This window comes from Lonchura striata, chromosome 2 (genome assembly GCF_046129695.1).
Source record: "Lonchura striata isolate bLonStr1 chromosome 2, bLonStr1.mat, whole genome shotgun sequence".
Lineage (NCBI taxonomy): Eukaryota > Metazoa > Chordata > Aves > Passeriformes > Estrildidae > Lonchura > Lonchura striata.
In genome coordinates, this window is record NC_134604.1 from 47,341,188 (window position 1) to 47,485,366 (window position 144,179).

General features: G+C 37.6%; 2 protein-coding genes across 4 annotated transcripts; one reads left to right on the top strand and one right to left on the bottom strand.

The window, feature by feature from the left end:
• Nucleotides 1-10,676: 10,676 nt before the first annotated feature.
• Nucleotides 10,677-76,481, bottom strand: LOC144248887 (uncharacterized). Of its 2 annotated transcripts, XM_077790867.1 has the most exons (5): nt 76,461-76,481; nt 38,651-38,743; nt 17,871-17,951; nt 17,634-17,689; nt 10,677-10,797 (listed from the first exon to the last, which is right to left on the bottom strand). In XM_077790867.1, the coding sequence occupies exons 2-5, from the start codon at nt 38,733-38,735 to the stop codon at nt 10,714-10,716; spliced, it is 306 nt and encodes a 101-aa protein (XP_077646993.1). In that variant the 5' UTR covers nt 38,736-38,743; nt 76,461-76,481; the 3' UTR covers nt 10,677-10,713. The 2 variants fall into 2 exon arrangements, with proteins under 2 accessions (XP_077646993.1, XP_077646992.1); XM_077790866.1 differs by lacking the exons at nt 38,651-38,743; nt 76,461-76,481 and adding an exon at nt 32,449-32,538.
• A 50,654-nt stretch (nt 76,482-127,135) lies between these two features.
• Nucleotides 127,136-139,916, top strand: SPRY2 (sprouty RTK signaling antagonist 2). 2 transcript variants are annotated; one of them, XM_021529411.2, is made up of 3 exons: nt 127,136-127,152; nt 127,773-128,600; nt 132,595-139,916. In XM_021529411.2, exon 3 carries the CDS (start codon nt 132,646-132,648, stop codon nt 133,579-133,581), a length of 936 nt encoding a protein of 311 aa, XP_021385086.2. In that variant the 5' UTR covers nt 127,136-127,152; nt 127,773-128,600; nt 132,595-132,645; the 3' UTR covers nt 133,582-139,916. The 2 variants fall into 2 exon arrangements, with proteins under 2 accessions (XP_021385086.2, XP_077637480.1); XM_077781354.1 differs by lacking the exon at nt 127,136-127,152 and adding an exon at nt 127,383-127,399.
• The last annotated feature ends 4,263 nt before the right edge of the window (nt 139,917-144,179 follow it).

The following is a 144,179-nucleotide window of genomic DNA, read 5'->3' on the forward strand; positions in this document are numbered from 1 at the left end:
TGCATAGGATACATAGGAGTACAGCAGCATGTGAGATAAGAAGTGCACTTCCTAACTCCTTTGCAGCATTTTCCTCCACAGCTGCCAAGGCATTGTCTGCAGCTCAGCCTGGCTCACAGCAATGCCCTGGGATGATCATTCACACCATGTGATTTTCATATAGTACCTTTCTAAGGAGGTTGCCTTGCCTGAATCACTGCCTACCACTTTACAACTACCTCCACCACCATGAAGGAGGCTAATATTGTCACATCACTGTAGCTCAGCAAATTTGGAGAAGGAGGCTAAAAGTAAGCCAAGGATCTCGTGGAATATGCTTCCTATCTCTCCTGTATGGGCCTACTTGAGGCTCCAACTGCCTCCTCCAACTCCTTGATCTTTCTCTAAGCCTACCAGAGATGCAATGTCTCCCTTTGCCACCCATCATTTAATGATCTAATAGTCTTTGAACACCCCAACATTCATAGTTTCCTCTTGGCTGAGTGGTCTCCAGGACTAACTCATACTTTACGTCCTTATCTGAGGACCAACAACCCAGGATGACAACAAAATCAGGAATCCATTTGATGACTTAAATTATTTCTTCCTGATAAAATATTTAACAGGTCTCACAGATAATATTTGGCATATTTCCTGGAAGGGTTATAGGTGCATTCTTAAAGCCTTTAAATTACTAATGATATTTTATAAAGCATTGATTAGTGAACCCTTCACATGACTCTTAATGCTTTCTCAGAAAGTAATCTTTCCTGATTCAAACCAAGGTTAGTAACATGCAGAAAACTATTAACCACGATACAGGTCTTCTTCCTCTGGCACAAGGAAAACAAGCACTTTTCAAACCAAATGAGGAGGAACTTTTTCTGCTTAGTGAGACCAAACTCAGGTACACTTTGAGTAGTGGTGAACTGACCTTTTTTGAGTATGAGTGAAGGAGAAAATCACACAATAGTCAATGTAGAAATGAAAATAGCTTTGTGAAATATTGCTTATTACTTGCTTGTTATGAAGAAGTAAAATACTAAGCTACAAAACAGATGAGCTGCATGTGACTATCATAAACTGACTTACTACTTACCACTGGTTAGCAGTACCTTAATCCTGGTGAAACCATTAAGGACACTATTCAAGAAAACAATTAATAGTGGCAGTTCTCAATCAATGTAAAATATTATTTTCATTTAACATAGGAATTATAAGATGAATTCCTCAAAGAATACTCTAAGGTCTGATTTTCTTCAATTTTACTTTAGCTATTTTAGCTCAAGCTGTCATTTTGGTAGTCTGTCTTGTGAGTCAGGGTAGTGTAATGCACTTTCTAGTGTTGTTATCAGAATTTCTTCCACTCCTTTTACAAGATTTCTAGTTAAATAAATTTGATTTAAAAATCCTTATGTCAAAGATTGTGACTTTATTAAAAAATATTTGGGTTGCTGTAGAAAATATGAAGGTGGTCCTGCATTCCGTTCATCCCAGAACTGTCAATATAGACTTAATTAGTATGTAAGATTCTGAGTTGAAAGTGGTTTCCATCCTTTTCTTTGTCCAATCTCAAGAGAATTACAATCAATTAGGGCTCCTGGAGGATTAGGGCAGATGCAAAAGGTGAGGACTCATCAAATGCTGTTCTTACAAAGGCATGGGACAGGGAAGGAATCAGAAATATCCATTGTTTGAGCATAGCTTTGGTCAGTCCCCCACCCCTGCTTTTCCAAGAACAGAGGCATCATATCATTGAGAAAGCCAGAGCTATCAGAAAAGTCAGAGAGAAGTACTAAAAGTCTGACACCCCGGGTGAATGAGCTAAGACAGTCAGTCTGTAGGCCTACTCCTCATTGGGCTCTCTCTCTTCTGCTGTTTTTTTGGGTTTTTTTCCTTCTACAGATTAATGTTCTTCTGTCAAAAGAGGGCTAGTTCCTGATAAACTAACAACTGAGTAGAACCACAGCACAAGGTCAGGGTCAGGGCAAGATGGACATGACAGCAGGGGAGAGGCTTTAGGCTTCATCTTTTTTAAACAGAGAGTTTAGATAGTTTCTGAAAGGGGAAGAAAGAGCCACACAGATTAGTACTGGGGAGTTGTTGCTTAGTGAGCAGCAGAGGAAAAAAAAACTGCTAAGGTGTAAGCAGCTATAGCACAAGTGGGTTTGTTTTCTTTGCTTGATTTGTTTATTTTTCTACAGTCCCCTCTGTCTTGACCTTCTTGTAACAGACCTATGTGGTCTGTCTTTGTGGCAATTCTAGTCATAAGAAGAGGCTTGTTTTAAGTGACCACCCAAGAGACCAGCAAATCAAATTCCCCTTTAAGAACTTCACTTTATAGAAAGACAAAATAAAAATCCTTGGAAATCATAATATGTCTCTTTAAAATAAACATCTAACAACAAGCAAATTTCTTATTTCAGTTAATATTTAATTTAATTTTGTAGCTTCATAACCAAAAGCTGGAAAATATTTTTGAATGGGGACCACTTGAATGACTTTTCTGGGAAATGTTGTTTCCTAATAATTGAACTTCTCCCTATATAGCAAGGCAGACACCCTCAAAACAAAGGCACTCAAAGCTGTGGGCAATTGGAAAAATTTTCAATCATAAATGATGGTAATACTTACCAGGAAAGCTTTATAGCCAAGCATGTCAATTGCTGGACACTGAAGTCTAACAAAAGTAGGAATTCTACTGGCAATTCCATTATATATTTAAAATATTTTATTTTGTTCCAAGCTATTTGTTTATCAGAGATAGTGGAGCAGTTCTGCTTCCTCTTAAGAAAATGTGGCTATTTTGCATGTCCTGTGTGAAAGAAATATCTGAAAGGTTTATAATTTAACAATACAGAATATAAAGAAAACACTTTATTAGCCACACAATTGTGTTGCTATTTTAGGTAAAGAAGTACTGAGCATAAATGTTACCTGCTGGGAATTAATATTAACTAGTTTATTCTTTCCTTTTGAGGAAGTATTCATTCTTCCATAAAGCATTTGTGGTACAAAAAACTTATCGCACTTCTAAAATTTAAATGCTTCTATGGCCCCCCTCGAAGAAAAGAAAACATTTGCTACTCTTCTAAACTTTTGCTGCTCATAAGAGTGCTTCTTATATGAATGACTGATTTTTATGGGACACATGAAGTCCTGTGGTTTTGATTCTTTACTGTAATTTATGGCATTTTTCTCTTCTAATTGACAGAGAAAGTACTTGCTGGAGAACATCCCTCAAATTCCCTTAACTATGTCCTTTTCTTTCTTCTTTGACATATTACAAACTGACATTCCAAGTGGTCTCCTTCCTGATCCCTATTTCATGGGAGGGGCAGAAATTGCAATCAAATAAGTGCAAATTACTTTGGCTGCCTGGCTAGACTCTGAGGCTATCAACGCTAAATGATCACTTGTGTGTGGCTTGTGCTCCCAGCAATGGTTAAAATGCATCTGTAATTTCTTGTATTAATAATTCTTGCAATGAGCAAGGTAGCCATTGAAGCTGCTCCAACCTTATTTGTAAGGACCCAGAACAATCAGTAAATCTCTGGTGCTCACTGTTCCTGGATAATCTCTGTTAAAGGAGAGGGAAAAAAATGAAATAAAAGAAAATATCAGATGCCTCTTTTTCACTGCTAATTTTTAATATAGTGTCTCTGAATTCTTCTATCTTGTATCCATTTTCTTGCTGTTAGATTTAATCATGAATTACGAGGTCTAGTTACTTTTGAGAAGGTTTTCGTAGACTGAGATCAATAACTCCTTTTGCCTACTACACATTTACTGTAAGTGATTTCCAACCTCGACCCCAGAGAAGGCCAGCTCAGTTACTGTGGAGACCTAAATGCATTCAGGAAAGGGATTAGGTGCTGATTGGTCCTGACAGTCAATTAGTACTTCAAAGGGAAGCTGACTCCTTGTTTTATACACACAGAACATGGGATAAAAAATGGTAGTTTGATGTCTTGTAATCTCTGTTGTTTCAGCATTGACCAGGACAGCCTGATATTGGAAGCTTTCTCGGAAGTTAAAAGAGTCCTGCATTGGTTCCTAATGGAATGGAAGCACTAAGAGAAACATTGACATAGTGTGATCTGTACACACTAGCTTCCCTAAAGTATTTCAGGCTGCAGGGACTCTCTGGGATTCTGTCTGTTCAAGTCAAAAGTATTTTTAATCTCTATGATGTGCTGATCAAACCTTGAACTGTCAGGTCTAATTATTTCCACAAAACCAGTTCCATTTATGATTAATTAAAATTTCTTCTTGATTGCATACAGTCCTTTCTAATGTATAATCCCTTCATTGTCTAGTGATTCAGAGTTTGAGCCCAATCCCCAAAATAAAAAAGCAAATTATTTCAGTTTGTGTTATGCCTATGCTGAGATGTAGTAAGCCCCCACATTTGATGGAAGAAACAAAAGGCAGAAAACTAAGCTAACAACAAATAAATCAATATACTGCAAAGGAAGAGTTTGATTCATGTTGACGATATAACTACAAAGCCATTATGCACATTGGATTAAAACTTTTGCCCTTTTAAAGGATTCACTGTATGCAAGCCTTGTAATGCACTGATGGATATGGTTATGTTTTCAAGTTCATGTCTCCATTCTTCTCAAAGCAGCAAAACATCAGATCAGTATGTAACTGCAAAAAAACAATATTCAAGAAATTATTTTGTCTTTTACATACAGTACATACTTTATTTTTGTTAAAATGAGAAATATAAACAATGACTAGATATATTTGAGTATATGACAGTTAAATATTTTCTATTATTCAATTTTTATTAATAAATTATTTAAAACTTTATTTTATTTTACTCTTTCTTCTCCTTCTTCAGTAAATATAAGGGAGTTCCTGCCCAAATGAGACTAAAGATGAAAAAGAGATAGCATAATCTCAGATGGCTCTCTAGAGCCATCCAAGTTTAAAAGTCCAATTGCAGTATCCAAATAGGGAGGACAGGAGTGCTAGATTTATCTCACCTAACTTTAGATAAATAAAATTTACTCTGTGTGAGCCAGTTATTATGTATGAAAAACTTTACAGGCAGTGGAAGTAATACACACTCTTAGGGGATGATTTTGTTGAGCTATTTTAGATATGTGCATTGGAATGAAAGGAATTGATCTCTGAAGTGTTAAGTCATCTGTATTTTTTCAGATACTTCCTATCAGAGTCTGATTATCATGAAGTTCATATATGGTACATGAAGCTCAATAAATTATACACAAACATAGTTTAACTTACATATTTTTTGAACTGCCTACAGTACAGACTAGTCTCTCTCTGAATTTATTGTAATAAAAACCTAAAACAATAAATGTTTTCATTTGCCCTTTTTTCCTATTTTGTGTACTGAACACAAGAGATCTTTCAGTAACTGCAGATATATTGATAGTTATGTGTAAGAACTTATTGCAGATTGTTCACAGGATGTTTCAAAAGTATGATTAAATGAAAATCTGTATTAGGAGAATGCATTTTAGACTACTTATTCATTTGGAATTGATTAGCCTAGTGAGTCCCCGTAACACTAGTGTAATAAGAAAAATTATATTTCCCATCCAATTTGCAAACTAGATGCTAAATTTTATAGCCTTGACACTGTTTTGCTCTGAGCATACTAAACTTGGTTGATACTGATCTGCTGTATGTCTGTGTGCTCCTACCAACATTTCCAGCCCACTTATACAGGTTTTCTTCCTTTGAAACTATGTGAAACATTTCTTCCTTTTTAGTCCATAGTTCACCAACATGACATCTTAGCAGCTTCTGTGTCTTCATGTGCATATTTTCCAGCCTGGTCCAGGGAAAATTATTCCTCAGTGTAACAGCCAGCATGATACTGTGGCACAGTTAATGGTGTAAGAATTATACCCTAGAATGCCCAGAAGTGGAATAGAGGTTTTGATGCTTTCTGGTTTTCAGTTACAACATCACACTGTGGGTGCATTATGTTTCTGGGCTTTGTTTCTGTCACTATGTAACAGTATAACTTGGAATTTTAATTGCTCCCAAATCCTACTATTACCTATACCCAGTGCCAGCACTATGATAGCACTGTGATAATATGTTCTAAAGGGCAGAAACAAATAAGCATCTTTTCACTGATGAAAAGCTAAAATGTACATCAACACTTCTCTTGTGATACAGAGCTCAATTGACAGAGAATTTTACCTAAAAGATAGGACTCACTATACAACTTAGAAACAGCTCTTGAAGTATGCCATGCAGCCAGTTCTCAGAGTGACTAGGGAAGCTAAAAGAGCTACCTCATTTCCACCTGTGACAAATGCAATTTTGTTTCTCTTTCATCCTCCCTTGTTTAATACAAATTCAAGCCTACTGAAGAAAATAACAAAAAAGGGTACCCAGACGTTTTAAACTCGCAGTTTTGTCAGTGGCTTTAAAAGCAAAGAGCATATTGAAATAATTAAAAAATAAATTCCTGAGATATTAGCAAAAAATAAATCAGAGGGAAAAAAGTTAGAAAGTTATTTCATCTAATTAGCTACTTCATTTTTTAATTACTTCATCTAATTTTGGTCCTGGTTAAAGGACAAAATAGGAAAATAAAATTACATAAATAAACTGTATCTGACACGTGAAAAAGAATGAGCATTTTTAGTGACAACACTTAGATTAAAAAATAGTATAAACCTTAAAAAAACCCCAAACCTAAAGGACTTCACAGAACTGTAAACTGGCTGACAGATTCACATTTAATCCAGTAAAAATATTTTTGTTTATAAGTATGCTAAGATTTGAGCCCAAAATTCCCATATTGTTCTGCTAAACCTAGATAAATCTGCTTCCCAGAGCTCTTTTTAGGAGCTGCAGCACAGCTAAGTGTTTTAGCAATATCACAACAATACCTGTAGGCCTAGACCATCATGCTGAATACTACACAAGCACTCTTGTAGAACCAGTCTCATCTTTCATCCTTCATGGAAGTACACAGATCAATCAGTCCCCCTTCTCTGCTTCCAGCCCCTGAAAAGAATGTCTATGCTGCTAAAATACCACAGCCCAGGAAAAAAGACGCCTAATTATTCAAACTGCCACACCACAATCCTCTCTCCCATCCCTGCCTTGGACTGTTTACTTCCAAAACCAATATGGACAAGACTGCATGAAAATTATTAAGCCAAATTAACAAGTCAGTGCCTAAATGTGTCAACATTTACTGATTTATGCACCTTTTTTTTTTTTTTTTTTTTTTTTTTTCCATTTCTGGTTCTGGTCCTCTTTTCAGGGCACATACTGAAATATAGCTTTATCAAATTGTCTTGTACTTCTTATATTTTTAATATCTCTGGAGATATTCAAATTTCATCTGGACACAATCCTGGGGACCCTGCATGAGCAGGGATTTGGACTAGATAACCTTCAGTGGTCCTTTACAACTTTATCTGTTCTGTGATTCTGTGATTCCAGAACACACAGACAAAAGTACCCAAATCTCACCTCACAATGAAACTGAGGCATGAGAGATGTGTGTGTGTGTCCAAGCAGTCCTTCTAAGCAGGAAATTGTAGCTGATTAGTAATTAAACTTCCTTAAGAGGACTGTAGTCCTGGTGAGCTTTTTCCCAGTATGAAGCAGATTTAAGTAGTAGTTTTCATCTGACAAATAAATGATCCTGAGATGTTAAGTATGAAAATTCAGTACAGTGCCTAAGATGACTGCTTCTTCATGCCAGCTTTTTTAAGTGCTACTCTCCTTATAGGGTTTCATTCTGGATACTATTTTGAGAGAAATTATTTCAATGTATTCTGCCTGTATAATACACTTCTTAGCTCAGTCAGTGATTCTGAATTGGCTCTTTCCTCCTTAACCTGATGCACTTTCTGAACATAATCAAAAATCCAGTTACATATTGTCATTAACTCATAAATCACAAGGGTTGAAGGATCATTTATTCTTCTGCCACAGGCCTCTATGCTCAGCAACATTCATTTCATCCAGCCAATGGTGGCACCAATTTCAGTAAGACTCCAGCTGGATAGTTAAAGTTTTTCACTTCTCATAACAAAAGTCCTACATTAAAAGGTCTCAGAATCAGAGAAGCATTTATATTCTCATAGATTCCCTTTTCCAAAACTCTAAAAAGTTTTGCAGGATCCTGAGTTTGTGGCATCACTAGGAATTATACTCTCTCACAAATTATAATCCGACATTAATATTTACGAGTTCTTAATTGCCCTGCAATTTGTACCTACACTCTTGATATCCACTAAAGTTTCCAGGAAGACTAGTAGCAGTAAATTATTTAACTGTATGATTAGATAAAATTATGTGTACCCCCCCCCAAAAAAAAAAAAAAAAAGCCAGCGCAGTTTTATGGAAAAATGCTAGGCTATTTCATGAAAAAGATACAAAGATCATCATGCAAAATAGATTATTCACAGTATTTCTTTGTGTTCCATAGGCTTTGTTGCAATGTTCTAGCTCCACATAGACTAACAGTGGAAACTAAGGAATGACACACTGCAGTGACATCTCTTCTGGCTCTAAATAAGAATTTTGGTTTGAAAGCACCCTGACTGTATTTATGCCTGAGTCTGAATTAATTTGAGGGCCTCAAAACTGCACTACATTCTGTGGTGGATATGACCTTAAACATATAAATATATTTCTATTTTTTTAAGCCTCACATTCATGTGTCCTATTATTCATGATATCCCTGGTTAGACCACTGAGCACTTCAATTCCCATTTTTTTCCTAGTGGCCAGATCTATACCCATCTGAACTGCTGACCTGTTCAAAATTAAATCCCAGCAGGACTAACAAAACAGACATTTCTGTGAATTACACAATTTTAGAAATGAATCAGTGAGCACATATCCAATACAAAAACTCACTAGAGACAGCTCAAGAAACAGGCTATCAAATTTAAATCCCCAGACAATGTGAAGAATTTCTTCCACTTAGAACTGGGTCTAGAAATGTTAGCATGGAGTACTTGTCTGTTGAAATTTGCTGAGCGGTTATAAGTAAAAATCTTTTCCATACGATGATGGTTCCCTGTGGATGGGACTCATAACACACAGGCAGGGGTCCAACATGCACTTCAGCTGATCTCGTGTTTGCACATCCAGTTGTTCCTACTTCCTTGGCAGGTATCTTTGCAGACTTAAAACGCTTGCCTATCTTGTACCAGAGTTAAGGATCCCAGTAAATTGACATTATATGGCAGTGGCATATTCCCTTGGTGTGTTCCAGGACACCAGAGCTTCCGTCCTGCACAGCAGCCAATGAAGCTGGAACCTGTGATGTTTGTGAGCAACAGAATCACATAACCTGATCAGTGGAATCCCACAGACTCCATACTAACATACTCCAGTTTATTGCACAATCACCTCTGTTTTGTCTAATCCATTTCTCTTTACAGACACACAATGGTGGGGCCTTCTTTTCATGTAGATTAAATGGTCTCTGTCTCCAAAGGGGAAAAAGACTGACTTTTTGACAGAGTTGTTGTTTTTCTTTTTTTTTTTTTTTTTTGCCTCCATTAATAACCTTGATTACTCTGTCTGTTGGAGTGTGTATGTGACCACAGTGAGGATTCCTGCCTTGCTTGATGCTGAGTTTAGTTGTCTTTAATCCCAGCTCCAGCTCTTCTGCCTAGGGCTCTAACCCTGAATTTTAAGCTAAAAGGCAATCCCCAGTGCCCTTTTCCACATAGCATGTGGAGGTTTGGATGAAAGTCACTCAGCAAACAGCCCCCAAGTGAACATATTCTCCTGGCATTTCCTTCTGCTTCCAACACTGAACAAAGTGATAGGCATTTAAATTAGATAGGATACATCCTAAAATACAGTCTTGGATCTTTATCAGACCCAGAAAAGTCACTGATGTGTTTTGTTGCAATCCAAGAAAGATCTACATCTCTAACAACTTCACAACATCTCTAGTAGATTAATTTTAATACAATGAAAGATGGCCAACACCTCAACATGATGGGCTTTATTGTCTTCAAGCACCAGTTAGCATAGCATCATTACTGTTAATACACTTTTGTTATGCAAGAGGAGGTCACAGATTTGAGGTACTACAGAGTTACTGGAATTAGACGGTTTCTGGGAGTTTGGGGTGGGGTTGTATTTTGTTTGTTTTGGGGAGGGTTTTTTGGGGTTTGTTTTGTTTGGGGGGATTTTAGGGGACATTTTTGTTTTGTTTTTGCTGAGTCACACCTTTGTTACTTAAAAGCAGGGCTTTTTCTTCTTCTGTACTTGAAACATTGGTGTATTTGTGATGCACAATGAGTGTTTCCAAAGGACTGAATTCAAATTTAACTACACAGGCCTCATTTGATTCAATGGAAAGTGTGCAGCTTAATCCTATGCAGTCCATTTAACATTAAGAACATGTTTTTCACCCAGTTAGCATTTCAGCAAAGCAGATTTGGAAACAACTTTGTGACAATCCTAGCAACCAATTCTTAGGTAAGCAGTTGCTTTTTAAATAGGGCCTTTAACACTTTTATGTACTTCTTCTAGAGATTTTCATATTTTTAGAATTAAGAAATGCTGGTGTGCATTTCTCACCTGCTTAGCATTAATTTCTGATTCATAATCCCTCTACAAACAACAGGTTTATTGATTACAAAACCTCCCACAAGCCATTTTTGCCAGTCCTTTCTATGAAAACATAGGAAAAAACCCAAATACCAAAAAAGTTTACTTGGAAATGAGCCACCTTTATTTTAAGGGGTTTTATGCCATTGACATGTTGTGCCAGCAACCTAGGTTCTTACTGTCTGGTAGAAGAGATTTCTTTGGTTCCATCATGTTACAAAGCTGAAAAAAGGAAAAGAGAGACAAGCAATGAAAATTCACCATGTCATTATTCAAATATGTGAATTACCCTGAGTTGCAGCCAAGCCATGGGACTAACCCCCAGTGTTCTTCAACACCTATTCAAACCCTTCAGTGCAGCAATAGTTCATTTCCATTAATTAAATAATTATACCAAACTCACTGTAAAGACAGTGTTCAACTGAATTCAGGCATTCTAAAACAGTTATTCAGTACAGCTTAAGCTCATATCATTATGCCATGAATTGACAAACATCAAGTTTATTTCCCTTAGCAGAAGTATTTTAAAAGCCCCCCTTAATAAAATAAGGAAATAAATAAATAAAAGGAACAACCCCCCCAAACGTGAAAACTAATCCCAAATTGTAATTGATGACATTTCACATAATAAAAAACATGTTTGTGTCCAAATGTCCTAGTTATTTATTTATTAGCAAAGTTCTTATTAAAATCTAATACAGTTAATGTATCATAAAGCTGAAGTCTTATGAAGTTTAAAACATTATTTTCCTTGCTTATATAACATGAACCCCATCATTATTAGTGGAAGAAAGTACTGCTTGAGCAAGTTTACATAATAAGATAACATTCCAGCCTTTTTTTTTATGGTCCACCTTTGGTATATATGATCACAAAACACTTTTGCTTTCTGTCAGTCATATGGGTCAAAAAAAGAGCAATGATGGCTGAGAGAAACAGCAGTGTAAACCAGTTCCTTAAATGACCAATTGAAAGGAATTGACAGGAGAGGGGAGAAAGGAATCTGAAAACATATTCAGAAGGATGAAAATGAAAATACATGTGCCTTGTATTAGAGTAAGTGATGAAAATCAAGGAAGTGGTCTAAGTGATGTGCAGGATTTGAGATCTGTTCTTTAGTCTCTAATGTTCTCATCCATCTAGATGTATGACACAAATATAAGGCAGCCAAAATATCTTTGTGCAGCTGGGAAATCAGAGATGGAGGATGTCAGACAATAGAGGTTACAGTAGCATAGCTTACAAAAAACACAGATAGAGCAGCTTGTATACTAATTCACAACTATCCAACACTGTGAAAATGGGGAGGAACTGTGTCCAGCTAGAGAAGAAAGTTTGTCTCACTCACTATAGCATTTCAATTTATCCACCAATTTTTTCTACTAGGTGTGTCTAAGTGCAAATAGAGACTGATACAAATAGAGGAGAGAAAAACCTAAAATAAGATCATGGATTATATTTATAGGTAGTTTGGTAAATTTAAGCATGCCTAGGGAGCTAAAAAGTGTTACACACTGTGACACCAGCTATGATACTAGATGTGAACACCATTCTTTGGTGTACAAAGTTTTTCACCTCTTACCATAATCTGAATTACAAATACTTCTCTTATGCAAAATATATAACAATTTTTACAGAAATATATTCCTCTAACAGAGGTTTTGCTTTCTTCTCTGTCAAACTGTAAGATGCAAAATCTAGAGGAACATAATGTAAACAGCACAGTCCAGAAAAAGAGGAAAGAACTATTAATGATCAGGGGAGAGACATGAGACACAGAGTTCCCTCTGTCATGCAAACTATGAGGCATTTGAAAATCCTTTTATACTAAGAGAAAGCTGGAGGTTTGAGCATATACCTAATGTATTATTGTGAAAAAATAAATTGACAGAATAGTGATGGCACAAGGTTGGTAAAACATCTAAGTACTGAAGGAGAAATTACTGAATGGAAATAAAGTTTAAATCATATAATGGGGAAATCAACAACTATGAGGACATCAGTTATTTCAGAGACTAATGTGAAATAAAGTACCCTGAAATATGTTATAAGCATATATTTTTTGCCATGGACCCTTCCCTCCCCTTCCCTTCCCTTCCCTTCCCTTCCCTTCCCTTCCCTTCCCTTCCCTTCCCTTCCCATCTCATCCCAATCCTTCACTAAATTTTTTATCCTATTGTATTTCTTAGTATCTTGGAGAGTATCTTAGATACTGTCTAACTTCATTTTCATTTATGGTAAAACTGAGGTCCTGCCTTGCATATCTGGATAAATACAATTCATTTGAGTTGGATTTTTTTAGTCAACGCATTGCAGAATTTCAGCTTCATGGCTAGGTTTGATTTGTCATTGTAATGAAACTACAAAAAATCTTGTTCTCTCTTATTGCTCTGTGCTTCCTGCTAAACACTCAAAGTTTCACTGGATAATGTTGTTTCTTATTCAAAAGAATTGTATAGGGCTATTGTTCTCTTGAAAACAGTTTTCCTCCCAGGGACAGATCCATTTCAAAAATGAGTGATCCACTGAGACAATTATTGCTGATATGTGAACTCAGCAGAAATCAGATTTCTGATCAGCAGGTAACTGAAGCTTGTGTCTGTGTACTACTGTTGTGCATTTGCTGCAGATGAAATAGATGTGGTTGTGGGCTGTATTAATAAACAATTTCCTGTGAAGACGGAGAAGCATAAGTGCCAAGAGCCTGGAAGGACACTGCTGTATAGTTTCATTCACCTGCCTAAAAGAAGATGATTTCAAATCAGATGTTCAAAGAAGGACAGATGGCATGATGAGGGAAGCCTTTTGTCCAAGACTAGATAACAATAACACAGGTTTTTTTGGTCTAGCAGAACAAAAGTTGGGTAGAGATATTATTACCCTGCATAAAACCACTGGTGAATAAATATCCGTGAGGAAAAAAGGTTATTTAAATTAAAGGGTTGTGGTATTTACATATCCTCTGAACAGAGAGAGACTTAGCTTTCTCAGGATTTTTTCCTGAGAGAAGTTGGAAGAGAAGCAGAGAAAAGAATGAGCAAAACAATTCTTATCTCGGTTGTTGCTGCTCATTGTTGTGCACATGTGGAATATGTTATGGAGATTGTTTACCAAAGGTGATTGCTTGATTGGATTCTGGTGATGGTGTTTTGGAATGATTGACCAATTAGGTCACAGCTGTGTTAGGACTGAGCAGAGTCATGGATTTTTCTTAGTAGTGATATAGTTCTTATTACTGCAATATAGCATAATATAGTTTTAGTATAATAAAGTAATCAATTAGACTTCTGACATCATGGAATTCTGTGCATCGTTCTTCCACCAGTAAGGCATTCTAGCACTGTGATTGCTACAAAAGTGTAATGCTGGAAGTAGAAGAAGTATGTGTATGAATCATCCAGGATTAATACATTCTCAAAACTAAGATCTCTGTCACAGAATCATAGATTCATAAAGGTTGGAAAAGATCTCCAGATCATGCTAGCTAAACTACCATGCCAACTAAACTACAACACTAAGTTCCACATACTATCATTTCTTGAAGACTTCCAGAGACGGCAACTCCACTACTTTCCTGGGCAGTATTTTCCAAAGTTTAATGACCCTTCCAGTGAAGAAATTCTTCGTGATGCTCAGCCTGAAATTTTCCTGGCGCAGCTTGAAGCCATTTCCTATTGTCCTGTCACTAGCTGCCTGGGAGAAGTGGCTCCTTATGACACCCTCCTTTCAGATAGCTGTAGAAAGTGTTCAAGTTCCCCTCCAAGCCTTCTTTCCTCTGGCTGAACATCCTCAGCTCCCTCAGCCTCTCCTCATGGGATTTGTGCTGCAGACTCTTCACCAGTTTGTCGCTCTTCTCTGGACTCACTCCAGCAGCTTTCGTGAGCTGGGGGACTGGGAACTGGGGAAAGTACTCGAAGTGTAACCTCTCCAGTGCTGAGTATAGAGGGACAATCACTTCCCTGATCCTGTTGGCCACACTAATCCTGATACAGGCCAGCATGCTGTTGGCCTTTTTGGCCACCCGGGCACATCACAGCCACTGTCAACTACCCCCAGGTCCTTTTCTGACAGGCAGTTTCCAGACACTCTTCCCTAAGCCTCTAGCAGTGCAGATGCTATTGTGACCCCAGTGCAGTGCATTTCACCTTATTAAACCTCATACCATTAACTTTGACCCATGCATCCAGCTCATGCAGATTCCTCTACAGAGCCTTCCTATCCTCTAGTAGATCAACACTCCCACACAACTTGATGTTGTCTGGAAACTTACTGAAGGTGCACTCAATTTCCTTATCCATACCTTTAGGGAACCCCGCTGGTGACTGGCCCCAGCTGGATGCAACACCTTTCACTAGCACTCTCTGGACCCAGCCATCCAGCCAGTTCTGAATCCAGCAAAGAGTGCTCCTGTCCAAGCCGTGGGCTACCAGATTTTCCAGGAGAATGATGTGGGAGACAGTGTCAAAGTCTCAACTGAAGTCCAGATAGATAATATCCACAGCCTTTCCCACATCCACTAGGCAGGTCATCTGGTCAGAAAAGTAGATTGGGTTGGTCAAGCAGGATCTGCCTTTCCTAAACCAATGCTGGATGGGCCTGATCACCTGGTGGTGCTGTATGTGTTGCATGATGACTCTCAAAATTATCTACTCTGCAGTCACTGCTGAGTGTCTGCAGAGTCTATCACACTAGGTATTTTAAATAGATTGTTAGAACTACTGCCATGTGTTTCATTAAGTTTTCCTGTTTTCCACAATCTCCTCTTCTTGCTTTCAAAACAACTTAATGTTCAGTCCAATATTAATCAAAAAGTCCACCACCTCCACAAGGAAGCATCAGAGAAACAGGAGGTTATTTATGATTATAAAATTGGAAAGAGTGCAGGAAAAGGTGGAGTCCTGGGAACAAACAACTGTGTGGGAAGATGTGGAAATTCCAAAGATCATCTCTGCCACAGATGAGGAGGAGTAGAGGAGCACAGATAAGGCATATGAGAAGATAAGGATGTTGACCCAGCTGTAAGAGAATAAAATGAACAAAGTTCATTGTTCTACCCTTTCCTTTTTTTTAATTGAAAAGGGCTATTTCATGCTTCTTCTGAACATATGAATCATGGCTTACACATTACTGATAAAGTATTTTGCAATTACATGCGAAATGAGGGCTATGTATGTGAAGTTCATGCTCTGCTACACAAATTAGTATTGAAATATGTGAAAATAATTGCATTACAATTCTCCACAACCAGATAATACCAAGCATGAAAAATGGGAGACTTTATACCTCTTTAGGACTTGGACCCCATCCCCTCAACTCAAATACTTTAAAATGGTATCATTTCACCTTGAGTTTGCTTTATTACTCAGGGGAAAGGATAGATAAATTGTTGACTAAATTAAATGTACACAGAGTAATTTAAGTCTCCATGTTTAAGAATACTTATGTTTCATGAGAAAAAGTTTGGACTAGAAGCATATTTAGGTACAGTGTTGATTTTAAAAGACCAGTTATGCAGCCAAACATAGAACTCATCATCACCCTTGTGCTTTGCTCTTGAGCTGTAATGCTGTATGCAGCAAAAGTCCCAGGGTTGTGATTAGAAGGATGATATGAAAGAGTTGAGCATTTTGATATTTTGTGGCTTTATAAGTGTTCTTTACAATGTAAGCAAGACAGAAATCATGGCAAAATAATTTTTACATGGAAAGCAGTCAGCAAATTCATGTGTCTTTCAGCCTTTTAAGGTAGCTTTTTTTAATTTTTAAAATCACTTCAGCCTTTTGGCCTGTGAAAAGCTAGTGTTGGTAGAAGCTGATGGATTTTTTTATTTTTCGACACTTTAATAAAATATAATGCCATATAAATGCCTTTTTGTGTATATTATTTATTGATTTAGGTACACTTTCTTCCTTTGAATCCTTACTAAACAGATCTGTTGTTTTCTGAATTGATTTTGCTGTCTCAGCCGCATTGAGGCATAGACACTTTTTTGGCTTCCATCTGAATGAACAATTTCCTAGTTAGACACACTGGATTTGGAGTTGGGTCAATAAAAGCTTTACTGTGTTCTTTCCCTTTCCCCACACAGCTCACAAAAGAGAACTAAATTCCATTCATCCTTTCACTGGCCACTGTGGAATCTTTAGCAGTGCAATTCTGGCTGGGATGAGGAAACATGGCAAGAAATTGGAAGAAACACAAATAAGAATTCTTTATTTCCCATGCTCACTGCCCTGAAGATTTTCTGCCACTGGGAATGCATGTGAATTTCCTGGACATTAACTTCTTGTCACTGCCAGTGAATTACTTTGGAAGTATAAGACTTTAGATATCAAAAGATAATTTAGCTTAATCCTGCCAATTTTGATGTGGCTAACTGTAAGTTATTTGCAAAAAAGACCATTTTGAGTGGTTCTTGGCAATATGAGCATAAAGAATCATTGAACACTTTTCATGCAAACATAATTCTAACTTTTGAATAACATAACCCTAACCATGGTTTAATAAAGTGTTTTCACCTAATCCTTGTGGACAGATGTAAATGTACAAGATTCTGGATTGTTTGCAAGGATGTAGCAATACATTAAAATTTACTTGGCTGTTGTTTTTTACTTGCTTTTTTATGTTAAATAATGCATTTATAGATAGTCCATTCAAATTAAAAATTACTAAGGTAGGAATTTAAATTTTAGAAATTTCCAAAATAATTTCTGGTGTCTTCAATTTTACACTTCTCCATCAGCTTGTATATATGTGTGTGTATATATATATATATATATATATATAAAAATGTGTGTATGTATGTATGTATGCATGTATCAGCTCTGTCCTCTCATTCTTCATTCTTTAAGACTTTTTTCTTCTATTATTTCTATGTTGATGCCGCATGCACATAAACAGGAGTTGTTTAAAAAAAAATTTTGTAGCATAGTAGCAGTTTTCCTAGAAATTTAATCATAGCAATAATTTTACCATAAGTCTTTATATAAGCATATATCAGACATGCAGATGCATGAGTGTGTGTATAAAACATTTTTAGGCATAAATCTAAGACTCACCCAAGGCCAAACTGTAGTGTTCTTATGTGACACAGTAAAGTATCCCAGGGGATCTACTGGAATGAAAAAAAGGATGACAAAAAACCTCAGCAACTTTTCCCAAGTCCTGACATTACACAGGAAAGTAAGGTTTTCTGTACAGTTCCTATATGCAGTTATACTCAAGATCAGTGTGGTTCACAGTGCACTTGATCTGTTCTGACCTACCTGTCCCTAATGGGGTAACTAAATACTCACAGCAAGGCTGAGTGGACACCATCTGCTCATGCTCTCTGCTCACAGGAAGAGCTGCAAAGAATTCTTTGCTGCAAGTAAGTGCTGCAAAATAGTCAAAGAATTTCAGTTTTAAAATGAGGATATACAAAACCATCCCAGATGTCATTTGTAGAACTAAAAACAGCAAAGGAATTGGAACTGAAGAATATTTTTAATGTCTCTTTAAATATAAATCACGTTTTGAAATTTACTAAAGGGCTCCATAAATGAGTTTGCAGACAGTTCATTCACTGAAAAAAATGTATCTATTTACATCATACTAATCCTCTGATTAGGAAAGACAAACAACAGGGCTCACTTTAAAGATGACATTTTGAATATTTTCATTCATCACCTTCGATATGAGCTCTTTTAGCAGGATTTTTAAGCCATTAGATAAATCACTAATGTCTCTGTCACAGCATTTCTGCTGAGTAAAGACTATTCAACATATAACTTGTTAAATTAGGTATAGAGTCTAAGATTTATTCCCTCTTCTTTTTCAATATTTTATGACAAAAAAAACCCCACTTTGAATAAGAATAGGACTTTGAGAGGCTACTTCAAGGTTATGTTCTGCTGCAGAGCTTAAATTCTTAGTTTACTAAAGTTTTTGTAGCATCATTTCTTGATTTTAATTAGTACAGAGAGTATGATTCTGAATTTGAAAGGAGAAGGCAGGAAGAGGAAGGAATAAAAATACTACTGTTTTGGGGTTTAGAGTGATTTCTTTTCATGCCCTTCTGTTTATTAAGTAAACAACAGATCTGTAAGAGCTGGAAAAAAATAATTCATATCTTACACAAATAAATTTCTGAAAAGTGAATGTTCAAGAATCCTAAAATGCAAGATCACAAATGGAATATGACCTGGATTCTAGATTAATTGGTTTTAAGTCTTTGCAGAAGAAATCAATGTACATGGCTTACTGGAAGAACAAGGATGCCAAGGATTTCTCCATTATAAGAAAGGGATGAGTAGGAAGGGCAAGAGGACCTGCAGGACAAGTGAGCGTTGTGTACTTGTTGTGCATTATCTCTTTTGGGAGGTAGCTTTCTCAAAGATAGATTTTTCAAAGATAGAAGCAATAAAAATCATGCTGATGGAACAAAGTAAGGAACGTGTGAATAAATTCTCAGAGAGGTTATCCAGTCAACAATCTTGTGAAGGATTTATTAGAGAAGTAAACAACATGGAAAGTTTTTATCTTTTCTCTTAATAATAAAAAGATGGAGGGAAGAGGAAATCTTGACAACAGAGTAGAAATACTTCAGAAAAGTTACTAAGAAGTTCTAGAAAGAGGTTTCTTAATTTATTTGGAAAAACTGGGGTCATATTTGAATTAAGTTCTTAATAATTAGAGTATAGTATATACTCTGGTACTCAAATATATAGTATCAAGATTAATACAATATTGCTATACCATACATATTGATTGAAGACCATATTCCAACAAAAATTGTGTGATGCCAGTATTTTTACACAACATAACCATCAGAAACAATAATATCTTCATGACCAGGACATAATAAAAACTCATATACAACTGGAAAAAGAAAAAATATCTTGAATTAAGGGATGATAATCAGATTATGGTAAAGTTATACTATAAAAAAAAATAAAAGCAAATATATTTTTTAACACTTTCTATTTTAGTAACAAAATTATTGAAAAAATCAGGAAATCAGTGACAGTTGAGAGGATTTGTAAGGTTTAAAAGCTTGTCTGAAAAAGAATCTTGGAGCTACTTTAAATCACAGTTTGAAAGCCAATACATGTACTACAAGTAGAGAGAAAATGTTTGAGAGGAAAATATACAAGACCTAACTAGATAACTATTCATTCATGCTGAGAATCATTTAGTAACCAAGGAGTGAATAAAGTCTTCTTTGTGATGTTTCTCTGCAGCTGTTGAGATGTGGGCCAATGCTGTATTGCTGAAAATAGATATCCATTTACCCATTTTTGACCTTGATCACATCAGTGCAAAAAAAAAAAAAAAAAGTATTTACTGGAGTAAATTGGGAGTTTATGTGGAACAGCAAGAACAGACTGACTAAATAGAAAGATATGTCTTGAAGGTCAGAATATGTAGGAGAAAAGTAAGACTTGCCAACTATCAAGCTGAGCTGGACCTTGCAGAGGAAATTAAAACAAACAGTAAAAAGATTTTTAGCCACAAAAATAAAAAAGAGAACAAAGAAAGAGGAAGTGGTGTGGTAATTCAGCAAGTATAGGGGCAAAGATTAAAGTTAGTTTAGATACTGCCAAAAAAAACCCTTGACACAGATTTCAGTAACTACAAATGATGTAGTTCATGGAGGCGAAGTCAAGGGGCTGATGGAAATAAGAGCATGAAAATGGAAAATGCCATAATTGAGGAGGAAACAACACTGAAAGAGCTTAATGGACTGGGGTCAGTGAGCAAATAATCTCCAGCACTGGATTCCAGCTCATGTAATTATATATCCAGAAGCAAAGTTCTTTTATGCATTTACCAAGTCAGACCTATACACTGAAGAATAGTACACTTCAGCAGATTTGCAAGACATTGAGTGCCTGAATGTCAAGATAGTAGCTCAGGAACTTCAGGAACAGAAACCTGCAGTAAGAAGGAACCTTCTGTAAGAACAATCTAGTTCAGTTAGAGACATTTTGGTGGAATACACAATACACAGAAAATAAAATTTAGAGGACCTACAGTTGTCCACTTGGAACAAGTCTGAAACTCTTAAGCAAAAGCTGATACTCCTGTGAATCCCTAGTCTTGCTTGGAACAGTGACTGGAATGCATGTGATGAAAAGACACAAATTCCTAAAATTCAGTGTGATTAACCAGATGAGTGGAATTGTAGAATCACAGAATCATTTAGGTTGGTATGAACCTGTAAGTTCATGAAGTCCAACCCAGCAATGCCAAGTCCACCACTAAACCATGTCCCTAAGTGTCACATGTACTCATGGCACCTCTAGGAATGGAAACTCAACCATTTCCCCTGGCAGCTAGTTTCAATGTTTGACAACCCTTTCAGTGAAGAAATTTTTCTTAACATCCATTCTAAACCTCTCCTGGAACAATTTGATATTATTTCCTATTGTTCTATGTGGTAGACTAATAACAAATTCTGATACTAATATTGCTCTTCAATTGATAGAGAAAAGGATGATAATACTAAAACTCAGTTTTGAACAGCAAAAAAATTACAGAACATTGGTAGACATGTAACTGTCAGTACACATGGATATTCCTGTATGTTTATCTTAAATGCAAAATGCTGCAATTTTGTATAGGCATCTAGTATTTCACTTTAGAAGTAAATCAACAGGTACTACAAGTGAAATGGGACATCTGTACACATTCATATTTCTATGTGCTGCTATAAATTGTTAGACTATTATTATTGGCTTATATGACTAAACCTTCAGTGAAATTTGGAGAAAGTATTTTAATCTACCTTGTGCTTTCTTCCCTGAATTCAAGATAAGGTTTAATTTTAATCAGACCAAAATCTACTCTTTCCTTTCAAGGCTGTCCAAGAATTTTCACATGCAAGGTCAGAGGACAATCTCATTAGTAGCTTGTAGAATTTCAGGTATTACAATGACAAGGGCCAAAGTCATCTATGAGTAGTTTTATTTGAGAAGAAAAAGAAACAACCTGTAGGATGTTAAAAATTTATATGCTTTTATTTTTAGATAGTGGAAGAAGATTCAGAACTTCATTTTTCCAAGGATGATCTTGACCGTTTTAGTGGAAACACTGAAAAAATAAAAAATGAAAATATAAACCATCTGTTTGGCTGAGAGAAAGAAAAAGGTTTCCCTGGTGACAAATTTAAAATGAAGAGGAAATTGCCTCCAAAGCATTATGGTGGAGAAAGCCAACTTGATCGTATTTGAATTCAGTTAAAACAGTTTAAGAAAAAAAGGAGAGGTAGAAAGAATGTCTCCAAGGACCAGGAGGCCACAGAAACCATCCAAAAGGAGTAAAAGAAAAAAAAATACATATAATGTAATCCTTTTATAAATAACAAGTTTCTATGCTTTCTTTTAAAATGTTAAATTATTCATATATCTCTTCTGCAGAATGTAAACAACCTGGTTTTAACATGCAACACAGCAAACAAATGAATAAACAAATAGATAAATGTCTAATGCCTTGCCATACTGTCTTTAGAGATCTAAAATATCTAATCCTGTGTAAGGTAATCAATGTTAGTAAAATTGCACATCTAGAAAGACACCTTCATGTGACTAGCTAACTAGGTCAAATGATGAACACACTCATTTCTGTCTACAATGTGAGACTAATTTAACTTGCTTAAGCATATGCACTGAACTTTTAGTGGCCAAAATTTGGAACAGATAAAATGCATCTCAACTAAATTAAAGGAAGAAATTTATTTTCTAAGCCTAAATCTGCTGACAAAATAAATGGAAGAATCAGCTAAAGATCAGTTAATTATGTGGAACAAATAGAAGTCAGAAGGTTTTGACAATACTATAATAGAAATTATTTAAACCAATCACCTAGCCCCTTCTCTGTCTCAACACAGGGCCTTGGCCACCAGAAATCATAAATTATAATTAATTAAGCAATTGATTGTTATATATATATTAAGTTCCAGGTATAAGGCTAGAAAAAGGAAGCTCTTTTCATGTGCTGTTGTAACATATCTCTTCAGGAATTTATATATAAAAGGTAAGATATACAACCTTAAACCAGGTTTATTTGTTCATATTGCCCTGTCCTGAAAGGTTCTCCTGCATGTGTTTCACTCTCAGATGTCTCCAGACATTCAAATGAAACATTACTGAGCATGAAACATCTACTTTTATTTTCATCTTGTAATATATATACCTGCCTCAAGTGCCAGTAAAGCTGCCACATTATATCAGATAGTATAAACTAAAATCAGTGTCCCCACCTCTCTCTTCCCTGACAAAGCAAAACAGAAACAAATAAACAAAATCAAATAAAACCCAAACAAACAATTTCATCAAAACCAACCAAACAAACAACCAAAAAAAACTCCTCCATCTATTAAACTGTTCTGGTATCCTGTGGCAGCCCAAAATGGCTGAGGACCAAGTGCAATGCTGTTTGGCCATGGCATAACTGCTCTGTGGAGATCTAGCCTTAAACAGGGTATATAGATGCAATCTGCACCACTTTGGAGCCAGCAATTATTCCCTTGGGTGGATGCATTTAGAACTGTAGAAATAGCTTATATCTTTCTTATGTAGCTGCAAAGGGAGATAACTGGAACATTAAACAAAAATATCTAAGCAGAATCAATAAGAGTGTCCATTTGGACAGTAGACAAAGATCTATTTAATTTCTGACTTTGCTGCACATTTAATTTTTTCAGAGGTCACTAAAGAACAAGTAGTCTGGCCCATTTAATCCACATTTCATATTCTGCTTGTCAGCAACTTTATAGTCTTTCTGGAAAGGTTTATACTAATTTTTTATATCTTTTCATGCTATGCCCTTCCCATCCCCTATAATTGTTTATTCACTTTTTCTAATTTAAACTGAGTGAAAATCAAGACCTAAAGATTTGATGCAATCTGCTACACTGGAGAAATGGAGTAGCAAATTATAAGAAATAAAAATAACTCTGTAAATGCTACAGCCCTTATAAAGAGTTACCAATGCTTAAGCCAGTCGTTAATGTCGCTTACTAAATAAAAGGATTTCTGTATTTATACATTAAACTAATATTTAGATTACAGACATCTGAGGCTCTAAAAACTTGATGTAATATTAGTAAGGATACTAAAAAAAATAAACCAAAAAAAGCTACACCAGAATACCTCTATGCATTTAGGACCAATTCCATGCAGGTAGCACAATTAGATTTATTCAAAACCAGTAAGAAACAACCTTCAGATTCAAGTCCTTTTAAATTTAAGAGGTATAACTATCTGTGCAAATTCTAAGGATTCTGTCTTAGTAATTTAAACTAGACAACTAGACATATTTGAATTGCTACAGATGTCTGTCTACTTACGAGCCAGTGTAGGACCCTGTTCTTTCCCTGTTCTTTCTTTCTGCTTTTTTCCATTTGAAAGCTATGGTTGATTTTAGCTACATATGCTACATTTACATTTTTAGCTTTCAATTTGTTAAAAATATGGACACTCATGCCTATACTATACATTTTTTCATGTCTTACATTGAAACCAAGATGTTCAGGATGACTGACAGAACAGTCAAGCTGAAGAAATTAAAAGAACTGCCTTCCATATACAGACTCATCTTTTTCTCCCACAATTCAGATATGGAATTTTAATGAGAGCTCAACACTTTTGGAAGTAGCCTTTGTGATTAAGCAAATTTCTAAGCATCTTGAGAGGCAGACAAATATTTTAGGAAAAAAGAAAAGTGATATTACGAATAAAGGACTTGGAATTTTTCATGTCCATTGTCCTAAAGGAACATGATTATTTTCTCAGGACTAAGTGGTACTCAAATACAATAATTTTTCTCCAAACACAACAGAATTATTACTTGTGTACCTTATGTTCCTCTTCCAAACATGCAACATACATATGGTAGGACAAATTTAAAAGGAAAAGTACTCATATAAGCAGTGGCATTAGTTTTATTTTGTGAGAAGAGTGGCATTCTTAACATGCTGTCAAATCAGATGAACACATATATGGTTTTACACCTTTATTACAATATATATATATACACAAAATCATAAGAGAATATGAAAAGTATATGGCAAAATAAAAGGTGTCTCTTTTAAACTCAAAACCTATTTATATGCCTCTAATTACTTGCTGTTTAGGTTGTCTGTATATCACTGTAAAAAATTAAGTTTTACTTAATTTGCATATATATATGACTGATATGTTCCTTTATAATATGTAATTTTAGATACCAATACCATAAGTGCAAAAATCCATTTTTTCTGTCACTAATGTTCACTTATAAACATATATATATGACCTTCACTTAATATTCAGATACAAAGTCAAACTGTCATTGATACCAGTAACTATTTCTATTTTTGGTGGATTTAAAGAGAAGAAATAACTAAAGTTTAGGATTTCTTTTTAATATTAGCTAGTGTCATGGTTTAATCCCCAACCAAAAACCAACTACCACCAGCATGATCAGGGATAGAATTGGAAGGGTAGAAGCTAGAGAACTTGTGGGTTGGGATAATGATAGTTTAATAAGGAAAGCAAAAGCCTCGCACACCAGGAGAGCAAAACAAGGAATTAATTCACTGCTTCCCATGGGCAGACAGGTGTTCAGCCATCTCCAGGAGAGGAGGATCTTGTCACGTGTACTGATGACTTGGGAAGAAAAACACCATCACTCCAAATGTCTTCCCCTTCCTCCTTCTCACCGCCATCACCTTTTATGTACCAAGCATGTTGTCATATGGTCTGGAATATCCCTTTGGTTAACTTGGGTCACTTGTCCCAACTGTGTCTACTCCTAATGTCCCAGGTACCCCCAACTTCTTCACCAGTGGAGAAATAGGCAAAGCTCTGTGTAAGTTCTTCTCAGTAATAAAATAAAATCTCTACATTATGAGTCCTGTGTTCAACACAAATCCAAAACATAGCCCCAGAGCAGGTACAATGAAGAAAGTTAAATCTACCCCAGACAAAACAAGCACAATTAGAAACATATTAAAACAACACATGGGGGGGAAAAAGCAGTAGATTTCTTCTATTTAAAAATATTTTTAATTAAATTCATTCTGCTGTTGTTGTTTAATTACAATTAAAAATTATATATCTTTGATTATTTGAGTATCCATAACATTTTCCAATGGGATACAGCTCAGAGAAATTTAGAAACTTGATTCAGTTTTTGGGCTGTGGGTGTTCAAAGACATTTGAGAAAATCCACATTATTGAAGGCATTCAAATGAGGCAGGAAAAGACAAATTTCTCATTCAGGATATCCATATTTAGTAGACCTAGTGAGTAAATTCAATGAAATCTAGAAAGCTATTTAGCTTGCTGAATTTAAGTTCCAAATTTATGAAGATGTACTGTTGTTCAGACTCTATTGACTATTTAATGTCATGTCCTATTGACCATATCTCCATTGGGTAAAATGAGAGCTGAGGCATAATGAAATGTTTTAATTTGCAAGCTGAACCTCATCTCTAGAGCAAAATCCCATCGTGTGAACATAAACATTCAGAGTAAAGTTCATTTGCTTAAATTGTCAAGAAACATAAAACCTGTTTTATTTTTTACTCCAAGACATCTTAAATGGCACCAGACACATATGCTTAGGCAACTTAATCCTGTCCTTAGGTATTTTTAATTTGCCTTAAGTTTTTTTGTTTTCTTTTAATGTTTTCAATAATTTATAATATAGTTTATATGAAAATTCAGTACCACACTGATAATACATTTTAACTGTGTCATAATCTATCCTATAGCTTTTATTTACTTGTACCTGTAATATATGTTTTTGAATTAAGGTATGAGATATGAAGGCTTGGATTCTTTTCTAAATTAGATCTCTTTATATTCTGAACATTTCTTGCTATATTCTATTTCCAAACAATGGAGAAAAAGGGCACTTTATTGTATTACTCATCTTATCAATAGCTAGCTGTGCATCACTTCCTTAAATGTTTTTCTCCATTGACTAAACACTTCTACATCTTTCCACAGATCAGATGTAGTTGTTTACATTAGGCTTTATCAATGCTTCCTGGGCTTGCTAGTCACTAAAAAAATTCTATTACTGAGTTCTGGAATTACCCACCCTCTAGAAAGACTTTAAGGTGTGGTCAGGAATAAACAAAAGACAATGTAGATTTGGCACATTGAAAATCAGAAAAAAAATATAAATACATTATATTTATAAAACCAAAATAAACAACAGCAAAAACCAAAGCAAACAAATAAACAAACTAAATGCAGAACATCATACCACATAGTCTAAGCCAAAGGCCAAATAACCCATATAGCCTCTCTGCTAAGTCTTTCTCACTGCCATAGAGGAACGGCTGACAAAATTCTACTCCTTGTCAACTGCTCATACACATTGTATTTGTACAACTTCCAACAAAGAAAGATTGTTCATGCTCTTAAAACCTTTCCTGCCCTGTGAAATTGAATTTAGAGTTGTTGAAAACATCAAGCTTTTTTTTTTTTGCTGTCATACTTGTTACAAGACAGTCATGTTTGAGTTATATTCTCTGACTAAACAGCATCCAGAATTTAAACTGTTATGCAAAACAGTTTTCCCAAACATCTAATTTTGTCAGCAGCCAGCCTATTTTAGACATAAAGGTGGAGCAAGTACTGTCCTGTTCAAATATAAGTCTCTTTTTTGTGAATAAGAAACCAAGAATTTCAGCCTGACACTTTCAAAAAGTATCATGTTCAATCAAATATATACCATATACAAGCAAAAGAAATTTTGAAGGCCTTCTTTGCAAATATTGTCTGCAATGTCCTCAGTCCTCACACCAGTGTCCTTCCAGTTCCCTTGAGTAATAATATGTTTACTTACACATTTCTGCTCTGATGTCTACAATTAATTTTGAGGCAAGGTCAATGCTCCTTTGCTATACCTTGAAATGTACAGAAGGGAACCCTTGCTGAGTAACTCCAACACTGAACCCATTAGTTCCAGTCATTGGTCAAAGAATCTGCCAAATGAGTTATTGTAGACTCATTTATTATTTTCCAGTGTCTGCTAAATAGGCAAACTATTTTGGTTGGTTTTTTGTTTGTTTTGTTCCTGAAACCAATATTAAAGGTAGATAAAAATGCATAGGATGGATCAATTCAAATTTTAAATCTTTTAACCAACAGTTTTCAATGTGCTTATTCTGGTTAGACTCCAGGATGAAAATTATGACAGACATATGTTTGTATATAGAGAAACATAGGAGACTACATCACTGAATTACTGGACTCGAGTTCTCCAGGAATAATATATAAAAAAAGAATTTTTTTTAGTTAAGGACAGAGGATAACCAGGATGAAGAAAAGTTTCAGCAAACTGTGAATAATGGAGACTTATAAATGAAACTTGTTTACAGCACTATCTCTTTTCAACCTTTGATGGGCAAAGTAAATCTTTGCTTGTGGTAGATGGAACTTTACTCCTTGATGATTGCCTCCAGTCTGCTTTTAGGAAAACTATCTACAGTAACATCTGTTAATGTCAGCAGGGAAGCTTTTTCTGTTATAATTTTATCAAGGTAGGATAAAAGTTTATTAGATCGTTACATAAATTACTTATGTCTTGCTGAACACAGAGTTTCAGTCTTCATTTAGAAATAATTTGTGGGACAGATGTCTCACCTATTGTAAAGCACTAATGCATCAAATACTCTCAAAGACAAATATTTTTGGAAGCCTCAGAAGTGCATATTAGTTTTCAGTAAACTAATAAACATTTAATAGATTGATTTATTGTGTTTGGTTTCAAGGAATTGAGTTTAAAAATATCACTCTACATTATTTAAGTGATTAAACAAATTGTAACCTCTTTTGTCTTTGATTCAGGCACCTGTTGAAAAACATAATTTCAGTAAATCAAACAGTTAGTAGCTTTATAACAAATATTACAATATTTTTTTTTCTGGTGTTTTCAAATTATCTTATAATTTTCTTCAGTTATTTTTGTTATTTTCTTCAGTTATTTTTATTCTTTTTGTTATTTTTATTAATGCTGAATAATTCAGAATGAATATTCTACAGACAAAGATAGGCCTCAAAAATTAAGAAATCAATTTATAATGATCACCCAAGTTTTGAACTGACTTAGATTAGGCATTATTTTATTCTCTTATGTGCCTGCACAAAGCTAACTCTTGCAGTAAAGTTTCTAATATGATCAATTTCCCTATACAGAAATAAGTAAACAAATAAATGTTCTTCCACATACTACACTTTACAGCAGATCTGTGTGGAAAATTTCACTCCTACAAATTTACAAATTTTCAGCATCAAATTTCTTATGGCACCCACAGTGTCACGGTACAATACAAGTTCCATTGGCCAGAACAAACAAAGAACTTGGTTGGAAACCACTTTAGTAGAAAGAGCTATAGTATTTGTATATCTCTAGTGGGCTAAACCAAATCTTTGGATTTATCCCTCCTGAAATTAACAGGTTTAATTTGAAAAATACTTTATAAAACTCTTGCAGCTTAAACCCATTTTCAGTCAGCATGTGTTAGTCATATGAAGCCCCAGAGAGAAGTCTAGCTAGTTACAAAAGGAAACTCATTAATATTTCCCCTTATAATCTGATTTTTTTTCCTTTTTTAATGCTAGTTAATTTAGAATTAAATACCCCTGTGTGAACCAAAAGTGGCATCTTGGATTGTAAGTCCAGCCACGAACACAGTTTTTTGCTATTGAAGTTGCTCACAGCAGGGACAAGCTGAGCTTGCAGCCAAGGGAAATTGTGTATTTGGAAACTAATAATTCCAAAGTATACTTTGCTATATGACTGTAAGTACATTAACATCAGTTTTTGCACTGCTGCATGTCCTTATGTAAAATTGTCTTAGACCCCAAATAGAGTTGGGAAACCAGGTCAGGACTGACTAAAATATAAATGTGGCATTTGTTGTTATTTTATACTCTACAGAGCAATTTAAATTTACTCAAGTCAAGTAAATAAAATCTTGTATAATATTTTGTATAAATTTTGTATAAATCTTGTATAAAATTTTACTTTGTTTTTCTCAAACATAAAATATTTGTCCTTAAATAAATTATCTTTCCTATATTAAAAATGGCTGGTTTTTATTTTTTCTTTTCAGGAATGGCTACATTGATTCACAGAATATTTTCTGTTGAAATAGACCTCTAAGATCATGGAGTTCAGTCATTAACCCACCACCTAAAACTGCACCACCACTAAATATTATCTTTAAGTGTAACATGTACATATCTTTTAAATAGCATTAGGGATGGTGACTCGACCATTTCCCTGGGCAGCTTGTTGCAATGTTTGACAGCCCTTTCAGTTGCTAAAGCTGTGATAATGAGCAGCTCCACTGCTCAGCTTCTTCTCTCCCACTTCAACAGCCGAATAGCTGCAGAAGCCATTGCCACGGGCTTGATCAGGGCGCCCAGCTGGATGTACCTGTGTAAACATTCACACTCAGACCCTGGGCCTCATGGGCATGTCCTGTCATGCTCCTGTGTGTCTTCTGTCATGGACATCCTCTGGGGAAGATTTCCTGTTTTACAGAATCACAGAATAGGCTGAGTTGGAAGGGACCCACAGCACCATCGAACCCAACTCCTGGCCCTGCACAGGACCATCCCCAAGAATCACACCATATTCCCGAGAGTATTCTCCAAACTTGAGATCTGGCTTGTTTCCTACTGTGTGCTTTTACAAATAATGATTTTTCTTCTCCCTGATATTTAAAGATATGTACAAAGGAAGTTATATCTTGGTCTCCTGTAGATGAAAACCACTCTGAGGTAGTATATATTAGAACACACTGGTACTCATTGAGCCTTTATATGAGGGCCAATATTCTGTCTATATGCCACATTGCTTTGTTAAATACATATAAAAATAGGTAAGATCAATTAAGATAGAAAATTATAAACTCTCCTGATTCTTAGATAGATATGAATATTAAAAGTAATGTCCAAGCTGGGCCAGAAGGTGAATGCCAGGTGGGCAGAAATGCCACATTGGTACAGGGGGAATCTATGAATGTGCATATGCTTTTGAACAGAGGGAGTGCTGTGTGCTGCACTAGTGGCTTTCTGCCTCTCACAGCCTGAGGGGAGAATGGGACATGGCTGTCTGTGAGTCCTGTTTATGCCCATCTCTGTGAGTGTCCATGTCTCTGTGTGTCTCTGAGATATTGCTGAGTTGCTCTACTGATTGAATTTTCCAATGGGAAGGCAGCAGCTGAAACCCTTGGGCTGAGCAGAGCCCCACATGTCCAAAGGAGACTTCAGCAGAGAAGGACAAAGGAGACACAGGCTAGAGCTGCTGCAAACAATGGCCACTTGTAACATCCCTCAATAGTGACAATCTGTTAATTTACTCCAGTTCCTCCACCAACACTCAAGACAGCTGTAATCAGGCCAGTGAATGGATATTAAACATATAAAAAAATTTTCTTATCTGTTAATTATGGCACATTTTAACCAGAGGAAAAGTATTGCATCTGGGAACTAACCACCCCTTGCACCAGTAAAGGCTGGGTACCAGCAGGCTGAAAAGCAGTGGCCATTAGTAATTCTCAAAAACTGGCAAATATTGAATTGCAATAGTCAATAAGTTCGTTTCTACATTTTCAGAAGGGTTTGTGGAACTATTCATTTCCTTACCTGTTCAAGTTTTGATGCAGATGGATTCAAAAATTTTGCAGGGCCTGAGAGCCCAGCAACCTTCATTTTCTTCCATTTTGGGAATTTTTCAGGTATTGTTGTGAGAAATTTATTATAAACATTACTGAAAATGTATCAAGGCATTTTTTTTCATTATTTTCATTATTTTACATCTTAAATATAAAGGTGTGGAGGAAGGTGTGGAGGAAGGGGCAATTTTGTTTACAATGCCCTTTTAAATATATAGAAAAATAACCTGCACTCTTAAGGATTTAGTGGTTTGTTTTTTTTTTTGGCTGGGCTCTAGTTTCATGCAATGTGCAATAGATATTTTGCCAAAAACATTTTATGGGTTTTGCAAACGTTTATTCCTTCCAAATGCTGAATTTAACAGTCCTACAATATTTTATAACTTCCATTCGATTCATATGGCTTGTCTTTAGCCTAGCAACAGAAGTCGTAATGATTTTGATCACTTCTAGAACATATTATGAATGTAAAATTGATGTTTCAGCAGTTTCAGACTAAAAATCATCATTTCCTGATGAACTCCAGGTTCATATAGTTTGAAATAATGATGAATGAATTTCATACACACCCTTACTATCAACAGATAATTTAGAAAGTAGTTAATTTTGCATTAAAACAGTCTTGTTACAACCATGTCCTAATAGCTAACAAATCTAGTGGATTAAATATTCAGGATAATACTCTCTATTCCACTTTAAAAACATACTTACTTAGATCATTTTTGTAACTCAGAAATAAAACAGAGTAAGATGCATTCTCCCCTTCAACAGCATTTGAGACTTAGTAGTAAAAACTATTGACCAAGAATGAAATGAAATTATGCAATAAACATTGCACAAAGAATAACTGTGCCAAAACCATTTTAATAGATTATGAAAGGAAGTAATTTAAATGTGTAGTTGATTTACAGGCGGAAAGATGCCTTCACATTGACAGAATTTCTGGCAATTCAACTTTTTTTTTGGCAGACCTTCAACTTTTCATTACACAGAGGAAGGAAGAACTATCTGTTTCAGTTATGTGTGGTTAGTACATTTATATACCCTAGGCTAAGGCCCTGTTTGCGCTGCTCTCGAAACACATTATTTGTCTAAATTGCTTCAAATAGGAAGATAAATGTTCCTTCTTAAGGGAGATAACTTCATAGGCCAGCCTAAATTTAAATGTTTTGGCCAAAAGCAATGTTTTCTGTGCAGCTTCAACTTACCTTGTAAAGAACTGAGTGGACCTTTTGTTGTAACACCCTGTGCTGCTGTGTGCATCCCTGGTCCCAGGGGTGGCAGAGGGGTGGCCATCACATGCTTTGCTCCAGAAGGGCAAAACAGCCAGGAACCCTAACCAGTCATTCAAAGTTTGAATAGCCTTCGATCTACTCTGAATTGTAAAGAGTTCCTTAATTATGTGTGTAAATGAGAAAGCAGAAAGCAACTTGGAATTAACTTGGCTGGTTATTTTTTCTCTCAGTTGTGCTTTGCAATTTATTGTCAGATGTCTGCAGCTCTCTACAGTAACTCCCTGCATGTTGTTCTTTGGCTCAGTTAGGCAAAAAAAACCACCCTAGATCTTCAGTTTTTATTCCGGTCTTGTTTTTTTTTAGCTTTAGTTTCATGTGTTCTTGGAAAAACCTCATAGAATTTAGCTTTAGAAGAGAATTATAAAATTATCACCATTTCATTTCATTTTCACTGCCTACCTAGTTCTGCTGTGGCATATAAAAAGTTCAGGGTTTTACTACAGGGTTCTAGATTGTAGGTTGACTTGCTCAAAATTGTAGGGCTAGCCAGCTCTGAAAATGTGAGATTATTTGTTTAGTAGTATCTCTGCCTTATTGTTGTAAGATATAGATTTATGTAGATTGCAATTTAGTAGACTTTGACTAATAGCAATGGAATGTGGCTTGAAAATCTACAAATTACCACCCATATATCTAATTTTGTTACTGGAAGAAAATATAGTGCATCAACATGATACTGAGCCTACCTTAATTAGTGCTGTTGAGAGATATGGTTATTAGCTCAGCTACAAAATGCAATTAACACTGATATATACCTTCTAGGATCTGAGCATACATCTCCACATGATATTGTGCAAACTTTACCAGTTCATCAATTTTCTAGGGACTCCATTGTCCTTCAGGTATGGCCAGAGTATATGTCAGGGATAACTTACTTATGACTTCCACTTCTAAAAATCTACTCAAAGATTTGGAGACAAACTATAAACAGAATTGAAATAGATACATTCAGAATAAATTCAAGAGCAAAAAATACTATGCATGTGTATAGACAGATTATTTACACAGAATTTGTACAGTAGTTATACAAAGAAGTGAAAGGAATTAAATGAACAATACATAACTATCATACTCTGTGTACATTTCTAAGATGCTTTCATTGAGAAAAAATCCTATCTGTACAAAATTGCTCTTGCCTCAGGGAAAAAGACCAGTATATTTCCAGGTGAAATTAGAAATTCTCTTTTTTTCTATTTCACAACAACTGATTTATTTAGAAAAATAAGTTAGTCATCTTATACATACCTCAAGCACTAAATGTACTCAGAACAATTAAACTTTTTGTTAAATAAGCTCATCGGTCTTACATTTTTGGCATAAACACTTCTCACCCACATTGTAGAAAGAAGAGAATAAAAATAGTTGATGTGCAGATTTAAGAGCAAGTCCACTATTTGCAAATTTATTGAGACAAGCTAAATTTTTAAAACTCAATTCTGTTGTAAAAGTAGAAAAAATGAAATATAATGTGATTTGTTTTTTTCCTAAAAATCTTGACCTCTCCAGTGTGGCTCTAGTGAATCAAATTATAAGTATGCTATGAAATTAATATTTTGAACATAGATTTAAGAATAAGAGACAGGAATTTGGGCACCTTTTAAAGTCATACATGGGCAAAACCTCAGCAAGGACCACATGTTCATATGCATATAAGTAGCTTACAACAAACACAACAAGTTTGTCTTAGTAAAGCTGGGTTTTGGGGTTTTTTTTCTGCATAACAGTTTTACTGTAGGCAAAACAGAACAAAATGTAAGGCATTCTCCACAAACAAAGAAAATGCTTAGTTTTGCTTTGGCTTTGTTTTGCTTTGTTTCCAAGGAGAATTATAAAGGAAGAAAATATTCAACTTTGGGGCAACATGAAGAATTTTTTTTTTTACTAAATTAGAGAAAGACTGAATGCCACCTGTGTGATTCTGTAATTATACCTGAACAGCAGGAAAATCTGCTACTACTCCTTGAGCCTTGCTGCTGAGAGAAGTTGAATAGATCATTCATTCCATGGTTAAAGAGAGGAGAGTAATTTCAAATCTGTGTACCACATGTAAAATTAGTTCTGACCTTGTCAGCTTCAAGCATGTCCTTCAGATATGGATCATTAAATTCAATCCTTAACACTCCAGGGAAATAAAGCTAAAAAAATTAAGGGTTCCTTATATTTAATCCTATGATCTCTTACGAAAACCATATATTGGCTTTGATTTTCCAGATGTAACCATCATTCATGTCCTTGATGTATGAAAGCTGTGACCGACATCTTTCTGAAGAAGATAACTTTCTCAAAACAAAGGAGGGCCAGTTAGTCTGGCCCATGCTGAATCTTTATCTTCATGGCAGCTCAAGCAATGAGACAAATTTACAGGAGACTAGTATGGGGCTATAAGTCATTCCCTGAATCATTGCCTCCTGTGCACCTAGATTTTTCATTTCATGCTAACAATGTGTCAAGAAATGAGTGCTTCCAATTCTACTATAACTTCCTCTTTAATATGTTGAGACCACTTACTCACAGAGAGATGAGTGAGCCTGTACAAGCTGCTGAATTTACACCTTATTGTTCGTGGTGTTCATAGTTGACTCTAATGTTCAAGACTGCAAATGGGCTTTCCAACACTCAGCAGTTATGACCAACTCATGATATTTGGGATTTTGTGAAAGGCTCAGTCTATGTTTACACCTAAGGCAAAGTAGGCCACCTCCCCTCTCTTTTGGTCATGAAAACTCAGCCACTGGCTGAAGTTAGCTGTGTGGACCCTGATCCCTGCTGAAAAGCAGGTGCTTTCAAAAGAGTCCTCTAAGAGAGAGGTTCTTACTACCTCAAGATAGGCACCTATAATGCTCAGGATAAAAAACTGCCTGAAGCAGCCTGTCTATCCATACTGTAAAGAGAAGTTAGATTTGAGCAAGATATCCAATCTAAATTTATGTTCATGTTACCAAAGAGGATTTAAGGAGGTACACTGACCCAAAGAGATACAAACATCAAATAACTCTACTGTAACTCAAAATAGAGTATTGTCCAAATAATTGGTAAAAAACTACCCTTATTTGCCTCAGTGATTAATGACAGAAGAAGGCCCAACAGAAGTGTGTAGAAAAGAAGTGAATTTGTCTGCTTCTCTTCTGCTCTCTGTTACACAGTCCTGGTACAATTTCTCTAGTTACACATTTCACTAGGCCAACGTATTTCAGTTTCACCATGCTGAGCCAAGATATTTTTACATTTTTTTTCTGAGAAAATACTGAAACACTGGCAGTTGACCTCTTTGGCATGTCTTCCTGTGCAAACACACTTTATAGTCTGCTATAGGGACCTAAATCATTTGCTCCAATACTAGAATAATATTTCTCATGATCTCTCCTTCACATATGCACACACAAAGAGGATGAGAAAAGAACTATAAAGCCCAGCCTGGCATTTTCATTAATAACTAGATAATTCCCCTACAGTATTACACTCTTACTGTGCACGAGTTCAGAGAAGCAATTCAATATGCTTGGGGACCAATTATGGCAACCCCTGATGACAGAGAATGACTGCATTACAAAGTCACAGCTTCCTCTATATCCTGAAAATGGGTTACTTTGTGACATCATAAATATATTTTGAAGTTTTAAGCTAGGATTCTCAGTAGTAAATTGCATGTTTAGTTGGCTTGCCTAGCCAATCTCACCATCCATGGATTTGGGGCAGACAGAAAATGCAGTCAGTCTTTTCTGGAGGAGGTAGGATGTTCACATTGGCTTCTTCATGTTGATTTGTCTGTGTCAAACTAACTCAATGCTACTCTACAATGTGAAATGTTCACCTTTGTTTTGCAATCATATCTGGAAGTAATTTTTTTTCTAATAAGGGAACAGAATTTCTATTTTTTTTTTTTTTGTAAAAGGTAGATTCTACAGCATTTTAAAAAAACCTATCAGTTTAAGTGAAGAAATATTTCTAAAGTTGAGATTATTAAATAGTCTTGGTTGATAATTATTACCACAGACAACTGAAAAAACAGTTAGGTAACATTTGAAAAATGAGAGGGTCGCTTTTAACAAGTAGTACATGCAATTTAAAATTTGAAATATACTGTATTTGGCTCTGCGTCAGTGGGGCTGGAAGAATCATTTTATCATAAGTTTCTACCCTCCTGATGAGAGCACTTTGATTTATTTTATCATAAATCAAAACTCCTGCTGGGCTATGAATGAAAGATTTGTAAGGTTTTGGCCTTTAAAAGTGGTTGGGAGCGTAAAGGAAAGAACATGAGAGTTTGCATTAAGGGAGGTAGAGAACCATACTGGCCAATAAATACATAGAGCAAAACTAACAACCAACATAAGAGGGCACAACCAAGTAAAATTGCATTCATTTATGCCAGCTTGATCTTACCCTTCAACACAAAGCTGAAGAGAAAAGCCTGGCTCACCTATTTCAGTCATATAATATCACAGATAATAGTACCAGATAGTCTTTTGTATTTATTTATCAAGACATCTCCAACACACAGTATAGAAGTGTTGACCTTGAAAGTGTAAAACATTTGATCCATAAACTGCTTCTCGTGGGAATTTAGTACACCTGAGAGGCATTCAACAATATTTAAACATGTATTAATATTTTATTACAAGGTATAATTAGGATAATGTGACAAAGATAAGAACAATGCCTTTAAAATTCATATTCTTTTGGCTATATGTTAAAAGGGCAACATTAACCTTTTCAACAGCACATTGTTTAACATTTACTCTCATCTATGGCTTTATAGCCCTAAATTATTGTCATCTCTTTAATAATTTTATCTTGTTCTTCTGTCCTTAAATTCTAGATCTATAGAACAGGAGATTTAAATCCTTTACTAAGCACAGGGAATATCAGACATAGATTAGGCCAGTTTTGTGAGAGGGAACTTGTAATCCAGCTAGAATGACTATGGCTGATCATCCCCTCATGTCTTCCAGGTTTGAAACAGCTTCAAGTGGGGATGTAACATTCTTACTCTGCCCATCCACTTGGATTTTCAAAATATTTTTAGGAAAACACATTTTTTCCATGCCAGAAATAAAATCAGATTTTTTTTTTTTTTTTTTTTTTTTTTTGCCCAACACTAATGCTTACAGCCTTTAATGAAAAGTAAAGTACATGGAGTTTTGGTTTTGTGTTTTTTTGTTTGGTTTGTTATTTTTGTTCCAGCAGTCTTGTTTAATTAATATGGAGAGTGCCAGAGTTTAGAGCTGGCTGGCAGTTTTCAGATTAAAAGGTTGACTTGCACAAACAACAGCAAAAAACTACATATACTCAGGATTTCATGATGGACTTTTCCCTTGCAATGATATATAGAGGAGAATGTAGTAAAAGGAAGTATGAAAAACTGTGTATAATAAAGAGGAATTTAAATAAGAACAATTGCAGAGAAGAATGGAGATCTAGGGAAAAAAGATCAGGAAGGTAGATGTTATAATCTGAAAGCATTCCTTGAAAGAGCTACTAGGGCCTCATTCTTTTAAGCAAAAGATGTTAAGGAGTATAATGATCATTGTGAAACTGAAATAATGAAGGCTTTCACTCAAAAAGTGAGCTTCAGTTTCTTTGTTTCAAGAATATCAGACCATGTTTCTTCCTTTCCAGATGATTCTGCAATGCAGTACCCATAGCTCTGAAACACTTCAAGAATCCTAAATTTACAGTGCCTCCTTTTAAACATTTTCTCACTTAATGGGATTCTTTTGACAAAGGTTATAGAGGAGTCACTAGCCTACCCTTTAAAACGCTGGTAAACAAACCACAAGTGTCTTCTACTATACACTACATATTAAGCCAAAGAAAAAGAGAAAAGCTAAAAAATTGAAACTATCTGGCACAGATACGCCTTAACGACACACCAGACCTTATACTAAGGACTTGACTCAGGCACACTTTAGTTCTCAGTACCATTTGAATCATTCTTATGTATTTTAGATTTTGAAATGAAGCTCATAGACATGGCACAGTGTGGGTGGGAAACCTGGGCCTTCCATAAAGTAGCTGGAGGCCAGGCCAAATATCACAGGATTGTTCAAAAGGCACTGGAACTGCATGTGAAGGCAACTGAATCAAGATTTGAGTCTCATTTTGGGAAATTTACCTTCAGTATTCTTCAATCCAAGAAAATGATGGACATCCTGTAACTGCTTCCAGCCTTGAGATGGGGCTCCTGATAAGTGTATCATCTCTCCATCTGAGACAGGTGAGGAAGAGATAAGGAACAAAATTAGAGGAAGAAGTGGGAACTGAGACAGTGTGATGGGCTTGAAGAGCTTATAAAGGAGAAGAATATTCAGAGAAAGAAAGCATAGTCCACAATTCCTCACAATAATAAAATACACAAAGAATTTTCTCTTCAGGGAGGCCAAAATCACCTCATGAATTTATTAGGACAGACAGCATCAGATCAGATCTTGCTAGCAACCGCACAGCTGCTTCTATTCACATGTGCCTGACAATATAGCCCTGGAAGGTACAAGTGAAACAACTGCCATCTGTTTAGACACTCACTGTTCCTTTTTCTTTGTAATCTTATTATGTTATTCTCAGAATATTTTTTTTTTTTATCCAGCTTGGGATGTCCAACATTTATAATCATATCACTATAGACTTCTGCTCTTGAGACATTAGGAATAGAATGTTTCAGGCTCTAGAAGCAGTTATAGGAGGGATTTTTTGAGTTTACCCATAGAAGTATCACACAGAGTGTACTCCATTCTTAGGATAAGAGATTCAGAAAAAATGATCAAAAAGAGTGTCTAAAAAACACATTGCTATCTGCCAACATCCAATCCATTTTGCAAAGCACAATTCTCTAGATGTTTTCAAAAGAAAACATTGGGTGTATTTCCTTTTTATGTATAATTGTTGATTTTTTCTTCTTAATTCAGTAGGAATAACTGACAAACATTATTCACCAATGAAGGATGGAACTAAAAATATAAATCTCATGGACCTTTGTCAATTCAGGACTCACTTATCAGAGGATTGATGCATTGATAGTAGATGAAGACCTTAGAGGATGTAGCACTGTCACATTAACAACATTCCAACTGTCTTTAAAAGCAAAAAATCAGAAGTACAAGCATTACCAACAAGTCAGTGCTACAGGACTTAGACAGCAATATTTTTCTCTTTCTTTTATATTTAATTTATGTGTCACAAATTCATTGTTCTTTAAGGCTCTGAACAGATCTGTCTACATGTTGTTTTCAATTCTTCTTTTTGTTATTTCCAAGGCTGTAAATTCCCTTCTCTCCCAACCTGGAAGTACACTTTTTTTAAATAATTTGCTGTTTCCTTCTCATTTTGTCTTTGCATAGCCTTGTTTTCATCCTGCCTGCCCTATTTACAAGTTTCTTCATCTTATATATTTCAAAAAGCTTCCATTCCACACTCAGCTGCCTCCATTGTACACACATTTGGGGCACAGAAGACTTTCTTTCACTGCAATAGGCCAGCAGGTACAATTGACTGTCCATTACCTGTGGACAGTGCATCCATTTTGCAGAAAAGTACCCTGCTATGGTGACATGGTACATGAGCAAAGATTCATTGCTTCCAAGGTGAGCTCAGTACGTTTGCTTGGTTTTGGACACTGAGCTCAAAAGTCCTGCCAGACTTGAGCTGGGTTCCCACAGAGACCTCCTTGCTTGTCTGTGACAATGACACTCAAACACACATTGCACAACCTGTGTCATCCAAGATCTCTCATCCCCCACCCTGGAAAATGAGGAGGATGGGGTGGTGTTTTGATGCTCTATGCATATCTAGCCATATTTTATCTAGAAAGGCATGCATAACATATGGAGTGCATTTTTACTAAATTTGTATGAATGGAAACAGACCAAATAATTTTGTAGGTATTTTCCACTGCAGCAGAGTGAAGTCTAGAAATGAAAAGGGGAATACAGTTAGATACTTTGAGAGGATTTACACTTGCCTCATGTAAAATCAAAAAGAATATTTAAAATCAAAGTTTTCTGGCATTTTTTGTATTTTGCTATTAAAACACAAAGACAGTATTTTAATTGCAAGGAGTGAATCACTCCCAAGATATTTTACTTTATTCAATCTCTCAGGTCAACTTTAGCTTGAGACTTTTCTCATGAAAATATATGCATTTTGAAACATGCTGTCATGAAATATGACTGTGTTGTAGCTCTGAGATTAGGATCTGCTAATTCCTGAAGATCCAAAAAATCATCATGACAGATTTATAACAGTGAAACGCTGAAGGAAATTTATTGAACATACTTAAACAGATCTTGAATTACCTGCTACCTAATTCGAAATGGCTCCAAAGCTAGCCACTGTAAAAGACTTCTCAGTAAATTGTTTTCAAACCCTACAGCAGGTTGTAATCATTATGTTTTCTTTACACTCTGCACAAGATGGTCTTTGTTTAGTAGCCTACATGCTACATGTATCCTTTCACATTTTCCTACTGTTTCTATTTATTTATTTATTTATTTTAATCCAATGCTATTCCATTATTGCACCACGTGGAAAATTTTAGAATGGCTGCTACCTCTGTCTTTACTGACTACTATCTAAAAAGCTGGTGCTTCCTCTTCTTTGGGGGAAAAAACCCAAAACCAAACACACAAACAATCCCCTCCCACCCCCAAAAAAGGAGAGAAAGAAATACAAGGAATGAGACAGACAACTAGGGCGAGGAATGGAAGAGGATGAGTAAAAGATCAAATGCAAGAGGAAAGGGACAAATACAAATCTACAAATTCATAGACCAGGAGAATGTATCAAAAAGGAAATAAATATGCAGAAGATTTAAAATTTAGTATATATGTATATGACTTCTGACATTCCCCAAACTTTTTAGTAAGCGTAAATCTGTTTAAATTTTGGGAAGCGTTTAAGCACTTGAAAGACTAATTTATGTGCAAAAGATGTGTCCAAAGCAGCCAGCAAGTTCTTTTGCTAAACAACCACTATCTGGAATGCTAAAAGGGTGCTTGAGCCCTCTCATCTGCCATTGTCTTTTAGTAAGTTCCAGATGTGAAAAAATACAAGAATCTGACTGGATATCAACAGAAGATTGACTTTTTTTTTGGTTAGTATCACGTATATTGACCAAGTCAGAATACAGTCTCTACTCTTTTGGTGAATGCCTTTAACCCATGACACTTGTTCCTAATCTTTTTCCCACTCTGCCCTAAGCTTTCTTAGTAAGTTTTCACTTGCACTCATTGTACACACATTGGAATCACTGCTGGAGAGAGGACAAATTGCTCAGATCCAACCTGCACTTGAACCAAAACCATCTAAACTGCTTCATTCCTTTGAATGTCATTCCAAGTGAAGTTCAACACTGTTCAGTCTTTAATTTGGATGCAATCCTCACTCTTTGAATGAAATAATTGCATTTTAATAACAATGAGATATTTTTTAACTTTAATCAGCAAAGCTGATTAGGAATAAAAGCATGCTTTAATAATGTCTGTAAAACCTTAGCATGATGATTTGCCATTGGGTCTACTAGTTTGTATCAAATGTGAGCCTTGCTAGGTAAAATATAAAAGTCATCTTTAGAATAATTCCTTAAAATACAATATATATCAGTCCTTAAAATCAAACTATTTGTGCTTCCTATCACTGTTACCTCATGGATGTATTCCTTTTCCATACAAGTTTTCCAATTAATTCCAAGCACATCTGAAACAAATGATGCATCTTTCTAAAAAAACCCTAATTATCACTGAAAGAAATTTAAAGCACAGCTAAGCATGAGGGAACAGAAAGGAAATATGTGCTTCTTCCAACAACAACTATGAAAAAAGTTTGCAAATCTGTGACATCATAAACTACTAATTATTTCCACACTTAGGAAAGTATTAGAATTTATTAGGGTCTTTTCAAGATATGGAAAATACTCCACAAGTGAGGCAACTGTAATTTAGGAGAGGTGGAGTCCAAAATGAATTATTAAGGTCATTTCTTCAAGAATTAATATAAATATTTTCCACACTTCACTACACCAGCCACAGTATATGCATGAATATACATCTTAAATGCTGGCATTCATGGGGGTTGTGCATACGTAATAGCTATCCTATCTATTTTAGGAATTTTGAAGGCACATATTGCTTTGGCATCTACCTTTCATATTTATATAAGTTTAAGGGCTGAAAGAAACTTAATATATGTCTTCCATCTTTGCTAGCATAGAAAACTGAAAACTGTATGCAAATACTTTGCCATGACAAATTGATGTTGGTATGTTCTAAATGTTTATATTATTATAGATAAATGCCATAGAGAAAAGGGTGGACCTGGAGCATTCCACAGTGTTGTTATGTTTGTACTAAGAATCAAGTTAATTAATGTTTTATCAGCCTTAATTTTGACCTTAAGGTTTTACAGAACTGAATATAACCACAATACCAGAACATTTCTTTTTAGGACTTGTCCCCCTAAATCAAAGAACTAGTAATAGTGCCAGAAAAACATACAGATGCAGTGTCTTTACTGTGATTGCTATTTCCTTTTTCATCTATAACTGTGTTGGTTGGCCTGGTTACAAGTCCCAGCCTGTGCTGTTGCTTCTTGCCATTTCCCCCCGCCCCCGTCCTGCTTTTCCACAACAGGCAGGCAAACTCAGTTTGACTGTTTGTGGTCAGACAAAATTGCATGTTCAGTGGAAGTGGCTCATTGGACAGAACGCAACAGCAGAAACACATGGATGAGGGCAAAGGTGGTATCCTTAGCCACATTGTTTGATCCAAAAGATATATGAAGAGATCTTATTGTCTTTCCTCTTCTATTTGCTTTCAATGGATAAGACTGTTTCATTTAGACTTCTACAGACCAGAGCATATTGTTCATGCACAGCAGTCAGTACAAATAGGTTTTATGAATAAGAAAATACTGGTCAAATAGCAGAGAATTGCCTCCTAAAAATCTATTTCCCTGATGAACAGTCATCCCAAATTCCTGATGAAAGCATGTTAAAAGACAGACAGCCACTTGCTGAGAGCTCAAGTTAAATATATCCAAAGTCATTGATCAAGTAAATTAACTATGCCCCAGACCACCCATATGCACCCAGCTCAACTGGGAGAGATCAGCCTGTCTCCCTACAAACAAACTCTCTCCCTCCTACACCAGGAATCTTTATCAAAGGTGTCTGCAGATGATGGTCTTCATCACTCCTGAGCCATGATCAGGCATTTTTCTGGGACATGTTCATTCAAGTCAAGATGAAATTATGCCTGGTGACACTACCAGCAACTGAAGAGTGCAGGAATTTGATTTTCTTCCTACCATCCATCAAGCCCCAAAAAATAGAGGTGCTTTCCTGAAAGACACAAAAAATCAGTCCATGCTGTGCCTCAACTGGAAGTCAAATGCATGTCCCAGTATGGTGCTCAGTCATGGCAACCCGGTGCCCACTGTTTTTCCTGCTGCAGAGACTGATGGCTTTCTCCTGCATGCACACAGCCCTTTACTCCCCATAACATAAAAGATATTTTCAGAATAGCAGAAAAAAATGAAAAAAAAAAAAAAAAAAAAAAGAAAAGAGGATTAGAACTAGGAAATGAAAACAGACAGAAAAATAAGTCTTTGATTAAAGGAAGAAAGCAAAATTTGGCAAGGGCTGAATGGAGAAGAATGGATTTTTACATTTTTCTTTTCCTCCTCTAAATCTAAACCCATCAGTCTTGTAAAAGCCATGAACCTGTAGTAATAGCAGCTTTGTGGATTTTCCAGACAATCGGGCAGCAGAAAGTCACCTGATCCATCTGTGAGACCTGGTGAGAACCAGCAAATATAATAGGTTGCAAAACACCTGAAACTGCTGGCATTGCAAACACTTCCTGCCTAATTCTGTTGGACAACAGACACAAAGCCGACCCTGTAATTACATCCCACCCCAATCTACATTTGCAGTAATGTAATTAATACTTCCTCTGTAAAGCAATGGAATAATTTAGAGAGCAGATTTTTAACCTTAGTCTGGGAAAACTGAGAGAGTGCAAGCTCTGCTTGGGCATTTTAGCTACAGGGAAATGCTTTTCTGGTTCCATTTGCTCACAGAAACTGTAATTAGATGCTCAGAGCTCTCTTTGTGCTAGGGTAGAAGAAAATGATACTTCCTTCCTGTTTAAAAGCCACAGGCAAGAGTGGGTGAGAGGGGCTTTTACTTATTCAGGGGACTTTATGAGAGTGATAAATGTAGATGGCCCTGCAGACTCAGCCAGCTGAGAAAGAGTTGTGTTATCCCACACAGAGAAACATTTAGCTTGTTGTTGTGTAGTTAAAATGCTTCTTCTCATAAATCATTGTGGCTTTACAGTAGGCATAACAAAATCCCTTATAGTTACTATACAGAAAACAAACACTTTTCTGTTTCTTATCATGCCTACCCCATGATAAACTTTCACAGAGCTGATATTTTTTATCTGCTCCAGATTTCCTTCTCTCTCAGTATATTACATTCAGAATGGGAAAAATCATGACTGTGAGGCTTCTAGGATACTTCAAACAGAAAAACTACACAGAAAGAAGTGTAGAAGTCAGGAGCATGGAATAGAGGCATAAGGCAAGGATCCTCAGGATCATAATTTTGGGCTTAGGTACTGCAATTCTACCTCATTCACCCTTTAGCTAGAGAGTGTCAGGCCCAAGAATATGCCCTAGGAAGTAATGCCTTACAGACAGTCTCTTTTGTATGTTCACACTGACATGAAATAGCAGTTGCTTTAGCATGCTGGTTACCTGCTCAAGCAGGGAGAAAGCTGGGTTATAGTCAGAGCTTCAGGCGAAACAGAAAAACAAACAAAGGAAAAACAAACCTAAAAAAAAAACCCCAAAACAAACCTACAAATCAAACTTTAAATATATAGAGTTGTCCCTAGTATGACTCTCTTCCTGTGTTTTATGTGTTTTAGTGGCAATAGAATCCAGGTAACATGAAGAAGACATGACTGACAGATGCCTTCTTTGAAATATGGCACTTTCCATAGGCGCACAGGGCGTGCATAGCTGGCCTGATTTCAGGCTTTTGAATGAAAGGGCAATGAAAAGCCTCTAAGAGGTTCTTGATGCTCTCCAGGCTTCAAGTTATTCCTGAAGAAAAGATACAGTCTTTGTCTTCTCAAATATATGAAGTTTTCCACATCATAAGTGTTTAAAGGTACAATCCAGTACTTCACTGTAGCCCATAAAGTACAATTTCAATGGGATTCAGGCATCTAAGTCCCATAGCACTCTCCAAAAAATCCTTGGCAAAGGTCCCAAGAAGCACTTATTCCAAAACCCAAGTATCCTGTTATTGCACATGCCTGAAGAGGATATGCTTTTGCTGATCCAAACAGTTAAGTATCTACTCAACTCTGAATTTACAAATTAGGTAAGTCCTTACCACATAAAGGACACCTTTCTTTCCATGTTAAGATGAAAGCCAACACTTGTGCAAAAAAATCTTACTGATTATAAAATCTAGACAGGATTTATAATAATTTTCCTACAGTTTTGTAATAATTTTATTATGAAAGCAGTTGTCTAGGAAGTCAAGGATCTGGATTTAAATCACTTGTCAGCCTGCAGAGACTTGATTCTCTATGCACTCCACACAAAGCCATGCAGGAGTCAGGAGAGATGTGATCCACCTGTTCAACTGAAGCCATATATCTCTGCAGACAGTAGTGAAAAGATAACTGAGTAAGAGGGGGATTAGGGAAGAACAGTCTGATTCTGCAACCTACTTATTAGATCACTATCTTGCAACTGATTCCTGAAAGCAAAGCAAAACACCGAAAAAGGTGCTGAACTCTACATTAGACACCTGTTGCCTCACTCAACAGTCTAAGTCTGTATTTTCATAACTATATGAGAAGCAAGAAGACAAAAGCATCCTATTCCTTCAGTTGCATTTGGCTGAAATTCTAAATGTTTTTGGTGATATCATTCATTCCAGATAAATAATTTTACTGTTTTAAAATTTACTTCCTGGCCTAAATTTAGAGTCATGTCTTGTAATAATTATTGTATCAGAAGAAACTGCCTATAGGAAATTGGCATTGCTCAACTGTTACATCAAATATCAGGTACAAATATCTAGCATGTCTGCATTCATAAATTTGTTTTCAAAAAACAGATACAAGACCCTTATTATATTTCTCCTGCTTGGTAATAAAATATGTTTGAAAAAATATTATTTATTTATTTATGTATTTCAACATAAATATTAAATATGCAGTTAGATAACTAAGTGTTTGTAAAGTAAAAATTATCACAGGCTTTCAGCATCAGTTCAGGATATTAGCATCTGAAATCAGGGCACTTATAGTCTACCCCAAATGAAAGTCTTTACTTTCAGACTTCTTAAATTTTGAATGGATTTTTCATGGCAGACTTTGCAGTATCACATTCACATCTGTCTTAGTGAACTCATTCTAACATTTGATTAAACAATTAAGTGTTTGAAACAAAAAAAAAAAAAAAAAATCTGGTTTTGAGCTTTTGCTCAAAATGGTTTGAAAAATATATTTTCAAAAGTTTCAGAGGAGTTTGACTAATACTGTATTTCAAGGCTGGCAAGGAAAACTTGGTATCTCAAGCCTCAACAAGACAGGACAGACATTTGGCAATTGCATCAATGTTTCATCTTTCTTTCTCCTTTCATTGGCCCTTCCCTTCCCCTTCCCCTCTCATAATCTTGGGTGCTGGTTTTGCAATTTTTAACTTTTTTAAGAGACAAACATAAGCAGTCCACTTCTCAAAAATAGTTAAGGACATTTTCTTATCAAAGTATAAATACTGTGAAAGCAAAACAGTGGAACTGTTACTTTCAGGTACTTTAAAGGAGAGATTTTGAGGTAACAAATAAAAATATTGCATAATCATTCAATAAGTCATGTGTAAATTTTGCTTCCTTTACTAATTTAAGACTGTTTGCTTTCATATTTACTTCCTAATCACATATCATATATAAGCAGCTGATATTTTAAGAGGAACTTCAGCTAAACAAAGAAACAGGAATTCACAAAATGTTGCATCATAGAATACTTTTAATTGCTTTGGTAGGGAAGAACATAAATTATACATGGTTGAACCATCTGATTGTACATTCTCAGAAGCTATTTCCATTTTAATCTTGTGAGGAATAAAATTAATGTGCATATTTTCTTCACTGGAAGTATTTAAAAATTTCTTCCACAAAGTGTTTTTTGAGTTATGGACTAGCACATGCTAAAAGGGGCTCCTTTCTTCCTTTCTTCTTGCAATGGAGGTGTTGCATAATCAGGATAAAATTGAATACTGACAGAAAGCATACTTATAAGCGTATGAAATTCTGTCAAGTTCTATACTATATGCTGGAGCTGTTGCTACAGAACAGGGGAGTGAACCTTTAATGTCTTATCTCTGTTCCAAAACATGCTACTTATTTACAAAGGTATGAATTTAGATTAGAATTCTCTATAAGAATAATTCTAATTATTCTTTATAATAATTAGAATTCTCTATTAGACTGTCACTAATCCTGGTTTCCTTGTACTTATGACATCAGTAAGAGAAAGCTTCTCTTTCTGCCATCCTCCACATTCACAAAATGTAAGTTTGTATGTAGAAATGAAAGAAAGATGGAGAGAGTGCTATATGGCAGTTAATTTAAAATTAACATGTTATTGAAAGGTAAAATGGAATAATAATTTCATTTGTATTATGAATGTCAATTTTTCTAAATCACCTAGGGAAAGGATAAGCAACACAGTGAGTACCACAGACTCACACAGATATTTACCACCCAATGAAGCCCCCTGTACCTATAGAGTAATTACTTCTGAGAAAAATAAGTATAAGGAAAGCATGAATAATGCAATTTAGCAGCTGAAAGCAGAAAGGAGAGGTGGTACAGGGTAATCAGCCAGTTCTCGGTATACTGCAGTCAGAAAAAGCACTGACTAAATAATATTTCAAATCATATGTTTGCACTGGGCCTGTTTGTGTGGGACAGATGGAGTCTCACCTTTTCTGAGTAGTTTCATTAGCTTCTTTACTCCCCTATTCCATTGCATAAATCCCACTGAAACAAGAGAAACTATCATAACACAACTTCTATTGGAACAGAAGAATATTGCAGAGTAATGAGTTATCAAAAAATATCTCCTCGCAGATCATTCTGTAGAAAGGCATCAGAGACAACCAAGAGCAAGACAAACGAAAGGAATACTTGATACAGTTCTCTTCCTTTGAAATAAATAAAATATTTTCTTTGCATGTCATGGAAATCTGGTAAGAAACGTGCCTATGTCTGAACAAGATCTCTGCACTTCTGTGGGAAACCCAAGATCTCTCTGATCCCTAGCAAGTGTCTCAAATACATGTGTGCTTCCAGGGTTTTGATCAACTGCCATACGGTCCTGTTGACTGACTTTCTCTATCTGTGGTATCAAAAATAGATGATTTCACTGTCAAAATAATTTTTCATTAGATTTATTAGAGCTCTACTGCCTCCAGGTTTCAGTTTTTCCATCTCATAGTGGATACACTACTGGACCCATAGCGATCTTCTAAAGGAATGTTCTAAAGGAAATGCTAGATATACTGATCAAAGGGGACAAGGTTATGTTTTGTTTAATAGCCCAGTAAAGGGGTTAAAAAAAACAGATATTACAAGGCAAAGTTTAGCTCCTGGTAACGAATGTACTTCATTCTATCCATGACTAGAGCCATAGAGGAAGTGTTGCTGAGGCTGTAAAGTCCATCTAAATGGATTTAAGGCCCTGTATACTTCTACAGTTAAGGATCATATGAGATGTCTGCAGGTCTTTTCATCTTATATTTGGAACATCTACCATGTGGCTGAACAAAAGGAGGTGACTTCCTGGGAAGCAGCTAACTCTATCCCATACAGAAGATGAGAAATCATTGTGAAATGGAATGCAGCTCCCAAAGAAAAAAACCTGTTTCCCTTTGCAGCCTCTGTCACCACCACCCCTTTGCCCCTAAGCTGTACCTCAGGAGACAAAATTTGAAGTACAGACTCTTGAAAGCAACAGGGGCATTGTTTACATAAACTTCTGCACAATAATTTTATTTAAATCAACAACAACAAAAAAAATCTGGATTAAGCAGATGATATTTATTAAATTCTTGCCAGTTTATTTTTCATCTGACATTGTGCATATGATCCTCTTAATGCTTAGAGAAAACATTCCTCTCATCAAATAGTCTCATCCATCTGGCAACTCATCTCTATCATGTTATCTCTTCTGTTTAAATGAACACTTTCTGCTATTTACATCATGGCCATTTCCTTTCAGGGGCATCAACAGCCATGGGCACTGAGAGATCTAACTAACGCTCCCTCTGCTGGTTATCAGATTGGCAGTGTGGCTACACATCCCAAAATAACTGGGGCCAAAAATTTGACCAGTACCTGCAAACCAACCCACTGCTACAACATAGAGGGAATGGCTTCAGTGGTCTCAAAGTAAAAGGCAGGACCAGAACAGCAAATGCATAGAGGAAAATATCTGTTTGCCTATTTTTGTGGAAAAATATTCCAGGAAGCTATGCAGAATTCTGAGGCATTGAAATAGCAGGAAAGAGGAAGACTAACTTGAATCATGGTGTGGTGAGAAGCAAATCCAGCCCAGACTAGAAGAGAGACACACCCTTTGATGGTCCTAGCAAGAGCAGAGTATCAGCCTAGGTGCTGTGAATAATCTCCTTGAGATGTCTTCACTAATTCTAGATAGATCATTGGGAAATTACTAATTGAGGCACACAAATGTGATACCTACTATTTTGTGCTTAAGACCAGTACTGAACAATAGCTCCTACATTACTGGTGCATAATTTCTTTTTAATATGAATATTTTGTTCTCTTTCCTTTCTGATTTTAAATTGTGACTGCAATATTTTTAATACTTTGTGTGTGATGACACTGGTGGAATCTTTCATTCCTGAGTTCATGTTTCCCTTTCCAGGATATGCCAAACAGCAATCTCTGCAATTCTGCAAGACCCAGTCCTTTTAAGGGCAGGCATACCATCTGCAATGCAATCTATTGTGTAGTCTGACTCCTATGGCTCATGAAATTACCCATGTTTATGACACTCATAACGGCAGCAGATGAAGCCAAAGTCAGACGTGGAATGTAAGAGTGCCAGATGTCTTAATTTTCATGGGACATTCCCACGTTCAAATAAAACTCCCCCATCCTGTTGACAGGAACCATTGTCCCAAGACCTGCACAGGCAGAACCCTCCTCCTCTTGCTTGCAGGGTGGGAGGAATTCATGTGGCACAGCCCCTTCCCAGCACCACCACCCTCCACCCCACTCCAGCCCTCCTGGTGTGTCTCTGATTGCCGCAGCTGCAGCACCTGCAACCAGAGATAGGGAATGACGGAGAGAGAATTTGGGAGGAAGGGAGGGAGGGAAAAGGGGGCAGTGCAGAAAACAGCAGAGTAGTGTAAATCAAGGAGAGAAGGAAGGAAGAGAAGCAGTTTAGGAAGAACAGCAGAGAGGAAAAAGAGAAAGTAAAGAAATATGTGAGGAAATTGAGAGAAATGGAATAAACATTTCTAAAATCAAAAGGAAATTGAATCATTTTAAAAGATAGAAGGATAAAGGGGAGAGTGAGAAAGAATATAAAAAGAGGTGAAGGTACATAAAAGCACAGTGGAAAATGCGGAAAAGGAGATAGAAAGAAATAGAGAAAAATCAGGCAAATCCAAAATGTCAAACAGAAATACAACTAAGAGAAAATGAAGGAGAAGCTCCATAAAATCTAATGCTCTAGCTTTCCTTCACACAGGTAATTCATACAAGGAGCCAAGCTGTCCCCTTCTTTCCACTTTCACTTCCTTCCACTCGTTTTCAGAGCCTGCACACAACTTTGTGCTGGGGCTGTGAGCTGCCAGGAACACACATGAGAGCCCTGAGCAGCCCTGCACAGCACAGGAATTGACATGGACTCCCAAGGCCGCCTTGCAAGCAGCTGCTATTGGAACAGCTATGTGGTTTAATGATTTCTTTCCAGATTCTGCTGGATAACAGAAGAGTGAGAGGGGGATTGGACGGGAGGCTGAAGCTGAAGGTGCAAAGAAAGGTCAGCCAACTTTTGTAGTATATGTTGCATGACCATAGACCCTTGTGCTGATATGATTAAATGCAGCTCTTCCCCTGGGCTCCCATAGACTTCTTCATTGTGTAATAATCAGCATTCTGAAAAAACCTCTCTTTTGCCTTCCTTTTGTCAGTTCGATTTTGTACCCCCATGAGGATCCCAGGGAGGAGATACAGTTTGCTGAAGTCCCACCTGCTTTACTTGTCTTTCCAAAGCAAAGGATTCATCCCTGAGAGAGATGTGGATAGAGATAAACCCACAGCTCTGCACAAAAACTGAGTTCCATCTTTGCAGACCCAGTTCACATCAGTTCAAGGCTGCCAGCCCCACAGACTTCTCAGTTCAGTCAGGAGGAAAGAAGAAGAATATAAGATCTGGAATAGTGAAGAATGAATATGAAAGAATATGAATATTTGCCCATTGCTAAATAAAGCAAAGAACTTGTTCTGATGGCTATGCTGATAGATATACTGAGCTCAATATTAAGTTTGCACAACCATGAGGCTTGGGTCAACTGCATATATTTTGAACCTTGCTTCCCTTTCCTGTCCCAACCCCACAAATCCTGAAATTTCCTGAGAGAGTCAGAGAAACAGGTGACTTTCTGCAAACTGGAGTGTAAGTGAGACCAGTGTGTGGGCAGCATGGATGACAGAAAAACTGCAACTCAAAACCAGGCTTGGTTCCCAAATTTCCAAGATGCTATAGACCTGCCCACTTCTTATTGTTCAATGTGGGAATGGATGCAATGAATTTATAGATTTTTATTTCTTTCATTTGTCTTTTTCATGAACTAAGAGAGTGGCCTCTTCATCTGTGAATTCTAGCACATGCCTGCCTAACAACATTTAGAAATCACCTTCCCTCACAAGCTGGGCTAACTGCTTGCATCAAAGAAAAGCAACATTAAGTGCTTGTAGCCAAAAAGACCTACAGTGAGACTGCATGGAGTATAGGTGTGTATAAGAAAAATGTCTTAATTTTTGTAATGAAAAGACTTGGATTTTGTGGAAGTAGCCAATATGCTTTCATGACAACTGTGAAAAGAGGTTTGCAGGTCCATTTTGAAACATCTCAATTTTTTTCCTAATTTTTCAAGATCCTGCTTGAAGTAAGGATACAAGATTGTCTCTCCTGAATTTTCTATATTGCAATTTTTCAGATGTCATATGAAATAAAATCAAATACAGTACAAGGTTAAATTTCTGTCATAATAATCAGCCTGAAAAGCAGGCCTATATATTTATTGAAAAAATATCAACATCCCTGAAGTAGCTTGATAAGGTTTAATTACATTTAATTATTTTGTGGATGCTTCATTTGTGAGCCTCTTGCTCAGAATTAGTATAAAGATATGTGGCTCATAAACTTTCTTATAAAATACTTCTCATAAAAAATGCTTCTCATATAATATTTCTCATAAAATATTAGAAAAACATTAGCTTTTTTTCAGCATTCTGGAAAGTCCCCCATGTTGTATGCCTTGTTTAAAATCAACACAAAAGTCTCAAAAACCTCATCTGCCAATGCCTTTAATACTGATAAGATCTACTGGATTCCAAATTGTTTCACTCTTTCTCATTTAATATCTGTTACAGCTACTGATGAAACACAATGTACTTCATTAACATTGCAAGATATGAACTAATTCTCCTCCTTCAAATACAGAATTTCTCTATATACAGCTTTCTTTATCCAGTGGTTGTATTCTTAGTTAGAGTCTGCAGTGCAGCAGATTTTTTTTATTTTTTTTTTTTTATTTTATTTTATCTGTTGGTCTCTCCCAAACAACCCATTAATAGGAACTTTTTCCTTCATTATGTCAGCAGTTTCTTTCAAGTTCAGGAAAATAGCTTTCAAAGGTTCCATGTATTTTCATGACTGGGTCATTCTTTGGCTAAATATAAAATATGAATCCAATTCTTATTAGTTATGTTAAGAAAATATTGATTCCTAGTTGAGTGATTAATTCACCATTTTTCATCCTAATGAGATTTAACATTAAGTAACTTCAGTCAATCCTACTCTTTGTACTCTTTTATTTCTGTAACTTCCAGGAAATCACAAAGTCATAGAATCAGTTGATTTGGAAGGTAAAATTCTTTATCCAACCCCCCTGCCATGGCAGGAACACTTCTCACTAGACCAGGTGGGTCAAAGCTCCTTCCAAACTTGCCAGGTATTCCTGGAGTGGTGCACTGGTTTCTTCATGACATCTCAAGGCTCCTTCCCCAGGTGGCTCAAATCCCACATGATAATGTAACTGCTCCTCTCACACATTATTCGAAGCTGTTTGAGGAACTAATAATGTGGTTATCTATGCTGATGGCACAGATAATTATACCAAATCAATATGTAATTACATGAATCATCAGTGAATAACTGGACTCATAAGCACAGAATTTCCACTTGATATTCACTTGTTTCAGATTTTGCAAGACATGTTTTAAAAATTAACTGGATAAATTAAAATTATATTCTTTCAGTTCTGAAAGTGAGGATGTTACATTAAAAGGTTATTATAGGAGTTTGATTGAGAGCCTGTTTTCATTTCAGACTGATCCCTGTAACAAGCCAAGATCAAAACAGTGAGTGAAGAAACTATACCACCTTTTCTGGTATTTGTTTTCCACTTCAGCCTATATTTTCTCAAAATCCTGGATCAAAAGAGCTTATTCACCACACAAATATAGTGTTGAATAAGCCAATAAAAATCAATTATTTATGCAACAGTTCAGTTTAATTTGTAGTCAATAAGAAAATTGTATTTTATGACTCCCCACTATCAAGGAATGCTTGGAATTGACAGTTCAGGCTGGCAAGTGCTTGGATATGTAAGAAATTCCATTTAAGGCAATGAGATGGTGGTGCAGTCACTAAAATATGAGCAAGGACTCTAAATATTAGGTTGTATACATAAATAATTTATGAACTTTAGATTATGCATTTACAAAACATTTCCTTTGTGTCTTTAAGCTGCCTACATCATGTAACATGGTATCTGTTCCCTGAGAAGATGTCAGATTTCTAAAACATAAAATAACAAATAGTGAATTATTTTGTTTAAGTAAAACTATTTCCGTTGCCTAGGTATACATATAAAAGAATAAACATTTCCCAGATATTCTAACTTGCGCAATCTTTTCTCATGACTGTTTATAAATTATTAATAGAAGATCATGAAAGTGGCCAAATGAAAACAACTGTAAAATTTTCAAATGAACATAATTTAAGCCTTATGTCTACAATAGTACTGTTTATTTTCACAAATAAGATCTTGCCTGGAAAATAATTTTTTAAAAGTTTATATCTGCTATCACTTCGAAATTCAATGTCATTTCATAGCATTGTGCACTGTTTTCCAGACCTCCCTCCAATGTGCTTTTAGATATCTACATCTCAATTAAAATACACAGAATTATATGAAAACACATACAACTAAACTAATAAATGGAGTGAGACTTAAGAGTATGCACGTGGACTGTCATACTTTGCAAGCAAAGACTTGCAGAGCCATTCATCATCAAAACAAACCCTGCCAAACCTGATAAGATCTGTCATACTCCAGTCAAATTGGTAAAATAAATGTAGGGAGCAGGAATGTAAAAGTGACTAATCCTGAGACACAATACAGCAGAAAGGAAGGTTCTCAATACAGCAAGGAAAAAAAAAAAAATACTCATGATACACTGAAGGCTGAAGAGGGAAACACTGATTATTTCTTTCCTATATCTTTCCTTTTTTCCTTACAAAGAGTTTTGAAAATGCCATGCTTCTGATGTTCTTCATTAAAAGTAATTTTTTTTTTTGGTCTCAATTAAAAGTTCCGAATAAATCACTTCCTGCTTTCAGGTTCAGATTTTTTATGGACCTAACCACTTAGCAGCTGAGTTTAAAACTGCAAAATGCAAGGTGCTGCTCCTATAAAAGTCTGACTACTAGTGGCACAAAATCACTCTCTTGGAAATGCATCCTCCCTGGGGGGAAGTTTGAAAGGCTGGAGCATTATTTTAGATGGCCTTTGAAATTATGCATATTCATAGAGTGGACAGAGCTGGAGGTTCCTACAGGGCATGTTTGAGCAAAGACCAGAAAATCCAATGGGATCTTCTGTCCTGAGGGTCTCCCTGTGGCAGGATACATCTGTGCTTTTTGGTGGGCTCTAGGAGACATCCCACTCCCTGGAGTGCAGGTCATCCCTTCAGGGAGTACCAAGCTATTCCTACTTTCTAGAAACAGCTTTCTATTGCTGGTTATCCTCTCTGCTTTTTATAAATATGATAAAATTAAGGAAAAAAAAAAAAAAAAAAAAAGGAAAAAAAGGAAAAAATTGGTTGTAGGACTTCCTTTTCCTAAAAAATCAAAACAACACATTAATATATTTAGTGCATTTTGATATACACTTTTCTGGAAGAACAACATCCGTAGAAAGAGGAAATTTCACTTACTATGTCAATAGACAAGTTTTCAGTTGGATCTGTTGGTTTAAGTCTAGATATTAGGCCTTACTTCGTTCATATAGAAAAAAAGCACATTTTAGAAGACTTGTAACTATGCCATTTTTATTACTATTGGGTCTAATTGGCATCATTGGCAAAACATATTTAGAAACTTGCTTGGTTGAAATTCCTAAACAAGAAGATCCAAGAATCAGTTAAGAAGGCTAACACACAGGATCCAAAATAAAAAGAGAATTATTCAACCTGAGGTTTATCTAGGTATTAGCTTTTTTTAGCATTACTCTTTTGAAATAGTATTACTATCAAATGTATTCCATTTTTAATGAACTAATCAATGCATTTTCTCTACCTAGTTCTTGAGTTTTCCATCAGAATCTATGAAACAGTGAGTAGGATCAAACAGATTCCATTATTCAAAGCTGCTGAGCTCCTTTTTTACCAGAGCTGGTAATGAAATCTGGCACAAGCTTATTACTATTAATATTCCTTTCTGTTTGCACTTACTTTTAAGCCATAAGTCTTCTTTATGGAAAAAGATATTATTATGGAAAAAAAATGCAGCATGTGTGCACGTGGACTAAAGACACAGCAAATTACCCCAGAAATTTATTTTATGAATTTACATTGAATTACATGTGGACCACTACAAGCAAGGAAGAACTTGCAAGAATTCTTCCTCCTGAGACTACACATCAGCAAGAAAAGGTTTCTTAAACTGGAGTACTGAAAGATCTTGGTTTACAATCTGTTGTTCGAATGTGTTCTGGTTGAAATAGGAAGTAGAAGCCTGATTGATTGCCCTATTTCTTTCCTTATTGTCACAAATTATTTTCAGGATGCTAGTAATAACACAGTGTTAGACTTCTGTAAAAGGTGCAACTCTCCAGCTGGGCTTTCACCATTAAGACTTTCATCATATCAGTGGAAATCACTTTGCTGAATATTTAAATCCTGCATCCTGTCAGAAGGAGACTGGCAGTGAGAACAGAATAAAGAACCTTTCATTTCTCTGTTGCTATCTAAAGCTCAGGCTCAGTAAGACACCAACTGCTAGTTCTACACAGAGACTTTTCAGTTCCGTATGTAAAACAAGTTTAGGCTAACCACTTGTTAATGATTACACTGAAATTTCTTTCATTGATAGTGCTATAAGTGCTCTGAAGAGCACTTCTGAGGGACATGAAGACTGAAAAATTCAGGTTCAGAACAAAGAGGAAGTGATTTTTCAAATATCTCTTTCTCAGATGATTCAAAAATCAGCTGGGAAAAGAGCCATGAAAAGGAATCTATCAAGGACTATTAAAAACAAAGACAACACCTCTGTCCACCTCCGTGTGCTTTTCCTTTGGAAGGATTATTTCATATTATAAATGACATTCATCTGGGACACCCTAGATTGCTTTAGACAGATAATATAGTGGAGAGTACATTCACTTGATTGCTTGTCATGTTCTTGCCAAGGTGTCTAATGTCTCTCAAAACTAACAGCAGGATAAATCTTTAATTTGACCCAGTGTGAGTACTCTTGTGTTATGTTTTTACCTTATATTGTAAAACTGAAAACAGCAGCCTTCTTCACTATAGACTCAAAATGTGGGTATTACAATGCTGTAATCTCAACATCCTGGAAATTTAAAAAAATTTACCCTTTCTTTCTTTTAAAGTAAATCCCTAGTACCTTCTTCAACTTTTGAAGACATTGTGGAAAACACAGCAGGTAAAAATTGTGTTAGCTTAGCTCAAAGATTGTCATAAGCTATGTAAAGGCTGGTTTCTACTAATTGTAGCTGTATCTTTGTCTCAAAATCCAGGCCATATATTCTGCTGATAGCCTGGGATGCTTATGGAAACCAAATCTCAGGTTCATACTGGTTACAGTAGTCAAATGCACATCAAATCCTACTTTCCCTGCCCCTGTGTGGCTGTCCTGGTTCTAGCCAGGAGAGGGTTAATTTTTGCAGTAGCCAGGAAGGGGCATGTCTGGGACATGGTTTCTGTACCACCTCACCTCATTGCCAGGTGCAGGGGTGTGGGGGTTTGTAATGGTCGTGAACAGCAACACAGGGGAAGGGGAGTATCTTCCAGGGAGCAGGGGCTCTCTTTGGTCAAGAAAATGTGATTAGGGAGCTGTCTGGTATTGTCTACTGTCACAGAGTTTTTCTGTGTGAAACATTTATTTTCTTATACTTTTTATTATTAATATTGCTGCTGTTATTGTTCATTTTCCTATCTCATTACATTTCCAGTGAATTGTTCTTATCTCAACCCATTATCTTTGTCATTTTTGCCTCCAGTTGGAGGAGGGAGGAAGAGTGGCATGTGATTTTTAGTGACAGCACTAAACTGGAGAATACCCTTACTAAAGCAAGACAGTGACCATGAAAAAGAAAATGAGAAGCATGTACTTCATGAGAGAGAGAAGAGTAGGATCCAACACCAGAGGACCAGGGCCCATTCAGAGCTCATCTGTGCTCTCCGGCGGCTGCTTGCTGAGATAGGGTATGAAGTCCTGGTAACAAGTTCTTGGATTTTCTTCTCGGGACTCCAAATAAATCAAAAAATTTCGGGTCTACTGACACCTTAGGAATTAGTCATGTGACTGAAGTTGTTTTAAGGTATTTCTCTGTCTTCTGCCAGCAAGTAAGCTGAGTAATCACCTATGTAAATCTAAATAAAATCAAAGAGTAAAAAGGAAGTGAAAAGACCTGATTCAGCTGCCTGAGCATAGTTATGTATTCTAATATATCTTAGAATATCATGTTGCCTTTCAGGTCCTGAATCAGAAGGGTTTGGATACTCCCCTGGTCTTGTGTGATCCCTCCTAGGCATGTGAGCATGTCCCATGTACCCTATTTCATCCCAAATGTCATCAGATACCTGAGTGAAGCAATAAATAATTAAGATGTAGGTTTCATATAAACTAGCAGTTTCATAAGTCTTATTCAAAACATTTCTGCTTTTGAATCTTGATTTTGACACATCTTTCTGCAGCTCTGAGGAAATAATTTGCCTAACCCTCAATCTCTGAGATACAGGATTAGTTCTGCTCTGTATTCATGATTGCAAAACAGTATGATTATGGCATCAACCTACTTAACATGTAAACTGCTCCATTTTGATAAGTATTGTGGTTTGTTTAGTAAATATGTATTGTAATTAAACAGAAACCCTTCTTTTAAATTTGAATACATTTTAGCAGTAGTACATGACTATCAGTAAAATAATCTTTTTTTCTGTTCAACAGGATATATGTAGTCTGGAAGACCTCCTAAGTGATATGCCTGTTGTCACAAAGAACATATGTCATAGTGCTGAGAAAGACCTGAGAAAGTCATCTTCATCTCCGTCCTGTAGCACATAATATACAACACCACAGATTTTTAATGAATGCCTCAGGAGAGGCATAAAACTGCACACCGCTGGATGTAACATCTGCAAAACGCGGAAAAGAGCAAACCCTGCCAACAGCATTATTAACCGTGCTCCAGGAGTCATCAAGCAGATGTCATACCTGTTAGGGAAATGCAAATCACAGAACAGTACAACTTGCTTTCCAATAATACCTCAATCTGATTCTGCCTCGTTAAGGTATCCATAGCAAATTATTTCCAGACATCTCATGATGCCTTAGAAGACCAACTGAGATATTTGTAAACAAAACATAATTTTGTTGAACTTGAACTCCTCACAATCAAAAGTATGCTCTAGGTCTGCAGTAAATGGCATATTCCACTGGTTTTGAGATAGCATAATTATCTTGCAAAAGTAAACCTGTATAATAAACAAGTCACCATAAAGCATTAAGAATTAATGTACCATAACTTGTGAGACAAACTCAGAAAAACAAAAAACCACATAGATAAGAGGCAGATTAAGATCTACAGGAAATAATCATAACATATTTTGGTGTATAAGCAGACACTGAGGCTAGTTTCACATATAAGAAAGCAAAGATAAGTTTCTACCTTAAGAGTTTAAAACTTAGAAGCCTCATTCTTGTTTGAAATTAACAAACTGTCAAAACAGAATTTTAGCCTCACCAGGACACATGTAAAAACAGTACAGTAATTTTTTTTATTATTGCTATTATTTACTTTAATATAAATTATATGCTATAAATACAATGTATCTTAATATATGTACATTTACCATTTGAAATTATATATTTGTATTGATTTATGTGTTTAAGTTACAAGGGACAAGAGTTTTTAGGGGAGATACCTAGCTGAAATACCTTGGTTTAATGTAGGAAGAAAAACTTTTCTTTCTTCATCCATTAAAGTGCCAGGAATCAATATATAAATGACAGTTAAGACACTAAGTAGCAATTATTCCTATATCTGCTCATTTTAGGCAACCTCAGCCTTATCTCTCACTTCCTTCAAGATAGGATAAAACAGAGCCAGGTATTATAAGCTGAATCTATAGATTTTCTTCCAGCACTTTACTGCTACACTTAGCACTAAAACAAGTTACAGGCAACCACAGCAAGGGAATTTATGACCTTACAAATGGAGACAGCATGTGATAAATACCACACTATCAGTTGTTCAGGTAAGTAATATGTGCTCTTGTAAAATCTGTACTGAAAGCTGAGTAATTTATGTAGTAAAAGAAGTCTGGATTCTTTAACCTCTCATGCTAATTTACTTTGAGATAACATGAGGATAGACTTGTGTACCACCCTCTCCTGATATTCTTAATTGCTATGTCGTCTCTCTTTCCTTAGTGTATCCTATTTCTTTCATTTATCATGTAAAAGGAGCAAACGTTATTTCACCTTTAAAACTTAAATCCTTCTTCCTGATACAGGCTGATGGTTTACAATCTCTTTTTTTTTTTTTTGAAAAAAAAAAAAGAAAAAGAGGAAATTGCTTTTCTGGCTAGTGGCCATGCCGAAGTTGAAAACATGTCTTTTAGTAAAGGTAAAGCGTCCTAATGAATGACTTGTCTTTGAAAGAACAAGAGACAATCCTTGCAGGCATTCAGGACAAGCACTAACACACACACACAGAGAATAAAAAGACAACTTCCTATGCATACTGGAGCACATCTCTCTCTTTGGTTTAAACCAATCAGTTTTCTGACTCTGTTTCACTAAAAGGAGAAAATTCTGAGGTCCAAACTGCATTCAGTTGACTTGTGAATATCACGAATGTCCCTGGGTCTTGTTTAGAACTGAGGCCTTCAGTGGATGGGCTATCTCTGAGCTCTTGTTTTTCTTGTGACCTTAAAAGCTTAGGGCAAATGGCAATTCTTACATTCCTGTAGCAACTTCTACCTCTGGAAAGGTTATTTATCTATTTAAGCAAATCAAGACTAGTTTAATAAAATAGATTGTCTTTACTCCCAAACCTGCCAATATTCTTGGATCAACACATGTACAACTGCACATTACCTACACTACAGGCACTACAGAGAATACATGCAATTTTGTCTATTTATAAACAGAATTGTCCTTTTTGGCTGACAGGATTTTATCACCAAATAATAATGACTATTATTGCATGTACATGCAGTCCATAGTCATTTAGCATTAAGATGTGGATTATGTGTTACAAAGCGATTAATGCCAAAACTTTTGGAAAAACAAGATCTGCTTCTAAGGATGTCCCATGACAGCAACCCTTTTCCAGAAGAAATTGCACCAAGTATTCACAGACCCAGTTCTGCAGCTGGTTATAGCATCCAGAGCTCCTTGCAGCCATCATCCCTGGCCTATGAGCTGGATCTGCTGCCCACCTCTCAGCCAGTGTTCTCACTCATCTTGTTACATTAAAAATAAGAATTAATAGATATATCAGTCTGCAGCATTAACAATGACATAGACTATCTCATGTCAAACATCACGTTTGATGCAATTCAGAAATGCTCATACATGAAGTGCTCATCTGTAAGTCTGATAAGGACATCTCTGATGTCCTATGATATCTCAAACATCACTTTGCCTATGTTAAACAACCAGCTTATACCCCAGTTGGTATTTGCAAAGAAATCTGTGGAGGATTCAGAATCGAAGTTTCAAATAAACACATGATCAGCTGTATAGTACTTGAGACTCCACTGTCAAGTTCTCAAGATGTGTACTGATTGTAACAGAAGTTGGATATTTTGTTCTTCAACATCTGGACACAATTATCTGACTACCACCTGCAGCTGAATCTCAGCCCTAGGATATTTCTTTGTTATCTACTGTGCCTCAGAGCTAAATTATTGTCCCTAGATGTGGACAGATGGATACCTTCCCCCTTTCTAAGTATTCCCCATGTGAAAGTCAGCTACACATGCCTAAATATTAAAGAAATAATTCCTTGGGGATTCTTATTGCTCTTAAGACCCAAGACACACCAGTAAAGTCGTTCTGCAGCCACTGCTGCAGGATTTTGTACTTTAGGATGTCAGATCTGTTTAATGGTTAAGTACTGCATCCACAGGAATAGAAGCTCATACTGCAAGACGATGCCTGACATCGTGTCCTTCCACCTCCTGCCTGAAGAAGTGCCATGATAGAGTCTTAGTACTCAGCTTTCTATTCAGGGCTCTCCATTCTTGCAGCAGAGAGTGTTAATATTTATCTGACAGATAACAGACTGAAACAGCAAGTGATAGTTGAGACAATTTTCCTGGCTGTGAACTGTGTGCTGAACCTCTTAATATTTCTCTACCACAAGCTAGAAATCATCTCTGGTTCCTTCCTACTCTGGTTCCTCCTACTCCTTCCTACTCATGTAATATTAGGGAAAGCTGACATGGCATTTAATTAGTTTGGGAGTTATCAATAGTCCTTAAAAGATAAGATGTGCCTAAAATAATGTATAGGTAGATATACCTACTCTAAACAGCTCCTGTAATTTTAAACTGCAGATATGGTCAGGAAGAAATTCAGCCATGCACTGTAGAAAAAGATTAGACAGCTTTGAAAGGTGTGCCCTTAAGCATGTGTAAATACAACAGTCTCTGACTACAGAGATAACAACAGTGAAAGTACCTAAGGCAGGTACCATCCAATTCTTCTGTCACCTACTGAAGGGGGAATAAACTATCAGAAACTTGAGAACAAGGAGGAACAGTGACTGTGGCTCAATGCCTACTTAAATTGGTCCTGCAAGAGGATCATTCTTCTCTTTAGACTACTCATGACACACTGTCAGAGAGGAGGAATGCAAGAATTATTTTTCTCTGTTTTCCTTTTCTTTGTATTTTTTTTCTTTTTTTCTTTTTCTTTTATTCTTCCTTCTCTTTTTTTTTCTGAAATATTATCTATATAAAACAAGAGTTGATCAAACTTGTTTTGATCAAACTCAAAAATAGCAAATGTAGAGGGTTAATTATTCATGTTATCACTCTTATACATGATACAAAGAAATACTATATTAACTGATTTAGCACATTTTAAAGTATAAAGATAATTTTATCTGCTTATTAAATTATGCTGTTAAAAGGTAGGACATAGCAATTCTCACATGCTTTGTTTGCAAGAACATAGTGAGACACTATATTTCAGTTAGCACTTAAATAAAGAGTTAAAACTGAATAACAACTGTAAGAAATTTATGCATCCTTCAGGGATGACACATGTTGTCTACCTGGAAAAACAGGGTAAACTCTGTCACAGTAAGCAAGACATGTTTCTGTGGAAATATTTTTTTCAAATCTGTGGATAGTGAAAGAAAATATTGATACCTATGTACTAGTAGCTGCCATATACTCGTTTTGTAAAAACAAAAACAAAACAATGACATATGTAAAATCAAAACATGTTCGTTTCTCTCTCATCATCATTCTTTTCTCACTCTAAGGACAGAAATTCCTAATGGTATGGGATTGAATCAAAAAGAGTGGTAAGAAGTAAAGTTGGTGTAGAAAGCCCTAGCCTACCCTGTGTTCTTCTCACACCAAGATGTAGCATCTTATATCCGTAGTAAGACACGTTTTCTTCTTCCAAACAAAAACATAGAATTCAGTAATTTTTCCATATTTCCAAATCACTGATCATCCAATGGGAGTAGCAGCATAGAACAAGACATGTAACATCTGGAAGAATACTGCACTTCTCATGCAAGGTTGACCAGCACATACTCAAGTCCATCACATTCTAGGCACACGGCCTCTGGGGCATTTTAACATCCCAAAGAGGCATTAGGCTTATAGTGCTTAGGCTGCAAACACAGCCTGTCCTGTGAGATAAGGATATGTCACCAAAACTGCTGGTTTGGACAATGACATTTGTCTTCTGATGGAGGAGATAGGAAAGAGACAGGTCAGAAACAGGGACCAAAGGGCATTACATTTGGAAGGAGCAAATATTGAAGAAAAAAACAGAATAAGATTCAGATGGTCACATTACTCAAGAATGAGTTAGGCACAGCATTCTACAAAATGACAATAGAAATCTTTCTCCACCAAGTATGTGTTTTATGCAATGTGTTTGATGCTTTTCAAAATATCTTTAGGACATTCTAAAATATCTTTAGAAACATATAGTCACTGTTGTCATGTCCTTCCTATAAAGCCAAGCTATCTTTGTACTAAGACTGCTACTTTTGAGGTTTTGGACCAACAGAAAGATGAAGATTACTGCTTTTAAAAATTTTTTTAAGGAATTTCAAAGATTTTTTTTTCAATCTGTTAGAATGTCATAATCTATCAAGATAATATTAACCCCACAGAATTAAATTTTAAAAACTAAAAAAATGAACACTCCTTTAACAGAAGTTAAAAACCATCAAAAACTTAGGCTCTTTGCTCAGGATAATGAATTTAAATAATGTCACAATATTACTATTTAAGAACAATGCCATGGTTAATAGCCCAAATCAGAAGTTGTCTCCTTAGCAAACCATTGAAGTTCATACTTAGATCCTGTCTACTTAGATGGTACTTAAAAACTGATTCAGCATTTTGCTAAATTGAGGTATTTTACTTTTTTTTCAGTGTTCATTAAAAATTTCTTTTCTCTCATTACTCTACAGTAGTGTCCCTGTCATTTGGGAACCTAAGATGAAAGCCTGAAAGCTGCATTAAAGAGAAGTTATCATTTATTTGAATTATTTTTAGCTTTCTGAAACAGTTTTCTACTAGCAAAAATGAGCATAGCCACACTGAAAAATCCATGATGGTATGTCACAGTGGCTTTGTATCAATTTGATCAGAATGACCAGAAAAACTTGCTGCTCAAATGCTTCTGAACTTATATGAATTTCATTGACAACAGAGGCCTTTGACTAAACAACACTGTTTTCTTTCATTAAAAAGAGGGATAGATGGCACTCAGAAATGCTATTTAAAGCAAGTGGATAAATTTTCTCCTTTTGGCATACTCCTTGCTTTCTTGGACATATATTTGGATGCATCTGGAGATATATTTTATGTGAAAGATATGCATCATTTTGACAGATACTTAGTAAGGAAAGTATACATACCATTTATACAGTAAACATAAGAGACAAATCTGTAAGAGCTACAGGTTCACAAGTTCATGAGAAATGTTTTATTACACTAACACACTTGCTTTAAGTCTGTCTACAATTTCAATGCACCAGACTTCTGCCCTAAGCTAAACTTCCTTTGTGGTTTACAAATAATGGCAAATCCATGCCTGATATGATTGCTGTAATGCAGAAAAAGAGGAAGAGGACTATCCTAGTACTTAAAGAGTCGGAAGCAAACACTATTACCAACCAAAAATCCAATCCTCAATAGGGCTGGGCTATGCTGTCCAGATTCTCCTTTCAAACCAAGCTAGTACATTAACAAGGCTTTCTTCTCCTAGTCTAATTCTGTATATCATAAACTATTAATGGATATTGTAAAACTCAGCTATCCATTAAGACCAGTCTAAAACATCACTGCAGATTCTGATATTCACATGCAGAATCCCAGATAAAACTACATCAGCATTCTTTGAGCTAGCAAAGCTAAAAAAAAAAAAAAAACCACAGCTTTCAGAATTCATTACTTCCTCTCTCAGCATTCAGATGTTGGCTCATGCCCTTTTTGAAGATCTCATCCTCTACCCCTTCTCTTTTTCTGCCCCCTCTCTCTTTCTGTCACATACATTCCCATACACATGGATGGAGAAACACACTTGCACATGCTCCCGGGTGATTTTCATACAAGACTTCCTTAACACTCCTTTTAAGAGCACTACTATCCCTTTTCATTTTCAGAAGTCCAGGCAAGAACTATTTCTCCCTTCAAGCAATGATTTTTAGAGAAAATATGCAGATAGAATAGGCACTGAAATTTATTTCAGAGTTCCTCTGACTGAAGTTTATCAGCATATCATTATTCTACTAAAGAAGTATTTTTCACGCCTATGTGTTAGTATATTGATTGAGAAATATTAATTTTAAATTAAAGTTTAGAAAACCTGAGTATACTGTACTTCATCCTTATCAGCAGGAACGTTTGGACTATAAGGGATACATTAACCCAATTAAAAGATACTGTATGTTGTAGCGCGAAAAAGGGACTGGACTTATCCAGAAATTTTTCTTGGTTTCATGTTGCTGCAGTTTTGGGGAGACTTATCGGTTTGGGCTGTAGAGGACAATTAAAATATCAAATTAAAAGTACATTGATAGCAAAATGCCGTCAGGAAATAACATAGGCCAGTTACATGATGAGCATGGTCATATCTCAAATAGGGACAAAATCGAGGCAGCAATGTTTAATGCTTGCCTTGCCTTGGTCTTCAGCACTGACGATGAGCTTTGGGACTCCCCAAGCCCTGAGCTGGACAGCCATGACTGCAAGAATGAGAAACTCCCAACCAAGGTCAAAACTTGGGTTGGATTGGCTGCTCCAGCTGGTTCCCTGTAAGTCTATGGGGCCAGGTTAGATTCATCCCAGGGTACTCAAAGATCTGGCAGATGTCACTGTGAAACTTCTCTCAATGGGTTTTTCAAGAATGTAAGGGATCTAAGTGGTCCCAGGTGATTAAAAGCTGGCAAATGTCCCAGTCCTCAATAAGGGCAAATGGGGTGACAGGCCTGCCAGTCTCCATTCAGTGCTTGGCAGAATAATGAAGAATATTATTCTGTGAGTTCTGGAATAACACCTGAAAGTCTATGCAGGCATTGTTCACAACCAGCACAGGCTCACCATGGGAAAGTTCTGCTTGACGTGCTCAATTTCCTTACTTTCCCAATCTCCTTTCTTTCTGAATTCTATTAGCTTAGGTACTTCATCATCTTCCTATCCTTTAAGCAATATCTTCTTAATTGCCAAAGTTCTATGTTCACCCTTTACCTCTTAAGCAATGAGTTTTCAGTGTGGAACTTAGAGCCACCTCCCTTCTGTGGGTTACATAAATATGCTGTGTTGCACATGTGTTGCATTAGTCGGAGACACTGCAAAATGTGCAGTTTTATTTCCATTTTAACTGTATTCATGTAATTTCCCTTTACATTTTAACACTCAGTGGCATATTGTTCTTCTCTGGAGAGGCTAATATGGCTGTTTGCCATCTTTGGGATGAGGTCCACATCATTTGCTGTAAGTGAAGGATTAACACATGGCATCAATCCATATTTAGTTAAGGATTTGGGATGTCACTGGCTTTCAACTTCTACCACAGACTCTCTGACAAAATCCTATTTAATGCCTTGTAAGAATTTAGTCTCTTTAAAGTTTCATCAGTATGATTGTGAGCAATTTCTGCCCAAAGTATCAAATGTGCCAGTGCAGATATTCTGCTTTCCGCTCTTCATGGCCGTATTCAAATCTCTTATATAAATATGCCCACACCTAAATCTGTCCCATCTTGTAGATCTGCATGTAAAATTCACACACTGACTTATGTAAATGCAACCCAACCATGAAAGCAATTTGCTCATGAGTCACACAACCCTGCAAACGTTGAGGTAGCTGCAAAACCATCCCTTGTTAGACTGAAGAGAGGGTATTAAATTCTGATATCATCCTGAATTTAACTTGAAAATAAAATTCTTAAGGGTTTTGTTCTTTTCTGGATGTTTTTAAGCACTGACTAAATGGTTCATCTTGTCGCTATAAAAAGATAAGTAATTATAGTTCTTATTTCATCAGCTATTATAAATAATTATGTCTCTTGCTGTACCATGGCAAATGTGATCACTGAGATTAGCAATAGAAGGAATATGACCAGCTGGGACCAAAATGCAACTTCTGAAGATATCCCATCAAATCCATCAGAACAAATCTGTTCTTTGTTTTCTATTTATGAGGTCTCCTTTCTTCTGACATTAATATTTGCTGACCGACTCTTGCCATTAAGGTTGGTCCGCGATGCCCAGGGAGGAAGTAAAAATATGGACTCAAACTTCAGTATGCAAATTAACCCAATAGACTTTAAGCTGCCCAAAAAATAAAAAGTAGCTCTTTTTTTGTGTGTATTTCCAGAACAAAGCCTCTGCATCCAGGCAGCCATATTCTTCCAGAAGCTTGTTTCTTTTCTTTATCTATTTTTTTAAGTAATCAGAATAAGAAAGTTTTGAATATAAATTTGAAGAAAGATGACTGTGGCTTTGGAGGTGATTGAGAGCACTTTCAAATACCAGGAGCAGCAGGTGAAAACTATAGGTCAAAAATATTGCTTCCTTGCAATTGTACCTAACACAGGGAAAGTTTTAGTGATGCAGCCAATGGAAGAAAAAAAAATCTGTGTCCAGACACTAAGAGAGATAAAGAAAATTAGGGAGACAAGACTGCGAGACACTTTTATTGAAGAGTAAGACTTTGCATTTAACATGATACAGGAGGTAGAAACAGTGGCAGTATGGCTAAGCCAGCCGCAGACTAGAAACAATATCTTTGGTGGATGCTTAAAATAAAATAACTGAAATATGTCTGCATGTAATTTACAAATTTTATCACGGCCACAGTGAGTCACTGGAGTATTCTATAACCATACACATGGAAGAGGCAAATACTTTTGACTAAAACACTGAGTAAAAATATGTCTGTTTTAGTGAATTGCGTAGGACTACACAACATTACATGGGTTTGTGCATCTGTTTCTGAATATTTGTGGGACAGAGGGAAGTATGGCTCTGCTCAGAGTGTGTCTTCAAGTATTATGGATATGGATGAGCTATTGTGCAAGTTTAGGCAATGCATGAAGTAATGTTCATAGGTCCTTACAATCAGTGTCAGGTTTTTTTGCTGAACATGTTACACTGACACTCTTTTAAGATAAATGTGTATATGACTATACACTCTAAATGAGCTTATACATGCTAAATGATTGTAGATGCCCTTTAATGAATCCCACCTCTCCAAACTCATCCTATGCAAAATAACTGTATATTATATAGAAATATCATCCTTGGCATATTCATGGTATTGTAAGCATCTGGCACATTGTTTCATTGCATTTAATCCAGATAGCCAGAAGTAGCCAGAATTTTCATTTGGATACTATCCAACCATTGTTAATCTTAAAATACATGGTACAAAAAGTTGGCATTCATATATGTGATTCATGGAGTACTTCTTTAATTGTGTACAAAAATCCTAAATTAACTAGTTTTGTCTCCTCATAAAGTGCCCCTTCTGCATCTCTTTCAACTCCCATTGAAGTCAAAGGAAAGCCTCCCATTGATTTCAGTTGAAGTCAGTTGAGTTTTATGAAATTCTTTTGCATGCTGTCTCCTGACTTCCTTGAAGTCTGTTGCAAATTTGGTTGACATGCAAAGTGCTTGCCTTACAGCCTGTAATTACATAAAGCTGTGCTGAGGACGCTTACTTACCTCGCATAAAAAAAATTTTCAGATAGAATAGACTGACTTATAGAAAACATTTTGTAGCTGCCCAAGAATTAGAATTAAGGGCCCAATTAATTGCCTAATATATTTGCTGTCTTAACTGGAAAGAAAACATTTAGTGCTTTTAAACCAAGAGAGCATGTGAAGAATGTTTATTTGATAGCCTCTTCCCTTCTAATAAGCCAATATTATGCCATTGTTAAAAGCTAAGCTAAGAAATTTGAGAAATATCAGTGAAATAAGTTCCAGAAAGATTCTTTTCTGCAGTTAAAATGTATTATTGCAAGTCTTAATAGTAATGCTATATGAGCATTCTTTGAGATCATTGCAGAATAAATACATTTATTTGTTTCAAAACATATATAGAATAAAACATTCAATTATGTTCAAGTGTCCTAAATTAATTGTGTTTGCATCTTAAAAAGTGTCCCCTTTTCTATCTGATTCAATTCTTACCAAATCCAAAGATTAAGTATTACCAAAGATGGATGTAAACGTTATACTATATGAGATAGGTTTAAGTAGATATAGAAATAGGCCAGGTAGATGTAGAAATAGGCTATAAAAACTTTATAAAAGGCTTTATATGGCTTTGACAAACTATCACTTTATAGTCTATTCAAGTATTAAATAGGCTACTATTTTCTTCCAGAATGGATGTACTGTTTCTAGCACTTAATTTTCAATGTGTTTTGCCTTATGGATTGACCAAGTAGTTGTTTTTTTTCTCTCCCCTCTCCTTTCCATCTATATGAGAAGTGCACAGCACACTGCTTTAGGCACCTTTGCTGGTGACAGGCACAGCAGCATTGAGTGGACCCTCAGCAAGTCTGCAAATGACAGCAAGCTGTGCAGTGTAGTCAACACACTGGAGGGAACACCTCCCAACACCCTGAAGGACCTTGAGTGGTAGACTCATGCAAATCTCATAAAGTTCAATGAGGCCAAGTGCAGGGGCTTAGGAATAAGAAGTTTGTTATGAACTGGCAATGTGCATTTGTGGCCCAGAAAGTAAACTTATCTTGAGTTGCATCTGAAGTGGCATGGCCAACAGGTCAAGGAAGGTGATTTTGCCCCTCTGTTCCAGTCTTGTGAGATGTCACCTGGAGTACTGCATCCAACACTGGGTCCTCCAGCATAAGAAGAATATGGACCTGCTGGAGTGAGTCCAGAACGGGAAGATCAAAGATGTCCAGAGCACACAAACACCTGTCTTCTCTGAAGACAGGCTGAAAGAGTTGGAGTTTTCAGGCTGAAGAGAAGGTTTCATGGAAATCTCATTGCAGCCTTCCAGTACCTGAAAGGATGCTATGAGAAAGCCAGAGAAGGACTATAGAGGGAGCACATAGCAATAGATTAGAACTTAATGGCTTTAAATTGAGAGAGGATAGGGTTAAATTAGATATTAGGAAGAAATTCTTTACTGTGATGGTGGCAAGGTTTCTACTCTAGGGAAGGTAATTACAGCAAAAAATTGAACATTGTCTCTCTCCCAAAGCTCTGACTCCAAGGACAACAACAGGAAATTCCCATGATCATACTTCCACTTCACAGTTCTGAAAATGGGCAGAATAATCCCTGCTTCCCACAGATTCTTTCTATGTTTTTAATTCATCCCATAATTTTAAAGCAAAGAGCGTAGGGTCTGGTCCTTCTACCTAATGAAGCACTGACATTAAGAAATGCAGCACTAATTGTGATGATGACAGTGACCATGACTGGTGAACATATGGAAAAAAATCCAGCCTTTCTCCTTGACCTCAGATTTGTCTCATTACTGTGAGGCTGCTTCATGATCTGGACTTAGTTGGAGCTGAAGTCTGTCCTGCTCACCTTGCTGCTCCATCGGCCTGGGCACTGGCTGATTGTATTGTTCCCTTTGGCTCCTAACTCTTCAGGAACAGCTGGCAGTCAGTGAAAATTTGTTTGTTGGGCTTGAGAATAAGTTCAACCTTTATATTCAAATTAAAAACTAAGAGAAAAAAAATTTTAGTTGTATCTGAGGAAAATCTGTAGAAGAGCAAAAATGAAGTTAGTGGGTAGCACAGTTTGCTTATTAGGTATTTACTAACTTTGAATTAGCAACATTGACCTGATTGTGGAGCTTCACTTCAGGATTTCAGTACAGGAATAAAAAATAAAAAAGTTTTGTTTTGTGAACCTAATAGACCTGTGGTTGTGATGTGCATTGATGAACCACTGCTATCCTGATGCTTTCTTATTCCCTATGTATGGCACTCATTAAAAACTATACCTAGGCATATAAAAATATGCCAATTTTTTTTCTTTCACAATGTGTATGTTCTTGTGTTTCATGAGAATAATTGCTTTGTGCTTTTTAAAAATGTAATTGAACTCTTGAATAAATTTTTAAAAAACTGACCAAAGAAAGTCATAACATTTTTGACTTGCAGACAAATTCTCTAACATCTTGATCTCTCTCAAAGAGGCAATGATTTCAACATCACCTTAAACTCTCCAGAAAGTTTCCAGTGACAAAGAAAATTAATTATTTTCCTACAACCAGAATATAAATAGTGTGGAAGCATCTGAAGACATTTTCTAGCTGATGAGCTTTACAAGTACTTCACAATCTTGGAAGAAGAAGTTCTTGTTATCTAAACAGCCATATTATTAGTGATGATTAATCTTATCCTTGCTATTCTACCAAACTATAGAGTGATTTTTCCTCCTACTTCCAGATAATACTGTATACAATATAGAATACACACGAAAACAGCATACGAATTATTTTTTGCTATATTAATACTGTAGCAGAAAACTAGATGAGATAAATGGTGGTGTTAGTTACACTACTGAAAACTATGCCTTGAGTCTCTGTTAGTCTTTTACTTTATTATTGGAATATAAATCAAACTGGATGCAGCCAGAGTTCTGGGAATCACTCATGGTGGGACAATTTATTGATCAAATCTTAGGTTTTTCTAAAAGTGGTGGAGGAAATAGGTCACAGTATCTTTGACTCAAACCCTTCATTCAGTGGAATCCCATGAATGGAGTCCCTCCTCCAGGATGCATTTGCTCCAGAATCAAAGACACTGAGATGGCTAAAGCCAGGTGAGGCTAGTCCTTAGTGTGGTGTCACCCACAGGAGCATACACTGATGCTGCATCACACTGGCATTTACAATAAAAATGTGTTTCTTTCTCCAATTTTAAAAATTGAATTCTTTGAACTGTGGCATGGCATCTAAATTGGTTATGGTTTTGTTTTTAGAGAAAAGTTATTAATACTGAGAAAGAGAGTACAAACATATAAAAGAAAACCAAATGGTCATCAGTATGTTTGGTCACCATGGATCACAAGAAGCCATCTTGTTTGTAAAATTCCTTTTTCTGGTTTTCAGACTGTTGCTCCCACACTAAATTCTAATCAAGGAAGTCTTTTCATAGAAGAAACTGTTAGTGCTTGACCACATACTTGATGCATGCAGTTAATGAATGTCAGTTTCATAAGATATGTCTTCTAGCTTGAATTTGTACAAAGCTTTGACAACATCAGTTAACCTAGATAGATTATTATATTTGTCCTTTAAGCCGCTAATTAGAAACCAAGACTGCTTTCACCAGGGTCAGTGAAAATTTCATCAGGGCTGGTGCTCATACTCAAGAAGAGAAGAAGTGCTGAGCCATGAGCAGCTAAAATCCACCTAAAATTTTGCTGCCCGCCAAAATAGAAATCAGTTTGGATACTTTTTTGTATGAGCACTAGCCTTTGCTTGATGGAGCAACAGCCACAGTGAAATGATATTTTGAAAAAATAACATAAAAATAATATCAACTACCACTAGATAATTAATCTGACACAGCTGATTGCACATTCAGGAGCTATATAATTCTGGCAGAGGAAGAATGTCACGATAATTACTTTTATGTCTTAAAGACTCTTATGGAATTTCCTCTGATCTTATTTTCACTTTAGTTTTCTCTAAATATCATATTTTAAAAACTCCATTTTAGCAAAATAACATAAGCAATTTTAAACAAATTATATGATTTTTATTGACCTTTGACCAATTAAAATACATTTGTAATCAATGTTGGAAAAAGAACTTTAAGTAAAATGACATATCTCCAACCTTTTTAATCTTTCATCTTAAAATATTTACTATATATATGACAAGCAGGGTCAAAGCAAATTGCATCTTATAAACTCAAGTTTAAGACATCAAACAAGAATTCAAAAACCCAATATAAATGAAAATGCTTAACTTCAGTTTGCTCCATCCCTGGTCTACCCTATGGAGATAAGAAGGGAAGACTGCAATTTTAATTGGTCCAATAAAGTCGGCTTTTGTAACGGTAAAGGAACATAAAAGGTAGATCAAAGCCAGCCTGCCTAACAGGCCTGTCAATACCAGCACTAAGACAGCAGCAGCAGCCCCTGCAGCAGAGCAGTCAACACCAGGAATGCAGGTTGCCATATGCAAGGCAATCTTTAGGCACTTCTGTTTATTGGTTTGCTAAGATCTTCCTTATCTCAAGTTACATCAATGTTAAGCACTCTTTATAGACATAGGAAAAAGCAGAATCTATGGTAAGAGTAGAGAGAAAAACAAATATCATTCCTTTCCTAGTGTGTAAATGTTGAAATGGAGTTTCCAGCCTTCTTTGGCATAAATTCTTCCTTTCATTATTTAATCAAGTTCTGAAGAATTTTATTACACTTTGTGCTATCAGCTGGTTCTATCTTGTTTTACAGTGATTTATAAGTGAAATTTAAAAACAAAGTAAGATGGCAATATATCCCTGGCAGGTAAGTAGGAAAAGGAGTGTATTTGAACACCACAAATGTTTCCTTCATTCTGAAATAAAGAGAAAGGTTTGCACATGATGTACATCTTCATGTCTTTCAGTGAGGTCATCCCCTTATTGCCTAAATCTTGTTTCTAAGAACAAATCTGGCTCTGAACTTGGAAGTAGACCTGACAGTAAACTGCAGAGATACTCTGAATCAGCTATGGAAATCTCCCTGCTGTGGGAGTCTCTGCATCCGCATACCTAAAGATTTGTAGAATCCCTGTAGCCAAAGCATGGCATCACCTCAAAACCCTGATATAGAAGTAATGTAGTTTTCATTTTACTGGTGGGCAAAATATTTTCACAGAAGCTACTTTCTCCTAAGTCAGAAAGGAATTCTGCAATAGAGCAGTAAAGCAAAACTGAACTGAGCAATTTTGCTAATGAATTTGTAAAAATGGCTGAACCTTGTGTGCACTCAACACAGATTAGCTTCTTGGAAACTGTCTTCCATATGACAAAACGAAGTCCAGCTAGAGATGTGGGGAATGCAGCCAGGATTTGTCTCTACTGGTAAATACAGCCGGGCCAGAAATAAGCCTCAAACACTGGACCCATTGTTGTCCTCATCAATTCATTACAACCTTGCTCCTACATCTGTTTTGGACTATACAAAGCAGCTTCCTACATGATATATCTTATTACAAGACAGCTAATCCTGAGCATCTACACTCACTAGACCAATCCACAGCCGTCTTTGACTTAACATTTAGACAAAGCCTTGATGACCACTTCCATCTTGATGAATAGCTTTCCACTCTGTAAAATAAGGATACAATTTTGAGGATTTTCTCCTCCCTGTCCTAAAGTCCCCAAGTACAACAAAAATGCTTGATTCTATTATAAGCCCTTTCAGTATTAACAGAGTCTCCTTGAATGCTTCTCACCTACAAATATATACATTTCTCTGCTGTAAAATACATTTCGTTCTTTTCCTTTACGAAAAATTTAACAGTGACATTCCAAAGCTCTTCTTATATGGTTTCAGTAGTCATGGCCCATGCTTGATTGCTGTTCAAGTTGTCTGCTTGTCTGCTGTAAGCAGTTGTAGCATGATTAGCAAGGAGCCCTTTTCTTTGTGCTTTTCTTTCTGCAGAAGAAATGCTACAGATCCTGCAAGGCTGCAGCCTACAGATAAACAATCCCCACATCCCAGTTCCCTTGCAAAGCAAAGCTGTGCTCGCAGTCTTGGTAGGAGCAAGAGCAAACTCTAATCAAAGGACAATCTGGGTAATTGGTAGGTTAGAAATTCAGCCTGCACCAAAGCACACAACAGAAGAGTGAATGCAGCCTTATAAAGCTCAAAATATGGAGAAGTCTGGTAAAGCAACCACATGGAGAAGCAATAAGCTCTTACTTTGTGTAAGAAACTAGAAATTATTTGTAGAATATATATGTCTATGTCTCAGAGCTCCAGATTAGCTCCTTTTAGAAAAAAAGAGACTGTGCCTGGCCTGGCATCACTGCCTTTTTTTTTGTTAATTATTTTAATGATTATAGTTGCAGCCAAGCCTCTGTCACAACACAACAATGACATCAAATGAGAACAATAAGAAAAATCCAGAAGAGTGAGTGAAGCATACAAATATCTTTCTGGTTTATTTTGAAATTTATTCGATTACTGAAAATCTACAAGGTGAAACTACCAAAAGGCTAGAACAACAGAACAGGCACAGTGTTCAGAATTACCAAATGAAGGACAAAAAAAAAAAAAAAAAAAAAAAAAAAAAAAAAGTGGAACAAAGGGAACTAAGAACAGATGAACATAAAGCAAAACCAAACCTCATGAATAAGTTGTTCCAGTGTGCAGTGTCCTAAGTGCTTGAGCCAGCTTGAGCTAAAGTACACAAACAGAGCAGTCATTGGAGTTCTTCAACAGTCAAGTCACTTGGAAAAACACAAGCAGCTATAAATCAAACAAGCCACGTACTTGTGGGTATATTTCACATAGAGGGTGCATTGAGATAGACCTGCAAGGACATGATTACAATAGCCAAGAAACTGAGCTTTTTTTTTTTTTGAATGTTTGGAAAGCACCTAGAACTTTTCTATTGCTAACCAAAAACATGTAGTTACAATAATAACTGCAAACATGTAAAGACTGAAAATGAATGCCAAGATAAAAACAAAAGAGAAAAAAAAGTGGGGTTATTAGATATGAGGCACTGGTCATGGCATATAAGTGTGTAATGTTAGAACATACTCAAAATAAAACCAAATTTTCTAGGCTGTTACATTGGTACATAAATATGGAACAAACAGTGACAGGCTCATTTCCACTTCTGGGTTGTGAGTGTTGATAGCTGTATGGTTCTGATGGATAACTGCAGATATAGAATAAGAAAGCAGGGAAAAATAATTACTACAAGAAATCACTTGGTAGTCCCCAGAATAGTATATTAACCTGAAAGGAAAACTTGGCAGGATACATTCCCATAACTATGAAAACAAGGGAGATATTAGCAGACTCTGCTTTTGTGGTACTGCTTAGAAAAAAAAAACTACACTATAATGATTAAATTCAAAACCAGAGGGACAAAGATGACAAATGAAAGAGCTACAGGTATTAACAAGATAATATAATTATTCAAAGTTGTGTTAAACTATTTTCTCCATTGTGCATAAAATGATTAATTCTTCACAGGCACAGCAATGAAAACCCTCCAGGAATCTAAAAGTGAGAAAAGTGTTGTTCCAAATTACAAATGTCCTTCCTACATACCACCTGAGCACTGCTTCTGACCACAGCCTAAACTAAAGGGCTGTAAATAATACATGTAGAGGCAACTTTCATTTTAGCACAAAGTAGAAGTACCTACTTTATTACAAAAACATTATATTCCCATCACTTACAGTTTTGCACAACAGTGTGGCATTTAAAGCACACACATCACAGATGGGAAATGTGTGTCTAGCTCCTTGTTCAGACTAAGAGGATTTAAACCTTTATCTTTCACCTCCAAGGCACCTGAACCAATTTTTTGACTAGACACGCTCTATCTTGTTCTTAGTCATTCACTGAAATAAGGAGTTGAAATCCTGTCATATTTAATTTAGTAAAAGCGTTTCAACTGAGTTCTAGCAGCCAGGGCATCACCCAGATTGGCTGCACCTTGAAAGTAAAAAAAAAAAAACAAAAAAAAACAAAACAAAAAAAAAAAAAAAAAAAAAAAAAAAAAAAAAAAAAAAAAAAACACAGAAGCTTTGGCCAAAGCACCTAAACAAAGATAGTTTAATTTTTCAATTAAAACTAAAATGCTCTGATCGATATTATATCATGCGAACTGGAGTATGACACCTTCAGTTTGTTCAAAATGTTTTCTTCCTAGGGTTGAACAGTGGAGGTTACCCATCAAGATTTTAGAAGAAATCATGCCAAAACTATTACTAAAGTTCACTACTTAGTAACCCTCATCTGTGCCCATTCCTCCAGATCACAATGCTCTATCAAATCACCAGATTTGATCACTGAACTTCATTGCTTAGTCCTATCAAAGCATGACATATATAGCATGATAGACAAAAAAATCCCAGTATTTTTCTAATTTGTCATTCATATTTTAATCTGTTCACACAACAGAAACTGTGGTCTGTGAGTCACAATAGCAACACAAACATCCATGCCATCAACACCTCTAGATATGCCATTTCATGAAACCACTAGCTTTAGAAATCTGAATTGGCAATACTTGGCAAATGCTTGGACAGCTAAGGGGAAAATTGGTGTGTTCTAGAAGGCATTATTTGTAATTCAAAGAAAGAAGCTTGGATATTTGCATTTGAAAAAAGTGAGCATTCTTTGTAATGTGATGTTTCCAACAAGAATGGGTGCAATGTTTAATATAGTTTAAGAGTCCATTTTCTCTCCTCATTCTGGAGATTTCCACAAAAGTTGAAGACTTCAATCTGACTCCACCAGAAAAGGCTAGTTTCTGAATTACAGCCAGAAAACTCACATGAGTTTGCCAAAAAAATAGAAAATTATCTTTATAGTCCAAATAGAAACTATGAAGTAAGTTCTGATAAATCCTATTACATGATCTCAAGTGAACTCTGGATAATATGTAGAGGTTATGTTCATGCTTGTTGGCTTTTTATAAGAAATAATTTGTAGTAAATATTGTTTATTTGAATGAAATAGTTTCTTTACTATGACCAAACCACATAATAGCAGTGATGTTACTACGCTATTCCTTTTACTCTTACCCTTCCATATCTTTTCTTTATCCATGAAAACAGCATACGCTTCATTTCTTTTTTCCTTTAAAAAAACCCAGGCTTAACCCCAATTTTGGCATGTGCCTTCATTTCAGTTGGTACTGATTTTGTTTTTCTTGGATCCAATAATATCTAGGAATACTGAAACATACCTTATTTCATGTCAAAATATATTGTGCTACACATACTAGCTGATCAGGAGTTTCTTTCTCCAAACACTGAAAATATTTCCTCTTGTTGTTTCAGGATACTTCTAAAATGCATCTCTGCTTAGGGCTAGGGTTTGATTAATGCATGATTTCCTCTTTAAAATTAGAAACAGGAATCATGAGTGATGGTTAATAATTTTCATTTACTCTTCTGCTCTGTTTTCCAAGCAGTCTAATTAAGGCCTGGTTCCCAAGCTTGATTAGGCTTCTTTTACATCTGACTGCAGTTTGCAGATAGTGCTTCCAGGCAGGAACTCATGCTTATTTGCAGTAAATGGAAACAATCTGGGAAGAAACAAGAAGATTGTTTTGGGTTGTTTTCTTTCCCCCTCCTTTAATTAGAGAAATTGTAACGTCTCTTGCCGGAATCAACAACATCATTTAACTATAAATGTCAGAAGTGGAGACACAGTAATGAGGCCCCAAGTCACATTTGCTGAATGGCATGTTGCAGTCATGCCATTAGAAACAACTGTTTTACACTTTTACCACATCTGTGGGATTGCAGGGCACTCAGTGTATGCTGTCTGAATTTCACATGTGCCATGGAAGCAAAAAAGGAAGGTAAAAGGTCTGCACAAACATCCTAGGTAGTTGCTAGTTCTCTGACCTGGTGCCTCCTGATGATGCTGAGCCCTGCTGCATTAGCAGTGGGGAAGGTGTCTCTCCTGCTGACTAGCAGCTATCCCAACAGCAATTCCTAAAACAAATTCCTGTGTTGCTACCATGCAATACGTGAAGCTATATGTGATACACAACGTGTGTTTAAATTTCTTGCTCAGTCCTTAGGAAAAAAGAGAGTTTCTCCTTCCTGCTCCCACTGTAAAGGGACAGGACACATCCATTTGCTGATTCCACTGACTTATCCTTTTTCTCTGCAGTGACTTGGCTCTCAGTCAGGTGACCCCTTCCAGTCTCTCAGAAAATGGAGTCTCTTTGTTCCCTGCATTCCTCTGACTCCATCACAGTGTAATGCTCCTGGTACTTTTTAAAAGCTGTTTGCCAGTGATGGTGTATGAAATACGTCAGGACCTCTACCATGATTTTAGTTACACCTATCTTGTCCTGACACAGACATGATTTCTGTGTTCTTGTTAATCCTGTATAGGGTTGTTTTATTGTTTGTTTTTGTTTGTTTTTTTTTTAATATAGTATGCTAAGACAGGTGCTATAAGTTGACTTAGTGAAGAAGAGTTAATACAAGTACATTTTTTCCCCCTGAAGGTACATGTTTAAAGGATAAATGCACTTTAAAATAGTTCTATTGGTCACTATGCTAAAGGTGTTATTAGCAAAATCCCATAATTTACAGATGTTAGATGTGTGATTCACCATCTCTTACGACTACTTATATTTTCATGCTGTAAATTTAATGAGATTTTGACATAAATTAAATTAAGCACTGTCAGTATTAAGTGGATCTAGGTAATACAAGCAGTGTCCTTTCATGTTACCTAAAGGGGTTGTTTGTACAGAAAGATCTAGACAATATTCTTTCTACTGATAGAAGCAGATTGGGCCAGATTCTGAGGCATCGTGTCACAGAAGCAGTTCAATTCATACCAGCTTCTTACAGTCTTCTACAACATGAAGCATGGAGCAAACTAAAATGAACTTTTAGGATACTTATTTTAGATATGTAGCTTTGGCTTCAAAATAATTTGTCTGACAACTTTCCCTCTACTACCAAGTAACTATTACACAAAGCTCTAATGAAAGACAGAGGAAATTATTAGGTTTTCCACTTCCACCCTGAGGCTGCTGGTAAGAGTAGTCCCAGAGAAAGAGGAAAGTCAGGACCCTGTTTTCCATGCAGTTTGTACATTTGATCCTGTAGGACAAGACATAAGCCAGTACATAGGACAGTACTGACTGAAGAAGCAAACTCTTCTTTCATCCTTGCAGGATACAAACTAAGCTATTTCTTGGTTTTCATCTCCCATTATCTGAACTGAACTCAGGGCTGATGAATGGGGAAGGCTTAAGTGTATCTAAGAGATGAAACCTCTTCTTCAGTGAAGCATAAATGAAGTCTGAATTAGTCAGCTGGGCACCCAGTTTTCTCTCCCGGGTGAAGACTCATACTCAGGGACTGTGTTTCTTTCTCTAGGACAAAGAAAGAATAGAATAGAAATAGAATAGAATAGAATAGAATAGAATAGAATAGAATAGAATAGAATAGAATAGATTATCCTGAGGTGAAAGTTATCCAAAAGGTTCATTGAAGTCTAGCACCTGGCCCTGCACAAGACCAGGAGTTATTATATTTCTAAGAGACTCTGTCTCTAAAGCTTATTTACTGTTTGTGAGAGAGAAATAGGAGATATTCTATTATATTTAGGTGCCTGAAATCCACAAAAGTTGTATGTTGAACAGAATTCAGACATTCCAAACATGTCCCCAAAATAAAATTTTGGTATAACCTTAACCTCATTTTTTTTTTATTTTTTGTTTAACTTCTCTTTTAGTAAATAAATATAAATTGTTTAAATTTATTTCTATTAAAATACAATAAAATGTGTTTTTAAAAATATGAAAACTTTAGAGCTATTTCACTGTATTTTTGTATAGAACTACAAATTTTATTACATCTTCATATTTATCAACTTATTTTGGTTAAAGAACAACATGAATACCCTGACAGGGCTCTATTTTAGAGAGGAGAACAAATGAAATAGGAAATTAAGTTCTTCTTGTACTGGAAGGAGAAATTAAATGAAAAAGCACTTGTTAAACATTTTGGGTGACTTGCTGAAAGATTAATAAATTATGTTATTGTGTTCAGAACTTACATTTGCCATCTTAATGTCTAAGTGGTTTTCCAGCTAAAACTTTGGGGTATGTTTGGAGAAAATAAACCATCTGACTTTTGAATGACTCAAACACATAAGTTCTAAGCAACAAAGGTATTATATACTTTGTCAATATACGTCACACACTTCAGTCTTCTTCTCTCCAACAGACACAAATTCAAGATTACATTTTATGCTTTGTTATTAATCTACTTCATTCTCTTTACATCACTAAGCCATAAGTCACAAATGCTTGTTATACCTGGAAGAAGACTATGTTCCTAGTTATTTTTAGTCCTTTGATATGTAGGGACTTCATTAATTTAAACTAAGTATTTTTTCATACAGCTTAGAACATTAGTTATGATTGGTACTGGGGTGAGGCTGGTAATTTTGCTTCTTATTAAAGTTACCCAACACATCTCATTATAAGGCCTGTTTTCAGCTGCATATCGCTTTGCCAAATCTTAAATGTTTGGGCTGAAATATTCCATACCAGGTGTATGCCTGAGGCAGAACTATTTCAGGAAGTTTTATCCAAAATGGTACAGCTGTTTCTGAGAATAAGGTTAAAGAAAATTTGTTCCTTAGTAATGTGAAAAAATACTGGCAACCTTTTCCTGGAGAAGTCCAAGTATTTTTATGCAGAAAATAAAAGTTTGAAGTTTGGAGTGACAGGAAAATGGAGCAGGGGAAGCTGACTTTCTGTCAGTGATGTATGTCAGCATAGAAACATTCACATTTAAACTTTTTAAGAGTCAAACTTTTTAACATATTCAGCAGGGAGTTGTAGGCTCAGTGTCTTGGACTCTAATCTCTGCTGAAGTCCCTTTACTTGTTTCTCATTTACACTTTCTGTGACCAAATGCAGCCAACAGGAAACATTAGAGAAAGAGACTTATGAAGCACTTATAAAGTGACTTATGAAGCATCTGCTACGTAAAGCAGATCTTAAATTCAGGCATTATGGTTCCATGAAAGGGGGATACTCACTGGGTATGACACTGTTCCTCATTACACTTTCTGCTTACCCAAATGTACATGTACTTTCCTGAGGGGAAGAAAACTAGAACTGAGGGAAGAAAATTAGAACTAGAGGGGATAACTTGAGTCTCCCTGGTGACTGTTTCTTCCATCCATGCAATATGTGGACACAGGAAGGGGCATTGAAAAAATTTTGGTGCTGGTAACTTGGACATGGAAAGCAGGAGCAGTTGGGGCTGTCTGTGGATGCCCAGGTATGCACTGGCAGGGTGAGAAAAGCAGACCTTCCATGAAACCTGGGAGGGGATGTGGAGGTGTGGAAAGCATGGGGATATGGGTACTGGAAGCCATTCAAAAAGCAAGGTAAGGAGAACTACAGGAGCAATGCAGCAAAATTGGGAGGATTAGGATGAGGGGGGGGAAAAAAAGTAAAAGGAAACAGAATAGGTTAAGAGCAGGGAAAGAAGCTTGCTGAAGGGAAGGAGTTAGAGAGACAGCTGGAAAACTCATCCTGAACATGGAGAACAGAAGAGATGGGTGATCTTGGACTAGGAGCCAAAATCAGGAAAGAGAGTGGCACACAGGCATTGCAAAGGGCACCAAACTCAGAAAGATGGGATAAAAAGAGCTGTAGGTGCTCAGCAGTGTTTTCTTCTGAAGGAAATCCAGGTCCAGCCTACAGGTGGCTACTGCATGTGACAGTAAAATTCAAAAAGACAGGACATTCACTGAAATACTACCTCACAACCAATCTACTTAATCGTTATTACATTCCCTGAGAGTTTTGGTCTCAATGCCAGTCTTCCAGACCATTCCCAGTTTTGGGTTAGCACAAGCCACAGATTGCTTTCCGTTGTTTCTATATATGAAAGCAACCTCCACAGAGGTAAAAGAATATTTGGTTACATGGGCACAAAGTGTGCCGTGCACACACCCAGAACCAGAGGATGGGCTTTGGTTCACATTATTTACTAATACAGACATTGCCTAGAGCTATAACTGTACTACTGAATGAAAAAGGGCCAGGGAATGACTCAAATACTGAACTGCTGATTGCTCATGCAGATTAACAGCTCACTCACAGTCTCGATTTTGGACCACTAAGCCTAGGAAATATCTACTTCAGAGTGGTCTTTGGTGGCATGAATGTGAGCAACTTTGTGTCACTTTGTTTAGAGCACAAATCAGCAGGCTCTGTCAAAAAACAAAATAAATTAAAAAAAAAAAAAAAAAAAAAAGAAAAAGAGAGAGGAATACAACTGAAGTTAACAAGACTGTCAGAATGTACCAAAAAATAATTACTGTTTTACAGATTTAATATAATGGTCTGTTTTGACTTAAAAAGTTGGATTAATAAGGGAAAGTCTTATGAAAATAAGAAGAAAAACAAAGGCAATCCTAAGCGTACATTTTGACAGACAAAACCCAGGCAATATTTTTGCTAGAAACAAAGTGGAAATCAAGGCACTTATCAACAGGTATTGTGCAGTGACAAAGTATCCTTTCAGCCCTTGACAGCAAACTGCAGGTGATATACTGTCCTAGGTTTTGTAAACTGTGACCTTAAATTATAGCTAAGGATATCAACACCTGCTTAGCTGATCTTGTGTTAAATCCAGGTAGAAGCTGTCAGAACTTCATTGCAGTGTAGGCAGGCCTATGCAGGAACTGAGGAGTGGCCTGTGCAAGCTTTTATGGCATATTAAATCAGTGTGGAAAATGTTCAGCCCACACTCCTCTTTTTGCCCACTGATATGAAGTATGTTTGGCAGATCAAAGCTAATATTAGGGGAAGAATACCAAGGGGTTTTTTTGGTAGATTGGATCTCACAGACCTGGCGAAAAAATATATACTGCGTTCCTGAAAGCACAGGTACAGAAAAAAATGCCAGAGGGTATAGAGGAAATGATACATGTCAATACAAATAACTATCACTCTGGCTGAAATTCCAGTCCATGAATTTAATTAATTTGGTGGTATCTTGCCAGATTGCAAATCCCACCAACAGAAAGGTAATAAGCAATAAAACAGAGAATTCAGTCACCCTCTGCTGAGCTTCTCTTCTTCTTTGTTTCCACTATTCCTTTAAGCCATAGTTAACCTATATAACTTTATCATCATTCTGAGTTGTCATCATGAAGCCTCACCTAATACCATAGCGTTAATAGACAAAATGCACAACCTTTTGAAGATTTCAGCAATGCTAAAAAAAATTAATGCTGTATTTAATACAGCCAAGATCAGCCATTCAAATACATAAGTACAAAGCTATACACATTGTGATTCATGAAAGCCACACAAAACCTATAATAACCTATGAAACATAGGTTTGGTGCAAGCTAAAGCTCCCCACTGATCATCTCAGGAGGAGAATATATACTGGCAGGTGGCAGGAGTAAAAGAAAAGTCATGGAGGTTGAGAAAATAAATACATAAGAGTTGTTTAGATTATATGCAAAAGAGTCAGCTGGTTGCGCACTTGCATGGCTTGAACTAGGAAGATAAGCAGGCTAACAACCACAGCACTAAATTAAACACATATAGCACCGTAATAATATAAGTGTTTGAAAGTTTATTTTGCCATAGCCCTAAAATAGAGTCTTCATAATAGACTAACTCTATAACTTACTAAATATTTCCAGTCACCAGGTCCTGGCTGTGAAGACTTTCAGAGGAAAATTATTAATATTCTCAAGAAAAGCAAAACAATGAAAGCTGCAAGAAATAAGAACTTTAAAAAATCAGACCATTTACCAAAGAGAAGAAGGACCTTGTGGTTCATCAGGTTTGTTTTCCTGCTTTTGCAGACATTCATATCATAGGATATCCTTCATGAATTTATGAAGTTGCGTTTAGAGAATTTTGGGCTGTTTTTTTTTTTTTTATTCAGTTCTGGAGCTTCATTATTCTAGAAGTTAAAAACTTTATTCTGATTTGCACATATTTCTGGTTATTTTACATGCATATAGTTTTCATATGAACATAGGCCTTCAGCATAGCTTTTTGCCTTTCTGGCATTAAGCCCTTAACACATTTAGAGACAGTAATGAAATCCTAATCCCAGTCTTCATTTCAGTAAGCTGAATACCATGTCTATTCAGTTTCCTCTCAGAAACTGCATTTCCCCAGCTATCTTGTCTTTCCTGCTTCCTTCTTTCAGCTTAACACATTTCTAAACATACAGATGGTCAAAATTGTGAGTAATGTGAAGGAGGGCCCAACAAAACCCCACCTGAATCTGTATCTCCATTATATTCTGTGTCATATGCCTTTTCCAGTACTTTTCCTTAATTAGCACATCCTGCCTTCTGTGTCAGGAAGACATCCTGCTGATGATAACAGGAATTATTAGAATCCTTTTCCTTCAGGTTTGTCAGTGTGTTAGCTCTGCCTGTATCATTTCACTGTGTTGCCAATGGCTCATTTTGTATCGTGAACACTTTATCAACAAAGCATAAATTAAAAGATTAAATAAAATGCTCTCAAGCATGATATTTCTTATACTTCTTGAGGTATCTTTGTAAATACATTTTTTGCCTTTTCAACACTACAGATTTAATTTCCTTAACTGATCCTTCCCCAGATTCTTAACTTCACTTCTTAATCTCTGACAGTTTAACCACGTCCTCCGTAACTTAGTCCACATACTACTATTCTCATTCCTCTTCCCTGTTTCTTTCTGTGCACATTTCTGTTATCTTGTATTCCTTTACCCATAGATATATACCAAAATTAGGTGTTGATTTTCTGCAATTCTATTTCAGACTTTTCTTATCATTTTGCAATATCTAGTTATTGATTCAGATATTTTACCCCAAGTTATTAATACTGAACAGTCACAGAGTCACAGAACACCCTGAATTGGAAAGGATCCTGTCATGGTATGACACTGGCACAATGCCAATGCCCCCATGAAAATGCAATCTCTCAATTGAATGCTGTGAAATGCAATCGAGAACAGAGTAAAGCAGGCCCAAGCTTAATAACAGGAAAAATAATTTATTTAGCTACTACTATAAAAGAAAAAAAAAAAGGAAAAAAAAACACACACAAAGATCAAAATGAAAACCTTGCAAAGCATTCCTCCTCCCACCACCCAACTCCAACAAACCACAGTGAGACACAATCTGGACCCCAATCAGGTTTCCACCCCCCAGACAATCGATACTCAGTCCTTCGAGGGAACAGAGTCTCTCTTGTGCCACAGACCCCCCAGGAAACACAGCTCCACATCCTGTGTTTCCATGTCACACATGGCATTGCCCGGAGAAAAAGTTTGCCATGGTAACCCTTCTCCTTTCCATGCACAGTGCTCTCACCACCAATGCATGGATGGACAGACTGCTTTTAGGATTTTTTCTTTCAAGGATGCCCTGCCAAGAGGGGGAAAAAAACAACAGTTCAGTTTTTCATTTTTTGGGACCACAGTCCGCCCCATTTTTCTCTGGGGCCGAGGGTCCAAGAACAGGGTTAGGGTTAGGGTTAGGGTTAGGGTTCTTCTCTTCACCTTCTTTGAGGACAGGAGGCACCAACACAAACCCCCTAACTTTTCTCTGTTCACTCCACTTCTGCCTTTTCCCAGCTGAAACAGGTCTCTTGGCTCACTGGCATTCTCCTAAAATACAGTCTCTCTTGGAGGAGAAATATCGGTTCAGTCTATGGCCAACAAGGAAAAGTCCTGCCAAAAAAACCACTCCGACATCTCCTCCCACCTAGAATTTTCCTTCTAACATCCCAGGGTCCAAGCTGTCTCTCTTCCTCTCTTTCAAACTGAGGAGGGAAAAAATTTCACAAAGCTTTCATTTCTCAGGAAGGGTTAAAAGTCCTGACTCCCAGGGATGGCTCAATGCCCAGGTTCTCGGGCTCCCACAGGCAGCTGGGCACCTTGCAGCCCCCCCGCTCTTCTCCTTCCCCACAGTGAACTGCTGACAAAACTGCTGCTGTCTCTTTCTCTCAAAGTGGGGTGGAACGGTGACATCCCAGATTTCTCCACCCTTCCATCTGCAGGGGCCAGCCCGGTTCCAGTCCTTCCACCACCCTTGGCCCTACCTTAGTCAGGCCATGGGCCTTTCCCTGCCCCACCCAGCTCGTGGCTGGGCAGGGGAGGTTTGCACTGCGCGCTGACCGGAACCAAAGAGAGCAAGTTCCCCTGGGAATTCTGCTTTCAACCCCTCTGTGTTCTCAGAGGCGTGTCCACCTTCAATTGTTCAATATCCAAATTGACCTCTTCCTTCCGAGAAAATTCTTTTTCCGTGTCAAACCACAACAGATCTACAAAGATCATCAAAGTCCATCTCCTAGACATCAGACAGCCCCAAGAACGACACCATGTTTTCGACAGTATTGTTCAAACACTTCTTGCATGCTGTCAGGTTTGATGCTGTGACTGCTTCCCTGGGGAGCCTGTTCCAGAGCTCAGCCTCTCTCTGGGTGAAGAACTTTATCCTGATATCCAACCTAAACCAACCCTGGCACAGCTTTGTGCTATTCCCATGGGTTCTATCACTGGTCACCAGGAAGAAGGGATAGATGCCTCCCTGACCACCATAATATTCCTCCCACTGCCCCCTCCAGGCTGAACAAACCAAGTGATCTCAGCTGCTCTTCATACAGCTTCTCCTTCACCATCTTAATGGATCTTCTTTCAGTGATCTCTAATAGGCTAATATCTTTGTCTATGTTACTGTCTGTGAGGTGACCATCCTCATCGAGAAGATGGCCAATGTAATCTCTGGACTGTCTTTTGCTATTAACATATTTTTTAAAAGTTATTTTTATTGTCCCCCACAGTACTGGGCAGCTTCAACTTTAATTGAGCTCTGGCCACATGAATTTTCTCTGCACAGATGTGAACACCATCTAATCTCAAAAACTAGCCTTTTTTTTCCTTGCTCATCATTACTGTGATGTTACAATGCGAGAGTAACTGGAATGTGAAAAGGTTGTCATTTTCTGAGCTAGGAACAGAACAGGAGATCGTGAAAATAATGAAAAATGTATGTTATCAGCTTATCCCATATTTGACTGCAGAAATTAGAATGCTTTAGCTATGCTGCCTCCAAGCTATTCAGTAGCATCTAGAGCTTTGTTTTGGGTTTGGGGTTTTTTATTCTTTTTTTTCTAATTTGGGGATTTATTTATTTACATATTTATTTATTGTTGGCTGTTTGGCTGTTGGCAATCTCTAGCTGGCAAAAGATGCCATTCTATTGGCATTTCATCTGCTTAGATTTCATCTACGCAACAAACCAATGAGCTGTGCTACTCAGGAGATGTAACCACCATTTTTCCTAGCAGCTACAGAAACACTCTGTACAACCATACTACATTTCAGTGGGAAACACAGCTGTAATTACTATTTTCTTTATCTAAGAAACAGGAATGTGGAATGAAATATAAAGTTATTAATACAGGATTAATTGTAGAAAATAGTACAATGCAATGCAACTTAATAATAAAGCAAAACAACCCCTGAAGAATACATTTAATAATTTCTATATCCTTTGGTTTATGTGTGATCAGACTTATTTTCAAACTGGGCAAAAACATCATTCTTTGAGTTCAATCCCATTTGCCAAATTTCAGTCCAGAATGATTTTTTTACAACTAAGTTATAAATCTTTGAAAACAGGGGAAAATAATGGAAACGCTGACTACAATATCATAAATTAAAGCCTTCCTCTGAAGGATTTCCAAGATTTCTAGTTCATAAGAAGTTTAATGTTTCAATTGAGACTTACACCACACTTCAAATAATGATGCACTAAAAATTTGTTCTCAAAGCAGCACAAATAAAGTAAATTTATTCATGTTGTATTACTGGTAACTGTTTATATCCCAAAAGTGAAAAACACCAAGCTCAAAGGCAGCATGATAGCCTATATATCCTCTAAAACCACACATTTATTTCCAAAACTTCACTACAGCCGAAACTCAACCAATGCCATACTCTTACCAGTGAGAATGTTTCTATTGTAAAATAAGCAGTATATTTTTCATATCAAACACTGGGGGTTTTTTTGTATGTGCATCTTGCATTTAATTTTTCTCCAACAAGATAATTTTATATAAATTTATTCTTTTTTTCTCTTAGCCTTAACCTGCAGAAATAGCTGTTCCATTTGTGTTTTCCTGTGTTTAAAGGACTGTACTAACGGAACAAATACATTCATCATGTGGGAGAATTTGTATACTTGTTTCTCTTCTGGAACTGCTCTTTTCTCTCAGGTTAAGTAGGGTACATGATCTAGTCACTAGTTACAGTTTTCTGAAATTTTTAATTTACATCCACTACTACAAAGCCAGACCTTAATAATTAACATGCAGATGCCACTAGTTCTATTGATTTCCTGTGCAGTGGGGGTTAAATTTTTCTCTTTTTTTGGTAAAATCTAAACCAATATTGTGTTGATCCCATACTGTTAGCCATCTATGATTTGGTACCATTCACATTATGCCCTGTTACTCTTACCAGTATCATAATATATTTGGTGCAAATAAAGTAAAAGTAATATGAAGAATTTGCATAAAGATTTCAGCTTCACACATGAAAACAAAAGTACTGAACTATTCAGCCTTTGGCAAGAGAGTGCTTAAATTTGTCTGTTGTAACAGTAAGGCTGCTCTAAGGTGTCAGTAGAGAAAAGGCAGACCACAGCCCAGTTCCCCATACTGCATAGAAGTATTACAGTTGGAAAAGCTCTCTAAGACCATCAAATCCCACCATAAACCAGCACCACCATGTTCACCTCTAAGCTATGTTACCAAATGCCACAGCCACACATTTTTTTAACACTTCCACCACTTTCCTGAGTATGCTGTTCAAATGCCTAACCACTTTTCACTGAAGAAACTTTTTCTAATATCCAGTCTAAACTTCCCCTGACACAGTTTGAGGCCATTTCCTCTTTTCTTGTCATCTCTTCCTTATTCTTCAAACATTTACCATTGAGAGAAAGCCAGTTAATTCTGAACATCTGTCCTTTGCTACTGACAAGACAGGAAACCCAGGGCAGCAAGATTCTAATCATGAGCACTTTAGCTAAATATCTAAAAAAGGTGGAGTGACCTTGAGCTCACTGAACTCAAATGGGTGATTAGAGAGGCACTAGAGCAGCTTCTGAGGAGTGTCCCAACATTAAGAAGGTATTTCAGCTCTGCGGTTGAATGCCAGCTGCCCCATTAGCTTTTCATTACTCTATATCTTTCTCTATTTCCATTTCAAGTCCTCAAAAACATTCATACTGTCATGACTGTCTTTGTGAGAACACTGACTATCCTTATGCTGAAAGGTGTTTCACAAAAGCATATTTGGAAACCAATTTAAGTGGTCTGAATAGAAATCCAATGTACTTGGAGTCAGTTGGAGATGTTTTTTTTCCATGTATTTTCAGCATTTCAAAATTAAATGTAACCATTTTCCCCTTGAGATGTACGATTCTTTATTTTTATTCATAGCCTTTTATCAGGATCTTCAAGCAATTTAAAGAAATCAGCATTTTCTAACATTCTTGAGGTATGCAGGTAGGATTTTCAGAACTCTAGCAGATATCTTTCATGTTTATAACTAGAGGAGATGACCAAGTCAAAAATCCTATATTTTTGACTTGGTCATCTGTCGTAGGTCATCACCAATATTGCAGAACAACAGAAAAGGATATGAATCTGTGCCTCAACTGTCACAATTTACAGCTCAGTTTATTAAGGAGCACATGCCTTCCTTGCAATTTAATCTAGTATTCTGTATGGCAAACCATAGTGACTGACACATAGCTCATATCCTATCCTTCCTTGCCTCCTGTTGGGGAAGTAATCCTTTGAAAAGAGATAGCAAATACATCTGGGTGATGTAACATTTTAAACTACAACAGCGAAATCTGCCAGTACTTAATCTCTCTCTGTCAATATTGAGTTTTATGGGGTTTGGATTAGCCCTTAAATAAGGAAGATACAGTACAGGGAATTTATTTGATCTGTCTGAGGTCACACAGAAGCTGATACAAAACAAAGGAAGAATTACCAGACTAAGAAATTGCAAAGGCAGTAGTTAAGCGACAATTTACTTTATGAAGAAATTTACTTTACAATTTACTTTATGAAGAAAACATTTCCTAAGCAGTATATTTCTGCTGACATGGTTAAATCTTTTTTTTTTTTTTTTTTTTAATACACACAAAGGTAAACTCTGCTCCTTTGTTAATAGGATCACTAACAATGTCATTGAGTTAACCACACATATATATATCCCTTTTGTTCAATCACTGAGAAGTTATGTGCAGCAAGGAAAGGGTAAAAATCCCAGCTGATTTTGGCCAGAGCTTAAACTTCTAACTGAAAGCTGAAGCACTGCAACCTACCCTTTCACAAAGATTTATCTTCTGCAACAAAAGCAAAATTCTCCTCTTTTAGCACTATGCCCTTCCCAAGTAATTTCTAGAGTAAACATACCTTACTATATTTCTGCTGAAACTATTTGCATTCAAAATACACTTATTTTATTCTATATTAAGTCATATGCTGATGGTAATTAAGAAAAAGTTCTTCCTCTAGCATTGAAATATATGAAAGTAAATGTTCATGCATATAAATGACTGTAGAGTTGCTTTTTCTCCAGCTGATCATTTCTTCCCATGTAGATCTGATGTTCTGCTTCTGAGAATATAACTTATTAACAACATTAAGGGAAAAAAAAAAAAAAGATATCTTTCAACAAGCGCCTCCTCTTTGCCAAACATCTCAGGGTTTGTCTCCAAGGACTTTAAAAGAAAGGAAAGAATGAAGAACGGAAACCATAAAGCATGCATTACTGCTATCATCTAATTGCTGAATGAATAGCACAGTTGTTTAGTCTGATTGCACTAAGCTAGTTATCCACTGCAAGCCTCATTGACAAAAAGGGAATCTACACAAATTATAGGGAAATTCAAGCACTAAAGGAATGTTTTGGTTCAGAGGTTTGCAGTGACTATTGGCTTTGGTTCCTGGCATAGTTTGTCTTTGCCATATGAACTCTGTTGGGCTGGGTCAGCCCAAAGCTTTCCAAAAAGCCTGAGAAGAGGACAGACTTCCTTGTCATCTGTATCCCATAAATAAATTAAAGTGATGTTCTCCAGTTAGAGTTTGTTTCTTGGCAGGCTAATCTGCAATCAGAGAAAGAAAAGCTCTTCATTTGTGGACTCTAACTAAAGGAAGGGAGTTTTTGTATGTGTATTCACCAGAGACCAAAATATTAAAAAGTGGAAGAGGAAAAACATATGTTGCAGTCCCCCAAAAAATAAGTGGATAAAAAAGTGCATTGGAAACATGTCCTCAGTTAACAATGTTCTGAAACAAAGCATTCCTTTAAAAGGAGCAGGCAAAATAGTTTTGCCACTACCACGTTATTACAGCTTAAAAACAGGCTTTTCAGGCACTTTTTTCCCCCAGATTTACACCCTCTATATAGAAATAGCAAAAATTGAAACAAGCTTAATATGCCAGGTTCCAGTGTGCTTGCATTATCCTTCTTACCATATTGCAAAATGTATGTATGCAGAATGACAGGGATATGGATCACACTTCCCTTCTATTTTTACGACATCACAACCAATAAGTAATTGCAACACTTATGAGCAGTAACATGAATATATTCAGCACACTTTTCTGAACACTCTATTTCAGTCAGAAAAGACATTGCAGCTCACAGCAGCTGCACTTCTCTTGCAACCTACTGCAAAACTCCATCAGACTCTCTTTCCATACAACACCAGCACTCAGGCTCATCTCACACTCTCTGACTATTTCTTTCAAATTGTCTTGCAATTGTGTTACTGAGGTGAATTTTCTATAGCTATTAATTCCTTCCTTATTAATTAAATCGCTAAATCTCTGTGAAACCTTATTATACCCATGAAAATAAACAGTTACTTTTTTTTTTCTTTTTTTTTTTTCTTTTTCTGCACTGAATGATTACAAAATAAATATAGGAACGTGGTAGGAGGCTGCAGTTAGACACAGCACTTTTCTAGATGGACTTCTGGGATTCTCTGATGTTTGTAGAAAGTATTAACACTCTGCTCCCAGGTCACACATTTCCCTGTTCTGGGGACACCCTATGCCTGGCACAGCTTGTATAGAGCCCTACTCTCCTACACATTGTCCAAAACAGTGATACCTGTATTACAGACACTGCAGAGTGGCAGGTGAGACAGGGACTTCACTGAATGAGTCACACAAAACAAGTAACGGAAATGCTAAATGGTTAGTGACCTATAGTGCCAAAAAAATCTTCTTCTGGCATGACTTCCTGTGTCTGGAAAATGAGTATAAGCTTTGCCAATGAAAGACCTGTTTAGCTGCAGCTCCAGAATAGCCACATCAGCCACACCAACAAGCTATCCTAAATGTCAGCAAGCTTTGAGAGCTGTTTCCATTGACATATCTATTAACTATTGTAACATACCTCTAGGGATAGGTATTATTTGAATATTAGCTGCATCATATTTGGAAATTTTTTATCATCTCAAATTTGGAGCCTCTATAAACTACATTATAAAATGCATTAAAGAAAACTGAGAATTAAATTAAATCAAATTTAGATCCTATTAAATTCAAGTTAATGGAAAATGCACTGGTTTACTCAGATCCCAACGAGACCACAGATGTCTCATTTTCTTTCCAAATGCTATTGTTAAAATTTAGTTTCTCTTTATTCCCACAAACCAGAAATAACAATCAAAGTATAATGATTATAACCAGGAACTGACTTTATGAACACAATGAATATACAACTACACAATTTTACTTTCCTATGTTTCCATTTGCTGGTTTTTGCAGGTATATTCATGTCTGTTCTCCATTTGATATCCAATTGAGACAACTCTAATTAAAATATTTATATCCACCAGAATCTTTCTATGTAAATTGTTTGTCTTTGAAATTACCTTGTTCATTCAAACATAGTTTCAATGGGATAGGAAAGCATGGCTGTGAAGGATAGGTATGGAAATTGAAAGCAATTGTAGGTTCTGGCTTTCCAGACCACCAAGCGCATATTCTGCACTTAACAAGGAAGAATTAATAATTAATCTTAAGTTTTTGGCAAGATACAATCTAGGCAAGAGCTTAATGCATTTGAACCCCTGCTCCCCATCTTGGAACAGGAAATTGGATTTCTGTTTCTCTCTGGCTGACACTGTGGAGTTAATATTTCTTGGGGAACTAAAAGAACTGCTGGTGATGCTGATGTTTTCAAGAGAAGGGTCTGATGCAGACAATCATGGTTAGGATACATGTCCTGTGCTGCATGACATAATTTCCTCATGTGTATACTCTAACAGTTGCCTGACTTCATCCCTCAGCAGTTTGAGGGTAGCAGCTTCTTTAAGATGCCCTGGCTCATGATCCCAAAGGTTTGGGGCTGAAAGAAAGGATGTTTTCTGAAGGGTTTTCTGTGGCTTTTACAGAAGCTCTCAGTGACATTTTGCAGTGTCTTCATGAAAGGCTGCTTAGTACTTTGGGATATGATATTTCTCAGTTGCAAAAACACTGTACCCTACTAAAACCCTTTTGCTTAAAATACCAAATCTTTAACCACGGTGTTTGACTGAAGGTTAGTTTTACCTTCCCATTGTGAAAGTAAGAAACGCAACACTTTGAATCCACAGTGACAGTAGGATTACTATTGCCTTATCCCTGGCAACCTGCCTCCCAAAAGAAAAAAGAGACAGAAAACTGCATGTCTGTGGAAGGAGTGAGAGGTGGAGTTCTGGGGAATTCCATAATCTCTTTTGTCTTACTGATAGCTCCTCTGGGATGGCTTCATCTCCTAAATCTCCTTCCTCCTCAACCTCCTGTTTATATGAATGTGCTACACAGGAATTAAGGAGGGGAAAAATAAATCCTATTATGACTAGCAATGAAAGACTTCTAGGTTTGCACATAGTGGTGGGATCACCATTGGTCAGCACTTCATTTTCTGTGCCAGTCTGACTCTGATGCAGTGCTCAACTTCAGGTTTTTCCTCCCTATGTTTGCATTCCCATTTTAATGGTGAATAAGATGCTTCTCAGAGTAACCAAAGTAGATCAGTAGCACAACCATGACAGAGGAAACATCACTTCAGTCTCTATTATGTCACACAATGAAAACATCAATTTTTTACATGGACTGAGCATCACATGAAAATTCACTTTGGTAGAGTACTAGGAATATCATCCCTTGCACATGATTTTACACACAAATATCCTTTCCAGTAAATCCTTTTACTGTTCAAATTCATCTGAAAATCTTGAGTTATTACTTTAGAGTATACCATGTTTTGCAATATACCATATTTTGTAGAATACCACATTTCTCACAATTTTTTGGGTAAAAAAGAACAATTACAGAGTATGTACGGTCCAGAATTATATACAATTTTCACAGAACAAGGTTTCTAATTTCTATCTGAGCTACAGAAAGGAATATACCACTGACAATTTTAGTAGTTAATTAAATGCTACTCAAATTTATGAACTCTGGGATACAGAATTAAAAATCAATACATTAAACTTGATCCTTTACAAATTAAAGAGAAGACCTTATTAAGTTAATATATCTTTTACCTAATTGCATCCATTCATATCTGTTATTAAGATACTTAGTCGTTTTGTTGAGGCCTATGACCAAAAAAGCCCAACATCACTTAAAAATAACCAAAGACATGGAAATTTCCTGTCTCAGTAGTTAAAGATCTAATTTTGACAGTCCATTTCTGAAGAGCAATGTGACTTGGGCATGTAAACTAATCTCTGGTATCTCCATTTTTTGACATGTTTAGTGTTATCCACTTCTAGACTCCTTTGAGACTTGCAAGCAAGAAAAGGTGTAGCATGTATGTTAACTATTATTAATCTAATTTAAATAAAATCACCAAATGAAAAATTCAAGTCTTTTGGTTTTTCTAGTTAATGCTTGTATTCCAATCTGAAATTATCCAGGGGCACATTTGTCCAAGATGCTACCTCATATTTTGCACATGAAAATGACTCCATGATGATAGATCAGCTATCTTTCCTGTCCTAAATAAGAAGAATTGCATTTATCTAACTGATTCAGCTCTCAGTTTTGAGTTTGGGAGTAACAAAGTCAATATAAACTTAGTTCATAGTTCAGTAATTAATTGTTTGGAAACAATTCATTACAAATAGTTTTGTATTTATAGCTACTATGAAACAATGAAGATAACATCAGAGAATGCTCCAAGTGAAGCAGGAAGACGCTGCAAAGGATGTGCCATTGTCATTATTAATAAAGCTTCTGTCTGACTGCAGCACAAGGTGAGAGATTAGTATCAGCTGTGTCCCTGGAGGGACGAGACAATGCAGAGCTGTAGTGAGAAGAGTAACACACCCTTCTGAGACAGTGTACGTGGAGGATGAAGCGTCTCCATGGTTTGTTCAGTTTCATTTGCACAAATGTCATGGCAAAAAATACCTTCGCTATTCATTTACAAAAACCTTGCACAGCATGTCTGTAATTTTGTATGGATTCCCAGAACAGATCTTTTGGCCTAAATGTATTTATTCAGTGTCAGAAGAAATGCTTCTTTTCTTTGTACATTAACACCACAAGCTTGCATTGTGACTTAATTCATGAAGGTAAAAATGCTCTTTCATGCAGACATACTGGACAATAAATTCTGAGTAACTTGCAGTCCCTTCAGAAAACATCTACAACTGCATTAAATAATGTTCTTATAGGACAAAACAACAATAAATAAACCAAAAATAGCAAGGCTGATGAGTATCTCTTCCTGATTTTCCAAAAAGGGGAAGATTTAGTGAAACTAAACCGGATGACAAAAACCATTACTATTTCTGAGAATAAACTGCAGTCCAGCCCCAATATGTAGAAGCGGAAATTGCTATTGCTGTGAGTATACATTTTTTTACTCTTCGTATAAACAAGTCTTAAAGAGGGACAGGATGTGAGAACACCCATCCTCTGGTGAGTACACTAAATCATCATGCAATTTTTTTCTTGCTCTAGATCAATAAATCTCAAATTCTCTAGACAAATAAATACAATAGGGAGGCCAGGAATGAACTCTTAGGGGTGGCAGTTTCTTAATCCAACACAGTACAGCCAATCCAGAAAAAATTCGCTGTGGTTTCTCCAAGCTCACCCATTCTCTGTCTACTGTGTCAAAACAAGGAGACATCTCTGGTTTTATTGGCATTAACTTGCACCCAGATTGCTAGAGTGTGATCCTTTCTATAGCACTTTGGAAAGGTTGGCATAGTAAGGAACAGAGCCAAAGAACTAGTGCAGACTGTCAAAGGTTAAATTAAGATAGTATTGTTAAGGAATAACTGCTCCAAAAATGTAATAATAATGATTACAAACAAAACAGGAATTAATCATTTGTCTCATGTGCTTTGTCTATAAATACCAATCCGATAAAGTCATGTTTCAAAGGCTAAAAAAAGCCTGATTTATCATCCAGTCTTCTATACAACCTTCTCACAGCAGCCCATAACACTGAAATATAAACATTTCTACATAAATACATAGATACATGTATTGACTTGCACCAAAGGATTTAGTTCTTCAACTTTCTCCTTGGCAATCTTTTCTTTGGCTGTATAAAAATAATGTTCATTCTTCTGAGACTGCATGCAAAAGATAAGATATGGTACAAAAACTGACAAGACCTACATGAGAAAAATATTTGAAGGGACAATTTAAAAAAAGAGTATATGGAAATATGTTGTTTGCACACACTATAATGTGTATTGCAGTGTACATCTTGAGTTTTTCCATTGCAAAGTACCTTTTCTCCCCATTTGACATACCTAACTTATAATTTACAGAAAACATAGTTATTAACATCTTCTATGACATTCAGACAAAAATAACTGTATTGAAATTATTGATTAGTGTGACAGGGTCTGTCTCATATGACAGGATATAAAAAATCCTAATATTTTGTCTTTTTCTGCTCTCCTATTCCTGTGTATACTTCTTAAATTATCAGTTATTATCATCAGTCATCTTGCCTTCACTATGCTTCCAAAGTCCCCATTCCTGTGGTTCATCCTCCCTACTGCACACTCAATCTTCCTGTGGCCAAATGCACTGCCCCTTCCTCTCTTACATTTCTCCAAGCCATGCCCAGATCCCTCCTCCCTACACACCATCACAGCCCAGTCAGCTCTTTAATCCCTTCTTTCCCAACTCTCAGCCTTTAATTGACCTCCCTATAGAAACAGTTGCCAGCCACCACTTCCCCTTCCCTCTCCTCCTCTGCCTCTTTTACTGGTCACTCCGGGTGGGAGAGGAGGAGAGGGAGATGAAAATGGGAGACAGCCTGTCTCCCTACCAGGTGGCCGTGTGGAGGCATAGGCTGTGCAGTGCTGGTGGTGGGGGCTGAAAATCTGCTGAACACATGAGAAGCTGGGAACACTTGAGAAAGGAGGAGATCCAGAAGGGGACCAAGTGTAGACATCATCAGTGCACACCATTTGGCAAACTCATAGATGCTAAAAATTGAAAAGCAGGGGGAGGAAGCTGAGTTCCTGCTAAATCATCTTGTGCAAAATATATGTCAATCACCGCCTGATCCTAAATCACTACCTGATCCTAACAGTGGCATTTTGGAGCTTTGCATTTAGTTCTCCATACTCCAAGAGAACCCAGGCCTATGAAATAAGCATTTTCTTATAATAATATATATATGTTTACTTTAATACATTGTGGTTAGCTCTTTAAATTTCTAAAAAGGTTTTTACCTACCTGTCACTGAAAATTACACTGTGTCCTTTTCCTCTAATTGAAACATAACAGGCCTAAGAGGATTGAGAGTCAGTTTTCAGGTTTATTTATTATTCTTTTTGACAAGAGGTGGTTTGAAATGAAATAACTTCTGACAAGCTCTTTCCTTTTCATTTGTTCTTATTTGGTGAGGGAGGTGGGGGGGGTGAAATCTGCATCAGTAGATTTTGTTTTGACAGTACAAACTCTTTCCCCAAATGAGAAAGAAGGATGGTGGAAATTAAGATTAGTCTCACATGTGTGGACAGACCATACAGTTATCAAGAATTATTCCATATGCAGAAGTAACATATCAATGACCTAATTTGTTAACTGGCACCTAGTCAAACCTCAGAGCCACCCAAGGTAGGAAAAAATACAACCAGCCTGCCGATTCTTAGTCAATCTTGCTTTGTTTTTTTTTCATTCAGCGGAAAGTCCTTTCAAAAGCACTTCATTTCTCTGCTACATGTATTCATCTTGTCTTTTGATATTAATTTAGTTGCATAGCAAAGAATTTTATGCTCAGCCATACCAAAACGTGTATAGACAAGCTCAGCAGGACTTTTCATGTTGTGCTGTCAACACTGCACAATGCCAGCCCTTTTTAAAATATAAACTTTATGTAGAAAAAGTTCAGACTTTCAGAGCAATTGATACCTAGTGATATCAATTGAATTGGATCCTTTGCATTAGATTTGATGGCTTGCAGAAACACTGATTCCAGGGTTGGAGGTACCATGAATACAAATGTGTGAAATACATTAATTTCTATCAACTATTAATCCCAGAGCTATAATTTTGAGATTTTCCTATATATTTTAAATAAATACTCTTGAACTATCACATCCCTCCACATTCTTCTCATTAGGTAGGTAATTGTTTGACAGAGTTGATTAATATAGTAAAATGCAGATAGAAAAAAAAATTCTCAAGTGTGAAATCCTGAAGGATATGCTGTGTAGCACCTTTGCCAAACAAAGGGTTTATTTCTTTACACACCCTAAATATTTTCTGAAACCAAAATCTCAAAAACCAAAATAATAGATAACCTAAGTGTAACTCTTTTGCACATAAGAATAGATCCCTCCTCCCACTTACACTAAAGCTAGAGATTTGCCATGAGGCTCAAAAGAGCTTTGGTGGATTGTTGGTGAATATATTTGTGATTGCTGTGTGCTTGCTAGTGAAGAGCATTTGCAGCTCCAAAATGTTCCTCATAATATTTACTGTCCAGCATGTGCTCATAAGTGTCAGTAAAAAAACCTTTTTTCTGCTATCACAGGTACAAATTAATTCCTGATTACCATCTAAGTAGAAAAATTAAAAGGAACTATGCACATTAGATAACATAACATTTTAAAAGGTCAGGAGAAAATACAAAGAATGGTAAACTGCAAAAGAAAGCAGCTGAACCTTAGACTAAGTAGGACTTTAAGAGACAGGTTAAGTCCTACAGGCATAGGATACTAAAAATAAACAGATGCAGTTCAAAGACCAGTTTGAATGGACTGAGTAGCCTTATCCTCTCTGTAATGGACAAATATTCCTTCCTTTCTGAAGGAAAATGTGTGTCATTTCAAACAAAGAAATTGTGAAATTCTGAAGAAAGGTATTTTCCTAAAACATTGTAAGTGTGGTAATACCTGTGAATACTTTCCACTGTATATCCCAGTGCCATGAATGACTACACAAACAGGAAATTGATGAGGACAGGTAGTGCTACCATGTGCACTTTTCCCTTCCCAAAAGAACTATGGAAACCATCCTGTCCATTACATGGAATCCATATCAATATTTATGTTTCTTACATTAATACATAGTTTTCTTATGCCAATACGTAATTTTAAGGTCACTGATTACAAGAGCTTACTAGGCCACTTTCCAGGCCTTCACAAAGCACAATTACATTCATCAAAGATGTGTTTCTTAACTTTCTTTAAAAGGAAATAAAATACTCTTAAACTTTGAGATGTATGATCTCCCTCTAAATCAAATTTGCTTTATTAAAAATAACTGGATGCTGTAAAATCTTAACTTTAAAACCTTTATTATTGCATTTTATGTTTCTAGTAGAAATTAGTATAAGGCCAGGTATTGAAATATATTTTAAACTTCTTTTTTCTGCTGCTTTTTTGTGCTGGCTAATCCATGCTGGTGGAAAAATCATACAGACGTGAAAATCATGTATGAAAAGGAACTTAACTGTGTTGGGCTTTTTTTGTGTTGAGTTCAGATCAAAATTTCAAACAATGACAAAAACAAACAAAATCAAAGCATAGGTAATAATAAAATTCCCACAAACCAAACAAAACAAAACAAGAACAGAAAACACAAACCACAAGATGATAATTTCTACAAAACAGAAGATCACAGACGTTTGCATGTGCCAGATGGAGGAAATATAACAGGGCAGATGGACATTGGGACAGGCTAGACTTTGAAGCTGAGGTTTGATGAGGTGAAGTCACTGAGAAACAGAATTGTCATGAAAAGACTCATAATATCACATGTCAACCCAAACCCAATGGCTATGTCTATACTGATGAATAAACCAGTGCCAGAGACCAAAACAAAATGTGACTGTTTTTGGAGATGGTCCCTGGAACAAATTAAATCCAGAACTCTGCCACATATTGACTCTGAAACAGTTTGGAGAGATCCTCCCAGAGCCTGGGACTGAGCCAACAGTTAAGCAGTGCCTACAATAAAGTATCCAAACTCTACTTCTCCTTCCTCCCTTATTTTATTTAGTATACAATGACAATTTGTACCATCTACCTAAATATTGCTAATGGTGGGAAGTGGTTATAATATTATATCCATCCCTAGGATAGATACAATGGAGTTGAACAAAGGATTTCTTTGAGATTTTAGAACTTAGAAGTGACAGTGCTATATTATAGAAAGCTTCTGCTGTCATTTCTGTTGGTTGCTGTTGACACAGCAAATGATGCAGTATAGCTATGCACTTAAAATGAAGTTTTCCTGGAGCCTTCCAGCCAAACCTTGTGCATGTTAGCTTCCCATTTCAGCTGGACAAGCACCACATTTGTCTACTTCAGTTTTGAAAAAGTTCCACCAGCCACATCAGTAAGGTATTGGAGGACATTATAGAAACATAATTAGATAGTCTCTCATTTCCTTCCTTCTCTCCGGCTTCTCTGGTTGCCCATGCCAGCAAAGTAAAGAAAGCATTTTCACAATGATTTTACATTGCAAACAGACAGGACTAAAGACCTTTCCCTAATGCTTTCCATATATAGTCCCTAAAACAAAACTTTCTTATTCCTGTTCAATTCAAGACTTTTTCATAACTAGATCTTAATCCTTCATTGCTGGCTTGATGCCCTGGGGTAAGGCTCTAGAAGTTCATGTAGGATGTCGGGCTTTTGTTAGATGGAACAGCTTTCCTAAATTGATGATTTAAAGTGGAGGCTCTGCCATGTCACTGAGAAATCCATCTTGTGCAACACAAAGGCCCTAGTTTTGAAACAATGCCATAGGAATAGCATCTTGTGCCAGACACTACATTTATTCAGGGTTACTTGAGCAGAAGTAATGAGAAGCATTAAAGCAAAGTTTACATAATGAAATGCAATATCAAACACTCTATGTACATTAGTGAGGAGAGTAGAGATTGAGTTGTTTTGAACAAAACTTAGTCTGTTTCTTGAGAATGGAAAATTACTAGCAGAATGCAAAATTACCCTCTCCCCAATTTTAATGCTATTTTTGACCTAATATAAATATGTTTGATTGTGGCTTATTTTGACAAAATTACAAAAATCTCTTCTAAAATGTTTGCTATATTCTTTTTTGTAACTCTTACTCAGCAACCTGATCTTAGAGAGGCCTGTAAAATACACATAGCCATTCCATAAGATGGGAAAAAATATGATATATAAAAATGCATATCACCCACAAAGCAGAGTATCAACAGAAGTCAACAATAAAAGATAGCAAAATTAGATAGCGTTTTTAGAAAATTATATTCTGATTAACACCCTATACAGAGATCAAGGGTGAATACCTTTGTCTCCTTAGGGAACCTGCTTTGCATGGAAATGGGCTCAGATCTCCCTTAAACAAAGTGCTTTTAACCCATGACATGACTTCTGGTGAGGAATTCATGCCTGAAGGGAGTCAATTCCAGCAATTCACATCAAAGAATCTGGAGGGCAAATAGCAGAATTCAGAGCCTCTGTGACCTATATGCGTTTTCTATGGAAGGACCCATAACCCACCTATGTAAAGAGCTACCCCAGGGACCCCAAACTGACTTCCTATAAAGCTTGCTCAAGCCTAATTAGCCTTGAGCCAGGGAGAAATTCCTTATATTTCTACCATTCTTTGCTACATGTGGCAGTAGTATGTCCATACGGAGAATATTACCTAAGCAAGGTAATTTATACATGGATACAAGAAGGATGACAGTCAATGCAGAAAGAACTGGACCCATTCCAGAGGGATGCAGGCAGCAGCTCTCCCGTCTTACCTGAACATCTTCAGGGGTACAAAGCAGTTGAGGTATGTCTCAGGACATGATATAGAGAAGGAACCTTCTGGCTCTGTAATAATAGTGCCTGGGGGTGTTTTCCTTACTTTTTCATTTACTGACCCAAGAAAATCTACTGTTTCTTCACAGGTGCATGGGACAACCATGCTCATTACAGAAAGGTTGGACTAAATGACATTTAAACTCAAGCCATCCTATGATTCTGTAACTATGACATTGCATGGGATGCTCTGTCCTCAAATCAAATGGCTGTGCCTCTACCACAAGAACACTTTTTCTGTCCAGAAAAAATATTTGAAAGCAAAGTATTATGATGACTGCTGTATAGATTACACACACATAGGTAAAGGATCTTTTTCTTTTCCCTTGCTTTGATTACCCATGGCTATGACAAACTCCCAGCATCTGGCAGCAAAATCTGCCCATGCTAAGAGAAAGCTGTGACCAGCCTCCCAGATAGCTGCAGCAGGAAGATAAGTCTCCCACCGTGCTTCATCCTCAGGAAAATACAGCTTTAGATTTCCCCCCAACACTTTTCCCCCTCTCACATTTTCAGCCATATGTGTGTATGCAGCTAGGATCACCTCAGGCAAAGGGTGGCATGGCAAATCAAGGCAGAAAACTGGGCAGTGTCAGGAATCATTTATAGGATGGATGGAGCTAATGTAGAAAGGGTTGCAAAAGGCTGTGACATTGCAAACCAGCCTGAAGAACAGGAAGAAACAGCTGCTCAAAACTATGTCCATGACCTTTTCATGGACAATCCCAGTGGGGAATAGATGTATTCTATGAATGATAAGGGAACAGCCAAATGAAGTGCAAATGGGAAAACCAGACTGAAACAGGGACTGGACAAAGACCAAGAGAAGAAATTACCAGGAAAAAAAATTTAAAAAAAAAGGAAGAGTCAATTAAGACCCCACATATAGAAATGGAGAAAAGCAAAGCCTTGTGCCAAAAATCCTAAGAAAGCCCATAGGAAAAGCAGATGGGAAATATGTGTGGAAACAGTACTAACACCTGCAACAGGTGTGTTATTTTTTCGATATGAAGAAAAGAGTTCCAACCACATATGACTGCAGCATAAGTACTGGAAGGGACCTGTCAGAAAGACAGAAAGGATAAGCAGTCTCAACTGATTAATTTGCATAGAAGGAAAGTAGTTCAAAATATTACATAAGCAAAACATGATAGAGAGCCAGGATGAAAAGGACTGTCATAACAAAGGTGTTGCTAGATTTATTGAGTAATGCTCCAGAAGTTCTAATCATCATATTCCTTAAGGAAACAACTGACACAAATAAAGTATATTTATGTAAAATACAAGAAATTGTTTCTCCAGATAGTAAGGAAAAGAAAATCTTATCTGCACAGTGAGGAACTGAAGAAAGTAAATGCTGGAAGCCAACTGAGGAAAGATCTAATGGGGTTGGAGGGTTTGAGTACACAGATCACTGGAATGCCTCCTGATGCCGCAGCCAACTGTTTGGATTACACTGTCTCCCCTTATGCAGACAGGTTGCCAGCCTCTTGGGCTCAGAACTGGCAGAGCCTGTTAGGCAGGCTGCAAACCTTTGGGAGAAGGAGGGAAGGGAAAGCTTTCACTTAATTTGGATAATCCGGCTTGTACTTCCAACATACAAATTAGGCAAGAAACTAAAATTGTTCTGAAGCAAAAGATGAAGGATAACATGAACATAGTGTTTGACTCAAATGTGTGGGGAAGCAAGCAACAACTGGAAAGTGCTGTACTAAATAAAGGAGATTACGATCTGGAAAGACTAACTGAAACTTAGTGGGATAATTCCCTTGTGTTGAAAAGACAGGATGCAGTATGTATGGGAAAGGCAGAGAAGAGAAAATCACCAGGTGTAAAATGTTATATAATGCTTTCAAAGCACATATTTTGTAATTTTGACAGTGACAACAATAAATGGTAAAAATCTCAGGCAAGCATAAAAGAAATAAAACAACAACAACAACAACAACAAAACAAAACAAAACAAAACACAAAACTCCTACAGCAAGAATTTCATGCATATCCCTTAGGCCAGTGATCTGGAACAGAGCCAAGGAAGGCACAAACCTCTGATTGCATTTTAGTTGATCAAGTCTCTAGATAGTGCATACAGATGCAAAATTGTCAAACACATATAGTGAATTCCAAAAACTAAAGATGGTTCAAAGTTTCAGCTGAAACTATGAAATCATAGCACTTGAATCCAATACAGGAAGAAAATAATTCAGTGAGAAAAATGGTGTAAGGGAATGAACTCCACTTTCAGAAACATTTTAGGGAACATAAAATATTGAATATGGGATATGAATAAATTACTATCTTTAAAAAGAAAATCAAAAAATGAGAAAAACATTGGGGACTTTTGGGGAAACTGCAAAAGAAATTAAACTCATCTGTAGGAGGAAAAAAAAAAAGGAGATACAAGGCAAAGTGATGGTCAGAGTGCCTTCAAAAGGGCTATTCAGAGTTCAAAGTACATATACAGGAAGGAGTGGTAGGAAAGGAATCCAAGGACTCTTAAATCGGAATAGGCCAAAAAGGAAAAAGGAGAATAAAAGGACTTATATAGCTACCAAAGGGGGAAAAGAAGTAGAAAAGTAGAAAAGATCAAAAGAGACTCACAAATGAAAGGAGAATGAAAGAAAATGAAATTTAAAGTGGAAAAATAAAAGAAGATACTAACCTGAACTGTGTATCTTTTTTAGCATGAAAAGGAATATTGCAAGCAATTTAGAGCCAACCCCTCCAAAGTCATCTTCAACTGCTTGGAATGGGTCCAGAAAAGGACCATGTTGAGACCCATTATGTACATTTGAAGTATTCAAGAATCAAGAGTAATCAAGAGACCTATCTTTGGCACAGAATGTAGGAAATTTAGGGTGTGGTCACAGGTTCTATCTTGGGCAATAAAGGCACCAATATCTCTGTCCCTCTATGTTTTTCACAATAGACAAACAGGAAATTACCTGTCCTGATTTTAGCTGGCATTTTTTTCCCAGTAGCTGTGATTTGGATTTGTGCTGTAAATAATGTTAATAATATATATAAATGTTTTCATCATTGCTGAGCAGCGCTTACACAGACTCAAGACCTGTTCTGCTACAAACACTGCCCCACCAGCACATAGTCTGGGGGTGCACAAGCAGTTTTCAGGGGGCACACTTAAGACAGCTGACCCCAAATGATCACAGGGGTATCCCATAGCATATGCTGCCATGCTCAGCATAAAAAGCAAGGGTAAGGAGAAAGAAAAGGAGGATGCTCAGAGTGATGGCTTTTGTCTTCCCAAGTGTGCTAGTTTTGGCTGGAGTAGAGTTCATTCTCTCCACAATGGCTGTATGGGGCTATGCTTTGAATATGTGCTGAACATAGGGTTGATAATACAGAGATGTTTTTTTTTTTTGTCATTGCTGAGCAGAGCTTACACAGAGCCAAGGCTTTTTCTGCTTTTCATAATGACACACTGGTGAGGGAGTTGGGGGTGCATGGCAGGTTGGAGGAAACACAGCTGAGACAAGCAACCCCAAATGACTAAAGGGATATTCCAGACCATATGGCATCATGCTAGGTAGATAAAGTGTGGGGGTAAAAAGAAGGAAAGGGGGATGTTGGGAGTGATGGTGTTTGCCTTCCCAAGTCACTGTTATGTGTGATGGAACACTGCTCTCCTGGAGAAGACTGAACACCTGTCCATGGGAAACAGTGAATTAATTCCTTGTTTTGCTCTGTTTGCATGCATAGCTTTTGCTTTATCTGCTAAACTGACCTTATCCCAATCAACAAGTTTTCTATCTTTTACCCTTCTGATTCTCTTGCTTACCCAATGATGGGTGAATGACAGAGCAGCTGCCTGGTAATTGGTTTCTGGCTGGGGTTAAACCACAACACCAAGTCACTGTTAAACATGAGGGAGTCCTGTTTTCCTGGAGATGGCTGAACACCTGCCTGCCCATGGGAAGTGATGAATGAATTATTTGTTTTGCTTTCCTTATGTGTGCAATTTTCACTTTTCCTAACTATCTTTATCTTAGCACATGAGTTTTCCCTTTTACCCTCCCAACTCTGCGCCCCATCCCACTGGAGTGCTGTGTGAGTGAGAGGCTCTGTGAGGCTTCAATTCCAGCTGGGGTTAAACCATGACATAAACTCTGCATAATAATGTTTGCTTCTGGAATAACATCAGACACATCACATCCAGAGATACCTACTTTTCTCCTGGGGGGATAAAAAGCAGCCTTATTTAGATTTAGAGATCTAACCTTGCCATGCTTCAAGTCATATGAGACAAATGTCACCCTTGTTTTCTAAATATTACAAAATCTAGAAGGATGAATTAATGCATGCATGTGATTCATGAAATTGATTCAAAAATAAAAGAAAATTCAAAAATTCAGATGACAATATTTTAGGTCCGTTTTTTGTGAATGGTAAAAATAGCATATCCTCTTTAAGGACAATATAACAAAGATGAGTGTTAGGTCCACCATTAGGAAAACATAAAATACTGAGTTTTAATACCCTCTGAAATATAAGTGAAATAAATATATTACTAGAAATGCCTGGTGCTGACTGGTTATGACAACAGAAAAAATAGCAATATTCATATAAAAAGTTTATATTGGCAAAGTAATAAATAAAAGCCTTAGGAAGTATTGTCTATTCTCTTCAATCAGAGGGGATGAAATAGGAAAACGTAATCCTAATTGCTCTCAGACGTTTTGGATTGTATCACAGTGATGTGAGCTATCAAAAGAGTGCATTTTGAGAAGCATTGTATAGCAGGAAGAAAATAAATGACTTAACATCTTTAATGGCACCACCATAGAAACACGAGGGAGCCATCAATATAAATGAAAACATGGTGCAATTACTGGAAGATGTAACTGCTGCCAATGCATTGTCACCATGGTGGGTCCTGTCATCTCCAAAATGGAGCAAACCTATTGGCTAGAAGCTGCAGGAAGAAATGTGCAGGAGACCTGTGTCTCAGGTTGACTAAGGCTGTGTTGTATGTGTGTGTACCATGCTTTTTTCTGATGCCACACCAAACTGTTTTATCTTCCCAGCATCCATTCTCTTCTAATGAAAAGGATAACACAATCTACTTACCAGTACAACTGACAGAAAAATTGGTAACATCAAACTTTTAGAAACCCAGTCTAAATTTGCAAATTTTAAGTTCATGCATTTTGCTCAATTTGAAATGAACTTATTAGAACACTGCATTACTCAGCACTGTAACTGTTAAGAAAATCTAAGCTTCATAAACTCTGTTTCTTAAGGAAAATACTATTTTATTAGATAATTTAGAATATAAACCATATAGTATTCACCTTGCAACTCAGGTAACACTTACATGATGAGCACTAGTCACTAGTAACCAGTAATCTAAAATTAACCATTTCATGATGGACTCAGAAAAAGAATGAAAGTCCATTTCTATGTGCCTATTTTTATAAAATACTACTGCGGCAATTATATATTTCATTAGCAATGTAAGCCCATGAAAAACATAGCAAAAAAATTAAAATAAATTACCATTATGAGAAAATAGATAGCTGTGCTTTTATATTTTTATATCTGTGTTTTCCATTACAAATAGAACACTCACTTCTTTCCTAATACACAGAAAATGCCATTTTATTTCTTTGTTCCTTATTACAGCAACTCTAAAACAGTATTTAAAGCAGTAACTATCTCAGTGTTACAGCACTGTGGGTGAGAGGAAAGACCTCCTAAAAGACAGGAAAGAAAAATAAATGATAGTGTCTACCCCTCATAAATATATACTGAATTTCTTTACAGTCAGGCAGGACCTTAACCCCTACAGCTGTGACACCTACAATTGCCACCATTTGCAAACAGTTCATAATCAGCAGTGTGAAATAACACCTAGGAAATGTCAAGCAAGAAGAAAATCAAAGAACATAATCTATGCTGCATATTAAATATGTCAGAGGCCCCAGAGTAAAAAAAGATGCATGTAATCATGTGATTACAAGTTGTAGTATAAAGGGAGTGTTAAGGTTGTCAAGAAAAGAAAGTTCCTTTACTTTAGCAGGCTTGATTTTTGCTCCATTCAATTTTCACCACTGGGGCTATTTTGCTGGGCTTTGTTGGCTTGGGTATTTTTGGTTGAGTTTGGGGGGAAAGGAGAAGTTAGGGGAGACTATTTTTTCCTTTTGCTTGTTTAGTTGTTTGGGGTTTTTTTATTTTAAATGTGGATTTTTTGGACCAGTGTAACTGTTCCTCTTCTTGGAGGTCTGCAGCACATGACTTCACTGGCAGTGACCCTGCAGAACAATGAACTCTGCAGTAAAGTTATTCTTGGAGACCAGGCGACAGGATGTTCTCATGTAGGCAGTATGCAATTATACATTGTTGTCTGGTGACAGCTGATCCAGCAGCCAGCACGCTGCAACACAAGTCAATATTGTTTCTCATACAGAAAAGATAAACCTCCCTGCAGAACAGAGGCTAAATCTAGCAAAAGTGTCCAAAGGAATAATCAGTTTCCCCATCTGCAGGTGTAAAGAAGAGGTTAATGACCCCAGTTGTGTTATTATTCCCTTTAATATTATCCTAGATTATATTAATTCCTCCAGTATGTATCTCTGGGACAAAACTAACTTAAAGAAATAACCTTTTGTCTTTTCTGTCTTACGCACACATATGGCATACATACAGCAATCCAGTGTCTTTATATGAAATGTCAGTTTATCATCAGTGCTCTCCCAATCCAAGGCTACACAGAAACTTAGAGATAGGAGTTGAATTACAATTATTTACATCTGAATTAATAAAGAGAGCTCTGCAACGAAGCTATCACAGTACTTAAAAACATCTACCTCCAAATTAGTCATCCTGGTTTCTGCTATAGCTTCTGGAGAACACTTGCATAATGCCTCTCATCTTAACCTGTAGCAGCCATTTGAAATACTCTAAAAATGCATGCTTCTGTCCATTAACTGTATTCCATTAACAATAACCATAAGTTTCTGAAGATAAATTCCACCTTTCCAGTGTAGCTACAGATATGGTTAAGTGTCTGGGAGATTATTTATGCTATTGAAATTGGAGAAAAAATGGAAAAAAGACAGGAAGATAGAAAAGTTCTTTGCAGTATGTGGAATGTTAAACATTAATTTAACCCATTAGCCTTTTTCTGATTCCTTAGTGATTCTGATTTCTCTGATTCATCATTACTAACCTTAGGCTTGCTCTTGGAGAGGAAAAACTGCTGTCATAGTCCATCTGCCTTAGTACAGCAGCGACTCCCTTCTTATGTGTGCAAGCATTTAAATCTCATTTTTGGGCATACCACTGTGTAAATCTAGTACTTGGGTAAATGTTTGTACAAGGGTTCTCATAGGTGTAGCTAGGGGGGCAATTTTCAGCAAGACTGGAATCATCCTTCATCCATTCTACCCATGATAAACTCATTATTTTTTTCAGTGTTCATATCCAATGCATATAATTTGAGCTATTCAGACTCCCAACACTGATTCACCTTCATACTATGCAGCTTCCTGACTACTGTAGGATGGGTATATCACAGATGTTTTCTCAAGGAAAATAATTCTTATCTGATGCTGCAGTTGTCCTGAGGACTACAACCGGCGCATGGGCCACAACATCCCTTAGGCAATCAGTTGGATGGCTTTGTTCTGGGAAGTGCGTGCTACTAATGAGCACTCAAAAATAATGCTAAATTAAGTATCATAACAAAATAATGTATTGTCTATAAAATCCATTTTCATGACCCTCTAGGCTGAATGAATGCAAAACATTTTATTTGAGATTATGCTACAGCAAACTGCAGAGTGACTCAAGAATCCAGTTACCAGTAGAGGAAGATTTGCCTTCTGAATGTGCATGTATAAAGGTAACTTTTTGGTTTTGGTCTAATTTTGTGAGATGTAATACTATCTGACTTTGAAACCAGTGTATGGTCATGTTTCCTCCAAAATTTGGCAGAAACCTTTGAGACAGACTGATATTTGATCCAGCAGAATGGTACCTGTGGAAATTGTACAACTGATCAGGCTGCTAAATAAAATTATGGGAATAATAATTTGGGGAGTTATGTTTGCAATTTAGTTGTTGAAATAAAATTACCATATACAATTGGCTGACCCTGGCTGGATGCCAGGCACCCACCAAAGCAGCTGTATCACTCCCCTCCACAACTGGACAGGGCAGAGAAAATATAATCATGGGTCATATTGTTAAAGCTAGACAGAAAAGGGGAAAGAGCTTTTTCCTATAAAAAAATCTTTTGTGGGATTATCACATTTCTGATCAAATCATTCACAAGGAATTCTCTCCGCTTTAAACAAAAACTACTTGCATTTAAGTGAAAGAAATATACATTAGCTGCGTCTTTCCCAGAGAGACCAACAGTCTCCCAGTAGATGAGAAAGTACAAACATCTACTCACATCACTTAACTCAAACCATTACTGTGAACAGTTGTCACCTCCCAACTCAATATATCAGAAGCTGAACTACAGTCTTCTCTGAGACTGTGAAGTAGGCTTTATCAACTCTCACATAGTTTTTCCCTTTGCATTTTGCATTCAGAACAGGACCCTCAATCACATTCCGTTAAACCTGTGGTTACTAAAGGAAATTGTGTATTTTGGTCCATTACTTGGCTTAAATTCAGACAAACTTTTTACCACCCCTGTTCCAATTTCTTCATCAGCCTGCATCCCCCAAATTAAATAGAAGTTCATACTATGAGGTTTTGCTTTATGTTATATATATAACCTACCAGCCTCAATCTGAGTTCAGACTGCACTTTTCTTCATTTTACTATTCTTTGTTTAACTGCTGAATTTCAAAAAGGTCTTCCACACATGTTCTCTTCCCTTGTCTTCCTCTCCTTAACTGATGTACAGTTCTTCCCTTCAGTCCTTCTAGGTCCTAGCCAATTCCCTGAGCAGATAGCAATGGGGAAGCTGCCAGAGCAATACCAGGGCTGATTCAACATGAGCTACTGGAGCAGCATTTTGAAGAATCCCAGCACTACACGCTTGCCTATTGAAAATATTTTGCTTAGTATGAATGACTACATCTTCATTTAAGTGCAAAATCTTATTTATTTTTATTTATTCAGCAATAATCTTTGGGAAGGGGAGGGGTATTTTTGTGTGAATTGTGAATATAAGTTTAAATGTCTTGTCCCACTGTGGAACAGGAAAAACATTTCTTATTGTGTTGTAGTTACTTATCAGAAGCGGTTAAGGAAATGAAAGAGAAAGAGAAAGAGAAAGAGAGAGAGAGAGAGAAGGAGAAAGAGAGAGAAAGAGAAAGAGAAAGAGAAAGAGAAAGAGAAAGAGAAAGAGAAAGAGAAAGAGAAAGAGAAAGAGAAAGAGAAAGAGAAAGAGAAAGAGAAAGAGAAAGAGAAAGAGAAAGAGAAAGAGAAAGAGAAAGAGAAAGAGAAAGAGAAAGAGAAAGAGAAAGAGAAAGAGAAAGAGAAAGAGAAAGAGAAAGAGAAAGAGAAAGAGAGACTATGTTTGTGGAGAATGCTGAAATTTGTTAGACCCTTCAGATCCAAGAAAAGATAAGCCTCAGGGAAAAGGTAGATATGCATATATTTCTTTAATTGGTTTCAAATGTGTTTTCTTTGAAGTGTCTCTGTGCTAAATAAAGATTCTGTTTCAAGAAATTTGTTTGGTCATAGCGTCAACCACTGTCATTGATTTTGGAGAGAGAAGAGTAAGACAAACCTTCAAAATTAGTCATAGTATTCTGGGACTGCAGCTGAGAACATTGTTTGAAGCTGAGTGTCCCAATTTTTTCCAAGAGTTATTTGATCTGTACTGTATGTATACACTGATAATTTGACCTTGGCCAAACTTGAGGTTGGCTTCAGCCATGCCTGTCTGCATAAGATGTGCTATCCCCACCTGCACTACACCAAAGCCTCTATATTATACTGAAGCAACCCCTACTGCATTTTTTTCTTCTGAAGCAAAGCTGTTAAAAGATCTCCCCTCTGAAAATATGCTCTTCTTCCAGCTACATCCTTCCTTTGCAGGAAGCAAAGTGGATAAAAAAGAGGCAGAAAATAGGAACAATGGACTGCAGTTGGGTAGCTGGGCAGCATCTTCATCACTTCTTTCCAGCAAGGACAGCACAGAAGCAGCATTATAGAGCCAATGTCTGCACATCTCTCTCACTTCTGCTCCACTCCTCAAGGGGAGCTTAGCACTTCTTTCTCAAGAGGTACCTGACCAGTGATGGTAAAGTCGTTCAACCAAAGGTTTTGCACTGCTTCTTAGCTAAAGTTAGAAAACAACATAGTTCTTGTTCACACCAATGCTTCCACTGCAAGCAAAAGCATATCCAGATAAGAGAAGTAAAAAGTAAAATAATAGTGTGTTGGCATTATTTTTTGTCAGAATCATCAAAAAGTATTGCATAAAAAAGTAGTTGGAAAATAATTCTTTTCTTCAATTTGACAATTAAAATAGATATATATAATTTCAAAACTGAGAGATTTTAAAAGTCAAAACAGTTAAAAAAAATAAATTATCTGTGATAAATTCCAGTTCACTAAACCATTGCAAATGGTCATTTACTAAAGGCAAATATTATCATGTGTTGCCATTTGTTAAAGGAAAAGCAAAGCCTTACTAAATATTCACTGAATAATTAAATAAGTTACTTATATTAATAACATAAGAACCTCCAAAACAGTTAGAATGAAAAACAGAAGTCATAGAAGAGTAATACTCAGTCTAGGTATGATTCTCATGGGAAAAAACAAACAAGCAATAAAAAAAAGCCTGAAAGTAGGAATAATATAGTGCTATTGCTCTGTTCTCTATAAATGATACCTTAGGTATGTCTTTTTCCCTATTTGTCTGTAGCTCATATAACAAGAAGCAGTGTATTCAGGCTAGATATAAGTATAAATGCAGAATCATGCAACTTAGCTACGCTTTCTGATTCTTTCTAAAACCTTTGTTTCTGAAAAACAGAATGAGGGGAAAAAATCCTAAATGGCTTATTATTTATTACACTTAACAAAAGCAGTGCCTCTAAATGTATGTTTTTTTCATGCTGAAATAGTGTCTGTCTAGGAGAGAGGACTGGCTACCCCGATGCCAGCAGAGGGAGCATAGAGCATTGAGTTTTGTGGGCTTCAAACCTGCAAGGGGAGCTTTATCCCTCCTTGTTCCAATTTTTCCCCCACAGTTAAATGTTTTTAAAACTTAATAATTGTAAATTCCGTGCTAAAAGCACCTTTTTATGCATCACAAATACAGTTGTGAGGTAACACAGGTTTGCTGTAGCATAATAAACTTCTGGCATCTGGAACACCAAGGTATACACAAGTAGGGAATTTCACCAAGATGAAACATAAAATATTCCAGGGCATCGTGGCTATATTGTGTAACAAAAATGCATCTTCAAATCATCCCCAGTCAGCATAGCAGCACAACACGTGCTCAGACACAGCAGCCACTGCACAGAGGGGAGATGATGCTCTACAAAGGGCATGTTTGTGCACATCTGCATGTCCAACACACCTGTGCCCAACCGGCTACAGAAAGGGTGTGACCTGGGTGTTGTGAGAAATAATTAGCTAATGAGCCTTATCTCCCTGTCTTTACTCAAGTAAAACTTCCACTTGTCTAAAGCCAAGTAACTGCAGAACTTCTCAGGATGTCTGTACTACTTGCACTGCTGCCAGCAGCAGGGCCTATTCACCCCCTGACTCCAGACAGAGGAAAAATGTGTGTTAAGCCCTTCTATGTATTAGAAGATCCATTCAAAGGACTCTAGAAAACTTAAAGACAGAGTCAATTAAGGACTTTTCTTATCCTCATGATTCTCACGATTGGATTCTCACAAAATTTTACCATGCCTTCAAAGGGACTCTTCTTAAACCAAACAACAGCACACAGCATCTTGCAGGCTTTATTTCCAAAAGCTCATTGCAAAATGTAGCAGACAGACACATCCTTTGGCTCCCTGTCTCTCCCTAAAAGAGTCTGGAACCATAAAGCTTAAAGAATCAGATTTTCATAAGTTGAAGCCTAAGGTTGTAGAGGATCTTCTCATGCACAGTTACAGTTGCATATGTATATCTGGCTTTTGTACATACAAATGGAGCCTGTACACTAGTGCATGGCTCAAAGGAATATAGACAGCTATATAAAAACACACATGGGTCTCAGTTTTTGTTTTATGAGCTGAATTAAATGAAGGGGGAAGAAGAAGGTGATGGGAAAAAGATGAAATTCAGACCTCATCAAAGTCAAGGGTAGTTTTCCTATAGACTTCAAAAGAGTCAAAACTTCATCTGTTACATTTATGTCCTACTGAACCCCAAGATATGCTCAGAAACAGGTTTCAACCTCAATTCATTTGGCAGCCCAACTTCTTCCTGGTTGAATGGTGGAAGCACAGACAAGAATCTCAAAAGAAAATTTTACTGTGATCTAAATCAGTAGTTCCCAATTTTTTCTGGCTGTCTGGGCAAATACCTCCTTTTAAGAGCCAGTGAGAGCCTTCTACCCCAGCACTTACGACTCACATAGCCCAAGCTAGAGTGTTCATGAAGTTCTCCATTAAGCTGGCATGCAAACTAGCACCATGTTTCCAAGAAACTGTGAATTTGCTATGTAATTTATTCCCAAGCTGCTCCTGCAGCTACTCCAGGGAGTAGGTTACAAACTGGACAAACTGAGTTTGCATTTGAATTTAGCCTATACCTTGTAGGATGGGTGTTTTTCCTCCAAGTTCACACAATTTACACCGATCTGACTGGGGACCATTAACTGTCTTTCTCAACAGTGGTTTACACCTTTCTTGTGGGAAGAGGAATGGGGGAAATGTGGGAAAAGTTCCCTTCCTGTTGTAAAATTTAACCTTGGTCTATGCAACTCCAACATTGCTGACACTGCCAGACTTATGCACTGAGTACAATCCTGGCCACACTAAACTTGATGGCAAAACTCCCTTTGACATTATTAGAGTCTAGATTTCACAACAAGTATTAAGGGAGTGTGACTGCAAGACTGAGGCAAAGGCAAAGTAAAAGCAAGAACAGTTTCTTCACTGCAATCCAGAGAAAATGCACATGGTTCTCCAGGGCAATAAGGCAAGCAATAAAAATATAAATAAATACATAAATTAATTAAATGGATCACCTCTTCTGACAGTTACTAGTTCTTGGCACTTTTTTCTCTCATCTTGTCATGTACAGACACCTGTCCAGCTGCACTTCGTTCACACTTGACTGCCCAGTTAAGCTTCTCTGTCAGCCTTGCTGTCACTCCTCTTTCAGCACATGATGTCAGCTTTTCTGCTATCTTGATGTCACTTTTTCATACAGCAGGATTCACAGCTCACGGACCTGTTTGTACATCGGAAGAAAAATATTTGTCATACTTGTTTCCCATCCCCCATTGAAAAAGAGCTGAGCTAAGTAGGAAAAGCCTGTCAGGAAAGTACTGACACTGAGTTACTCGGACAAAGTGTTCCAAAACACTGGATTTTTTCTTCTACCTAGCCAAAGAGATGAGAAGAGTTGAGAAGTGAAGGATTCAGCTCTGCTAGGGAATAAGCACACATATGCTATAATGGCTTTTCAAGTGCTCTTTTACATGTAGGTCAGTGAACAGCAGAGGTTTTGGTCTTAGTTATTGTTTGGTTGTGGGATTCTTTTCCTCCACTGATCTAATGGTGGCTAAGTAATCATTTTGCACTTCTGGGCAAAGGCAATCGCAAACTTATTTACTGGGCATTTTTATACTGCTCCCCAGCATAAGAGACACACCTCTAATGTGAGGTCAAAATTTAGATCCAGGGTGGCAGGATCTAAAATGCCATTCATTTTAGCAGCAAGATATTGCCATATTCACTGCGTGAGCAGACTTTAGGTTAGTTGGTATAACGTAACATATAAGAATGTGTAAGTCTTGGTCACAGTAAAGTAAAGCACAAAAACAGGCTTTTACTGCAAAAACTTTTCCATCATGGGTTCCCTCTGCAGGACATGGATAACCTCTGACTTCCATATGGTGCTGGATTCTCAGAGGATGAAAGTGAGCAATGGTAAATCACCCCAGATGAGTATCTTTTCCTCAACATAATAAGCAGTTTATGTATCCGGCTGCAAAAGTGTTCTAGGAAGTTGCCAAACAGGAAGGAGATCCTTGCCTGGAGTAATTTGCAAGCTAAAGGCTGTATCCTACCAAAGCATCTGGTCTGAGGTTTTGAACAGCTTTTACTCCCATAAGATTTCAAAAGCTAGTTAGGAGGGCCATGCTGTAAGGTTTGGCTAAAATTGCCTGTAAACTAGTCTCAGGCACTTAGCAAGTCTATGTTACCTTAGCCTTTAAACTACAGGAGAAATGGGCTGTGGATAGATGAACTGAAACTACACCCACAAGGAGACGAAATAATATTAACAGGCATACAAACATATCATATTGCAAGTGAAAGGCATTAACAATGCTCAAAAAAAAAAAAAAAAATGCAAATCCTCCTTCCAACGGCCTGACCTAATAGTGCAATGCTGCAAAATGGATGGGTTAATGTCATGGATTGAACTGTACAGATCACAGACTTAAACCTGCTGCCACACACCTCCCTTGTCATGACCATTTTTTCCAATTTAATACACTCTGACCACCCTGAAGCCAACAATGATGTTCTTTATAGCTTGTTAATAGGTGTCGTGATAAAGGAATAAGAACACATATCCTATGTTTTGTGAGTAAGGAGAATTTAATGCTGCTGCACATTAATTAGTTCTTCCTTTTTTACCTTGATTTTCACAGACCCCAAACCTTCACAAAAGTTTGATTTCTCCTTACTTCATCCTCTGGCTTTTTTTTTTTTAAGAGTTGCATTTCTGGCTAGTATACAATGTTTTAGTCACAATGCACGGACATTGCAGAACATTGCAAAGAATATTTGACCCCTGCTTTTTATTTCCTAAGTGTATCTTCAGTTCCAAGCACTGAATATATTGGCAGAATTGGGTATTGCTAAATGGCAATTGCTAAGTCTAACAGATCTGGATTGTAGTTAGTTAGCGTGCACTAACTACCTCGTGATGGCAGGAAATGACAGCTCCAAGGCTGAAATCAGATCCAGGCAGGTGGGCTCCTAAAGGAGGTTGGTGCAAACACAAGTGTTGGCCCGTGTGGATCCAGCTGCAGCAACAGAACCCTAGGTTGCAGAGGCCTTAGGAGAAAAACCTGTACTTGCGTTTAAAACTTAATGCATCCAACACATTATTGTGCACACACAAAATATACGAAGCATTACACGTGGTGATGCATCAATACTGCCTGCAGCAGATAGTTAAGGGCACTAAGTACAGAAGTACAGACTTGCCTACAATGAGACACGTCATTAATTCCCTGGTTCAGGGTTTTCGTTCCCTAAATAAATTGATGTGCTAAGTCCATGACATCTTTTTGAACTCCAGGATACAGAGTTCCTGTGAAAGAGAAGAATCAGAGTGAATAGCTTTTCCTTGCAAACCACGTAGATCGCTTCCCATGCTGTATGGAAGACAAGGGATGAGTTACCCCAGACATTGGAGCAGATGCAGAAACCAGTGGAAATGAGGAGATAAAAAGTCAAAGCCCAAGGATTGGCTAATAGAGAAAGAAGTGTTGTAATTGCTAAATCACCCAAACTGCTTTGCCAAACTTTGACATGCTTGATTTCCTGTGCTTAAATAATTTTTAGGCTTAAAAAAAAAAAACAAGGGGAGGGGGAGGGGGGAAGGGAGGGGAAGTGCAGAAAAATACCCAGCTGTTCCTTGTATAGCGCAGGAAACATGTATGATTTATTGCTTTAAGGTTATTTTTGAAGGGGCTGCCTGTGGCAGCCGGAGTGCCGGAGAAGTCACTGAGGCCTGTCCACTTGAAGGGCTCAAACTGTTTCCTGAACAGCCCTTCTTCACTCGTCACCTCCGACAGCTCCCATTGACAACGTGTGACTGGGGCCCCGGAGTGTTTTAAAGCCGCGGGGGGCCGGGCCGGACAATGGCGCTGTCAATTACCTTTTCCCCCGCTGTGAAAGGGGCCGGCGAACAATGCGCGGGCGGCGGGGGGCTGTGCCGGCGCGGCCAGCCCGCCGCCCCGCGGGCCGGGCGCGGAGCCGGCCGGCCGCACGGCCGCTGCGGGGCGCGGGGCGCGGGGCCGGCCGGCCGCACGGCCGCTGCCCGGCGCGGGGCGCGGGGCCGGCCGGCCGCACGGCCGCTGCGGGGCGCGGGGCGCGGGGCCGGCCGGCCGCACGGCCGCTGCGGGGCGCGGGGCGCGGAGCCGGCCGGCCGCACGGCCGCTGCCCGGCGCGGGGCGCGGCCGCTGCGCGTCCCCAGCCCGCTGCCGGCCCGCGGGGCAGCGCCGCGCTGCGCTGCCCGCATCGCGCCTTTAAAACTTCCTGTGTGCAGCGGTGGCTTGCTGAGAGGACTGTCCATCATACAGGCGCTTTGTCTGGCAGTCACTGCCATTTGAATTTGACTGACTGAGGAAGCCCGAGTTATTTGTAAAGAACAACAAGGCTTTTCATTCATAATTTCAGTGGGGGGACAGGGTGCTAATGACTGAGCTTGAATAACCAGGGAATGCGGTATTCAAGGCAGGAAGAAGCCCAACTGGCTGCCAAATGAGAGGAAGGGAAGGGAGGGAAGGGGGATGTAGGTGAAAGTGCTTGTGTGAAAAGGCAAACAATGAAATCGGGATCACACGCATGTATACAAATACAAATCAGGTTCTCAAAAGGTAAGGCAGGCAAAGACAGAAGCAGGAAGGAGAGCGGAGGAAATTCCAGTTTCTATTTCATTGACTTGCCTTCAGAACCAGCCTCTGCAATGCTAAATCCGAGAGGGTCTCAGCAAAAGGCAGCCCTCTTCCCTCCTGCCTCCCTCTCACCACAGAGAAATGCTTTCCCTCTCCTAGACCTTTTTACTGCAGAAAAAATCCTTGGGTTTGAAGTTGGGCTGAATGAAGATTTTGCCTTTGCAGCTTAAGCTCCAGCTTCGACCAAACTTGAAAGTACAACTACTAGCCTGGGCTGTGGCCCAGCATCTACCATCTGTACATATAATTTTACATATTTACATATATTGTCTAACTCTGCAAATAATTTGTCCTCACGGAAGTCAAACTTTACCTGATGCAAAAGCTATTCAGCTAAATAAATGTTGTTGCCTTTATATCTATTGTCTACATTGGGATTATAGATAAGGTGTTAACAGAAATTTCCTTAGCTAAAATGAATTTTATAGAGCCATAATTTGTGTCCCTGTGGAGAAAACAAATCTACGGAGCTAAGAAAGAAAATGGAAATTGAACCGCACATATTTTCGAAAACACAACTGCTTTGACACAACGTAAACCGTCAGAAATGGGTATAATTTATGCCAATTTGAATTGCTTTGTGAGTAAGCAACAATAAGAAAACTTAAAATATGTTAAACGGTTTAAACACTTAACCTCAAGAATGAAGGAAGTTTTCCAGTGGGCTTATTTTGCAAGCTTGTTCTGTCAGATGCAGTGGATTTATTGTCTGTTTGTAATGCTATTTCCAATGCTTCCTTTAACTTTCATTAATTAGAAGACCATCCTTGGAGCTGCTCTGGACAGCTGGATTCCCTTCTTGGCCTGGAGCACGTAAGACTTTCACTCAGGCTCCAGAAGGAGTCAGGGGCTTATTTAGGAGGAACAGCTCCAAGATTCAGCTTCTCTGTTAATTTCTGCCTTTTTATCTATGGGACTTTTGTAAGTAATAGACCTGCTTAAAAGAAAGATGATTACAAAACCACAAATGAGATAGGAGTAACTACACCAGATGCAGAGATGGAAGTTTAGAGGAACTCTTTAATCAAGGGGTGGGAGTGCATGCTCCTGAAGAGATAACCTTGTTTAGATAACCAAACATTTTGTCCTCTTCTCTCTCAAAGTAAGAAAATTGTCTAACAGTTCATACTTTTTTAAAGTGTTCTGATTCTATCAGACACAGCTTCTGAAATTTTGCTTGTGAAGAAAGACTCTGGAGGTCAGAAGGAAATGAACACCTTGGGCAGCATGTACATAGCACAGAGACTGAACTGGGACCTGAGAGTCCTAGTCCTTGCTTTTGAGATAAGTTACCTCTTTCTTTCTTTCCTGTTTTTTCTCACCTCTAAAACGGGCAGTGACATCTCCTGAAAACTAGTCTGAGATCTGTGGAAAAAACTGTGATACAATATCTAGCAGTTTAATTACGGTCATTGATATTGCTATTATAATCAGGGGAGAAAAAGACAGTACAGATCTGGGTCAGGGTATCTGCAATTTTTATTTTTTTAATTGATGTAAGCACATAAACAGCATTTCAGTTTGATTGTGTTCTGATTTTCAGACAAGTGATAGGGAAACACCAGTTTTTATTTTCCTTTTTGTGCAAAATTCATTAATCTCCAGTAAAATATTCTGTCCTGCATATATCACCTCCACTTTCAGGATGTACTTGTCTTGTCTGCTTATATTCAGATGAACACAAGTCTTTCACATCTGAGGAAAATAAAAATAATCTCAGTAAATAGGATAAACATTATACTTTTTTAAAAAACATTTGCTCAATCTGCTTCCTTTTGTTTCTAGCAAAATCTTTAACTCTGACTTGTACATATTCCTTGAGTGACATTCAAGATTTATGTTACAAATTGTTAATCTTTAGGAGTATTTTTTGAACTCCAGCCTCCAATGCAAAAAAACACCTTATGTTCTGGGAGCAAAATGGCCATCACAGCATGGAGGTCCATTCAGGCTACCTTGTACTTCTGAGAAGAGCAGGCTTCTTCCAATTCCACTGCTCACAGTACCAAAGATATTAATTTACCTTTCTACTACATCGCAATTTAGAGCTAGTTCAGGTATCTCTACATCAGTGTTTTTTTTCTAACTGTGATCTGTGAATTCCTATCAAACACTTCTAAATGGGAGGTCTCATTATTTACAATTTTCTAAAAATGTTTGTGCTTCCCTTATTTTTTTTTCTATCCTAAAGCATAGAAAAAGTCTACAGATTGAAGAAATTTGAAAACTGCTGCTGCAAACCACAGCAGAGATGTGATAAGTCTCTTAATAAAACTTTCTTTCAAATTTCCCATAATGTCTAACATTGACCTCTTCCATTTCTTCTGAGTCACTTTAATCCCCGGTCAACACATAAATGTCTGCATCCTGCTACAAAATATTTTGGGAATTCCCAAACTAGTGCTTATTAACATTTTAATAGACTATTGGTTGATTTTGCATAAAATTCTAGTAGAGTCAAGCCCAGTATTATCTAGCCTCTAACTGCATGAATCTAGAAAGTGCAGTGTTTCAAACACTAACAGACGGAGCCTATACACCATAAAAAGCCTGATATAATACCAGTTTAGCAAATAAACTTCACTTAGTCCCAATCCATGCTAAATTGTCCCACTTATGAACATTGGGTGTCAGGGTATTTGAGAAGAGAAATTATAAAATGCATTGTATAAGCTAGAAAGGTTTATAAAGTTGAATTTAAAAAAAAAACAGTGCTGATTTAATCAAGACACAAATATAACCAAATAACATTGAATGACACATCAAAGAGCATACTAGCTTTATTAGAACAATTTACATGCAAAAGCTCCACGTTATATTACTAGTACTAAATGTATGTATACTTCAGTATAATTTCAGAAGGTACAGGAAAGGGATTTGTTTATTCTTTAAGTTTACATAAGTATATTTGTTATTCAAGAAAATATCCTCTGGCAACTGTCCCTCTATATACTGAGGCAATCACCAGATGGAATAAAGTTACACAAGATCTGGCCTATATCATCTGTAAGAAAGATGTCTATCATGAGCTAGATCGGAAAATAATAGTTTAATTAGAGAAAATCTGGGCATCACTAAAAGCAGGAGACTAAATCTCTGAGCAGCTGAGGAGCTTGTGCATTCCCAAGCAGAGTGGCAGGTACCAGTTCTTTCACATGTAACAGTGCTGATCCTTGTCCTACCAGACCGTGTTCATTTCCCCCCTTTTTCTCAGGGAAGAGAATTCCAGGATTTCCTTCAGGTAAACTACAACAAAAATTGCAAAAGGAAAACTAACAGTACTGAGTCGAGGACCTAATTTTCTTTATAAGTTTTCAGTGCAATGTGTTTGACTTCTTTGTTTCTCTCTATGATTTATCTAAATGGCCTTATCTGCCCTGAAGAACCTCAATGAAATATCGGTAGGCAAAGAAAGCTTTACACTTTTAAAAAGCTCAGTAATTCCTTTATGTACTTTAGCTTATTCAGAGTCACAAAAACGGAAGATAATCAATTAAAGGTTTAAGTTTTGATGGAACTTCTGGACATTAGAAGTAATGTGCAGCCAATCTTAGTCCTTTTAGGATGTGTAGAATCAATATTCCCATATCATTGCATTAACTCCTGAGATAATGCATGAAATGTTCTCAAAGTCAGCAAAGTACTGCACTTTCATTCCCTTGCAGGAAGAATTCCTTATGAATGAGCTGTCCTCCCTTTTCAAAGTAAAGGGGGAAACCACTTGTTTCTGGTTCTGGTCTGAAAATCGAATCAATCAAAAATTTGTGGGATAATTTCAGGATGAAGCAGAAAAGTTTCAGCTATTTTATATGGGTGTCTGTCAAGTCATACAGTTTTCAAATCTATATACACCATTTTTAACCTGAAGCCATTGGAATTGCTACTATTCAAATAGCTCATGAACATACAACACTTACACACATATAAATATATGTGTATGTTGGTGTGTACACAAATATGTATCTATACAACAGTTACATTTCCCTGCTGAGAATAAACTCAAGAACTTCATCTCAAAAACAAGGTCTGCTTGGGTTAAAAGCAAAAAAAAAAAAAAAAAAAAATCAAAAAACCACACAAAACACACAAAAAACCTAAAAAACACCAAAAAAAATCATGCAGTAATTAGAGCAAACCACTAGGGGAAACATAATCACATGCATTAAGCCACTCTCTGCAACAAGAAACGTGAGTGAAACATGTAATCCTCCAAAAGCTTCTTCCAAGGTGCCATCAGATTAAAACTGAGAAATCAGCGTCGAGGTTCCAACATGAACCCAAGCACACGCACAAAAATGAGCACATTTAATTTTCTGCAGATTTGTGCACTGTTATTTACCTTTGTGCCAGTTAGCGCACAAATCTTTGCAAGTTTAAGGCTTCTCTTTCAAACTCATCAGTACCAGGATGCTGTATTCTTGGGGGTTTTGCTGGTTTTATTTTTGGCAGGTTTTTTTTGCCTTTTTTTTTTTAAGCTATAACACATTGATGCTTCACCATTTTGCACACATGACTGCCTCTGTGAATAAAAATCCCTGTTTTGAGATCTGTCTTTGAGACTACTCTCTGTATTAAGTGTATGCACCTGTATGTGAGAACTGGAGTGGGAATTGATGATTCCACTACTGACCGACAGATTTAAAAATGGTGTTATGAACTTTCCAGTTTAAAACATTATTTATGTACTCAATATAAACGATAAAAAATACTTTAACAGACCTTTCCCGTGTGTATAGGTTTGCACAAAAATTTCTTATTTTTGACTTTGCTATGTGGGAGGAAGTATTTTTGTCTTCCTACAGTGAGGGGAATATTGTGTTTTCTGTTTCCCAGATATTTTAACCCATCCTTGTCTCTCTCAGCTGAACACCGTGGATTGCCTTGCTGACACGGGGCGTACAGCCTACACACAGGGCACATCTCCGAGGATGCTCATGACGCATGACGCCAGGCCGCTGGGTGCCCCCTTCCGCGGGGGAGCTCCGGGCAGGCCCGCGGCTCCCTCCGGCGCTGCCCGGCGCCGGGGCTGGTGCCCCCGCGGAGCCGCCCTGACCCGCTGCCCCCCGCCCCGGCGCCGCGCTCCCTCTGGCGGGGAGAGCGGCCGCGCCGCCGCCGCTCCCCGAGCCCGAGGGTAACCCAGCCGCACCGGGCTGCGGCTCCAGCGAGGGGCAGCCCCCGCCCCGGCGGGAGAGCGCTCCGTCTGCGGGACCGGGGGTCGAACAGGGTGGAGAGGGGATGGGTGGTCGGGCTGCAGCAGCTCTGTGCAGGCTAGGGAGCGATGGAGCTTGAAAGGAAAAAAGCGAGCCCCGTTTAATTCCGTCTGACCTTACTGTCACCCAAGTATGGAAAATAGTTTGCAGGTTCAGAATATTACTGTGGAAGAACGGATACTTGAGCATAAAACCACGAAAACTCGAAGGCCGTCCATGTGAGACACGACCCTCATTTACACGTTTTCGTGGGGAATGTCCACCCCCTCCACAGAGCAGTGACCAGCAGGTGTAGGAGAGCAAGTGCCTGCAAAATCGCCTCGAGTAGTAGAGGGCTGGCTCGGGCTTGCACCGAGGGTTGTCCAGCGATTGCTGCCTTACACCCGGTGTGTATTTTAAGCAGTGCCGCATGTGACACGGGAACATTCGTGCTCGGTGCGTGCCTGCCGGGGACAGGGGTGCGCGCACAGTTACGTGCCGGCGCAAGATGCCCGCGTCCAGCCAGCCACAGTGGCCCCGTCAGTACTTCCAGCTCGTACCAAAGGGACCGAGCTGTGGTCGTGTCAGGAAACGCCCAGAAGACAAATAGTCACGTTCGCGAGCTGCTCGCAGACCGTGTCCTCCGCACGAATGGCAACTGACTAAAATAAAGCTGGGGGGAGGGAGGGAGGGAGGACTTTGAAGGGTTTTTTAACTTATTGGAAAAGAACTCCACGCATCCAGCACCCCCACGCACAGGCGAGGGGACCCCGCCGGTGCCAGGGACGCGGCGCACCCCGCGGGCAGGCGCCCGAGCGCGGGGACTGCCGCCCGCTCCGCGCCCCGCGGGCCCCGCTCCGCGCTCCCGCCCGGGCACGGGGGCGCCCTCCGCGCCGCCTAATCGCATTAATCCGCGGGACAATGCCCCAAGTAATCACCCTTCCTGCTCCCTGCGCTGCCGGCGACCGGCGGCTGGAAAGGGCGAAGCGGGGGAGGGGAGGGGCAGAAAGTGTAAACTTTTATTCCACTCGGTTAAGAAAAACGGGTGGGAAGCAACGGGGAGCACTTGGATACAGGTCTCCCGAACGCTCGCAGCGGCGGGGAGAGCGCGCCTTCCTCCCCGCGAGAAGCGAGTTCCCCTCGGTTTCCCTGCAAACCTATCGCCGCCTGCCTCTGAGTAAATACACGAGCACAAAAGCAACCCCGAGCGGCGTGAGACCGCGCACGGAGCAGCCTCCCGTGAGCACAGGCTGCGGCGAGGCCCCAGGAGCGCGGCTGCAGCTCGCCCCGCGCAGCGCGGGGAGCGCCGCGGACGGGCCGGGGCCGGGGCCGGGCCGGGGCCGGGGCCGGGGCCGGGGCCGGGGCCGGGGCCGGGGCCGGGGCAGCAGGGCTGGCTCGGCGGCGGCAGCGCTACCCTTTTGAATGCCTCCCGCAGCTCTGAGTGCTGGCAGGGCGCTGAGAGCGCCAGTGAATGTAGCCCCGCAGAGCCAATGAGCTGGGACCGGATGCGATATATCCTCTGGGACAACAACTGCTCTGTTCCTCCTCAGATCCACATGACGCCATTTACTGCTGCTTTTGCAGAGAGATCACCCTACCTCCTCCGGAAAGAAAAAGAGAGAGAGGGAGAGAGCGAGCGAGCAGAAAAACGTCGAGTCCCTACAGCTCAGATCTCAAATCTTCCTCCTCCTCCTCCTCCACCTCCTCCAAACACACAACAACAACTACCACCACAAATCCGCTGCGCTCCCAAAACACCCCCCCGATTGCAAACCACAGAACTGCCTGCAACACACACGCTCGCAGAGGGAGCGAGAAAGCTAAGAGGGAGAGAGGGGAGAGGAGCCTGCAGCAAGCAGCTTCTCAGGAGAACGGCTACATTGCACAAGCTGCTTTTTTGGAGGAGCTCAGTGGAAGAAAGCTCTGGGATTTTATTTTAGATCCACTTTGTTTTGTTTTCTTTGGCTTTTCCCTTTCCTCTTGAATTTGCAACAGCAACAAAAAAAAAAAAGTGACTTGGTATTGGCGATTCGGCCTCCTGTTCATTGAGGAAAAGAAAGGAAAGTGTGTGTGTGTGAGACTGAGTGATTTTTAGGAGCAAAGAAAACCCACCCCGATCCGGAGAGGTGTTTTGATTATTATTATAGTATACACACACACACACGTATTTATAATCGATCTGGGGAAAGGCACCTAACTTTGATCTGGACTTTTTTTTTTTTTTTTTAACATGGTGATCATTCTTACTCTAATTTGCAAGTCGGACTAAAGCAGAGCTTGGAAAAGAATTTTTTTTTGCTTTAGGGCTGGATTTATTTGCAAACCGCAGGAAGAAGAAAATACAAGAGAGAGGGGTTTGGTGCAGCGCCGCGATCACGGTGAGAGCCTTTTCCTTCTTTGCAAAACAAGCTTTTCAGTAACCTCCTTCTCTCCCCCCCCCCCCCCCCCCCCACCCACCCCCGCTTTGGTTGCTCCAAGAAAACTCGTGGAAATGTTTGAGGCCGATCCCTTTTCCATTCGTACAGGTTCTCCCTCTCCCCCCCTTCCCTTCTCCTTCCTTTCTCAGAGAGGAGCTGGAGGTGGGATTTCGGAGCGGTTTTTCTCCGGGGAGGGGTGGGGGGAGCTCCGTGGGGTTTGCGGACTGCGCCCCGCCGGGGTGCCCTGGGGGTGCGGAAGGCTGCGCAGGGGGCGGAGGGCTGCGCGGGCGCCTCGGAATGCCTGCGGGGCTGCGAGTGGGGCGGGGGGTGCGCTGCAAGGAACCACAGCTCCGGCGTGTTCTGGCTGCTGCGGGGGGCCGGGCACGGGAGATCCTGCGCGCTCCTGCCTCGCTGGGCACGCGTGGGTTTCCGACAAGCCCCGGGGGAGGTGAAGGGAGAGCGCAGCGGGGCTGGCGAGCGTCGGGGCTGTTTGTCCCCCGGTTTTGGGGAGAAGGAGCAACCCGCCTTTCAGTGCTTGATTTACGCCTGTCTGTAGTGGCGTCAGGAGATCCGTGCGATTCGGAAGTGAGTGCACGTCTGGTACAAATATATACGTGTGTGTGTGCGTGTGTGTAAGTTTAGATATTTCTCCTGTGATGAAATTAATTCGATCTGTAAGACGAGGAAAGTCCTTCTCTAGGTTCTTCTATGCAGAGGGCGTGTGTGGACGGGAAGGAAAAGCCATAATTTTTTTTTTTTTTTTTTCTGTGGGCTTACTTAGTGACAGCCCCCTTCCCCTATTTAAAACTGAAAAAAAAAATAAAATAAAGGAAAAAAGAAAAAAAAAAAAAAAGCTGCTGGTGTTTTCAGCAAGCTGTTTGTGTGTCACTTTGCCCCACCCCGATGGTAAAGTCCCTTTTGCCCTAATCCATAGTCTGATCACACACTCGGTCCTTAATGGGGGTTTCAAAGCACTTTGAAAGAAGAGGAGGTGGTTGGTGTGTGTGCGGTGGGAATGGGGGTGGGGGTGTCTTGCACAGGCTCCGGCCACAAAACAGAAATTCACGGGCAGGGGACTTCTCTCCCTTAGGCTTCGCCCTTCCCCGGCCAGCGGTACACGGGATTTTTCCACAGCGCGCAAGAAACCCCTCGAGTTTTAAACCTCCCCAAATGTGCCGAACGCGAAACTCGTCTCCCTCGCTCACCCTTTTGCCAAGCCCAGCTTGAAAGAAAAGTTAGCAATCCTGGCACTTGAGTTCGGTGAGAGTGGACTTTGGCTCTTAGAAGTGGGGAATCGTGTTATCACGCACATGCACACACAAAAAGGCAAATCTGCTTCTCTTGCTCTTGGCGGATGCAAAGGAGAGAAGTATTAGGTCAGAGGAGGGAGAGGTATGCCCTCCTGTCAGGATTTTCAAGCAAATGTAGGTGAAAAAGAGATTTTTGAGGTTTGCAAATAAATGTGCTGGTTCTTTGCATCCTGTCCTGTTAGCGGATCTATGACGGGGATAAAAAAGGGGGAGCACCCTGCTCGGTCTGATGCCCCCACTGGAAATGCCTCCTGGGTCCCTCCGGGCTGGGGCGGAGCGGGGCGGGCTGAAGGTCAGGCAATTTGCAGAATATGCGTAAAATAAGAGGAGCTTTTCCAGCGGCTGGCTTTGTGAAGTTGAATGGGTGTTTAGCGCAAGGCGAGAGGGGGTAATCTGCCTTTTGCCCAGCTGTCCCGGAGGTGTTGTCTGAACCGTCTGCAGGGCGCCTGGCACTTCCCGGGAGGGGAAGCTCCTTTAGCATCTCCTGAGGGAGGGCAGGGGGGAAGAGTTTAAAGGAAACATGGGTTTGACTTTCTGATAAGGCGACTGAAGCAGCCCCCTCCCACCTCCCAGCCTAGAGGATGTCTCCTGGTTATCTCCAGGTTGTCTGCACTCTCCGGCGGGCGAGGGGCTGTCGCCTCCCACCTGCTGCGCGCCCCCCGCCCGAGACGGAGCTGGAGGCGGGGAGGGAAGCGGAGAGCGGAGGCTGCTTTTCCAGCTCCCACCTTGGCGTCTGAGGGGGGCTCCGCCACCGATCCCGGGGTCGTCTGAAGCGCCTTCAGGTCAGGGTCAGCTTTGCTTTTGCAGTGGGTTGTCATTTCTGGAGAATCAGCCCGGCGTACCCTCCAGGCTGGCTGGGGCTGGTGGAAACCTGGACGTGGAGGAGAGATAGGGCTGCCAATTCCTCTCAAGAATGGGGAAAGCATTTTAGTTTTTATTATTTTTTTATCTCCAGATAGTTTCAGAGGAGTTGAACATCTACTTGGGCTGTTGGTTGAAACTTTTGGTATGGCAGAGGTTTTAATTTGAAAAAAAAAAAAACAAAACCATAAGCAGTGCTTCAAGCCAAGTTTGCAAGACTTTTTTCTGGGGGTGTAGGGTGGGGGGGGGGTGGTGAAATGAGCACCGTAACATACATCCTGTGTCCTAAACCAGGATTTGACAATATTTAAAATAAGTGGTTACTCTTAAAAGTTAGAGATTTGTCTATATGTTTTTGTTTGGGTTTGGTTTTTTTTTAAGAAAAAAAACACTTGAAGCAGGGGAGCCAGGAGTTAAAAGGTTAAATGTTTTGCATTGATGTTAGAATAACGAGTGTCTTGAGATACTCTTTGTTAAACTGTTTGGCTATATTTTACTATACTGCAGTACAGTATTATTGTTGGTAACTGATGTGTACAGAGTAACACTATGGTGCTCTTTCTAGGTATAATTGAAGACATTGTGTGGTCCTTTTAAGAAGTTTGGTTCCTGCTTGGGTTTTAATTGTAGAATATTGTTCTGGATTTTTGTATAGGTAATTGGATTTTAGAGCCACTTTAAGATATGATAAAGGCAAAACAAATATTAACTAATTTAGAAGGCAGTACTTGAAATTTGAGCATATTTGAGTGTGGAAGCTATTTATGAGTTCTCATCTTTGTCTTTTACTGGCTTTTCATTTAAATTCTAAAGTCTGCATTTCTACTTTGTAGTTAACAATAATTTCAATTAATATTCATAATCAAGTAGGCTTCTTGGATGCTGACATTATTTGATTATGTTATGCATGCCTCTATCCCACAATCCACTCTTGATAATATTTACAATTTGAAATGTAGTCTATGGAATTTTTTACACATTAAAAAAATAACAACCAAACAACTGTGGTAACATTGCTTTTGTAGTTTTGAGCCTTAAAATAACAATCACAGTGGTGTGCAACAGTATGACACACACTAAAATACTGGAGAGAGATATTTTTACTTGTGCTGTTGAAGTTTTTGGTAGCACTAACTCATTTAATGTCTAACCTCAAACATTTTATTGCTATTTAGTGTTTTTCTTGGGACCATTGGTATTAAACTAAAATTTCCTATTTACATCATGTAAAGTTTAATGTGTAAAGAGACTAGCCTACCAAAATATTATCCAGTTTTAAACAAAATTGGAGAATTATATGTCTGTCATCAGCAGGTCACATTACACTTGCTAAATACTTGCAGGATAGTTTGTTGGTTTTGTTTTTTTTTTTTTGAGTATAAGGTTTTCAGTAGCCTGATGTGAAAAGAAGTGTCACTTCAAGTGGTTGAAATGTAATCACTTTAAAGGCCATGGTCTAACCAGAAGATGACCTGAGAAGCCTCAGTTAGCAGGACTAATACCTAGACTTTCCAGAGCCACAAGTTAAGTTGCATGGTCCTAGGAAAGAATCCTAGGGATTCTTAAAAGTCTTTAAGATCTCCACAGCAGTAGGCAAAACAGGCCAAGGGAATTTGGTCACTCAGCTGTCTGGTGCCAGTGCTTGTTCCAGACGTGACTCCTTTTTTTAATGGCTGATGCATTATTTGATTGTCTGCGGTGCTGTGGGGTCCTCCAGGCTTGAAAAGCTGCTGGAGAGAGCGTGAGACATGTTGCAATACTGAATCCTCTCTTTTTTGCTCCAGGATTTCAGATGTGTTCTAAGCCTGGCGGGGTGAGCAAGCTTCTGGGCAGTGATGGAGACTCAGCACAGCAGTGGGTCGCAGCCCTTACTACAGGCTCGGCGTGACAGTGGGAGACCGCACGGGGAGCCCGACCTGCGGGATGTCCTGATGCAGCAGGTTCACGTCTTGTCGTTGGACCAGATCAGAGCCATCCGAAACACAAATGAATACACAGAGGGACCTACGGTGGCTCCGCGGCCAGGGGTCAAATCGTCTCCTCGGGTGACAACCCAACCCAAAAGTGAAAGGCCTCATGGGTTGCCTGAGCATCGTCATTTCAGCCGGATCCAGCACACACAGACGCACTCATCTCCTCGAGTGCCTCTGTCCCGGTCCATCAGCACAGTCAGCACAGGCTCACGGAGCAGTACGAGGACGAGTACAAGCAGTAATTCGTCAGAACAAAGACTTCTGGGATCGTCTTCGGGGCCAGTTGCTGATGGGATAGTCCGAATGCAGCCTAAGTCTGAGCTCAAGTCGAGTGAGCTGAAGCCACTGAGCAAAGAAGATTTGGGAGCACACAGCTACAGGTGTGAGGACTGTGGAAAGTGTAAGTGTAAGGAGTGCACTTATCCAAGGACCCTCCCCTCATGTTGGATCTGTGACAAACAGTGTCTTTGCTCAGCCCAGAATGTGGTTGATTATGGGACTTGTGTTTGCTGTGTGAAGGGCCTCTTCTATCACTGCTCTAATGATGACGAGGACAACTGTGCTGACAACCCCTGCTCCTGCAGTCAGTCACATTGCTGCACTAGGTGGTCCGCCATGGGTGTAGTGTCCATCTTTCTGCCTTGCTTGTGGTGTTACCTACCAGCCAAGGGTTGCCTTAAGTTGTGCCAGGGCTGTTATGACCGTGTAAATCGGCCTGGGTGCCGCTGCAAACACACCAACACCGTTTGCTGCAAAGTTCCCAGCGTACCCCCCAGGAACTTTGAAAAGCCAACATAGCATCACTAGCCAGAAATACTAAAGTAACAAGGATTATTATTTTAACGTACATATGCAACCAACTAAGCAGCTATGGTCTTGGCACTGTAGTAGAAGGGTTGGGGATGTACTTTGCTGTTTGCAGTGAAATGCTTTTCTGTGTGTGTGCCATCTTAGCTGATACGCTTGTTAGAATCCAGCTAGTGGAATACAGGGGAAAAAAAAGGGATGCAGTACATTCTGACCCACATATTGCATAAGCTAAAGCAACACAGACACTCCTAGGCAACTCTATTGTTTGTGAATAGTACTTGCAAAATTTGTAAATTAGCAAATGACTCCTTTTTTTTCATTGTTTTCTGCCAGAGATAATGTGCTATATTTTTGTATATACAATAATATTTTCAACTGTGAAAAGTAAGTGCTGTCATAAGACATGGCACAGTCACAAAATATTATACTAATATGTTGTACATTCGGAAGAATGTGAATCAATCAGTATGTTTTTAGATTGTATTTTGTCTTACGGAAACCTTCTATTACAAGACTTTGATTTCCCTTTGGACTTCATGTATATTGTACAGCTACAGTAAAATTCAGCCTTTATTTTCTAATTTTTCAACATATTGTTTAGTGTAAAGAATATTTATTTGAAGTTTTATTATTTTATAAAAAGAAATATTTATTTTAAGAGGCATCTTACAAATGTCGCCCCTTTTTATGAGGACGTCATAGTTGCTGCAGATAAGGGGTGAATGATGCATATGTTCACTATAAAATAGAAAATATATTAACGTTTGAAATTAAACTGGGCTACTTGTCATTTTTTCCCATTTATTGTTCTGAGTTGGGAGAATCGATAGTTCTAATTGCAAACTTGACAGTGCTATAATCACAGTGAGCCTAATGTGATTTTTAAGTGTATTCTTTTGTTCATGTTTACTTCTTTACCTGAAAACAGTGCAGGATTTTTGCTCCCTTTCTTTGCACAAATGTCCCATATACTGTTCCTACAAGAGAAAAGGAAAATGAACATAGGAAAATGCATTAATTCATTCCAGACTAGGACTAATAAGCACTGAAAGCTTGACCTATTCTATAAGTGATGAGCTTTTATGATTCAAATAGGAAATAAGTAATCATTCACAAGAAATGTTAGGCTTGCATGGATTTACTCAGTGAGAGAGAGGAGGAAAAACACGTAATTAATACTGTCAGTGCAAAAAGTTTGCAGGATTATTTGCTAAAGTTAGAAGAATATGCCACAGGGAATGATAGATCTGAATGCAGTCCAGCCTTATGTCAAACATTTGCCTCACTTGTAAGAAGAAAGTTGCTTGATTTGTCATTTGTGGCAGTTACCTTCTACTGAGGTCAAAATCCTTTCCCTGCCAAGTTTCCCACCGGAAGCCTAGAGAATGATTTACCTTTCTTTATTAACAAACTATCATTTCCTGTTCTGAGCATGTCAGTCCAAGTTTAGAGGTCTTAATGTTCAATTTTATTTATACATTTCTTAAGCTGGCGTTTAAGAATAGTTGTAAGTATTTTTAAGCTGATGCTTAAAAAAGTCTCCCAGACTTTTCTGAAGCCCCTCCAAGATAAACAAGTTATTATTAATAAATTAAGAACTCACTAAAAGTTGAAAACCAGAGCATTGAGTAAATGTTCTGTCTTTTTGCCCCTTAATTTTCATCTCAGATCTGGTATTTGGATGATTTTACATAGGTCTGTAGTACTCAGAAATCTTACACTGTGTGTTTGTGCATATTGGTTATCAATCATCAAGTGAAATTAAAAAGTTCTTGTTCTCTTTCTCTTTTTTTTTTTTTTTTTTTTTTCCTTACCTCTCTGGTGAAAAATGTAAGCTGGTTTACTTTCTGCACCAGCTGGCTGGATACATTGGTATACAAAGACGAACACTATATATTTAGCTTTCTGAGTGGAATTTGCCAGAAAGAAGGTAGCTTATGTTACATGAGTAATTTGTCCATATTTAAAGGGCATCAGTGTACTGTAACTGAGTAGTGGAGTGTATATGTGAGATTGTTCTTGGCTGCTGATAAACAAGATTTTTATTATTTAATTATGGGTTTTTTAGCAATTTTGTTCTTGAAGGGGTTAATAACCATCATGTGTTTCCATTCACAGAATGTAGTTTTTGAACTAGGTTAAGTGCTTATGCTTAAACTGTCCTGATGAAAACAAACATTAGAGGAATCTTTGACCTTTAGGCTCTAGCTTGGAAATGCCAAGTCCCACTGATTTCAGTAGACAGTAAATCCAGCATTTTTACTGGATTGATTAACTTGACAAAACTGAAGGCAAGCCCTGTCTTTTTAGTGATATATGTTTCAGTTGAAGATAACTCTACAGAAAGCTCAAGGTGAAACTGGAAAACTGGGATGGGTGAGCAGCACAGCAGTCAAAGTGGGTGCAACTCAAAAGTCCAACTAGCTTAAGTCCAACACTAAAATTATGGATGTGTTTTCTTTTTGCAGTATAGTAAGTTCTCTGTCTGCCTAGTTAGGTTCTAAGGGAAAAGGAAAACCATCTTCTTCTTGGCAGTGAAATTTGAAGCTAGTTTAAACACTGAGCAATGGTTGTGACCTTCCACTTGGTTCTTAATAAAGGATAAAATAGTGGGTCCATCCCACCCCAGGTAAGCCCATTACCAGAAACTGGGTAGGATGCATGACTCTTGGGAGCAGGGATGTAGGGAAGTGTGGCCTGTTAGGCTAACTATAGCACTGGGATCTAGGCTTCAGCTAGTATGGATTGATGTTTGCGCCCACTGGACTCTTAAAAGCTGGCTTCTGTATGTTAGTTAACATCCTAATATTGCACTTAATTAGATAAGGTTTAGTATTCTAAATAAAACCAAAATCTTGCCTCAGGCAGATTAGATTGTTTTAATAAGAATTAAGAGGGCTTTTCAAATGGATTGAGATAATGTTATTAAAGCATGCCTACTTTATCCTTTGAGAAAGGAAAGTGGAGGTCCAAGTAAGGAAAATTTTCCATACACGGGTTTTGAGGATAACCATGAAAGTTATGCTTGATATACATAATATAGGACTTTAATTTTAGACTGCTATGAAGTCATGAGAGAGAGCAAAACCCTTATTATTGTTCCATTTGTTGTGTTGTTGCTTCAGAGTTTTGATCTGTTAACTTACAGATTCTGTAAGGTTTGTTTAAGGTATAGAGACTTGCAGGATTGGACTGACAGCTAATCCTAGTAACAATGGAAACAAATAGAATTTTTCCAAACTATTTTTCTTTATGATGTAAGCTACAAATAAATACATCAAATTTAAAGAAATTTAGAAATTCCTCTATTAATAACCTCAGGACTTTTTTTCTTACTTTGCTCTTTAATGGTTTGAAACTTGACTAAAATTTCTTTTTTGAGATCAGGATCATAGTAGTAACAAAAAAGGAACAAAAGGAAAAGAGACTTGGATTCAAGTAGAGAATAAATAAAAATAATATTTTACTGGATAAAAGTAAAATGTATTCCTAAAGGATCTGAGATCATGTTCAGGTAAGTATTTGCATTCAACAGATTTACCAAATCAGTCTTCAAAAGCCAAAAATTCTCCAAGTGCAGAAGTGCAGTAAATTGTTGTGATAATTAACACAATAGATTTTTTACACTTCCTTACTAAACTCCTAGCATTTAAATATACAGTATTACCTGTATTGCCCTTTTCACTTTTGGTAAAACACAAAATGATTAATTTTTGTAACGAGTGAAATCTTAGGTCTTTTTCGCAGGTGGCAGGAAGACAGCAGAATGCATTTCTGTTCTACAGTGGAACATTTAAATATTTTTAGGAATTAATGGTTGGGAAAGATGGATTTGAACAGTCTGTCTTGTCTCAGATGTTCCTAGATGGGTGCAGGTACAGCAAGTAATAATGATTTCATCTGCTGAGACTAATTTCTCAATCAGTCACTGGAGCAGAGTGCCAGAAAGAAATTGGCTGAATGCGAGAGCACGCTCGATTGAGTAGTGTCTGTAAGAATAGTATTGAATAGATGTCTTGCTGAAAATGTCAGCATTTGTCTTGTTGGGTCATCTTAAATAAATCAGTTACAGATTGGAATTGCAGGTAGACAGCACACCAGACATGGGATTGTAGGTGACAAAGCACACCAAATCCTTACCAATGAAAGTACTTGGGTATTTTCCTCTTTATTAATCTGATTTTAAACTGGAATCTTAGAAATAAAAAATAATGTCTTGTTAAAGTGAGGACAGTTTGACTCAAAAAAACATTTGCATATAAAGTGCAGCTATGTATAGTACTTTTGATTTTAAAAATATTTCACTTTTCAATCTGTGGAGATTACTATGTGTTATTTCTCTTTGTATTTATTCTTTCTGGTCCTTATTCCTTTCCTTGACCTTTCCTTGCCATAATATGTAATACATTATTTCCACTTATAGGACGAAAGGGGAAAGAGGAGGATGAAACATGCTTTTTTCATTAGTATTCTGGGCCTGAAAGTTTAGGACAAGGTCAAAAAATTCATTACCTTGCTGCATGTAATTTTTCCTGCATTTTGAGAAATATAAAAGGTTTTTTATATTCATGTGACATTGAATCCACTATTTCAGAAAGATCTTATTTTCATTGTTTTGATTGAATTTTATTACTCAAGGTTTTATGTGTTTTTGTTTTAACCCATTGGCACTGTGTTTCAGATTAAAGAGGTTGAGGCTTTACTACCATAAAAGCATGAACTGCTGCTGTTCTGCCACTGGGATTGTTCAGTACAGTGCCAATATAGTTGCTTTTGGACACGAGTAGCAATGATTTTGTTTGAAACAGAGTAGGAGTTCAGTGTTCTCAGCCTTGGGAGAAGGCAACAGAGGCTGTGGTACATATCTTTACATGTGGTGTAAGAAACCTTTTTCTCTGACTTAACTGTGCATGCTGATTACAGAGGCTTAGGGCTAATATGTTCAAACTGCTAGACTAAAATGGGTTGGTTTCCATTTCGGTAGAAGTTACCAATAATCAGAAGCTTTGACAATGTAGTCTGCTATTATGTAAGATTATTTATGGATATTGTAATACTTGGGGGTTTAAGTTACATTTTAAAATGATCTTGCCAAGGGAGATAATCTGTTTCTAAAAGGTAAAGAACTGTATAATCAAAGGAGCTCTGCTTTCCTGAAAGACTGCTGTATAATTACCAAACCACTTAGTGCACCTGAGATATGCTACAAGAGATAGCACTTGGTGCCATTTAGGAGTTGCAGGCACAAGTTTAATTTGGAGAGTCTGAGCCAGTACACAAGGGTGTATTAGGAAGAATCACCAACTTACAGACATAGAGAGCCCCTTGAACAAAGGGATTTCTTTACTTTTTTACCGTCACTTTATATTGATCTAGAAGCAGTGTATATGAATGAGTCATAAATCGTGTTGTTGTTCCTCTGGTTACTGATGAAAGAATGTATTGATGCTCTCATAGTGTGCCTCAAAAAAACACACCAGGATGGAAAATCTTTAAATGACCAATTTTACCGCTGTCGTCTTCCGAAATGAATAAAAACATCAGGGCTATAGCAAGCTGTGTTTCAAAATTAGTTGCACTGTAAGTAAATTGCACTAATTGGTTATGCTAAATCTGTTACTATAATTAGACATGGTTCCGTTTTAGGTCTCAAAATCAACTCAGACTTTTGCCAGCTTCCTTTGTAGTGCAGTTTTATTAATTACTGATTTACTTAAGGTGTTGTTTCTTGTAAGACAACATATATAAGCTGGTATATCACAAACTGTCAAATGCATGCAGTGAACAGTTTTTCTTCCCTCTCATTTCTCTTTCATAAAGCATTGCAAAGAGGAGGAAATTGTGAAATACTTTTATTTGCTTTGGGTCATTTTATTTATGAATTTTGTTTAATTATTGTAGACAGAGTGCTAATTTGATGGATTGCTGTTTTGTGATTCCCTCCCCTCTCTCCCCACCCCCTTCAGTCACTCCCCCATAGTATATGGCAGTATGAAATATGTAAGTAGCACAGTTAAGGGACCAAGAATTCACTTTGTGAACTTAACCTAAGTGCAGCTGCATTAAATAGTAAGGTGAAGCAGGAGCATCAGTGCCTTCTTGCAGAACCTATTGAATGCATTATACCTTTCACCAGCAGGTTTACTCTCGTACCTCTGCTGCTCTGCAGATGGAGATTATGCAGTTGTTTATCATGTATATGTTTTTATGCCTCAGTGTTTTCTCTTTTTTGGAGAAACATTGTATTCATTCTTTAAAACTAGTGCATGAGGATACCATAATACTGTTATTAAAAAAAAATAAAAGAAAACAAACTAGCCACATGTGAAGGTTATCTTAACTGCCTACTGCCTACTACTCTCAATACTGTTCTTGGGAATGAAGGCTTTCCTCAGATCCCTTCACCCCAAGTGGAAGAAAAAGACTTTGTGAGTTATTCTGAAATGTGTGGTTGAGGGGAGGCATGGGTTATGGTATAAAACGTGAACCTTCCATCAGGGCTGTGCCTGACCTGTTCTCTCCAGCACAAACACAACTGCAGTACAAAGTCTGAAAGTATGCAACAGTGTTTCTGGCCACCTCTCTACTCTAAATCAGACAGTAGGTGGAAATGTTCCTGAACAATGGATTGCAATTGCCCACACTACTGAAGCATTAAGACTTTGCCTGGTGTGAGTTAAGCATGTGCCAAAAATACTCTCCCAAGCTATTACCTACCACATTTCAGGAGCCATTCCCAAAAGTCAGTTTTCCAGCAGGTCCTTCTTTTAGAGGTTAAAGAAGTTGCCCAGCATGGACACTGTTCTTTTGGGACCAGCTTGGACACAGTTCCCAGGAGCATTCTTGCACAGATTTATTTGCAGTCCAGGAGGAGAGATCCCTCCCAGAAATGTCATCTCAAGGGAAATTCACTCACAAAGACAGACATTCTCATGAGTTCAGATGACACAATCTCATTCTCAAGTAGAAACTTAATTGCACAGAAGCAACCTATTTAAGTTTTTTATCTCAAAGAAGTAAGGTAATTGGCAAGGTAGAATTTTAGAATTTTGCAAAGTTTGCTCCAGTGTAGTTACATAAAATTATGAATTGATATTTTGTATGTAACCTGAACCAGTATTTTTATTTAGTTTCTTTAGGGGAATGCCTTTTTTTTTTTTTTTTTTTTTTTTTTTTTTTTTTTTTGCAAAATTGTTTCTTAAGTATATCCTGACAAGTCATAAAAACAGACTTTCTTATATTTTCTTTCACTAAAAGTATGATTTAGTAAGTCACAGCACTTGATTTTTAGGAACAAACTGAGATGGTGTTTCTTTCTTTTGGAAACTACATATATCTCTGAAGAAAAGAGCCATAAAAGATATTTCCTTTCATGGTAATCATTACAACTTTGTCTTTTCCTGAGATATGGAAAGTGTTCTTTCTTTATTGCTTTCAGCCCTGTGCTCTCTTAGCCCCCAGGTTATAGAGTGGGTGGCTTATGGAACGTTGCAATTGCTAAGTGATTTTGCAAACCTTCATTGAGAAAAACTGGTGTGTAAAGTATTGCACTTGAGCTTAGACTCTGAGAGGACAAATCTTATTAAAATATTTCAAGTGTGTGCAAAATATATTTCTGCAGTCTGAGGGATATGGTTGGAGAGAAAAGAACTGTCACAATTCACCCCTTAAGGTCTCTGGTTTAGAAAAATGAATCAATGTCAACTTTTCTTTTTTTTAAGTTGATAAATTAAGTGAAAGATTAAAAGGAAAGATATCTTGTTCAGTTTATTAAATGTGTCCAAGATTTGTGCTGTTTACATTTCACATAGTTTTTATCCAAAGACCTCACTTCAGCTGCAAGATTGGTGGGTGAAATGCCTGGCCTCACTGGAAGCAATGACAAAATTCTCCTTGACCTCCTTGAAACTTTGTATAGACAAGAGGTGAATTCCTGAATATGTACTGATTGAACATACACTTGAATGGATATCCTGGGAAAATCCCAGCTGCCTAGGGGGAATAAAAAAAAGTTTATAATTGCATGACACACACTTTTGAATGAAGGAGTAGCTATCTTAGTTTAGGATTTTTAACCTTCATTCCTATCCTACTTAACTTACTCTACTACTAAGATAATTTATTCCTACCACTGCTGTAGGATGTATGTAGTTTCTTCCTTTAGGCATCAATCTTTTATATTTTGCTGGGAGATTCTATTTGGAGGGGTTAATTCCATTAAGGGTGCTGTAGATTGTTAGGCTTTTTGCTGACAGACTTCTGCTGATAAAATCTTGTGTGTAGACTTTCTCCCTTTATTCCACCTTACTGTTATCAAACCATTCTTGTATACTGAAGCTGCAACAGTTTGAATTCAGTTTAGCTCAGCTCTTGCAAAAAAGTCTAGGGAGAGTATTTATTTGGTTTAGCAGACAGTCTGCTAATTGGAATAGGCTCATTCATACGAATAGTATCTGCACAGTGTTTTGTGACTGTTACTAAATCAGCTCTAAGCACTACCTGAAGTTACAGGGGTGAAAATATGATTCAGATAAAGCACAGTGAGCTGCTGTCAGACAGAAGTGTCTGTGTGTACTAGCATTGCTTTCATCTGAGATGCCCATTAAGATGGGCAAAATATTGTTACAGTTACATATCTACATTGTAATTTTATCACCTGTAGATATAGATATATAGAGAGATACATAAATAGATATATGCACATCACAATTACATCTTTCTTAGGGTGAATGAGGAATTGAATTACCATATTTCACTGTTACCAATGTTCCTCTTGCAGAGGATCAGCTTTTATTGTAATATTTTCCCGTGATTTTTAAACAATACCATGAAAGATGCTCCTTTCTCCCACTCCTGAGAGCATCTGCAGATTGGATTGCACCAACCCTGTACTCTGGCATGATGGTCCAGTAAACAGAACAGCTTTTTTCCACTTCGTACTTTCAATGACAAATGAGCAATGAAAATATGAGTTTTCTTATTGCTAATCATACAAATATGGCAACCTTCAAAGCCTTTGTCAATTCCCAAAATAGCTGATATGCAGCTCTTGTGCAGATGCACAGATATGCAGAACTACTACTTTGAGAGGAGATATCATCACAGGATGAGTGGTAAAGAGAAGGATGAATGCACAGATGTGATGTGCTGTAGAAACCAATTGTGAGCAGCAGTGGCCATGAAATAATGAATTATGGGTTTACTGTTGGTGGGACTTTACTGAGAGATTCAGTCCCACAGTAGTATAGACACTAAGTAGATACAAAGAAAATTCATTTCTAAATTTCTAAATTTAGGGACTTAAATCCTAATTGTCCCTGTTGTCCACATGTGATTTAGACATCTCATGTTGAGGGCATAAAAGGTATTGTTTCATTCAATGTCTTTTTGTTGGTTTTGGTTTGGTCCTTTTTCTTTTTTTATCTTTTTTTTTCCCTAGTGAATATATGGATATGAGATATAGGATACAGCATTCATGGCAACGAGAAAAAAAAAAAGAACAAAAAACCAAACTTGTCATCCTTGATAGCAATTACAGAGATGTACAATAACGTTTACAGGGACAAGGAAATGCCAGAGACCAAAAAAATGTTGAAGTTAATGTTTTGTGATGTTTTGGTATTTACTTCCTTGCCATGGTGGGCATGTTGTTGTAGTGTTACTGATTTTTACCCACTGTTTGTTTTAGTCTTTCTTCCCTAACAGTCCTTGTCTTCTTCAGGCCTCTTAGGGTCTGCCAGTTCTATGGTCACAGATCATGCATTTGCCTTAATGAGAAAACACTGGATATGAAATATGAAAATATAACCCTGTCTAAAACTATGTAACAGAATTGCAGGACAGTGGTTGCTGGCATTGTGGGGAGTTTGTGATTTTTAGGTTTTGGTTTTTAATAGTTTAACTGGGGCCCATATTCACAAGTTGGGTAAATCAACCTGGCACCACTACTGACAGCGATGTCCTGCTGATTTCCGTGAGCAGAGTGTTTGGCCAGTAACTTACTAGCAAAAAACCCCGTGGTGCACAGTAGAGAATTAAGTTTAAGATTTTATCAGCTTGTTTCTTTGTGCATCATTGGTGAACAATACTTTTCACTATAACTCAACACAGTTAAGATTCCTTATTTATAATACTTTAAGAGCTATTTTTTTATTACATTCAAGTTGCTTATGCAAAAGGAATTCCTTCAGTTCAGTCACTTATCTTTAGGATCCTGGGATCACTTCAGTGTTCCCAAACTTGTTGTGAAAGAAACAGAAATCCTGCAAAAGGCAGAAAACCGATTATTTTAATTTGCATGCAACAGTGTTTTAAGTTTTAAAAAAATACTTAAAGCATGCTTTGTGTGGTGGGCATTTATGCTGGGTCTATTTATTATGGAGTGAATAATATTTTTCAAGAATGATTCATCTGGGTTATTTTAAAGACTGCCTTGAGTTTTGGTCATTTCTATAGATACTGCAATTCATAGTCATTACTAAGCTAGTGGTTTGATCTAACCTCAGCTACCTGTTGCTGGCTGTGAATGGAAGAACTTATTTTTAGTGTGAAACCACAATATGAATATTTTCCACTCTGAAAGTATA

Excerpts from the sequence above, each read along its gene's own strand:
- SPRY2 (XM_021529411.2), top strand. The coding sequence starts at position 132,646 with ATGGAGACTCAGCACAGCAGTGGGTCGCAGCCCTTACTACAGGCTCGG.
- LOC144248887 (XM_077790866.1), bottom strand. The coding sequence starts at position 32,536 with ATGGCCACCCCTCTGCCACCCCTGGGACCAGGGATGCACACAGCAGCA. Across the intron at positions 17,952-32,448 it reads TCCACTCAGTTCTTTACAAG|CACTTACTTGCAGCAAAGAA; the intron begins GTAAGTTGAAGC and ends ACTATTTTGCAG. Across the intron at positions 17,690-17,870 it reads GGTGTCCACTCAGCCTTGCT|TAGATCCCCTGGGATACTTT; the intron begins GTGAGTATTTAG and ends TTTTCATTCCAG.